Source organism: Protopterus annectens, chromosome 4.part0 (assembly GCF_019279795.1).
Source record: "Protopterus annectens isolate FY-2018-M chromosome 4.part0, PAN1.0, whole genome shotgun sequence".
Taxonomy (NCBI): domain Eukaryota; kingdom Metazoa; phylum Chordata; order Ceratodontiformes; family Protopteridae; genus Protopterus; species Protopterus annectens.
Genome location: NC_056733.1, coordinates 380691644 through 380835822, shown reverse-complemented (window position 1 = coordinate 380835822; position 144179 = coordinate 380691644).

The window sequence follows — 144179 nt, the reverse complement described above, 5'->3', positions numbered from 1 at the left end:
TTCCAGATGCAGCTCTCTGTATCAAGTGCAGTTTCCCTTAAGTGCACACAGAGAACACAGTCAGTCTGGGGCTGGTTTCTTCCTTTTTCTCCAGTTCCCCAGTAAGTCTCCCCAATGGCACAGCTACAGAGTTGAGATCTCAACTGAGTGGCCAAGCCAAGACCTCCAGCACCCTCTCTGTCCAACCAGTGCTTCGTGTCCCTGCCCAAGTAGCTGACACACACACTCTTTGAGGTTTGATTTATACATACACACACACCTGGGAAAGGCTGGCACAGGTTTACTAGCTATGCCCCCTTTTGCCCAGACTATAAGGCAGTTATCACTGCCAGCAGCCAGCTCCTTATGAGCTACATTAAGGCTCTTAACAAAGGGTGTTCAATCTTACTGTGTAATGTTACTATAAATACAAATGGTAGTTTGACCAAGAGCAAGGCTATTAGGAGTGGCCTACACAGTATCACCAAGTAAATATGTAAGCACTCTCAGAACTTAAATATCTCTAGACAGATCAGCCACAATGAAAGGTTTAAATATCTTTAATAATAAATAATAAAATAACAAGAAAATACTCAGTATATATTCACAGTTACATCAAAGTTCAAAATCACAGGACATATTTAAAACAACATTGCAGGACAGTCTCAAATAAATAAAGAAAAACATCTAAATTAAGCTTTGCTATATTCCTGACTATATCTAAGAGAATTACTATACTCTAGTTAACTTACTTACAGAGCAAGGCAAATGTGCGGTGAATGGATCTTGTCAGGTCAAAGACAAAATACAGAATACTGAGTCTCTTGCAGAGAGTCCTTAAAATAATATCTCAAATATTACTGCTGGGATAACTTGGAAATGACAATTTATTGTCATCTGACTCTATACCAGGTAAAACCCCCACTGCTGAAAGCTAGCAGTATTTAGCATCCACCTGTGAAAATACATATACAGGCTTTTCCTCATATCTTTGCAGATCCTGGAAGTCATAAAACAATAAAACACTTCCAAGACAATACAAAATCTCCCTAGTTTTAGATGTTGTGTCTATTGCTGCACTGGAACTGAAAGATAACATCTTTTTATGGCCTGACCATAAAGTAATTTAATTTCAGCTATTTTTCTGGAGTTAGTCTTCTGTATTCCAGTTTCCACTGTTAAAATATATACATCTAAACAATTACAACAGTGCAGGTACATTTCTGTTATATTCCAGTAGGGCATGCTGTGATTTCATTTTAATCACTTTGCAAAAAAAATTTCAGCACACACTTCTGTACCAGCAGTTTGATATACACTGGACATATAGTTCTAATACATTTGTAACACTAGTACCTTATATGAATCATGTTGATATTCACAAATGACACATAATTACTTACAAAATTCCAGATAGCTGGGTGGGCAATATCTCCTTTTGTGACAGTTTCTATTAGTCATCCAGGATGGATGAAAGTGGCCTGCACTCCTGCAATGCCAGTAAGAGTGCTGTATTCTAATGCTAAGTCTCTGTATGACAAATTAGGTATTATATCTGGCCTCTGTGAGATCTGGACCTGCCTTTCATAACAAAGACCTGATTGGAGAAAATCTTCAATCCAATACTCATGGCATTGTTACTGCCAAATTTCTCAGTGATACAAATTTAGATTAGATAAGACTGATGTAGGTGGCTGCCATTTTCCATTGTTTAGCCATTGATACAAAGCCTGAGAAAGCAGAAGTTACCGACTCTTTGGAGTTCACAGTGGTCGCAGGAACAATCTGCAGGAACCTCCTCATCTGATATCCACCAGAAAGTGTGAGAATTTTCACTTAAGTACTCACTTGTTTCTGCAATATTGATATCTCTTAGTTAGTTAATCCTGGAGACTTCAATACTAGGGTGAATGAAAAATCAGAAATTTGTAAAATAATTCCTTTATATAATGAAGGGATTCAATTTTGCTCAGTTTGATACATGTGCTAACCATATTTAAGGCAATACATTAGGCATGAGTTTGATTTTTTGAGTTTGAGATGATGACCAAACATGCAATGATAGAACTGGTCCCAAGTTCTGGAAATTTCTTGGTTTATTTTTTGGTTGATAAACCCTAAATGGATTAGATGTGGTTCAGTTCAGGATTTTTTGTCCACTCCTTCCAAACTCATGTGGTCCTGTGTTGTATTAGCAGCAGCAAAAGCTAAGCCCCACCCTCACATGACCTTACTAATACATCCTAACCCTAATACTCACCATATAATAAAAAACAAGCTCAAGTGAACCTTCACAGCTGGGAAACTGTTAAAACCAAAAATTAAATGAAAAATATAAAAAATGTATAGATAAAAACCAATAAATGGAGCAAGATCTAGCAAAACCTGATAAGCTCTTTCGGCATATAGCCTTCTTCAGATTGTGACTTCTTCTGATTGACCCTATAGAACAAAATCATTAGTTACCCTATCAGGGCAACACTTTCTGAAGTTCAACTAATAGGCAGCAAGCTTTCAAAGACCCATTTACATATCTAAGCCAGACCTATATTGGCATACCTTCTGATTGACCCAATGGGATGAAGTCATTGTTTACACTATCAGGGCAGCATTTTCTGAGGTTCAGCCAATAGGCAGCAAGACATCTAAAACTCATTTACATATCTAAGCCAGACCTATGGTGGCTACACCTTCTGATTGATCCAATGAAATAAAAACACTATTTGCTCTATAAGGTCAGCACTTTCTGGGACTCAACCAATAGGCAGGAAACAATCTGAGACTAATTTACATATCTAAGCCAGATCTATATTGGCTTTTTTTACTTGTAGTATAGTGTCCAGCTAAAAGATGAGAAATGGCCTGTGAAATATATATATATATATATATATATATATATATATATATATATATATAATTTGATTGCAACTGCAACTACTCATAAAACATAAAAAATGTATGCAAAAGGGCAACACTCTGAATGTCCAAGCAGCACTTGGTAAGTGCATGCAATAACTTCTTAGTATTCACAGAAAAGAATATATATATATATATATATATATATATATATATATATATATGTATATATATATATATATATATATATATATATATATATATATATATATATATATATATATATAGATGTATCTCTGTGAAGGATGAACATTAGATTAAGTAGAATTTCACTTGTAGTATCCAGCTAAAATATATGGCATGTCCCTGGAGAGAGTACATGATTAATTTTTAGCTTCACTTACTTATATAAATGGGAGTTAAGCAAAAAGGCAATGCTTAGATTGCCCAAACAGCACTTTTTAGTGCAAGCAGTAATTTATTGATGTGTGCAGGAAATATCTCTATGGGAAATGTAAGTTAGATTTAGCTACTCATAAGACTTAGATATAAATTCCACTAGAATAAAATATTCTGTTCGCCCAATTAGCACTTATTAAGTGCAAGCAGTGACTCTTGAAAAATAATAAAAGTACGATTTTTTTGTGTGATTCACTAGCACTGCATAGAACTTCCATGGCACCAAACAAATATAACTCTAAGGTTTGATTAACAAATCTGATATAGATAAATCATGAACACAGTCCATAACCAGTCCAATCTACTTCATCTCCTCATGATTAACCCCCTGTTTTTGAGAACAGGTTTGAGAGAAACCATAGAATTCAGACCAGGAGCACGATCAGCCCTCAGGTTGGTAATCCAATGTATTTCACATAATTCAGTCTTGTTAGGTACATCTCCACCTCTGTTTCCTAAAGTCACACATTGTATGACCTTGAATAGAAACCTGTGTGAAGAGTGTTCAGAGATATGGTTGGCAAGTGCATTCTTCGGGTCTTTGTTCTTAATAACCCTCAGATGTCGTAAGACCATGTCTTTTAGTCACTGGTCTGTTTTGCCAATATAAAAGGCACTACATAGACAACAGGAAGCAAGTTAGACCAAATGGTGGCTGTTACAGTTAGCATGTACTTTGAAATTATAGCTCTTCTTAGAGACCAGATGTATAAAGACGTTGCTGCTATCAATACTTGGACAGGCTTTACATCGACTGCACTTAAAAATGCCTTCCCTTTCAGGTCCAATCTGATGGCCAAGGCCATCCTTTCCACATAATAATCTCTTGATGTTCTTTTTATTCTTAAAGGTGAAGCTCGGTTGCTCCCCAACAATGCTTTTTAATTTGTTGTCTCCAGTCAACACTGGCCAAAACCTTTCAATAACCTCACATACTTTTCTACAGTCTATACTATAAGTGAGTGTACATTTGAGTTTATTATTAGTACTTTCCTTCTCATGCTCATTAATGCTTGGCTTGCCATATTCTGATTAATAGATCTTTTATCAGAGTAATAGGATTGACCTTTGTTCCTTATTTCCTCGTGGCTATAATGGAACCTAAGATCCTTTCGTCTATAGCTTCTACTTTCCAGGTTGCCATACAACCTATTACATTCTTTTTCAAAGTTGATATCCTTGGTGCAAAGCCTAGAAATACGTACAGTTTGATTTTCCATGATATTTTTGAATATGTGACCCAGATGCATACTGTTATGATGTAGATAATGGTTCTTCCATGCATTTTTTTCTGTGCAGACTAGTATGCAGCCTCTCCTTAGACTGCAAGTCCAAATGGACATCTAGAAAGTCAATCTCAGAACTAGAATAATTTAACTTGAACTCCAAGAAATCAATACTGTTGTTCAAATAGTCAGTGAACAACAATAGTTGCTGCTCATCTCCTTTCCAGAGAATAAATATATCATCAATGAAGCATCCAAAATAAAAAAGATGCTCTTTCCATGGGTTCATATCAGAGAGGACATTTGACTGCTCCCATTGTGCAAAGACTATATTGGAGTAGCTATTCACACAAGGAGTGCCCATAGCTACTCCCCAAATTTGCCAAAAATGGTCTTCACCATACACAAAGACATTGTTCTCCAATATTAGCTCTAAAAGGGAACATACCAAATCTGTCTGTAATCCTACTTGATTTAGAAAATCATGAATAGCTTCAATCCTATAGTCATTGGGAATCACAGTGAACAAGCTGTTGATATCCATGGTAACAAGAAGGAAGCCTGTGACATCTTTCAAGTTTTCCATTTTTATATAAAGGTTATTAAGAAAACTGCCTGTGTTTTTCAGGAATGTGGGTGCCCTAGGTATAACCTTCTTGAGCTGATCCTCTACATATATGGAGAGTGGTTCAGACAACCATCCTCTCTCTGCTACAATAGGGTGTAGTGGTGGATTACAGAGATCTTTGTGAATTTTAGGCAGCCCACTAATAGTGGGGATGGTTGGGTTAATTACCTCAAAAAAGTCAAAAAGTTCTTTAGATATATGTCTTTCCATCAACATATCAGGAAGACTGTTTTGAAATTTGGTGATCATCAATTGTAACAAGTCAGGGTCCGATGCACATCACACGCAGCAGTACACACAATGAGTCTGTCTCCTTACCTAACACTTACCCTAACCCTAACCTTAACCCTCATACTATTGCACATGCACTCCTGACCTCTAATGTTTGTTTGTGTCTTTCGGCTTTTCACGGTTGCCAGGTATAAATGATGCTGTCTTTATTAAACCTATACTATGTGCAGGCATACTCCTCCACTGATTAGATGTGTCATAGTAGTATCTTAAATAAAATGAGGTTTAGGAGTAGAATATTTATGTGTTCACATGTGTATACAATTTATTTGTGTATGTATGTCTTTAAATTTGATAAATGAGTTAATTGGTCTTTTCTGATTGGTTTAATGGACTTTTTAAATGTTTCAGGCATTGTTTTATTGTACTTGAGTCTGAAGAAGTGACCATGAGGTCATGAAAGCACTTACTCTTTGTTGTTTTATTAAAGTTTTATTGCACCTAGTGATGGGTGGTCCTCTTTAGTTTTGTTTGCAAGTTATCTCAGTTGTACTTACAGTGGACCTTTACCTAGTCTCCACAATTTTGGTGGAACCGTAGATTGCTGTTCAAGGCTAGGGATATACCTGTCTGGAACACATATTCAGTGAGCTCAATCATGTGTTTTAGTATTTTCATCTCTTGAGAATAAGTTTTGATTATATGGGATTTCGAGCTTCAGAAGGGGATCTATATATATATATATATATATATATATATATATACACACACACACACACACACTATATATATATATATATATATTTATATAGATATATATTGATGGTTAGACTCTGTATGATCAAACATTCTTAATGTTGAATAAAAATACTGGCATTAAGATATTCGAGCATACAAAATATTGAACACCCAAAAGATCGACCCACAAAATATCGAAAAAGGAAAACTATTTCCTCTACCAATCTTTACACTAAAACTCTCCATAACACTAGCCTCACATCAGTTTGAATAGGGCACTGTTACTGGAAGTGTTTTTTTTAAGATAAAATGTAGAGTTAGGGTTGAGGAAGGGGCAGCATTACATCTAGCACCTACTACTAAGGTGGGCAGGAGGACACCACCGCTAGCACTAGTCAACTTAACAGATGTTTGACAAAATGCAGGAAAGACATATACATATATATAAATAGATAAACAGATAATATATATATATATATATATATATATATATATATATATATATATATATATATATATATATATATATATATAAGGCTGTGAAGATTTTTTTTTCACATGCAAGAAGCTTTGAATGGATGTGTCTGGTCGTACTTTTATCTAGACATAACTCAATGATCCATAGTTGAACGCTTTCCTATAGTGGGTCATGCCCTGCTTCAGTCTGCATTTCACTACCTTAATGTGTTGAACCCAGGTCTTCCAGAATATCAATTTGACTGCTTACAGCTAATCCAAACCTACATGTTGTACCTTCTCACTGGGATAGCATGCTACCATCTTAGTGTGCTGTTTTGATGTGAGGTTCATTGGCTTCCTATTTATAAGTGAATTATTTTAAGGTTTTATGTTTAGCTTGCCTAGCTCAGTATGACTTCAGTTTCCTATTTTCCTGTGAGCTCTCCTCACATAGTGACTATTCCATCCCTTACATCCAGACACCGAGGGAGGGCTGGCAGTTCCAGCAGTGTAAAGTCTACCAAGTTCTGCAAATTTGTGTATCAAAAGCCACCCTTCTGCAACATTCTACTTAAGTGGCTGAGGGAGTCTACCACAGTGAACAGTTTGTAGCTTTGCTTGAAGACCTATTTGTATGGCTTATCCTATATCTGAAGCTGGGATTGAAACTTCTATAAATGATGCTATAGTATTACCATATATTTTGCCTAGTGCAGTATTTTTTTATTTATTATATAGGCATTTTGTTCTTATTATGAATACTTGATGTTATATTTTGTTTTACTGGTAATTGTGTTTATTTATGTAACACTCAATTCATTATCTGCATTTGTGTTCATATGTTTAAGCAGGTTAGTAACATTAAACCTGAAATTCAGGTTTATACTGAAAAAGGATTTTTTTCTGAATCATGAACTGAAACAAAAAAAAATGAAGGGGGTAGGGCAGCAGACATTCTGGAAGAATATGCCTCAAATTCAGGGGCGGCTCGTGCTATCGGACTGCAGCCCTCCCACCTAGAAATAAATAACGTAAAACATAAACTTTAAAAAACTCTTTCTTTTTAATGAGTACCAGAACTGCTGTGCATGCACAGACACATTCAGACTGCCCCACAATCTGTGTGGTAGACGACCACACAGAACAGAGGAGCTCCAGACTGCTTGATCTGCAGACAGGATCAATCAGGAGAGAGGTGAGCAGGGATTCAAGTGCAGGACCAATCAGGAGTGAGGTAAGTTGAATTCTAAGCTCTTGCAGGGAAGCATTAAGTCGAGCAATGGTGTGTGTGTGAAATACCCTTGTTAACACATAGTGGTGGGTAGAAATACTTAGGCTTGAACCCTGTACCTTGGATGCAGGTGGCAAGGACCTGAATTCCCTACCCACCACTATTTGTAAAAGATTGCAGATGTTTGCCTCATATTTGTTCTGTTCCTCATAAAATCTGTGGTTTCTGTATCTTCATATTTCCTTACAAATGTTTGTGGTGCACTGGTAGCATTGTTGCCTGATGGCTACAGGTTGTCTGGTTTTATTCTTGGCTGGGGTGCCTTCTGTGTGGAGTCTGCATGTTCTCCCATCCCTTAACAAAGATGTGTCTGGAGTGTTTCTCCCTGCTCTGCTGAAAATTGGCTTTGTTTTTTTCCAAGTCAGACTAGTTTCCTGGTTAACAAATGTTTAAAAATAACAGGCATTTGAATTTCAGACTTCATATTCTTCAGAAAGTACATGGTAAAACAAAACCTTTTATTCTAGCAATTGTCTAAGTTTATAACATGGATATTTGAAATTTGCCCATATTTTTGGGACTGTATTTCCCCATTATTGGCCTCGTCCAGGTGTTTTGTGCTAAGGTTGAGAGCTATGGTGAGAACTGAATTCACTGAATATGTTTGTCAGCTGTATTCCCACATTATTGACTTTTTTCAGGTGTTTTTTGCTAAGAGGTTGACAGCTATGGTGAGAAATTAATTCACTACATAGTGGCCATTTAAGTTTGTCTTCCTCTGTTTCAGCTGATTTGGCACAGTGGTATGTTTCTCTGACTGTTTTGCACAGGGTCCCCTGGGTTCAAGGCGTGGCAGTGAAATGTATGATGGTAACACAGCATTTTATTCTAGCAGCTTTCTAACATTGTAAAAGCAATGTTTAAAATATGCCCCTGGTTTTTAGCCTTTTGCCCCCCCCCCCAATGCATTTTGGCTTTTTCCAGATTTCTTGTGCTGCAAAGTTCAGGGATACAGCTGAGTGTCGAGTAAATTTTACAAGGAGCTGAGCTGCAGGGGAACAAAAGTTTAATGCTGCTTATGCTAATTCTGCTTACATTGTTAATAGCACAACAGGGAGTGTACTTGCTTTTGATGCAGAAGTCTGTGGGTTCTACTCCCACAGTAGGTAGATGTATTGCTGATACTATACTGTGTTGTAAAGGGGGTGGAAGCTGCAGTCTTTTTTGGCAAAGATACCTAGTAACTATGAACCTGTTATCAGTTTGCTATCCATTCCCTATTGCGGTATTACTAGCTTATCATTTTTTTTAATTAATGCAACATAGGCAATTTATTCTTCAAGGGCAACAAGCACTTTATTTGTAGATGAAACAATGACATATAAAGTTGTTTGCTAGCAGCAACCTCTTTATTAGTTATAGATTTATTTAATGTGGATTTTACTACTTCAGAGATTGTGCATATGTACTGATACTGGTGGACTATAGAAGGTTGAGTAGACGTTTTATGATGGAAATGTTCTGAATTGGGCAGTTTTGTCATTGGTGCATGCATTTTGTTTCATTGTTTACTGGAAAAATGTTCAAAACAATAAATTTAAAATGCCCTCTAACAACTGTACTGTATTGTACAAGGAATATAATGTAATACAGTCAGGAAGGTGTATCAAAGAGCATGTGTATGTTTCATGTTCAAGGGGCCTTTGATTTTGAAAACAGCCCAGAGTTAATCTTTATCTGCCACTGGCAAAATGTATTTTCTTTGAATGTGGGTTTCAATGCTATTTGAATGCATGTGAGTTTCAAGGGCAGAGAAGTTTTAATGCTAAGTCTATTTTCATTGTGAGACTGCATTGCTTTGTTTAACAGATATCTATTAGGGTTTATGCTGTAAAATATAAAATAAAACTTTCAAATTAAATCCATATCATCGCAGAAGTAAAGCAGTATGCACATTGCAGTGTTTGTGGCAAATGGGGTGAAATAACCAAGGAATGGGACATTGGAATGGCTGCAGGGGGGAGGCTCCATTCGACCATGATTTTGTGAGGGGGGGAAGGGCAGCAAACTCAGACAGCCCTGGTTGAACTATACCTCTCAGTTGTCCATATTTTTTGCAGAATGAATAGATATCTGCTTCTTATTTCTGGTTTGTTCCTCATAAAATTTGTGGTTTTCTAGCAAATCATTTAGGAATGAAGTCACTAAATGACAGACATTGAGTTTCAGACGTCATAACCTTAAAAAAATGCATGCTAATGCAAGACTTGGTATTCTATCAGCTGTCTTAAGTTTATACAAGAGCAATTTTTAGTAGTGTTTGTATGTTCCCCCAGTATATATTTGTCCTTGTCCAGATTTCCTGCATTAAGAGGTTGAGAGGTATGTGCAAATCACTTTGTAGAATTAGGAATATCCAAACCTCTCAATTGTCCCCAATTTTGGCTCAAAATGTTGCTCGCCCCTAATAATCCCTCCTCAAAATGGCAATTTTGGAAGAAAACGTGGAGGGTTTACAATTATATATAAGTGTAATGATCAGAGTTATAGATTACTTTTATTTCAGAAATGCATGTAGATGCTCTTATTTTGTTAGCTGCTCAAGTTAACAGTGTTAATATTAAAAAGGTGTCCCTTTTTTGACAGGTTCCCATCTGTATTGTGTGGCAACTTTATATTTTTGCATCACATTGTTGGTATGTTTTTCATAAAATTGTAGTTTTCTGGCAAATTAGTGGCAAGTCATTAAAGATTAAAGTTAGAAAATAATGACAGACATTTGAGTTTCAGATAGCATACCCTTCAGAAAATTTGTACTAATGCAAGACCTACTACTGTTCTATTATCTAAGTTAATAAGAGCAATATTTAAAAGTTGTCCTTATTTTTGGGCCTGTGTCCCACTTCTAGTTCTATGTATGGCTTTGTCCAGATTTCTTGCCCTGAAGTTGAGAGGTATGAGTGTCAGGGCCATCACTGCCAGCCAGAGACATTTCAAATTTTGACATACTTGTTGCACCCCACTCCCCATTGTAGTGGCTCTGGATGTGTCCAAGGAAGGCAAGGAGCAGTTATGCAGTGTAAGTGTGCAGAGTATTCCCCCATCCAAGGTAGACCACAAGTACAACTGTGGCTTTTCATCTGTCCTTGATTTTGCAGAATGTTCTGGTTGATTTATGCTTCTTATTATTCAGGAAATGCATGGTGTCACAGTGCCCTGTTGCTCTGTTTAAGTAGCAATGCTTTAATGACCATCAGGTAAGCTTGTCGGAGATTGTAAGATGCAAGTAAGCTTTAATAAGCATACTGTTAAAGAATTACCAGCATTGAAAGCCTTTTCGTTGTTGCCATGCAGAGAATATTTACATAACTAGATAATGTATAAGCCTTGGGTATTGAAATGCATATGACAGTATTTGTAATAAAAGGACAGGATTACAGTATTTTCAGAAGCTCATTACATTTATTGGAGACTTGCAGTCATCTTTTGTTGGAGACTTGTAGTCATCTTTGCAGGCTTACCCGTAAACTAAACAGAATGCCAATCTATCATGTGTGGTCCATAACTTGTGCAGGAATCCTTTAAGCAATTTATCTTGAGCTTGTTTCTTGTTTGCTGTTCATTTTTTACATTGATCATGTCTTCCCCATGAAACAAGTAGATAGTTGTGTCAGGCAGCAGGTCTTTTTTGGATAAGAAACATTTTTACAAGTGGGGGTATCACAGAGATTGCTACTTTCAGCATGTTACTTGGTAATTTTATAAAGCTGAATATCAATTATAATTAGAACTGCAGTGCAAGGAGTAGTGGTTCGAGTTGAGTGCTGCTTGTTTTTTTATACTTGATTTTGACTGGCATTCCAATAATGTATTTAAAAAGTAATTTATTTTTTCATGCCTCACAACCTGTTTCCATCTCGATATTAAGTAAGTTCCCATGTAGCCAATGCATTGAAATATTTTTTTCTTCTACACTTCATTTTGTCTTGATTGGAATCTCATAATGACTGTTTGGCACCCAGGGCAATGTATTTAATTAAAGTTCCAGTTCTTGTGGTTTTGAGCATAGCTCTACCCCTTTCTAGTTGGCCACAGCCCTTCCCATTGGCCCCACCCATTCAGCTGTCTCCTGCAGCCCTCATTTAATTTGAAGTCACCAGCCGCCACTTCTCAAATTTATATGCTTACTTTATAATTTACAGTCTTAATGCAAATACATAGCTTGAAGGAAGAGGGTCATGTCCAGAGTTTTCGGCAATTATTGGCGATTGGAGAGGTAACCAATTTACTTTCCATCAGTGTCATTCTGTTTTTTAAACTCCTTTGTCATATAAGTGTTTTCAGTAATTATATTTAAACATGTTGGTATTTCAATCAGCGACACCAATTTGTTTTGTACATGAACTGCAACCACGCCATCATTTGTATATAACATCCCATCACATTAAAACTGCACACAATAGGAGCAGACAACATACTCTGGCATTAACAAATCATGTGCCAGCTTTTAAAAATGGCACCCCTCTGCGCTGTTTTCTAATATGGGTTTAATCCACAACTGTTTCATTTAAATGCCTTAAATTGTTCTAAGATTTTAAATATTGATATCAGCAGGGCCTTAGCCAGGATATGTGAATTGCATGGCAACATCTAAAGTATAGTCCTTTCCCAAAATTATGCCTCCAAAGAAAAATTGCTTCTATAATTGACAGTATTAAGCTAAAATACAAATTTAACCAATTAGGCATGTTAAAATATATAAATATTAACCATGACAAGTGTGCCTTGTTCAATAAAATTAAACTTCAGGTATTTCTTTGAAAAAAGTAAATAAATTAACTTTAAGAGTGTATGCCAGTTTTCTGACTATTCCAGATATCAAGTGCCACATTGGTAACATAAAGCATTACATTATATTTTCCAGCCAATACCAGTCAAAGATGTATGATGTGACTCCCACTAACATCATCAGAAAAACAGAAGATGGTATCCATAGACAGTTGAATATCTGCACAAGATATACTCACACAAGCTGCAAACATGAAGAAACATAATGAGATTCAGAGTCCAGTGTTGCACGTGTGCAAGCATCCAAAAGTCGCAAGAAATGTCATATGTAAATGAGTACATAATGACATGTAAATGAGAGAAAGTATGTAAATATTGTACTGATAATATGTTAATAGAGTGCCTTTCCTTCCTTTTGTGATTCAGAGTTACAGAATGCTACACAAGAGTTGTGCACATAGGTTATAACAAGGAAAGCATCACCGTTTTCACACACTCTAATTACTGAAGGTACTCAGCATAGCAGTTAGCCTTGTGATTTCCACTTCTGAGACACTTTTTGACATGGACCACAATATTATGCAGCCTACTGTTCTTCAAACTAGTAGAGTTAGGCATTAACAGCAATGCATGACACACAACAATTTACAAGAGAACAAGGTTTTTGTCAAGTTTCATATACACAGAGACATCATACAAGCTACAGTGAGCATGAATGTCCCACAAACTGAAACTGGAGGAATGCATGGCCTGACTATATCTGTGGATTTCGAGCCATGTTTAGTTCACACTATACTTTCCAAGAGTTTTTACATAGACAGACTGGGGTCACATTGGATATCTCACAGGCTTTGATCTCAAGGACACTGCAACAGTTTTCCTAGAATTTATTTTAGTCCACTGAATGAGCATTATCTATTTTCTACAGACATCACCGGAGACAGCTACCATCATGCATGCTTTTTACAATCCGGCACATCATTCCATCAACTGCTAGGAGGTATGTGCAGATCTTTGGCTAGGTCATTTGATGGTCTGATGCCCTGGGTAATTCACCAGACAACTTTAAAGTTGAGGACCAAAAAAGGATTCTCTAACTTGTAGACCCAAAAATAAATAAATAAATAAATAAATAAATAAATAAATAAATAAAGGTAAAGTGTTCTGTCCACTCAAACTGCAGCAAAAAAACTACCTGCAGTTAAACACCTGATAACAATAAATTCAATACTGATATTTGTTTTCAAAGCCACAATGTTACCCAGCGTCTTAAAAAGTGCTGGTATTGCATTCATGATAGATCATCTGCAGCTACCACCTGCAGCCCCTAACGACTTGCACCAGGGCAGCTGACTCTCTCAGCCTGCCCTAGATAGAGTGTGATGTATGTAGCTGTATAACCAACATGATGACTCAGATTCCAGGTAGTAAGCATGAGTCCCTTGTTTAATGCAAAAGGTCACTCTACTGCTACTTCCCGGATGAATAGATACCACATGGGCACTTAGTAGTGAAATGCTCCATAAGACACCAAACACCCCATTAGGTAATTCCATAAAAGAGAGAGAGAAAGTTGTAATGCTTAACCACCCCATCTCCATTTGCTCCCCTCTCATCTTATGTTTTTCAGGTGATGCAGGCTATGACCTTCTGTCATGGCTTATGACATCACTGCATAGCCCACAGGGAGATGCAGAGGAATGTTATAAAACTGTCCTACTATCGATTTGTATTGTCATCTAGCGAGTGTTCAGCTTGCTTAAAGTCTATTTCCATTGCCTCGAAGAGTTGGGGAAGGGCTCTTCAGTATGACTCAGCTACTGCAATCACAGAATTTACTGCATGCTGTGCACTGCACAATATGATTCTGTCATGATCAAGCCTACCAATGTCATCAACACTAGCAGGACATGCAATCAGTTCTGCTGTTCTCTACCATGCACCACATGGAATCTACAGCAGTGAAGACAATGACAACAACCCGATGATGGCAGCCATAAGGAGTCCCCTTCCAGATCATCTACATGGTACATGGCAATACAGGTGAAACAGTGGAGTCTAGTCCACAACTATAGACCTTGATGAACTATATTTCACAGTGTAAAGTTGCAAAGATAAATTCTGGAGCATGCATTATAAAATGTAGGCTATATTGTTCAATGCATGATCAACTTTCTCTGCGCATTACACAGTCCTCCACATACCATACAGAAATGTATTTGCATAGTAGTCATCAGGCACAGACAAATATCGCTAGGCACACCAGTAGAGTTGGGAGGAGCCTGACCTGTAGTTGGCATAGTGTTACAGAGCATGTTTGATCACATGTAAAGTAACCTTACATGCCGAAGCACCCTCACCATGAATGTGAAGATGTGCTGTGTTGGTGTAATATATGTGGTCATACCCTTGCATGTTTTGGGACTGTATTTATGATCTTCTTATGGTCCTGTTCAGTTTTGGGCAGAATTTTTTTCCATCTCCATAGGTAAGTAAAGAAGGGTTTTTTTTGTTTGTTTGTTTTCTTTTTTCGTTCTCTTTTTATACTCTACTATCCATAGATAAATTGAGTTTTTTCCTCTTCAGGGTTCTGCAAAAGGTCTTTCTTTTTAGTTATTTAAACTCTACTGGTGTCCTGCTTCATTGCTGCTACTACTGCAAGGAGGTGGAGAGGTCAGAAGATGTAGGACGCAGGGTATGCAGCTCACATCTGGACCTTGTCATACAAACATTCCCTAATGGTTGGCTTGTGTAGCCACTATGGGAATGGAAACTAGTGATGTCATAAAAGCTTGATAATTAGCTGATGATAGTTGCCATGATGGTTAAGGTCTTTCCCGCCAATGCACAAGGTACAAAGTTCAATCCTGATCACTAGCCAATGTGTGTTTAGAGTTTGAATGTTCTCCCTGTGTTTCTGTGAGGTTCCTCCCACCTTTGAAAAATATGCTGAGTGCTTCCATCTCAAACTCTCCAAAGAATGGAGCTGTGGTTTGCAGCATAGACTCTACATGGTGCCCTGTATGGGGAAGAGCTGTATAGACCAACCCCTTTGGGCATCTACTGCAGTGCACAGTATCCTCAAAACAGGAGAACATAGAGCACAGACTGCTTGGCTTGGCAGGCCTGGCCACTTGACTATGTAAAAAATATGGCTCTAGATGATTTGGTCTTGTTGACTAATGTCATCAAATGCATGGTAAGTCAATTGTGAACCCCGCCTACTCCAACCTATGCCAGGGACACATGGGAGAGGTATATGTGTCCCTATTTGCCAGTGTGGTCCCACCATAAAGCCCAGCAACCCTGGAACAATAAGCTACTGGCTGGCCAGTGTCCAGTTGCCAGCTTGGGTTACCCAGGATGGCTCTGCTGAGTGAAAGCTGGACATAAAAAAAAAATCAACCTTCCAAGCATGAACTAAGAATTGCTACAGTCAACGTAGGTTCACTGACATTATGGAGCTTGGAAGTGGATGACATGATGGTATAAAGGATAGACATCCTATCTATCCAAGAGACAAGACAGAAGGGGAGTGCAGCTAAAAGTCACTTGGCTTGGAATCCAGAGTCTACTTCTCAGGAGGACAGACTAGAAATGGTGTGTGAATTCTAGTGAGGGAAAGGCTTCAGAAGGCAGTGAAGGGTGTCCTGAGAATTAGTGACAGACTCATGGCAAGCACACCGCAGGTGAATTTCTGATTACCCAATACCCAGCCATTGATCCAAGTTGCAATTAAATAGGGATAGGAAGGAACTTTGCTTCACATGGATGATGAGCTTCTTCCAGAGAATGGGAATTCTCTCAAAAATGATCTGTATCTCCAACATTCCCGATTTATGTCGCAAGCAAAATTTAGGTATTTTAATGTAGTAGTTCTGATGTTGTTTGTTTTGCAGATGTGCAAAAGGTTCATCAAAACAGGGTCCAGGTATGTCTTGTATGCCCAGAAAGATTGAATCTCAGAAGTCTTTACGATGCTGAGGAAAGAAACAGATCTTTGAGGTGATCAGCTTAGAACATTTTGTTTACTCCTTGTATTCATTTTGTCAGGAACCTTTATGGATATTCTATTTGCTGCATATGTCTGGTCAGGTACATACCAAAAGGACCATTATACTCTGTGATGGGTCAGATAAGGACCAAGTGCAGCAGTATGATGGCCTCTCTGGAACTAGATGCCAAGCCCTTGCTTATAAGTTACGCAACATAAGGATGTTCTTACTACTTTGGCACACTTTGGCCAAAGGCTAAGTTACTATCTACATGATCCCCCAGATCCGTGACTATTGAATCAACTTTTAGAGGTGTTTTATAGATGATGTGGTTACCCAGGGTGGTCGACTTCCCAAAAGGTAGGATAATGCTATTCTTGGTATTAAATTTTAAGATTATGACCAAGCTTATGGCTTTGGTACCAAGCGTTTGTCTTTGTTAGACCTACCTGTACGATGTTCTTGTCTTGGGGGGATTCAATGACTACTCCCACTTTGCAATCATCTGTGAACTTGGTTATCCAGAGGCCTTTCACATTGGCTTTGACATCCGAGAAGTAGATGCCAAAGAGAAGAGGGCTTAGCACAGAGCCATAGAGGACTTCACTGGTGACTGGCATCTTTCTGGAGGTAGCCTCACTGATTCTAATCTCCTGGTTCCTAACACTGAGCGAGCTATCCAGTGTGTTATAAAGGGGTTTATTCCTAGTTCCGTAAGTTTGTTGACAATGCCTGAGTGAGGTATCTTATCAAGTGCTTTAGCCAGATCTAGGCAGGAAGTATTTACCATTTTCCTCTCATCCATTGCCTTAATGACCTTTTCAAAGATGTCCACCAGATTCCGTAAGCATGAACTTCCTTTGACAAAACCAAACTGTGATGAATACAGTGTCCAGAATTCTCCGATATCCTTGTTGATAAATTCCATGATAATTCTTTCTATGGATTTGCAAAAGGACTAGTCAGTCTAATGGGTCTGTATTTTCCAGAATCCATTGATGGTCCATCTACAAACCCTGGAAACAACAGACCCATAATTTACTAGTCTCATATGCAAAGCCATGGAAAGAATTATCATAGAAATTATCAATAATGGCATAGGAAACCTCCAAACACTGGATGCAATCGAATTTGGTTTCATGAAGGGCAGGTCATGCTTACTGCATCTGGTGGACATCTTTGAGAAGGTCAGGAAAGTAATGCACAAGGACAAAACAGTTCACACTGCACACTTTGACCTGGTGAAGGCATTTGGCACAGTATCCCACTCAAGCATTGTTGATAAACTGAAAAGGTTAGGTATAAACACTTATGTCACCCAGTGAATAGCCAGCTGCCTCACAGACAGGACCCAGGAATTAGAATTATAGAGTCCATCACTACAAAGAGGTCAGTCACAAGTGCAGTCCCTCAGGCACCTGTTCTGTGACAGCTCATTTTTGGCATTTACTTCTCTGAAGTCAAGGCTAGTGTTAAAGGCCTCTGACTGACCAAATATGCAGATGATTTCAAATTAGGAGCAGTCATAGAATCCCACACAGATACTAATGTTCTCCAGGGCTGACACAGACAAATAATTTGTGTCAGAGTCATGGACTAAAACTAAATGCCAAGACATGCATAATGCTATCCTTCATGAAGTCATCCAACCCTAGTAACTATCATATTGGCAACACACCCCTTAAGAGTCAATACAATATCCAGAGACTCAGGGACTCACATAAACAATAATCTAGCCTTTGACAATCATGTGTCTACAGTAGTGAGGAATTAATTCTATACTGTACAACTTATAAACACAGGTATGGCATCTAGGTTCAAAGAGGTCATTGTTCTATTGTATTCAGCATTCATCAGACTTATCATTGAGTACAATGCCCCATTAGGTATGTACATAACCAGGCATATCCAACAACTGGAACATCCACAGACATTCCTCACTAAAAGAATACTGTGAGTAAGTAACATGTCCTATGCAGACTGCAGCAATGCCCTATCCCTGTATTCTGTCTCCTATAGGCTGTTGAGGGGAGATCTATGCCTGTCATAGAAAGCATTGTCAGACCCAACCCTGATATTCCTCTTGCACATTTGCAAAACAAACAACACTAGAATTACCCATTCTAAAGACTTAAACCTGGCCTGTGAGATAAGCAGGGCCTGCTGGACAGACAGGTATGTATCCCAGAGACTACTCCTTCTTTAGAATAGGCTCCCTATCTATGCAAAGCAGACTAGCCCAATCCAAGTGTAACTTGGACAATTGGATGGACAACAGTAAAGTCATCCCTGGTTTGGCACCTATGTCTCTAATGGACACAAGCAGCCTGTAACTGGCTCATCTCCCAGGCCTTGCCTGTAAATGTTTCATCTCCCAAGCCCTTGCTCGCACTTTTCATGGGTACCAGAACATGTCAGAGATTTTAGATGAATTGTAGTTGTTAGCACAGCACACACCTATGAACCTATAAACGTATATACTATACAATCCAAGATTGCTTCATCTGGGAGAAGTTGAGGCTTATCTCCAGCAGGTAACCCAGGATATGCACCACTGCCTGAGCAGCCTTAGCTGCAGGCAGCAAAAGAGGCTGCAGTAGAGAGGGTACTGGAAAAATAATGGTGCCGATGTCAGTCTCTTCTGCAGTGAGTTCAAGAATCACTGAACCAGTAGGGTCCACAGCAAACCACCAGGGACTAGCTCCCAACAATATCTGAGAGTGCCCACCCCTCACACCCCAGGCACTGGTCAGGTGCCTATCTCAGGGCCAATTTAGGCATGCACTTGTTCCTGTATGCCCTTCCTATCCCCAATGATCTGTTTACCTATCCCATTGTTTCTTAACTACCCCTTGTGTTTTGTCCCACATCCTCACCCATCACTAGTTTGTCCTTCCTCTTTATATTTCTCCTATCCACACACACTTTGTAAACCTCCCTATTGTGTGGTCATCAACCCCAGTCGATCTGTTTTGTTAAGTGTTTTATTTTTGTCTTAACCCTTATATCATGACTAAATGCCATCCCAACCCTTTCTTCCCCCATCTCCTTCCCCCTGTTCCTCTAATATATATTTTAGAACAATGTGAACTACCCCAACAAAAACTGTAATATGCCCTCCTGTCCCACCTTGTCATACTTATACTTTAAAATCTATCTTGTACTGCACATTCACACACACACACACACACACACACACACACACACACACACACACACACACACACACACACACACACACACACACACACACACTCATTTGCTTTCATCAATCTGCATAGGATTTTATTTACCTACTGTGGTTGCCACAACCATATTTAGTTTTGTGTGGCTCATTTTTTAGGTGGTATTCATAGGCATACTCTGCATAAGTATGCAAGTGAAATCAGTGAATAGTGGCACTACACTGAATGCAACTGTGGTATGTTGGAATAAAATGGCTCTGATCTATGCATGCATGCAGCTTACCATGATCCACCTAATCAAACGGTGAAGAGTGGCTGTCTGTAAGTCAACAAACGTATGCAAGAAAATACCAGCACCAGTACTTCAAATAAAAAGAGTATTTGCTTGCTAAATATGCAGATGACTGCAAGATAGCCTTCATTGCTAATACTAAAAAGAGGGATTTAAGTATTAACACATTTCTGGAAGAGTTCACAGTATGGACAATAATAACAAGCTTAAATTTTGGTACAAATAAATGCCAGATACTATATTTTAAGTATCCTGCCATAAAATATCTACTTAAACTGACTGCCTGTATATTACAAGATGTAAATTAACATTTGAATTTTCCTTTGACAATCATGCCAATAGCCTAAGAAAAAAAAAATCTTCATCATTTAGAACTCTTACATAACTCTATTTCCTTAAGGAACGGTCACAGTTTAACACTTTTTCATAAAAATGCATAGATATTCTGATCGATGCAAGAATTTGAAACTATTTTCCCTGCATTACCAATATTTTAACACACAATTCTTCTATCTTACAGAGTTCATAACAATGGTTTATTACAGGCAGATTTTGTTTGAATCCTATTACCAACCATAGAGATCACAAGAGCATAGAGACTGCATGTCCTCCCTGCATTCCTGTGAGTTTCATCTAGGTGCTCCATTTTCCTCCCACATTCCAAAGACATGCGTCTGGAGCATTTCTCCCCAGGCCTCTGCTGAAAATAGTCTCTGTCCTAGCTGGACCTTCCTGGTCAACAAATGATAAATAAATAAATAAATAACATAACATAACATAAACTTTTATATTACTAAAAAATAGAACAAATATTAGAAAAAATGTATCACTCAAACAATAATCAGACTCTGGAATTAAATTCCTTGTGAGATTAGAGTCTCTGACACTATGGATTTGTTTAAACTAAGGCTGGATGCCCAGATGAGTAATAAGGTATACAACACAACTTTCAACGAAACAGTGTTTCTCGACAGCCTTCAGGTCTAAGCACAGTATAATCAATGTATGAGAACTTACAAGAATTAATTAATAGTGACACGGATAACGTCCAAATCCTTGATCCAATTCAATGTGGATTTGTTAAAGGCTGAACATATTTGCTAACTCAACCAAGCTGACTCCTTTGCCCAGGTCACAAAAGCATTGGATGAGGGCTAGACTATTGAAACTGCTTAACCTGACCATGCAGTGGTCATTGACAATATTCCCTATGTAGGTATCATGGAAAAATTACCGGTCCCACTGCTAATCCTTATATTATTCACTGGATAGCAAAACTGGCTTACTAACACAGCCGAGACTCTTAAGTTAAGGTTTAGCTCCTTTAGTTGTAAATAAGTTACCTTTAGCTGTAAAGAAGGTATCCCAAGACTATGCAAAACACAATCTTGGGTCATCTTTTATTTGGATTTATTCTCAGAAGCAGGGTTAGGTAGTCAAAGTTTCTAGCTAGACATGCTTGTCAGTGACTTAAGTGTGCCATGAAGCATTAAGCTAAAACAAAGCTTACCATTCTGTTTTTCCTCATTAAAAGCTCTGTCCTGCCTTTTTTATATCCAGCATTACAGCTGTAAATATTAATTTTCCATGATCATTATACAATGATGTTTCAAGTAGTCCACAGCAGATGAGTGAAAACACAAAGTTTAATAACAGAATATAATACAGATAAGCGCTTTTGCGGTAAGCTTCATCAGATCTAAAATGCATTTCAAAATTAATTATTAAAAAACACAAGAGCAATTACTAATAGCCAATCAAGTCAAAGTGCATCTATTAGCATCAACTACCATGGTAACTTTACAAGTCAATCTTAAAGCTACAAACAGTGTATGTAACAGTATACAAATGTTAGAATGTAAACGCATTCTAAAAAGAAAATAAAAATAAAAACGCAGTATATATTTTGTTCATTTCTTTTTTGGGGGTCTTGCTCTTAGAGTGGGTTGTATAGATATACTATCATTTAACCCAGGATAACAGGGTGCTCTTAATAAAAGAATCTACCTGAGTTCTGCCTGGTATGTTCTATTTGTAAGATCTCCCTTATTAATATTCTCATGAATCAACTCCAATACCAAGAATATAAAGGTGTGTTCCATGTCAGTGTAAATCATATGTTTTGCTATTGCACTATAGCTTATACCCCTATGTGCACAATAAAGATGATGACGGATGCACTCTCATAGGCATCTGTTCATCTTGCCTACTTAAAATGAGCAGCATCCATTGCACAATGCTAAATATAATAGATCCTTTGAGTTACAATCAGCTGATGGTAAATGCGAAAACTTCCTATTATTGCTAGGGTGTATGAAGAATCCAGACTCATGCACTAACAATAAGAACAACTGTGAAATATCCTCATCCCATAATCAGATGTGGTCCTGTTTAATTGGTTGGTTGATTTAGGATAACATAACTTATGTTTCAGTGACTTTTTGGTCTTATATCCAAAGGATGGTTTGTCACCAACAAGTCTACGTATATCCTGATCTGTACGTAATAATGACCAATGCTTGTAAATAATGTCTCTAATCTTTTTATCATCACTGGAGTAAGTTAGCCCAAAAAAGATAGTATTCCTATTGACATCCCTGTTATTGCGTGATAACATTTCACTGCCCATTACAGGTGAAGGAAAATATGGTTTCCCAGTAGTTGTCCTACAAAGTTTAACACTGCCATGGATATTATCAATCTCTTTCACATTGTAACCTCTGGAAATAAAATCAGTCTTCATTTTTAGAAGCCCTCTCTCAAAGTCTTCATTCCTATTGTGTAAGCAGCTAGTGGGCAAACCTTGACCTTTTAACGTGTTTCTAAATATATGTCATGGGTGCATACTCTCTCGATGTACATAGGAAGGCCTGTAACAGTCTTTCCTATATAATTGAGTATAAAAAGTACCATCTTCATTCATATGCAATCTAATGTCCAAAAAGTTAATGAATGTGTTGGAGAATTCATAAGAAAACCTAAGGAATGTGGTGCTTGAATTCAACTCAGAGACATATTGTTGTAATTCAGTAATGGTGCCCCTCCAATACAGGAAGAGGTCATCGACAAAATGACAATAAAATAACACATATCTCATGTGTAAACCCAGTTTGTACATGGCCTCTACTTCCCAGGCCACTATGACCAAATTGGCGTAGCTATTGGCACACGAAGTGCCCATAGCTACGCCAGAGGTCTGTAGATAATAATGCTCATCAAATGTAAATGTAAACAGAAAAAGTAGATGCTGGAGTGATGCAAAGCTGCTACACACAAAACACATCCAATATATGATAAAAAATCAGTTTATTCCAATGACAGAGGTAAGCGCTTTCACCCAGAGGGGCTATGTCAGACCATATCCATCCTCAAAATTCAAAGAGTTTAAATAGTAATACTGGTGGGAAGCATAAATCAATGTACTTTTAAAGCACCAGAACCAGAGCACATAAACTACATATGTATATAAAATCCTTGTAAAGCAAGCAAACAACAAATCTCTGCTCAGCATTATTTGTTATAAAATACATACATACGTATACACCATATAACATATAATAGTATAAAAATAATATAATAGACCTATCAACAAACATATATGCATATTTATAAACATTAAAAAATCCTGTGATATGAAAAATAAATAAAAAAAAAAAAAATCAAAATGTAACACATTCCCTATCTAAGTCCTCTAGACTTCAGAAACGGTTTAATGGGTATTTTATCATTAAGTCCAGGATATTGATCTGCCCTAAGTTTTATGATCCACTTTGCTTCTTGACTCTCAGTATAAGTCTTAATATCCCCGCCTCTAGGATTAGGACATATCATGAGGGCAAGACTAACAGGAAATGTAGGAATAGGATTCGTGAGTATTTATACCAGATCAGGATTGATTCTGCTATTAATGCACTTTCGAAGCATGTCTTGGACACTTATGAAACTCATGTCTTTAGGTTCAGGGTTGTAGAAATTATATGTTATATCATTGATATATGTTTTTATTTTTATTTTCTTTTTAGAATGCGTTTACATTCTAACATTTTTATACTGTTACATACACTGTTTGTAGCTTTAAGATTGACTTGTAAAGTTACAATGGTAGTTGATGCTACTAGATGCACTTTGACTTAATTGGCTATTTGTAATTGCTCTTGTGTTTTTTAATAATGAATTTTGAAATGCATTTTAGATTTGATGAAGCTTACCATGAAAGCGCTTATCTGTATTATATTCTGTTATTTTACTCATCTGCTGTGGACTACTTGGAGGTGATTTTGCTTGTATATTTTTATTGGTTGCGCCCCAGTGGTTTACTTTCTTCAGGCATCGTTTTCATTCCTTCTGATACAATAATGTTTGTTGCTCCCCCTTAATCATAAGTGCAAAAATAAATCTCATAGCTGCATTTGGTAAAATTGGGTTTCTGTCCCCTTACTGTATTAATTTTAACATGCTCAGAATAACATCTATCATGAGCAATGTAGCCTTCTGTTCAACAGTATGATCTACTGAAACCAGAATAGGTTAATTATGAGTGTTTAATTAAAAGAGAGACCAGCTGGTATAATGGTTAAGGTCTTTGTCTTCCATGTACAGGGTTTGATCCTGACCACTGGCCAATACCTTTTTGGAGTTTGCATGTTCTCCCTGTGTCTCTGTGGGTTTCCTTCCACCTCTGAAAAACATGCTGAGTGTTTCAATCTCAAACTCACCAATGAAAGGATCTGTGGGCAGCAGCATAGACTATACATTGTGCCAGGGAAGAGGGCGGTGCGCATATTCTCAAGATAGGAGAACATGGATCACAGACTGCCACTTGATGGTGCAAAATGCTTCTCTAAGTGATTCGGTCATAAGTGATGCATCAAGGAGGTTCACTGACACAGCAAGGTGGAAAGGCTGTGTAGTGAATCCATTTGGCTTGGGATTCAAAATTTACTCCTCGGGAGGTGGTGTGAGAGGCTTCAGAAGGCAGTGAGGGGCATTGTCAGAGTTATTAACAAACGTGCTGTAATAGTGAGGAAAGATTATACAGAAGAAGGACAGGTCATTTTAGACTTCTGTCGGCCAAATGGCTCAGACAGTCTCACATGGAGACTCAGCTGGCCCACCACAATCAACTGCACAAACAACTGCAAGAAGGTTCTGAGGTCAACAGAGTTGTTTGGAGAAAGAACAACCATTCAGGGCTGTAGTATAGCACCTCAAGAAGGGGAGGAAATAAGCTGAAGAAGAATGGCAGTGTCACAAAACAGCATACTTGAGGATGACTGATATGTCAAAATAAGGTGCATAAGGAAAAAAACGGTGGATGCAGAAGTCCAGGAAGTCATCAAAAGAATGAGTGCAGAAAAACTGGGAGATAAAAAAGATTGACCAGCCTAGGAAGGCTAAGAAAGGAGTTGCAATATACCAGCTCCTGGAAAAAAAGAAACTATATCAGGTTGTAAGGCAAAGCGCACCAATCCACAGGACATCAGATGGAAGGAGCATTTCTAACAGTGAAGAATATGAGGAGGAGCCCACCCTAGAAAAAGTAAGAAGAGCACTAAGTAAATCAAAGTCAGGGAAAGCTGAGGTCACAGCATTTTTATTTATAAAAATGCTGGGTGAGATAGGGGAGAAATAGCAGTGTGGAGAGAGTATATCCCAGATGATGGGAGAATAAGCATGTTTGTGCCAGTGTACAAGAACAAATGGGACATCCACAACTGTGGGCAGTGCAGAGGCATCAAACTCTTGTCACATTGCATGAAAGTTCTGGAGAGAGTGATTGATAAATAGATACACAGAGTAGAATGGAAGATGGAAGATGAGCACTTCTGAGTCAGATCAAGATGCAGCAGAACTGACCTGACGTTTGCAGTGAGACAGATAGTTCAGAAGAAGCTAGAGATGAGGAAGGAGTCCAAATGGACATTTGAAAAAGAGAAAGAATATGGTAAGGTCCTAAGAAAGCTGATTTGGGTTGTACTGCAGTGGTTCAAAGTCCCAGAAACATATGTACAAGGATCCAATGACTCAGGTACGAGCATTGTTCAGTCACACAGAGGGGTTCCCAGTGGGAGTGGACATGTACCAGGGTTTAGCTCTGAGCCCACTACTGTTCATACTGGTGATGGACTACATTAGTAAACAGGTTGGAGGGGACAGATCAACAAAGTTGCTGTATACAGATGATGTGGCATTACAGGAGTACTTTGATCAAGAACTTCAGCAAAGGATAGAGGAATGGAATGCAAAACAGAAGGTGCATGATGAAACTAAGCATAGATATGTCAGTGGTAATGGGAGCAAATTGGGGAAATCAGAAGAAGCTGTGAATTGAGATAGAAAGGAAGGTTGTGGAACAGGTTAATAGCTTCAAGTATCTGGGAGGGGTGGTTGAGAAGAAGGGAATTCTGAAGGAAGAAGTCAAAGCTAGAATCAGAGGGGCCACAGCCAAATGGCATAGGGTCTCAGGTGTAGTCTATGACAGAAGAATGCCAAAGAAGCTGAAAAGTAAGATGTACAAGACAGTGGTGTGACCAGTATTACTGTATGGTAAAGAAACTTGGGCAGTAAAGGCAGAGCAGATGAGGAAGCTAGAGGTGATGGAAATGATGTGCCTGAGAAGGGTGGTAGGATCCACACTGTGGGAAAAATGAAGAAATAAGGACATAAGAGGAGAAGCCAAAGTAGCTCCAATTACAGAAAAGGTCAAAGAGAATTGGACATGTGCAGAAAAGCAGAAGACAATCTGGTGAAGAGGATTTCGGACAGATGGGAAGAAGGTAAGAAGAAACAAGGACATCCAGCAAAGAGGTATATGGATTGTGTGACAGAAGAGTGGCATTGAATCGAGAGAGATGGTGACAGTTAACATGATAACCTGACCCAATGTAGAAAAAGGGGGATGATGAGGATGATGACGATGATGATGATGATGAGTTAAGACAGTCTTCAGATGAAAAGACTGGGTGTAAATTAATTACTACAGCATCTGAAGGTTATATTACTTCAGTTGTGCAGAGACACAATGGTCTTTCTCAAAGAAATGAAGGCCATCATAAGTGTTCCCCCATTATCAGTTCACAAAATGCTGATTATAAATGGCAAAGAAAGATGTTTCTTCTCCACTCAGTAAACTCTTTCCCCATCTGTAATATTTGTATAAATCACAAAACAGCATCTGTTAGTGGTATTAATTCCATCAAGCATATTATACCTTTCCTTTCAACACTATAGTGTACTGAGGACAGAAAAGCTACAGTCTTTAGATGGAAAGTTGACCTTGGCATGCCTGGATTAGTTCAAGATCTGAATGCTGTATTAATTCAGCTTAGCCCAGTCAGAATTATCACTGCCAAAAAATGAAGACTACATTGCTGCATGTTGTTTCCTTATTACTGAGCATGCCAAATGATGTTCATAATCATGTAAAATAAAACATCGTCCACTTGTTTATATGAGTAAAATCATTTTCTAACCACCTATTACTTTTTATATTACCTACAGTACAGTTTTCAGTTAAACAATTCAGTGTCATATTTTGCTTTTTTAGATAATTTTAAAATGCTATGTGCCTCTCTGTGATGATAAAGAGCAAAGAAAATGTTTCAGCTCCACTTTATTTCCATTCCATTAAGTATTGATTCAACCAAACAGCTAAAACATCTGTAGTTCACATTAATTTTATTAACTACCTCCATATTTCTATTCTACTGTACAATCTTCCTAGTGCAGATTCATTTCCTTAAAGCGGTGGACTAATACAGCCTTCAGATGTCAGTGGAATAATACAACCATCAGATGTCAAACAGATTTGAGCATGATGGATTTAAATATGTTGAAATCCATGTTGCTGTATGTTGCTTGTTTGGTGTCTTAGAATTACTTTAGCCCTCAGATGTTAAATGGATTTGTGCATGACTGAAATAATACAACATCTTAATACTGGATTAATTAAATTTCATTCAAGTGGAAGAGTTTTATTTATTTTATAGCTCATGCCACATGTTCCTGTGCGTTGATTTTTCCATTAAGGAGTGCATCAAATATTTGCAGGCATTTAAAACAAAGTGAAATATTCCCCTTGAGTATATTTTACTGTAACTTGGGGAGGTATTACAGAGCTGCCTTATCAGTCAAGACCATATATCTCTATTGCTTCTCCACAATAATTTTTAACAAGTATAATAGTATGGATCAAATGTCAGAAACTCTGCTCTGCATGATGTATTTTCTTCCCCAATCAATAGCGCTTATCATTGAATCAAAACATGTTGACATATGTTGCTTTTAAATAGTAAAACAAATGGTATCTGCAAGTATTTAAAGTAAAATATATCCTTTTATATTTGGCTATAATTTGCTTCTCTTGGATATAATAAATATCATTCAAACACATGGTACCATATTGTTGTACGTTGTGTCTACACAGTGTAGCAAACCATATCTAGAAACATGAAAAATAAACTGAATCATTCAACTTGCTTAACTTTTACTGTAATATGTCAGTGTCCAGCTTCACAGACTGATACCTGTCAAAGAATCAGTGAATTTTTCTTTATATTGTTTTCCATGAAACAATGCACCAAATGTATATGTGTATGCATGTATATGTATATATATATATATATATATATATATATATATATATATATATATATATATATATATAATGTGTGCATATGCATATATATATATATATATATATATATATATATATATATATATATATAGATATATATATATATAAATACATATGGCTTTAGGCCAGGACACAGCACCAATACCACCCTGATTTCCTTCCAAGATACAGTAAACCAAGCTTGGGATGCTTGTTCTATAGTTTCTGCACTCTTTCTTGATCTATCAAAAGCATTTGACACCATCTCCCACTCTCTTCTGCTTACTAAACTCTCTAACCTTGGCCTATCTCCCCCCACCCAACACTGGTTTCATAGCTATCTCAGCAATAGGCAACAATCTACTATTTGGCAGCACTCCTCCTCCTTCTCCTATTCCCCTTTCACTAATACTATTACAGGTGTACCCCAGGGCTCTATATTGGGTCCCCTTCTATTCAGTATATTCATCAATGACTTCCATACTACTCTGACCCATTCTACCATTATCCAATACACAGATGATTCCACTATTATCTGCTCTTTTAAATCTGCCTCTGTAATACAGCAACTAACCCAAAACGTCTTTACCTTAACTGAAACCTGGATGTCACAGAACCATCTCGCCATTAATCCCAATAAAACCAAACTGTTAATATTCACCCCCAAAAAATCCAGCCCAGTCATTAAGTATGAACTCCCTATTCATTTCCAAAATAATACTATTATTGAAGTCGTTCCTAGTACTAAATTGCTTGGTGTCACCACCAACGATAACTTAACCTTCGACCTTCATATCTATAACAACATAAAAAAACACCAAAAAGTAGGAGCCCTCTATGGACACAACAGCTTTCTCAGCCTTTCTGCTAAAAGGGTTCTTGCCTCATCATTTCTGCTTCCACCTCTAATATATGGTGCCCCCACCCTCACCAATATTCAGTCCTCTCTGAAAACTAAACTCAACTCATGCTACAACAAAGTTGAAAAAATTGCTTCAAATGCTAAATTCTACACCCACCATTGTTCTGCTCTATATCAACTAAACTGGCTTGAATTCCCCCATCACCTCACATGCTTACAACTGACTACTTCCCACAAACTGTATCTACTACCCAGCAGCCTGCCCATCCCTCTCCCATATCCTGACTATGTGCCAGCCCAATCGTCACCTTAGATCAGAAAACAAAATGCTTCTATACATTGACAAACCTAAGGTAGCTGCTAGACAAATGCTGTATTCTTTAACTGTCTCCAAGCAATGGAACAGTCTTCCTCCTTCACTCAGGGTCATCTTTAACCCCTTAGCTTTTAAAAAATCCCTTAGACTTCATCTATCTTCACATGGGATATGCACCTGCTCTCCTACTGGCAACCTCAAAACCTGACCCCTGTCATAATACATAGTATAATTATTTCCATAATAGTATTTGACTGCAAGACATTACTACCGTTTGTGCAATTACTTCTTTGCATGTGTAAGTCCTGCTCTAAACACTTCATTCTATGTATTCAACAATTTCACACTTGCATGTATTTAGTGAGCATTTGCATGTATTTGGTGATCATCTAATGTATCTATTGAAATGTTATTACTGTTCAAAACTTAATTGAACTGTATGTAGTGACCATTTTGGATGTAACTACTGAAATATTTAGTACTGTTCAAAACTGACCTATGCATTTTATTATCTTTTATTTTTGTATACAATTAATGAGGAGCTTTTCTCCCTGGGCCTCCACTGAAAATGGGCACTTCTAGGCCCAGTGGACTTTCTCGGTTAGCAAATGCAATTAATAAATAAATAAGTGTGTGTGTGTGTGTGTGTGTGTGTGTGTGTGTGTGTGTGTGTGTGTGTGTGTGTGTGTGTTTGCATAAATTTGATATTTGACTACTGTATTTCATTACTGGGTATCACAGAATAGTTCATATCAAGTAATTAGGATGATAAATGCTGCTTCCCATCATTTTTCATGTGCATTAGTTCTGTGGAACTAATGACAAGTACATTTGTGTTTTAATTCCCCCCCAGTCTAGGTATCACAGAATAATATTTATAAAACATTCAAGATCACATTGTTTTCTCTGAAAAGTATCATTTGTGGAGTTGTGTGCTCACATCAGATGTCACAGAATAGCACTTATCAAAGAAACAAAACCATGGTGTATGTTACATCAAAATAATGCACCAAATAATGTCTTCAGGTGCATGAAGCAAATAGGAATATTCAGTATGCTTTTATTTGACTATATTTTGTCACTGGCATATCAAGCACTAGCATTTGTGATAGCATCAGTGCTGTTGCATGCTGCTTTTAGCAGTTCCTCAAATCCCATCTGCAAATGTGAAACAAGTTGAAATAATCTTCATACTTATGTTTAACAGTCTACTGTCCCTATCATATATTACAGAATAGAGTATTTCAGAGAACAAAGATCATGTTGCTGTCTCTACCAAATGACATTTGCAGAAATGCAAAATAAAGTGAAATATTCCTCTTATTTATATTTGCTATAAGTTGTCACTATCAGGTGTCTGAGAATAGCAAATGTGAAAGAATCAAGACCATTTTCTCTGTGGTAATGTTCTGGTAAGCAGTGAAGCAAATTATCTCTGTAGACACATAAAGTGAGAAATTCCTGTTCTTTGCATTTTAGTTATACACATTTACTATCTGGTACCAAAGAATAGCACTTGTCAAAAAAGCATGACTAAATTGTTCCATAGTGCTTCTCCATAAAAGAATATATCAAATGACACATGTAAAATAAAATAGAATATTGCTTTTGCTTATACTTTGTTATTACTTCTCACTACCACATGAAACAGAACATGTTGTTAAATGCATCTATATTACCTGATTGAACATTTAGGTTAGCGAATACCTAAACGTCGACCTGGTAATACTGAAAAATTAAAACAGCGAATGGCCAATTTAACGCAGGGAATGAATTCCCTCAGCCGCAAAAAAAAAAAAAAAATTAAACCAAAATGAAGTGGGGGGGGGGGACTTTGCTCACCACATCCCCCAATTTGTGGGGCTATGCCTTCCACACACCCCCTAACTAAATATACCAACTCCAAGATCACTCTACAGTGGGGAAAGGGGCAAAATCCACATAAAGGCCAAGGGAATTCTTTCCCTGCGTTAAATCAGCCATTCACGTTTTTTTTGCTTTCGCTATTACGAGACTGACGTTTAGGCATTTGCTAACCTAAACATTCGATCAGGTAATAAGAACCCTTGCTAAACATTAATAAATGCCTTTTCAGGGATTTTTTTTCTTTACAAGGACATTAGTGTAGTTCACTTACTATGATTGCTGTATGCTATTTTACAACCCCAGGCGGGTTACTGAAAACAGTGGCTGTGAAACATTCAAGACCATGTTGCTGTCTGTTGCTTCTCATGATCCTCCATCACATCTCACCACCACTGCTATCCCATAACCTCCTGCAGCCTGATGCAGCAGTAGCAGTACTCTGCATCTTTCAGGTAAGACATATTCCCCTGCTGCTCTGTTTTGTTTTGTTTTGCATATCATTCATAGCAACTTTTATATGCTGAATGATGGGGCATATCTTTCTCTTTTACTAAAATTTTAAGTCATTTAATAGTATGAAGGAAGCTAACAACCTATGCTACATATATGAAGTAGTTAGGACATGAACAATGACTCACCATGGCCTTCTAGAACATGATGGATTGTGCTGTATTTATTTATGAAGGTTTGAAAATATCCTAAATAACAAACATCTATCCATCCAGCTTTATGTTTTGATTACCTTCAACCACCTGTGTCATTCGTAATGTTTCTATCTTTCTTCTTTTTCATTATAAACATGCATGCACATGCACAAAATCAGCATTATGAGCATTTCAGTGACATGTAACTTCATCTCCAATGCATATAATTTAGAAAATCCCTGCCACAGATTTTTTTTATGCAACATTATTTTGTTATGAATAAAATAATCAAAAAAGTACTAATTTCAGCACTACATTCTTCTACCTGGATTGTAATCCTCTTCCTTAACTCTCAAATCACACTCATCACCAAAAATATGCAGAAGCATAAATGCAAAATATGAACGTTATTAACTTGTATGTATGAACTATGTCTTCAGGCATTGTTGCAATGGCTGTCAGGTCATGAGGTTTTATTAATTGTCTGGCAGGTACTGTTCATGTGCATCAGGATAATTTTAACTGCAGTGATGGTATCAGCTAGAATACCATTGTACAGTATTATACAAGCCATTCTATAAATCTCCTGCATTCCTGTTTTTGCATTTTTTTAGTTTTGATACCTCATCCTTTATTTAAAATTTAAAAAGCCTGTATTTCAACCTTCTTCAGGGCTGTTTTGAAGCTAATAGCCTAACTTCACACTTTTATTAATGACTGGCCTAAATGTTATATATTGTGGTTTACTAATGTAAAGAATTCATATAAATTTATTTGTGTTTTTTAATATTTTCAAAATATTATATAATTTTTAAGACCCAATAAAGTATTTTTTCATTATGGCTGTAACTGACTCATAATATAACCACAGTTTTAATATATTTCATGAATGTGACAGTTGCATTTTTCAAAACGAAGGTAAAGCATTTTATGAAGTCTCTAAAATTAATTTTGTATTTCTTGACCATAACATTTTTTGAGGAAAAAGTTAATCTTTTTCATGAGGCACAGAGTAGATAAGGATATGGAGCAAGGTTGTTTTAAAAAGGCATCCTAGTGGATTCGTGAAGAAAAAATATGTGCTATAACATATGAATCTGCCGACATCTGTAAAGTATTGCACACTGTAAATAAAGTATTTCCCTGGTCGAACAAAGGAGCACTTTGCTATACTTATGCCATTTTTGGAGGCCAGTAGGTGCCAAATAAGTTTCCCTTGTGGAACAGAGGAGAACTTTGCTATACTTATGCCATTTTTGGAGTCCAGTAGGTGCCAATTAAGGTTAAAAAAGTAAATATGTTACTTTATTACTGAACATTTTTTCCAAAGTACACACAAGGGTAAAAATGTACCTATCACTTATGTGTTACACACCTATCCCAGCAAAAGCACCAGTAACAGTTCCCATTCTTCCTATACCTTTCCTACCATCAGCACACAATTAAATAAATATGCAGATCCCACCTTGCAGTCCTGCCCAGTTCTCTTTCAGCAGTCCGTTTTCATTTTCTCTGGTTTAGTTTTGCCTAAGACAAAGTTCCTCATATGTTTTTCTATTATGATTTCTTCAATATTATGATTTCTTCAATATTCTTGTGAGTTCACTCTTCCTGGAATTGCTGATACTCAGAGACAGAATGGAATGGGAATATGTACATTTACAGTACCTTTTTCAGTTTATCCAAGTTTCTGCAATTTATGAAGTAGACTATATAACTAAGGAAAGGGCATGGAAGCTTCCTCCTGAAAAAACAGGTATTTTAGATAGTTGTGTTGTCTAGAAGTTCTGTAAATTTATTCCAAAGTTTGGTCCTGCAAGTGAGATGGTTCCTTTTTGTCTTTAACACATTAGTTGAAATGTGACTCAATGTTCTTTAGATATGAGGGCCTTCATATAAATAGTGCGTTTTTTGTGCAATGTGCAGTTTTGATTCTAGTTCTTAAGGGGAGTTGGTCTGCCCCATCACATAATGAAAGAATTAAATATCCCTGCCTTACTGTACTCCATCCTAGGAGCATACAGAAATGTATAGCCACCTCCTTCCATTTTATACACTTCAGAAGTACAGAGAGATACATTAATAAATCAGACTGTGCACACCTGACTCTAGCACATACATAATAAGATACACACTCCTGCCATTTTACATGTCTCCCAGCACATTCAGAAATGCATATATACCCTGACTCAATGCACACCCATGTTTAGCACATAGAGGAATGTCACACTTGAAAAGGAAATGTGTTAATTTCTAATTCATGCAGCTATTAAGTTCAATATAAAGACAGTCCGTCAAAGATTCTGGATGCAAAAGCATTTTTTATTAAAACAGTATCATGATACAGAATATCTCAGTATAGAGAGATTCAACCATATGCACAGTCATGGCTTCTTTCACACCTTTCTAACAAGAAAAAACTAAGTTCATACAGTGTTTAAGATTGTCAGAACTATGATAAAACATATTTACACACATCCTGAAGTCTGGAGCAAGAAAACATTGCAAAATATTTGGAAAGAAGGACAAGTTTGACAAATTGTATGTGTTTTATCTAGACATGCTTTATGTGTTTACTTTAAACAGACTTATCTCAAGAGACACTTTGTGAAAGGAACAGAATACATCAACCTTGTGATATTTACATAGCTAGAAGAAAACATCTATCATCTGCTTGTTAATGTTTTAATAGGGTCAAGTTGACCCTTATTAACAGAATTACAAGAAAGACACTGCTGCAGCTTAAACTAAAACGTTCAGAAATACAGGCAATCCACTACACTCACACACACACACACACTCTCTCTCTCTCTCTCTCTCTCTGTATATATTTTGACTACTCTATCCTATGCCAATGTCTTGTGTTGATCATGAGAGGGGTTGTCCGACATCAGTTGGCCAGAGTGTGTACCAGTAGCCCAGGGTCAGTAAGTAACAGGCAAGTTTCCTACTCTGGCTTACCTGGGATAGTGCTGTTAATCCATAGCTGGATGTAAAGCTAAGCAATCTGCTAACAATGAAGTAAGGACTGCTTCACTGAACAAAAATTCACTGACAGTACCTGGCTTGGAAGGGAAGGACATTATGGTAGGGTAGAGACTAAATAGTCTGTGTATGCAAGAACAATGCAATGAAATCATATGGCTTGTGATCAGGAGTCAACTACTCAGGAGAAGGGCCCAGTACAAATGGTGAGAGGCTTGTGAAGACAGTCAGAGATGTCATCAGGCTCAATAACAGACTTGATGTGTCGATGTGAAGTCTGGAATAAAGACGAAACAGTATTTGTGATCTCAGCCTATCATCCACAGCAGGGTTACAATGATGAGGAGTGGGCAGTTAGTAATCGCTGGACCTCCTCATTGCAGTACATTGTTCTTGGTAATGGCTAACATGAATGCTCATGCTGGGACAAACACAACAGGATTTAAGGATTGCTTTGTTTTACATAGTTGAGGCAGCAAGAGTAGGGAAAGAAAATGACTTAATGATGGCTAACAAACACATGATCCGTCAAGAGAGACAACCACAAGATTACAAAAAAGAATGGCCAGTATACACCTGAGTGTCCTTCTTCTAAGAAAGGGTTACTGGGACCAAAATCAGAAATTGCAAAGTCAGCCCTAATGAAATAGTTGCTTTTCCAGTATAAACCACTGGTGGCCACAGCTAGATACAAGCAGTGCTCAGAAAAGCCTCAAAGATCAACAAGGTTCATAGGTTTCATAGGTTCATAGGTTCATACTAGGCTATCTGCCCTAGGGCATTTATGAGCCTAGCCAGAGTGTGTTTGGCTTTCGCCACCCATTTTAAATGAATTTTGCTATGCCCTTTTTCGAGGTTAGTATACTGTGCCTTTGTCTAACAGTGACACAGAAGTGATACCCGGGGTAAACCTACGATCTCCCATCCACTCATCAAGATTCCTCTTGAAGAGAGTCAATGAGGGACTCTGCCTAACCTGGACTGAGATTTTATTCCACGGTGAAGGGAGCCTCTGGGTTATGAATCTGTCCCTCCAACATGTCCTATTTATTTCAATGCTGAGGTTCAAGTCTCTCGAGCGCGTAGCTCGATGGGATTTGGATTTTCTGAGGTGCAGCATGTCCATTAATTCCAGGTTGGACATGGCTTTATATGTCAGGCACAGATCGCCTCTGAGCAGGCGGTATGCCACTGAGTAGAGCTGGCGTTTCTTTAACCGGGCAGCATATGGCATCTGTTTGAGCCCTTTGATCCTCTTGGTGAGGTACTTTTGGGGTGTTTCCAGTTGCTGCAGGTGTCTGGTAAGGTACATCCCAAAAGGGGCATTGTACTCAATTATGGGCCTGATGAGGGATGAGTAAAGAGGAACGGTGACCTCCCCTGATCTAGATGTGAATCCCTTCATGATTAGGTGGGCTATATAAAATGTTTTTCTAACCACTTTGGCCACGTGGTTTTCAAATTAGAGATTGCTATCAACTTGGGTCCCCAGGTCCCTAATTACTTCTTCCGTACTTAATGGATTACCACCTATGTGGTAATTTGTGGGCACTTTGTTTTTGCCAAAGGGGATGACTATACACTTTTTGGGGTTTAGCTTGAGGCCATGGCTCTGGCATCAGTTGTCTGTTTCTATGAGGCCCTTTTGTAGGATGCTTGTGTCAGCTGGAGAGTCGATTATGGCGCCTAGTTTGCAGTCATCTGTGAACTTGGTCAGCCACACTCCTTCCGTGTTGGCCTGTACCTCTGAGAAATATATACCGAACAAGAGAGGTCCCAGGACTGAGCCTTGTGGGATGCCACTTGTAACTGGTTTGGAGTCTGACATGGCTCCAGCAATTCTAACCATGTGGGTTCTGTCCTTGAGCCAGTTTGCAACCCATCTGGTGACATAGGGGTTTATATTTAAGCTGGTGAGCTTATCTATAATGCCTGAGTGGGGTATTGTATCGAAGGCTTTTGCGAGGTCCAGGTAGGCTGTGTGGACCACCTTCCCCTCGTCAATGGCCTTGGTGACTGTTTTAAAGAAATCAACCAGGTTTAAGAGGCAGGATCTGCCCTTAACAAAGCCAAACTGGGTAGGATCCAGTGTCTGTAGGTCCCCAATATCTTTATTTATGAGGTCCATGATGATCCTTTTCATAGCTTTGCAGATCAAGCTAGTCAGGCTTATGGGGCGATAGTTTCCAGGATCCATTGAGGCACCACCTTTGTGGAGAGGGACCACTGTTGCTGTACGCCACTCTTTGGGTACATATCCTGTAGTAAGGCTGAGATTGAACAGTAGTTTTATGTTTGGGTTTAACTCTTCTTGGAGTTCATGTAGGAAGCAGCCTGGGACACCATCTGGTCCCACTGATGTTGTGTTTTTTGCTTTGGAGAGGGCGGCTCTTACCTGAGATTCTGAGATGTCAGGGGGCAGTACTCTGCTGGGATAGATATTTGCCCTTTTGGTGGGGGGGGGTTGCGCTGAACCTGTCAGCCAGGATGTTGGCAATGTCTGTGGGTTCGGTGTATTTTTTGTCATTTTGGACAAATTCTGAGCATATCTGGGAATTCCCACCCAGGTTCCTAACATAACTAAAGAAAGCCTTGTGATTATCCTTAGTGTCCTGTGCAATTTTTCCCTCAAAGCTGGCCTTAGACGATTTTATGAGTGCCCGTAGTTTTTTGCTAATACTGATCAGAGATGCCTTCCCTTTTTGGGATTTTGCTCTATCATGTAGTAGCTTCCTCCTTCTATTGTATAGTTTGTTTATGGCTGGGGTCCACCAGACAGGACACCTGCCTTTGGAGGATTGGGTCTTGGTTTTATTTGGGATTGCATGATCCATACATTCCTGAAGGTGTTCATAGAATGCGTTTATAAAGGATTCTGCGGTCTGGGCCATATTTTCCACAGGCCCGGGGGCTTTGAAGGATTCCACCTCGGTTTTGAGGAGTGTGAAATTTGCTTTAGAGAAGTTTTTCACTGTGGTTTTCTGGGCAGGGGGTGGGGTCGGGATGTGAATATCCAGTGAGATTAGTTTATGGTCTGATCTTACCAGTGAGGGATACACTTCTGGTCTGGAGCATAGATCCCCCATGTTGGTGATGATCAGGTCCAGTATGTTTTCCCCTCTTGTGGGAGTGGTAACAAGTTGTTCCATAGCATTTGAGTTTATAAATTCTAGGAACCTTTGGGCTAGGGTGTTGGAGCTAGAGACCAGAGACAAGGACTAGACTGAAGACCTGGAAGCTGACTGGAGCAAAAAAGAGAAGTTTAAGAAAATGCCCATGACCCTGGCATCTCTTAAAGGAGTGGAAATATGATGAGCAGAAAAGGAAAGGTAATGACTCAGAACTGCATGTGTTAAGATGGCAGAACAAATCTACAGGTGAGCCAATTGTGTAAGTAAGTGGTCATGGAATGCAGAACTCCAATAAGGTACCAAAAGAAAGAAGGATGGAAGGAAGACGTGAAACAGAGAACAGATGAGCCAGGTAAACATATACATGAATATGTAATGAATTATCATCAGTAAGTTTGTTTTCTATGCAAAACACATTGAAAATTTTCTTTGACAATAAAGAAAAACAAAAAAAAAACAAAATCAGCTAAACAAAGTAATAGCAGATATAGCCAAGAGCAGTTCATATGTGATCACCATCACTTAAAAAATAATTCATTTATGTGGGGGCTTAGCCCTCCCACCTCCCCAGTTTGGAAGCTCCACATTTACATCCACAGAACTTAAATAATGTATCTTCAAGGTTGCACAACCATAGAAAAGGGAAAAACTATTCAATCATGCTACAGTTGACCTCCTAAATTTCCCCACAAATAAAATTCCTTACCAAGACCAGCATGAGATGAATGTGTTTATTGATTAAACAAATGATAACCCTCCGCATCACAGAGACATATATAGGTACCTCCTAATTTACACCCTTCCCATCACACAGAGAAATGTATAAATATCTCATCTTAATCACATATAGAAACATATACTGTGTCATAGAGAGGATCCATCTGCTGCATATAGAGAAATGTATATAAACCTTTCGGTACATACACATCCCCCAACATATCAGAGAAACACAGTGAAGCCTCCTCCAGATTCACATCTATCCCTTGGAGTCTGGAAATATGTGTTTATCCCATTCTCATTGCAAGGTGCACCGATACCTAACAAATACAGGATATTATATTCAGCCTCTCTCTTATGCATCCAACCCTACCACACGGAAATGTGTTTATACACTGTCCTGGATCAAAGTCATCCTCAGCATACCTATGCAGTACAGACAAATCCCACTCAAGATTAAGAACCCATCTCCAAAACATAGTACAAGTAATAAATACCTATTTCTCTGTAACACACAGTGAATGAAATATGTAGGCCTCTCCCCACAACAGCCCTGCCCCCATATCACAATGAAGGAAATATGCACTACTTCTCCATATCTTTTATGTCCAGAATATAATGTTAACTTTATTTGCTGTCCTCCACAGAATGCCCCCAGTTACAATAACTCGTTTCACTAAAATGATTAGCTGTACAAGGTATAAACCTGTTCAACTGGGCACTTCATGAGAATGGATGTTGGTATTGTTTTGTATTTTATCTTTGGGGAGAGTAGGGATTCTGTGCATTAAATATTACATACATCTGGTCTATACTGGCAGTGTGAGGAAACTGGCATAGTGGAAAGGGTAGGTATGAGTGAGTACTCTGTTATGCAACACTGTTAGTAGCATGGCAGTGTCTAATGTCACACCATTCCACCCTATCCTATCCACATGGAATCTTGCCCCAACACCAGTTCAACATTTTATACAGCCACACAGCCAAATGCTCCTCCTGTGCAGCCAGATGTTAGAGTGTGCAGGTGCCACCTAGGTAGTGCTAGCTACTGGCATGCTGAGTCATGTGGTCACTCAGTCGATAGGATATTAACATACTGTCTTGAACACTATAATTGCAGACAACAGTAAACAATGTCATTGTTTTCTTCTGTCTAGAAGTGCTATGGGTCTGGTTCTCCTACCAAAAATGTCAGCATTACAAAAGCACAAATTTACCTGTAGTATGAGTAAAGGAATCATGAATCCAAAAAAACTCAAAAGCTAGATAATGTTTGTCTCAAAAACTAACTTTACAAGCTTTTGTTAAAACTGCATTTTGTCTGATTTGTTATTTTAAAAACTTATCAAGGTAGTACTAAAGCTGTGTTAGAAATTGGTATAAAAACTACTATACTAACTTTATGATGCCAAATTATAGCTTGTGAATGCAGCTATTGAATATCCATAAAGTTTATTACTTTTATTTGAGTTTCCTATCAAGAAAAATAAGGCAGTAAATACCCAGAAATTTTATGACTTCCATCTGAATTTACTATCAAGAAATATAAGGTAGTAAATAGAGTGTCATAATTGCACTCTAAAATGGGCAAAAATATAAAAATATGATTGTTACGCAACTTTACAACATCCTTGTAATGTACCTCACTAAATATAAAGAGCAAATAACATAGAGGATTATGACTAGGTCTTTGATCATAACCAGCGTATTATGTTTTCAAGGCATGGAGCTGATTGAAGACAAGCTCTAGATGTTAATCTTGACATTCAAGTTCATAATAGTAGTATCTTAACATTCATGGTCATAATACTTAGTAAGAGTTATGATCAAAGAGACCTGATCATAATTATTTGTAGTGCATGGAGGTTTATCTGTCCCATATACTATGAGTTACAACAAAAGTGTAGGAGTGTAGAGTCACAGCTTTGAAAGCTGTAAACCACTTAGTGCTGCCACACAGACATCTAACACAAAACTGGTGCTCCTCTAAGGAACTAATGGCTTTTACAATCTGTTAGGTACTCTGCTCTGCCACAATTTTTGTTTAAAAGTGTGGCAGAATTAAGTATTTAATAACTGCTGAAGTTGTTACCGTATCACCGCTGTTCTGCAGTGACTGGCACTTTTCATTGTTAAGTTTTAGCATGAGATTACAATTTTTATAGGTGCTCAACAAAAGCTTATTAAGCACCTTCCCAGTTTCTGAACATAAATGTGATGCTTCATGCACTACAAGTTTTGTTATGCATGGCTTTCAGAGCTGTTATAATTTAGTCTTGCATCAGAGCATGCACAACATCCACCATGGAGCAGCACTGGGAAATGGCATTAGTTTTTAAAGGCTGTAAAATACTTTGCACTATTGCAGAGAAAAGGCAGGGTAGAGTGTTAACAGCTTTTAAAACTGTAAGGCCATCAGAAGTATATTTAGCTTCTGTCTGCTTACTATATGGCAGAGCTGGGTGTTTTACAGATCTATACAATGAATTGCAATTCTGCACAACATAAATTAGAAAACAATCCATCAACCTGACGGGCTCTCATAAATTTACTGAATGGACAGAGTCACTAAAAACACTGTTTCGGTTGGGGAGGGGCAATCCCCTCACTGCACCAAGCTCATACCCACTGATTTAAATATACCATCTCTGAGATTACACAATAATGGGGAGAAGGGCAAATTTCCTTAGGGCATTGTCACTTTTGCATTGGTAAAACAACTATTTGTACCACCTTTTAGCAATGTAGGTAAACAGTACATTGCTATTTTCTTACACTGCTAAAGGGGGATGATATATACTGCACTGATTTAATTTATTTACCTCATACCTCTCAACCTCTTAGCTCATGAAATCTGGACAAAGCCTTACATAATGGGGGACAAAGGCTCAAAATAGGGACAGATTTTCAATATTGCTCTTATAAACTTAGAATGTAGCTAGAGTAATAGGGTTCCTGTTAAAATCCATTTTCTAAAGGATATGAAGTCTGAAACTCAAGTATATCTCATTATTTACTGATTTCATTCCTTAGTTCATCCCATTGATTTGCCAGAAAACCACAAATTTTATGAGGAACAGACTGAAATTTTGAGGCAAAAATCTGGACATTCTGCGAAAAGCTGTACAGTTGAGAGGTATGATTCACCTATATCATTACATCTAATGGAATCAATTAAAAATTCAGATCAGTAAAGTGCAGAGTGACATACAGAATGACTACTGTATTTTATGGCTTTCAAAACTGTAAAACACTTCCTGCAACTCCACTTTATTTTTCTATTAACTAGTAATATTTTGGATTAGCTCAATCTCCATGTACTACAGAGAATTATGATTAGTACTCTCTATTCATAACTAAATAGTTGTGTACTACAAAGAATGATGATTAGTACTCTCTATTCATAACTAAATAGTTATGTACTACAAAGAATTATGATTAGTACTCTCTATTCGTAACTAAATAGCTATGTTCTACAAAGAATTATGATTAGTACTTCCTGTTCGTAACTAAATAGCTATGTACTACAAAGAATTATGATTAGTACTCTCTGTTCATAACTAAATAGTTATGTTCTACAAAGAATTATGATTAGTACTCTCTGTTCATAACTAGTTATGTACTACAAAGAATTATGATTAGTACTCTCTGTTCGTAACTAAATAGTTATGTGTTTTAATCATGGATATCAAGAGTCACCTCTTGAGCTTCATTTCTCTGTACTATTAAGAATTTCTTGAAATCCATTTCTTCAAAGCATAATAAGACCTGATTATATTCCTTTGTTGTGTACACCTTACAGAGCTGTTGTCCTCTAACTTGACACTGCAGCACAAATAGCCACCCCAGAACAGCACGCTAAACCTCTCACAGCTCCAAAAACTTTAATACATTACCATACACAAAAGATATCTGTCTATCTATCTATCTATCTATCTATCTATCTATCTATCTATCTATCTATCTATCTATCTGTCAATCTATATACACACTTATGTTAGTGTGAAGTGTCTAATGGCTTAGAGCTGTTCACTAACCAAAAATACACTTAATTATTGGCCACTGCCTGTGTTGCAGGTCTCCACATCTTACACTGAAGACTGTAAAACACTCTGCACTCTTACATTTTTCTTTTTCTGTGTAACAAGTAGAGGTGGGTGAATCAGAGTCAGCTCAAGCCAAGCTCAAACCTGAGTATAAGCTCAGCTCAGGCTCGCGATCTGACAGCTTAAAGAGCCAACAACAAGCCAAGCTGTAATCACAAGGTTTTTTTTTTCTTTTTCTTTTCTTTTTAGACTAACTGCTAATTGTTGATTCAGACTAAATCTGCAGGCTGATGGTTATTTCTACAAAGTCTGGTCTGTGTCTCTGAGCACTGTGGTTGGCAGAAATTCCAACACTGGTGGTGAGCAGTACAAAAAGGAAAACATTTTAAACATTTTATGTGGGAGAAGACAATTGCAAGACATTGTGGATGGGTAGTTCTTTTATGAAAAAGGTCTGTTCCTTTGTGCTTTTTAAAGTAAGCTCCTGTGTTTCAACTGTCCTTGATTTTAGTTTGAAATATTGTGTTGTTATTCCCAAAATTGACAATTTTAAGAAAAAAAAAAAACAATCATGGGCTAGGACTTCTACATTAAGCCACATTTTGGCATTCTGCCAGCTTGTCACATCAATGGCATTAATATTTTTGACAAGTATCCTTGATTGTCCCCGATTATTTATGGATTTGCCCCCAGTTCTAGAGATAAGAGGATTGGGAGCTATGGGTAAGCCAGGTATGTAATGCTTTACTTTTGTAGGAACACAGGCCATGATTATTAGAAATGGTTATCCATTTAGGAGGCAGTTTGTGGATAAAAGCATAAGGCAGTCATAGGGTAAAGGGTAAAATTGTTATTGCTGTGGTATGATGGAGTGGTAATGTATAGTGTCTAAGAAGTACAAAGTAAAACAAATGCTGTTTTATTTTTATCTCATTTTCATTAAAACCTCAGTAGAGCATGAAAAATATTTTTATTTGGTGGGTTAAGGAGACAGATGAAGGTAGCTATGTGTTCTGGTAGTCTATGGACGGTGTATGTATCAATGAACAAGTTTAAATTTATTACTGATGCTATCCTCCATAATGCACACTGAAAGTGTCTGTCTCGCTTTGGGAGAATGCTGCTGTGTATGAGAAGAAAAGCAAAAAAAAAACCACCTTGATATGGTTGCTTAGTGTATGTTTGGGGGTGAGTATATATATCCAAGAGCAAAATACTGACATTGCTATATTATTGCAGTCATTTTTTTCACTTTAATCATTGTCAAACATCAACAACATGCACAGAAGGTGTCAACCTTTTTGGTAACAGGGTAGTCGGAGCATCTTATACATGAAAGCATAAGGTCATCACATGTTGGCAATTAAATGTGATGTATCTATTAACAGCAAGTTGAAATAGTCGGATATAACTGTGGTTCTCACATTTTTCATTCTTTTGTTAGAATGAAATTATTTTAGAAAATGGGGCTATCATTTTTGGGGGAATGCGATATATGAGAGCACAGGACAGTTATTTTTGATATGTTTTTTTTGGTGGGACAGCATCTGTCAAAGAGCAAAGTGGACATTTGTTATTAACAGTTTTATAGTCAAAGGTGGTATACCTTCTCAACAAGGAATAATCCACTGAGATATATTATGTTTATTTTGTACCCAAATAGGTCATTACGATTGCTTTCTTTTTACTGTTGGTTGCTTTAAAAGGAACTGAAATATGACTTTATTGTGATAAAGCTAAAACACTCTAGCATATCACAGGATTCTTGTTGCTGCAACTTGACATTTTATCCAGTTTTTACTTCGGGGCTGTTTGACTATTTCTTGCAAGGTTAGTGATACTACTATGCAATAAAACATCATTACAGCAAAAGGGGAAAATGTGTTTTGGCTAGCCAATACAACATTTCTTTTACTATGTTGTACTTATTATAATTTTTTGTCACAATTTTCATTATAAACAGATTTGTAGCTGAGCATAAGCTGTTAGGAAGTGTGACTGAACATATTTTCAGCAATCATTCATTTGCATGCATATTTGCAATGTCAATGTATGTTTGACTATAACTGCAGTTATTCATTTATTGATTTATTTATTAATGTATTTATTGTTTAAATTGTCTCTAGTTATTTTTAATCTAACTTCTGTCCCAGTAGTCTGCTCTGGCTTGGCTCTTATTGGGCTGAAAGGGCCAAGTCAGATCCTTGGCTCAGCTCTTACCTCGGCTGTTCTTCAAAAGTCTTGCCCACCTGTAGTACATCTGGGCAGCAAAGATCTATGTACTAGAAATAATTATGTTCAGGTATCTCCGATATTAACTATCTACTTATGCAGTCTTAAAACATCTGTCAAGACTCTCCTCTTGAACTTCAATTCAATCCAATCCTGAGGTGAATTTCTTTTCATCCATTCTTCAAACACATAACAAGTTGTTATGAACAGAGACTCAGCTGTAATACTGTATGTCTATGCTTTGAGCCTGTTATACACATAAATATTATTTATTATACATCTCTCTTTTCATATTCTGTAAATTAACAGCATATCTTTTCCTAATGATTTTGCATTATACTCACATGCTGGATATGTGGTACAGTTTTAAGAATATTTAAAAATATGAAGTGTAGTTTCAGCATCTTAAGATTAGACAAGAAACAACATTCTAGACAGCATATACATATAGTACTTCCATTTCACAGTACTGGAAAGTAAATGGCATAGCACGGGGAAGTGAATGACTTTGCTCTGTGGGATCTAATTTATCTTGAAAGAAAATTGTCTTAGGCAAACTTACGTGACTAAGATACAGTTGTCTATGTTCTGCATATGAATTTTATGATTATTGCACAACAATTTTTGTCTGTGTACATGTGCATAAATGTGAGTGTGTGTATGTGTGTGTGTGTGTGTGTGTGTGTGTGTTTGTGTGTGCATGTGCACATATTGTTTGTATGTCGGTATGTGTGTGTTATTTGGTGCAATATGGAATTCAGTTAATGCCATTAATTTTATGTTTTTTTTTCTTTCTGTAGGTCCCCCCCCCCCCCCCTTTTTGCATACCTCTCATTTTTGGTGTATACTTCTTTTGCAAAAAAAAATTATATCAAGTTCTGATACTTAAATTCTCCAGAAAGGGCTAGACAAAGCAAATACTTAGTTTGTTAATCAGCATCTTACCCTCAGAGGTAAGAAATGCAGTAGAATTTGTGTTTAGTAAATCTAGCATTACTTCTGCTTGCCATACAGATAATGTTCCACTTAAATCTGACCCAGTCATCAGGGGCTAAGGTACCACTGTTGATAAAAAAACTTTCCTTTGATGACCGCATTTTGTGATAGTTAGAAAATCCTTGTACCTTGCATGACACATCCTTTTAGTTATCTGTCAAAGGTATGAAGAAGTTATAGGTCTTTTTACTCCTCCCTTATTAGGCCCATCATTGAATGCAATGCACCTTTTGCACATATATCACTAAAAAACTAAACCAATTCAACAGACCTTAGTGCTTTCCTTACCAAAAATACCTTAGTTCTCAGTGCCCTTAGCTTCTGCGATAGATTAAAAGCCCACTTCCTCTTCAAAGTGTCATATAGAGCCCTGAGAGGTGGTCTCTACTTAGACTCCTGTGCTGTAGTGACCAGTACTGTTTGAACTCTTTCACCTTAAAAGAACCAGAAGACCTAAACCTATACTACAATAGCGATTTTTTTTCTAAGATGGCCACCAACTAGATAGCACACACTTCAGCTTGCTCCAACTTCTAACTACAAATCTAATCTTATCTAATGCTACTGCTGCAGCAAAAATCAACAAAAAAGCATCTCGTGTGAAATTAAAACTAATATCTTATCTGAGGGAAGCTTATTTTTAACCTCTGAGTGTAAAAATAAGAAATACATACCTTGGATCCCTGAGATGACTAAAGAGTGATTCCTGTACATGTGCTGGGGCCTGTAATTAGCAAGTAGCAGCTGTAAAGAAGGAAAGAAGCAAACTTTCACACAACAAAGAAAAATGGATCAAATGGAAACACACACATCTAAGACAAGATTATCTCAAATTGCTTCTCCTGAAAAAGAAACTATCACTAAGAGGCAGAAAACTACCAAATCACAATCTGAAGCTGCAAAGTATCAAATGAAACCTAAAAGAGATCAATCTTTTGACATGGAGGAACTAAAAGCAGCCTTGATGCCTCTGCAAACAGAAATACAATTTTTCTCTTCAAAACTTATGGCGTTTGGCAACAACTTAGATCAAACAATAATTAGACTGGATAAAAATGAGGCTAGGATACTGAGTAATGAGACAAAGATGGAAGAAATACAGAAAGCTGCTTCCATCACTAAAAACTCAGTTAAAGAAATGCTCACTATCACCATATCTGTTCAATATATGCATAGAACCTCTACTTCTTAAAATATCACAAAGAACTTATCACCATCTCATGCATATTTCAAAAATCCTAATAAAGTACATAGCTTTTGCTGATGATTTAAACATCTATTTTGAATTCTCAAATACAGATTTGAATAAGATATTAAACTCAATTGAAAAATTCTCAAAAATATCCAATTATGCCATTAACCAAAAAAAAATCTGTGATATTCCCTCTGAATACTCTAGGACATAAAGAATTCTATTTCCCTGAAACTGAAATAAAAGTCAATTATAATCTTAAATATCTGTGTATCATGTTCACTCACCCTCAATCTGTTTAGGGGTCACCACAGCAGAACTCCAGTCCACTAATGATTGGCAGTAGATTTTTTTTATGGTGTCAAGTTGCCAGCCCGATGCCCAACCTTCAGCGAAGGCACGCCATTCACACATGTCTTTCGGAGGCCACTCGACCATGGTGAGGACATGCAGACTCCACACAGAAGGCACTCCAGCCAAGAATCGAACATGAGAACCTCTTGCTGTGAGGCAACAATGCTACCGCTGTACCACTGTGGATATATCACCCCCAGTCTGATATGACTAAAAACAATTTGCTCAAAACCTGGACTACTATCACCGAGGACAGTAAGAGATGGTTAAATCTCAGTCTATCTCTACTATTTAAGATGGCTATAGTTAAAATGAATATTCTTCTAAGATTATTGTTTTATTTTAGTGCTATTAATCAAAATATACCCAAAAACTTATTCTCCAGACTTGAAACACTACTAGGTAAATTTATTTGGCATCCAAAAAAATACAAGAATAAAATATTATAGATTAATGTTACCCAAACAAAAAGGGGGGCTAGGTCTTTCTGAATTCCAAACATATTATAATATTATAAATGCTAGTTGAATTATAAAAATAGCATATTTTGAACCATTCAGCAATGTATGGTATCCACTATAGATTAAAATATATTACAATCATCTAATCATATGTAATTTAAATCCTAAAGCAGTACCCTTTTTGAGACATTAAAGTATTTTAAGGTCTACCCCATAATTATAAGAAATACCCTAATATTTCAAAAGCTGGTATCCTCCCTAAATCTTAAAGATACTTTGGTACTGGGACAACCAATACACCTTAACCCTAATATTAAACTAAATAATACTATGATAAACCTGACTCAGTACCCCAAAATCAAAAACATCACCATATGGGATCTCTGTCAGGTCAAAAGCCTTTCAATTGAAAACATTAGGCAAAGATTTGAAGTAAATAAAAGTTATAACACCATAATCAACCAATGAACATACCTGATTAACTCAATTACTATGAATGTTAAAATAGATAATCAACACATGTAGCTATATCAACAAATTTATTAACTTGTTACTTTTGAGATCTAAAGTGTTATTAAATACCTATAGATTAATACAAAAATTAAATATCAAGATGCACTTCTATATTCTAAATTTTAGGAAGAGAAAAATAATAAGATCACCGTTGAACAAAAATCTGCTGCAATTGAACTTATTTTGAAACTAACCCCCCTCAAAAAAACTAATTTACACACAAATTATGATTAATAACAATGCTTATCACACACCACTTTTTCTAGGTAAAATTAATCCCTCACACTCTCCTTGTTGCACCATATGCCAAAACAGCGTTGCAGACACTCTTCATATTTTTTGGAGCTGCAAGAATGTTTACAAATTACGGTGTTCATTAAGAGCCAAGTTATAAAAAAAGGGATACACTAAATCTACCCTGTCTTGGGAAATGGCAATTTCACATATATTCCCTACCAATTTTTCCTATGAAAATAAACACATCATAGTCACACTGTGTGCAATGATGAAATCATACATAGCCCAAAACCAGTTAGATGGAAGTAAAATCACATGGGAAGAATTTAGAGGGATGGCTATAAAGTACTTATTAGCCATTAAACTAATTACAAAAGCTAAAAAAAACTATCCTACTATCAGAAACATTGGAGAACGCTTATAGAATTCTTAGGTTAAAACTGATTTATGAACGAGGGACTACAACATCTGTATTATTCTATGTAAATAAGGGAAACTAAAGATATTTAGTATTGTAAAATGTTTACCCACAACAACAAAGGGCAGGTCATGGTAATACATATAAGATGAACTTTCAAGGTGACATCAATGTATATAGTGTATATAGTTAGTACAAGATATAACATAAGTTAGGTAGGTTAGAATGTCTTGATGCAAGTGTTTTTTAGTGTCAGATTTCAATATGTTGTATATTACCTGTGTGCAGTTTTCTGTATTATAGCTCAATATGAACAGCTTGATACACTACAACATTTTCCTTTACTGAGCTCTTCTGCTATCCCACAGATTCATCCTAACATTTCATCAATCTATAAGCGGTAAACATTCCAACACTTGTACTATTCTGTACCATATCCCTTACCTGAAAAACACTCTAATCTGTTTCTAGACTAACACAATACCTAACAGAGATTATCTTACTCTCATCCTACCTATACCTTTACCCTATTTTATGCCACTATGGGCATTTATTTACTTCTCAGTTATACTAAAGCATAAATGTATTACAACTTTATATTTACTAATATTCTGAAGGGGAAAAAAAAAAAAAAAAAAATTTATTTATATATATTTGTATTATTTGTACTACTTGTATATTCTACTAGAGTACTGACTGTATATTCTTCTAGTTATCACATGCCATGTAAATGGTCCTCTGTACTACTTATAAATGTTAAGAATTGCTTTGTACTGTTTTCATCTAATATTGTATTGTATCATGGAGCTTTTCTCCCCGGGCCTCCGCTGAAAATGGACCTGTGTCCAGTCGGACTTTCCCGGTTAACAAAAATAAAATAAAATAAAAATATTGATTGTTAGTTAATTTTACATATTGTTAGTTTAACAGTGATGGTTCATGTTATATATACTTTATTAGGATTACTGCAACTTGATATGCCTAGTACCTTTTCTTATATTTTTTGTGATATTCTTTTCTTGTATTAAAATAAGAAAAAAATGCAATAAAAATATATTTGAAAAAAAAAATCAACAAATGGCATCACAGGTAAATAACCCAAAATAGCCCCATTGGCTGCCTTTATATATCAGGCAGCAGCTTCCTACCAATCATAAAACTTCACCTAGATATGTGAAAAAAATCAGCTTAATAAGAGACAGTGTTAGCTTCCCATGTACCTGAGCATGTAAGTGGCTTCATTGGCCACAAACTTAGTAAGAACCTATCAAATCATTTTAATATCTGTGCCTCCACAGACCTTGGCACAGGTGTTTTTTGGCTATCTGTAACTAATGTTTGTAGCACATGAAATAACATATGAGCAATATTATGTGCCTTCATATCCATCATCTAATTACCTCTGCATACAAGAATTCTTACACACGTTTAAGTATGAAACTTTATTTAGCTTATTTCCAAGCCTAATGGTGAACAAGGCTTTTGGGCTGCACATGTTCACTTGTACATTGAATTAACCTTTAAGAACAGGCAAAAACAGTCTAATCCCTGAAAATGAGGCACTGTCATGTGCTGTATATGTACTTTTAGCTGGTTCCTTTACCTGAGGTTACTGTAAAGAATAGTACACTGAAAGTCTTCATGCAAGTGAAGTATCATTTATCATATCCTTAATCATGCTGCCATCCAGTGGTCATCTGATAGATTACATGCTATTGAAGCAATTTTATAAAGTGACATTATTAATAGTTTGAAAGAATTTGAATACATCTCCTACATTAATTATTTAAAAAGAGAAAGTCTGACACAGTTGTGGGCTAATGGAAGAATCACTGGTTAAAGTTATCATATAAAGATACAAGAAAGATGATAGCAGATATTAGAATGCTTTTACATTATTTTGTTAGAACAGGCATACTTCAGAGGTATGACAGTTTTCACACTTTGTCCACATATCTACCAAAGCTGCAGCAACAGAAAATGAATATGTAAGCAGTTATCATTGTCTATAATTACAACTTTGCTAACATTCAAGCCATGCATAATTGAAAACATTATTATAACTAAATCATCATTATCCTGCTTAATAAGATTGTCTTTGAATGTTTAGAAATACCACTTACATAACAAAAATTATTAATAGATTCTATGTGATAATTATTTAATTTTAACAGTACTACACACATTACCTGAATAGTAGTGTCTGTGACATAGCTTAATTACCTAATTGTGGCTCACACCAATTTCACACATCAGTTAATTCACTGTGTGACTCTAAATCTTGATTAAACTTTTTGATATATGCTTCTGAATTATATTTGATAGAATTTTTATTGTTGCTTACCCTTGATCTTGTATGACATTTTTTTTTCTATTAGAATGCTAATGTACCATGTTACATAAAAAAATCTGCAACATGCCAACAAAAACAGCTATGCTTTTTTCATTATGACATAACTATTTTCCTTGCTATATTCAACTGCTGATATTTCACACTTAGTGCTATGTGACCTCAGATAGCAATGTACACAGCAGCCAGTTTTATAATCATAGTAATATTAAAACATAGTGTTTGAAAATGACAGGAACTATTTATGAAACCATTACTCAGTCATATCAAACGCAGCGATCTTTTCTTATGTTCATAGCATAAGTAGTTACTAGGCATTTAGTCGAAGAAAACATTAAGGAGCCTATCCCAAATTACCAGTTGTCTCAAGGCAATATTTGGTAAAGTGGCTTGCTCAAAGTCACACACTAGGCAGCTGAAGGTGTTAAGACTTAAACCATCTACCCTTGGCACAGAAAAAAGATAATTACAAATTCAGAGATTCTGCAGCAACTAAAAGCCTCTACACCTACCCCACCAAGAGGCAACCAGATCTCAATTAAGAATGTAAACTGATATGTTAAAGATGAAATTAATACTTGATACCACACAGTAAACAAAGAAATAATAAATGGAAAGTGTGAAGCAGGTAGCCTTTCACTTGCCATGTAAAATGAGTTTTTTAATTATTTTGTTCTAATATGAGTAATGGAAAATTCATTAACTGGAGCACATATTTCTATATTTGAATTTCAGATATGCGCTCATAATGAGCCTTCATGACTAGGGACGACACTGTAATGTGGACCTGCTTGAAGCTAGTTTAAAATCTGTGTGCTAACACCAGCCTGACAAGCAGGGCAGGTTTAGTCTGTATGAAACACAAAATGAAGTGCTGCTGATGAAACACATAATAAAATATTACTTAATAGGGGTGATGGGAAATGTTAAACTCTGGTTATTTTAAAGCACTCAAAGGCCAATGTTTAGACTTTTTCTTTCTCTCTTTAGTTCATATATGCCTGTTGAACAACCCTTTATTTTCACTGAAAAGTAACAATTTAAATAACATCACAGCATCTGTAAAAAGTAAATTAAAGCACTAAAATCTTGCTGATTATAATGTGCAGAAATTAGCCTTATTCAAAATGCACATCAAAAGCAATATAAAAATGTCCTTGGGAAAACTGGTATCCAGCTAGAAATGTAATCCAGGTCTTGTACAGTATGTATTCTGTTCAGTTCTGATACTCAGGTATGAGACAAATAACCACTGCCAACACAAGCTAGACATTGTCCCTAGTTAGAAGTTTTAAGATAGTCCAACACTAAAATGTTCTATGAAAGCAAGCTGGTTAAAAGTGGTTGTAAAAAGAGGAGTGTGTGTGTGTGTGTGTGTGTGTGTGTGTGTGTGTGTGTGTGTGTGTGTGTGTGTGTGTGTGTGTGTGTGTGTGTGTGTCTTAGGTTAAAGGAAGGCAAACAGTGTAAGTCTGAAAAGTAAGAATCAGTACTCTTTGGTGGGTCATTAAAAGAACTGAGTAGATGTGTTATAAACAAGGCTTGTGATACTCGTCTTTCAGCCATCTTCTAACCTGACTTGCAAATATGAAAACCAATAAAAGACACTGTTTCACTAGTGCAGTCTACCTACCATTTGCACTACTTGTGCACATTCCTTTCATCTGAGGAATCATTGTGGTTGTCATGTACATGTTTATAAGATTTAAGCCCCTCTGTGTCAGGTCCATGGCATACAGGGATGGAATAGTCCCCATGACTCAGATGATTCAAGACCAGTGGTGCCTGGATTATATGAGAAGGAAGGGTGGGAGACAGAGGTCACAACCATGTGCATGGTAGTAGAGTTGGGTACTCTAGTGTGCTACTTGCTTCCACAGTGACCATGAGTGCAGCATACATCTTATGAGCCAGGGTGTCTTCCTGACTCTACCAGGCAGTGGTAAGCAGGAGCCCAGTAGGAGACCATATTCAGCCATAATGTTTAAGGTGTCATGAGGTCATGGAGGGGAAGGTATAGCAGACCATTGCAAAAGTGAATGCAGATAGCTACCATTCAGCGTGGGCACTGGTCAGTCCAAGGAAAATCCTGATGATGATGCACAGTCTCACACAATTCTGTGTCTCCCCCGAGGGAATGAATGGGCTGAGCAATCATAGGACAGACAATGATTGGTAGGCAGTAGGGATGAAAAGTATACAAAAAAATCCCAAAACCTGTGTTATGTTTCTTTCCACTAACACTGCCTTTTCTGCAAAGGCTTTTTTTTTTCTTTGTTGTTGTTTTTATTTTTTTATTTTTTTATTTTAATGTGATAGCTTAAACTCTTCCAGAGCTAAGAAAGTCAAATAAGGCAATGGATATCTGAGATTACTTTGGTCTTCTGAAAAGGTTCAGTCCAATCGGCATATCATTTTATGAGTAAATGGCCATGCATCTAATTTTATGGTTTCATGTGCTCTGATGGGACCATGAAAATACCTTATTTATTTCCCCCTTACACACAAACACACACACACACACACACACACACACACACACACACACACACACACACACACACACACACACACACACACACACACCACACACACACACACACACACACACATACACTTACTTTTCTTCATTTTTACCTTTTTGTGGTGTTCACATGCAATGCATTTATGACTGATAATCTCTGTATATAGTGATATCAATTTATATTCAGTTACCTCCTTACTTTTTAATCACATTTTTTTTCAGAATCTATAATTGCCATGTATATTTTTTGATAAAAAGGATGTATCCATAAAACAGTGTAACTAACCTGTCAAAAATGAAATTATCGAAGCATACACTTACATTCATACATACATACACAGCTACCAGAACCAAAACAGTATTGCCAATTGCTCTTAGTACAAACTAACCTGATTTTTATATGAATCAGGAAAACAAATATTCCTGGCAACACATGAACACAGTCTAATTACATACTAGCTGGCTTCGCGTAAGATCTGTAGATGAGTGGTAAAATCTGCAAAATAATCATCTGTATATAGTGGGCAATGGATTATTGCCTTGAATCTTTTACAAAGACTGGTGTTGCTATGCACTTCTGAGACATTGCTCTATAACATCTTTTATGGTTAGATTACATATTTCCCATGTTGGATTAAAAAGGTGGCATGTGGATATTTTTGCAAAGACATATTGTTTTATCATATGTCCTTTTAATTACCCCAACAACTGTTACTTATTGTGTGTGTCATTATAAAAGTCCTGGTGATGCAAACCTTTAACACAGGTAGTCCCTTGACTACCCTACTTGAACAAACCATCCAATTAAATTTAGTATCTCAAAAGACACCCTCCATTTTGTCTCCAGGACTCACTTCAAAGTTTGTACCAAATGATGCAATACTTCTCATATTTATAAAAAATCAAATTCCAAACCTATCAGTTATAGCTTTCAGTAGGCTTTTCCAGAGGAGATTCATCCTGAACTGCACATCCAAGTGTGAGGGTTGAACCCCTGTACCTCTGCATAATATGTGTACTAATCCTAAAATCACTGCACCTAGGATTAGAGGTAATAGAAATACTCCCACCAATCTGCAGTTTAATATTCCAAGCATCACAAGTGCAGCCCTTGTAGTTTTAACAGACTACCAATCCCCCTCGCCCCAAAGATATGCATTTGTGACTGACTATCGAGTGTGATCCATCTACTAAAGACATTATAAAAAGTGTAGGTCTAGCATGCCAAAGTGATGTATATCATAATTTATAAAATAATGTATGCAACAGCTATATATGTATGGTGATTACTAGTACTGCAAGTCATGGTTCGTGTTCTTGTTTTTAAGGAGTTTATACAAAATTTTGCTACAAATCACAGAGCCTGACTCTGCAAAATACTGTCGCCTATTTCAGTAACAAAATGAAGACGAAAACTGGAAGCAAGAACAGTTTGAGTGTTGCGTGCCGAGAATAGTAATGCTGCTTTGAACCTTTCTAGCCCAGGCCTGTTCTGAAATGGATATGGTTACTACAGACTCTAAAAGGTGAAGATGGATTGTATCTGTCTTGTAACCCATCTTTTAGGCAGCCTGTGGGTACTCTTCCAGCATTCAGGTTGCCTGTTTAGAAAACATCTTTGTACTTAAAACCTTAATCGTGTAAGCTGATTACCTTAAGTAGCTGCCTTTAGACAGAGAAAGAAGTCTGAAAGCTTCATTTGTCTTTATTAGACAATAACATTTGCAGTAAAAAGATGTGATCCCTTGAGTGTGAACTGATTTCCTGCTGGGCCCAGAAAGGGAAAACAATAGGATAATGAACAATTAGCCAGTGGTCTATCACAGTACCTCTACTGCATGTTGAAGTGAAGAAATATTAATCAGTTACTGATTAAAATGTAAGACACTAGCTCAGTAATTGTGTGGGAAAATCAAATCTGCATTTTTCAGCTCTCCTTCCTCTCAAAAGCTCCTTGCAATAGATTCAGTACTGTGTTAATTACTCTGTCCTGCAATCAGATTTATTTTCATCCACTGAAACAGCTACGCACTTGATAATATCGCATTCACAGTTATATAAATGCACTAATTCTGCATATTACTTTCTCATCAGGATAATTGCCATGTTACGTTACAATAACAAAATCATGCATGATTAATCTGGAATATTTCTAACGCTAGTGGTCTCTGCTATTCAAACATTTAAAATATGCAGTTTCTTACTGTAAGGCTTGTTATATGCCTTGGGACTACACAGATGAACAGCAGGTGAGAGAACATTATGCAGTATATCGTTAGCAAGAAATAATACAGGACTCAGGCATGCATAAGGTATTAGAATTAACATTTACATTTTTTAATGCATAATTAATCCCTAAGAATCTGATACACGTGCCCTTTAAAAGTCAAGAATGCGAGATGGTGACCATTTTGTTATGTTATTTTCTGTCCCTGTGGTTGCTAACCAGTCATCCCACCCCATTGACCAAGCCTATTTATTCCACATTATCAAGGCATGATGTGCTTATGGCATGGCCGTCATCATGGCAGCCATGAATGATTTTCCTTATTCCAATTCTAACCCCTCCTTGGTACCTGATGTGTGAAATCACAAATGCAAGGACATACTATGAACACAATTCTTATGTATGTACTCACAAGTACAACTCGCACTGCCCATATAAAACATTCTGATCTCCTGAGTAAATTAACAATTCATATACATACATATGCACCATAGTGCTGGGTCTAAGTAAAATCCAGTTTGCATATCTAGCTGTCATTATGTGTACAAATAAGAGGAATTTCCTACTAAACTATTCTGCTAGCCATACCAAAGTTGTAACTAGGAGTTGGGAGGTTCTAACTAGTACAATGACAGTTCACATATACACCTGTATCTACACACACTCACACACACACACACACACACACACACACACACACACACACACACACACACACACACACACACACACACACACATATGATTGACCTAAATATACAAAACCAGCAGTAGCACAATTTCACTGTTACTTTGACACCTAGGAGTTGACATTAGGGGGCTTAGGGGTTGGTATAAAGGGGGGGGGGGCTGGAGGTTGACATTATGGTTAAGGTGTTTATTCACAGACATAAAATATTAAGTTTGACTCTCACTATTGTGAGAAATTGACTATTCTTGAAATGACCCACAAGGACAGCAAGGCTAGTACTTATCTGTGAGCCTATTAAATCATGACATATGACTCCAACAGTTATAGCTATCAAATGGACTTCATATGTTCTGGTTTGAAAGTATTTTTCCTTATGTCAAAATAACTGTCAAACTGTGTCTTATAACAGTGAATTCAAAAGTTACTATAGAAGAGCTGTGTTATTCTACTTTGCACTTTACTAGATGACAAGTTGCTTAGTCATTCTTTAGTTATCTGAATGCCACTTTGATTTTGGAGAAGACGTTTTGATGGCTGCTGTGTCTTTGTGTCCAGGGGTATACTGGCAGCGGCTTTGGCCATGGAGGAAGAGTTTCTGACTGAAACTGTGAATCTGGATGGGTTTGCACTGGACCAATGGCACAGTGCTGTCTGTGGTGAGGGGATAAACTAAGCATATGATACGTATCTAACCAAGCACAGATCTGCACATACAGACATACAAGCAAAGACATAAGCATGTATATGCATGTAACCGCACACACAACAAATATACTATACATTCTCAAACACACATGGACTCTGTATGGGAATATCCTCCTAAATTACCAATGTTAGCAGTGCAAACATGTATAACTTCAAGCTGCTGTGGTTATCTCATTGAACTCAACATCTGTAGTGCAGCTACAAGTCAGTTGCCATTACACAGCTGCACATACCTCTCAACCTCTTAGCACAAGAAATCTGGATAAAGCCAAACAAAAAGGGTGGACAAAACTCAAAAATAGGGACAGATTTTGAATGTTGCCCTTATAAACTTAAAATGTTGCTAGAATAACAGGATTTGACTTTGCATGGATTTTTCTGAAAGATATGAAGGCAGAAACTCAAATTATGTCAATAGTTAGTGACTTCAATCCACAGATTACCTCAGTAATTTGCCAGAAAAAACACAGATTTCATGAGGAACAGACCAAAATTATGAGGCAAAAAGCTGGGCATTCTGCAACAATCTGGACAGTTTGGAGGTATGCAACCATAGTGCAGCTATGCCCTTACACAACTGTAGTTCAGCTACAAGTCAGGTGCCATTACACAGCTGTACTGATAGCTACAAGTCAGGTGCCCTTACACAGCTGTAGTGCAGCTACAAGTCAGGTGCTCTTACACAGTTGCAGTGCAGCTACAAGTCAGGTGTCCCTACATACCTGTAGTGCAGATATAAGTCAGGTGCCCTCACACAGCTGTAGTGCAACTACAAATCAGGTGCCCTTACATACCTGTATTGCAGCTACAAGTCAAGTGTCCTTACACAGCTGTAGTGCAACTACAATTCAGGTGCCCTTACACAGCTGTAGTGAAGCTTCAAATCAGCTGCCCTTACACAGCTGTATTGCAACTACAATTCAAGTGCCCTTACATAGATGTAGTACAGCTGCAAGGCAGGTACCTTTACACACCTGTAGTTCAGCTACAAGTCAAGTGCCCTTACACACCTGCAGTTCAGCTACAATTCAAGTGCCCTTACCCAGCTGTAGTCCAGCTACAAATCAGGTGCCCTTACACAGCTGTAGTGATAGCTACATATCAGGTGCCCTTACACAGCTGTAGTGCAGATACAAGTCAGGTGCCCTTACACAGCTGTAGTACAGCTACAAGTCAGGTGCACTTACACAGCTGTAATGCCGCTACAAGTTAGGTGTCCTTACACAGCTGTAGTGACAGCTGCAGTGCTGCTCATCTCATAGGTCTATACTCAATAAATCCCCATGCAGAGCAGTGCGCATGGAAGTAAAAAAGCTTAAATTAGATAGGTCAAATCCAAAAGGCACCATATTTGCATGTATCACCATAAACTTTCACTGCCTGATAGCACAGCTCTGTACTACCAGGAAGGCAGACATATATACATTGAAACCCCCTTCTTTGCAAAGCAAGTCAAGTTGCTTTAAATAGTAGTCAAACTGTCTACAAATTCCAGCATATGTTTTTACAAATGTGTGCAGTCCTCTTCACACTCTATGACATCCCCTGTCTGGGCCAGTAACCAAGCAGTCTGAATCCTTACCACTGACACAGGAGAGGGACGTTCACGTGGAACAAAATTGGATACATCCTGTATTTCCAGATTTGGTTCTCTTCATCAAGCACAATTTCCCTTAAGAGCACACAGGGAACACAGTCTGGGGGCTAGTTTTCCCTTCTCTCTCCAGGTCCCCAATAAGACTCCCACTAGCACAGCTATAAAGTTGAATCCTCAACCGAGTTTCCAATCCAAGTCCTCCACCACGCTCCCTATGAAACCATTGCTTTCTGTCTCTGCTCCAAGCAGGTGACACACACACTTTCTGAGATTTGATTTTCACACATACACACACACACACACACACACACACACACACACACACACACACACCCACACACACACACCTGGGAAAGGCTGGCACAGATTTACTAGCTATGCCCCCTTCTGCCCAGACTATAAGATAGTTACTGCCACTAGACACTCCAAAGCCAGCTACTATAAGGCTCTTAAATGGGTACCCAATTATGCTGAGTGAAATTATTGTTAATACAATTGTAGTGTTTTGACCACTGCAGTAAGCCTTTTAGGAGTGGCTACACAGTCACCAAATCAATATACGTACTCTCAAAGGTTAAAATATTCTCTAAAGGACCAGCCACAATGTAAAGTTTAAATATATTTAATACTAAATAATAAAAAATGTGAAAATATGGATTATCTATTGGCACTAAACATCAGAGTTTCAATCACAGGAAATATTAAAATAACACAGATGAGTAGATACACACAGATACAGAAAAAAACAGTACTTAACTAATTTCACTATTCTTTCCTGACTGATCTAAAGAATTGCTATTCCCTGGTTCACTTACTAGAGCAAGGCAAGATGAAGTGGGTGAGATATCCTTCTATGTCAGGTTCCAAGAAACAGACTTCCCTGAGACTTCTCTCGCGTCTGGTATTAAGACATAATTTTTATCATAGATTACAGAATGACACCATACATCTGGTCATCTGATGTCTGGTTCCCATGCTACCCCCATTGCTACAAAATGAATAAGAATTTAGCACATATGTGTTATCATACATACAGATAGAGCTTTGCTGAGATATGTTATGGCATCTGGAAGGCATACAAAAAACATAAAACACTTCTGTTCTTCCTACAGGACATAATAAACCATTCTGTGGCACAGGCATTTAGTCTCTGGATGCAATCAGAACTGCAAGATACAATCTTTATGGCCTAAATTAAGTAATTTAATTTCTTACCATTTTTCAAAGTTATTTGGATTGAGATTAACCTCTTCTCTCCCAGTATCCTATGTTAAAACATATACATTTAATCAGTTACAATACCATCAGGACCTACTGTTGGTGCATTTTTAACATACACAGCTTTACAAATACATTTTTCAACACAAGTATCTGAACAAAAGTTTAATATACAAATGACATAATTCCCTACAAAATTCCAGGTAGTTGGGCTGGCATATGTTGGACATCCACTGCCCTACTTCTCCTGACATAGCTGACAATATCTCACATTGTCAAATCTCTCCCCCCTTTGAAAACTCAAGCTACATTTTCAAGTGATCCTTGAGAAACATTGCTTTAAAGGATTGAGCCTGTCTGGGAATACATTAACCCATACCCTGTTTTGAGAACCCATGTGCATTGCCATTGCTGACCCCACTACAGTGCTGCACTCTTACATCATATGCCTGCAAACCTAGGCTCCACCTTAGTAACTTGGCATGTTGAAGATCTGGCAAGATGTAGCCATAAATCCCCCTCAGACTCCCCCTGCCTCCTACTGCAAAGACTTATCACAAGGGCCTCCTTATCATGGTAAGGTTTCATTATGTTAGCATGGTACAATTTGTGCCCTTGTCTAGCAGTTCTACTATGTAGTTAATATCACTGACCTTCCTTACACTTTGAAGGGTCCCTACCAAGCTTCCTGCAGCTTATTGTGTATGACAGGAATGAGAACCATAACCTGTTCTTCCACAGCGTACTCTCATGTTCAAGCATTTCTGTCATACCAGAACTTTTTCTGCTGATGGGCTCCTGCCAGGTTCTCCTGGGCTAAGCCCATGAGTTCCCTAAGCCTTGTCCTGAGGTTTAGGACATATGCCACAACAGACTCCTTGTGGAATACACATTCACCCTCTCACTTATCACAAATCAAATCTAAAGACAGCCTCAGCATATGCCAACACAGCAACTCAAAGGATGAATACCCTGTGGATTCTTGGGGTACCTCTCTGTATGCAAACAGCAAATGAGGTAAATATTTGTCTCACTGTCTCTTAAACTGATCTGTAAATGCCAGTAGCATTATCTTTAATGAAGGGTTTAACCTCTCCACAAGACCATTAGTCTGGGGATAGTAGGGGGTGGTCTTATGTGTTTCACCTCACAGTGTTTCAACCAACAAGCCAGCAGGTCTGGCATGAAATTAGCACCTCTGTCAGTAAGTATTTCTCGTGAGAAACCTACCCTGCTGAAAATCTCTAATAAAGCATTTGATACTCTCTCTGTCTCAATGGAGGACAGAGCCACCACCTCAGGGTATCTAGTAGCATAATTTACTACCAACCGGATAAGGTTCTTCCCTGTGGAACATGGAGTACTCAGTGTCCCCGCAATATCCATAGCTACCATCTGAAATGGCTTCTCAATCACAGGCAAAGGAATCAAAGGAGCTTTGGCCTTGTACCTGCAGTACCCTGTTACATCCTTGTAATCCCAGGCCAGTAGAAGTTCTGGATAATATGTCTCTTGCTATGCTTTATGCCCATATGACCTGCAAAAGGAATGTCATGGTTTGGCTAGAAGTGCCAAGCAGTAGGCTCTAGGCACTACCAACTGCTGTATTACCATATGGTCTAGCCCTCCCTCATGGGCCCACTTTCTATTCAGTAACTCTTTGTTCCAGTATACAGACTCCCCTTTTCCTAGAGGATCACATGCCTCTCTAGCTACCTCCATCAAGCCTCTTAGTGTAGGGTCAGAGAGCTGAGCCTGTCTCTACTCTATCTGTGTAACTCTTCCCAGCTCTCTTTCCACAGGAAGTCTGGTATCCTCTGACAGTGATGCCTCACTGTCAGCTTGGGTACTAACACTCACCTCTGCCCTTGCAGTCACTCTATCCAAGAGAACATCAGTACCTACCAGCAGCTGTGACTCACCTTCAGGTTCACTGCTACAGGGTAGCTCACTCCCTGAAATAGCCACCTCACCAGCTCTGGCTTTAGGTGAGGGGTCTGTCTGGGTCTTCCCCCAGACTACCAGACCTACAGTACATGCCTGTCTCTAAACCTGACTACATGCAACTGCATGCACACAAGTTACTGCATTATCAAAATCATTCCCTATCAAGACATCTGCAGGAATATCCTCAAAAACACCTACTTGCTTGCTTCCTTTTCCACCCTAACAGTCAAGGTGAACCATGGCCAAAGTTATTTGGAATGGGGTCCTGCCTACAGTTCTGACTGGAGTAGATTGCTCAACCAAGTCCTGTTCCTCATAAACCACTGCAGGCTTTACAATGGTTATTTCAGAGGCTGTGTCTCTTTGCAGTGGCCTGTTTTCCATCCACTAACATAGGATATAAACTCTGGTGATAGTTTGGTACCCCTGTTGTATCCAGACAACTTACCACTGACATACTGTTATTCCCACTTGCTGGCTACCCACCTTTGGTTCCCAACCTTGCTTCCATGGACATGTACATGTTACATGGTCCAACTGGTTACATTTAAAACATTTAACCCTTGATCCTGGCCATGTACCTGAACTAGTGGCTTCCCCTGTTACTGGTGGACTCTGTTGGGGTGGTTTAGACTGCCCACCTTGTGTTCCCTTAGATCCATGTGCAGCACTGGGTACTCCCTTCCTGTGCAGTGATACCCTACTTGCTAAGTAGGGAACCCCTTTTTCCCCCAGCTCATCTGCAGAGTTACACTTTCGGTCTGCCAACCAGATTCTCATGTCATCAAGGAAAGTGCTAAGGGCTTGTTCCCTCACCAAAAGGTCTGCTAGCCCTTCAGAATTGGTGACCTGGCACCCACTCACCCACCTAAGAAAATAAGTGCTTAACTAAGCAACATAATCACACAGACTTTCATCTGCCTTGCATCTGTGCTCACAAAACTTTTTTTTCTGCAAGCTTCAGTGAAAACATTGTTTTGCTCTATCATAGTTTAAACAATCAATATCAGACAATTTAGAAACAGCAGTTGTATCTTTACCATGGAGTAAGGGGGTCAGGACCCATACCCAGAGCCCTTGGTCAACATTTTACTGTTTACATACTCTTTCAAATATATGAATAAAACTATCAAAATTATTTTATTTATTTATTTTATTTTACATTTATTTACTGGGATAGTCTGACTGGATACATGTCCATTTTCAGCAGAGGCCCGGGGAGAAAAACTCCACAAAGACAAACTTACATAGATTACACAGAAGTTAGCAAACAATTATAAAAACAAAGTGATTATATACAATGGGTCAGTAGTGTTCCCTAGTAGGGACTCACAATTGTCATAGACAGACAATTAAAAGTAAGAGGCATCAGATTGGAAGCAGAGCTTGGTGATGTAGTTACAAGTTATGATAATTGCAGAATATGCTTTTAGTTTATAACTTAATCAGGGTTGGTACATGGGCATAGCCAATTCACTTTGAGATACTGTTTGAAGTTTTTTTTAAGATACTTTTGGAGAATTGTAGGGTTATATAGTTTGGTAACAAATTCCAGGTTTTGCCAATGAAGTTGGCAAACAGGGATTCACCAGCAGAGTTATTAGCTTTGTGGGTTTGGACCAGTAGTTTATCGGCTGACCTTAGGGATCTTAGATTGCTATATGGCTTAATAATATTTTTAAGTGAGGGGGTATCCTCAAGGTGGTACAAAATTTTGTGCGCTATTAAGAGTTGATTGAATTGAATTAAGCTGGGCAGTTCTAGCCACTCTAGTTGTTTAAGGTTCTGGCAGTGGTGGGTTCTATAGGTGGAGCCAGTGGTAAATCTGGCAATATGATTGTAGCTATGGAACAGCTTACCTAGTTCAGATTTGTTGAGGTTTGAGAGTACAGGCGAGGCATATAAGAGAGTAGAAAGTAGGTGTGATCGGGCGATTGCAGTCTTAGCCAATGGGGTTAAAATGTCTTGTTTCTATACAGTGATCCAAGCTTCTTATTGATGGTCTGTATGGTTTTGTTGACCTGTAGGTCAAATTTGAGATTATTGTCTATGATAACCCCTAGCAGTTTGGTGTGATTATCTGGGGAAATAGTGGTACCATTGTTAGATGTGACAGAGAATGAAAGTGTGGTGGATCTACTAGTGTGTGAGAAGAGGTGGCTGAGCAGATGAGAGTGGAATCATCTGTGTATTGGATGCAGGTGGCTTTAGGGATAGCAGTGTGGAGGTTGTTGATAAAAATAGAGACGAGTAGTGGACCTAGTATGGACCCTTGAGGGACACCAAGTGTGAGAGGTAAATGGCTGGAGAGTTTGCCCTGCCATAGTACCACCTGCTGTCTACCAGTCAGGTAGGACTGGAACTACTGGATAACAGGCTTTTTGAGGGAAATAAATTTTAGTGAAAGAATGAGAAGTTCATGGTTGACCATATCAAAGGCCTTTGATAGGTCAAGAAAGAGGGCAGAGGTTAGCCTATTGTCATTCCTGTTTTGGTTTATGGCAGTAGTAAAGGAAAGGAGGGCTGAGGTGGTGCTGTGGTACAGCCTGAAACCATGCTGGGAGTCGGATAGTAAGTTATTCTGTGAAAGGTATTGCATTAGTTGCTTGTGTACACATTTCTCCATTATTTTGGCTAGTGGGGAAAGAATGACAATGGGTCTATAGTTGGATATGTCTGAGGAGCTACCACCTTTATGGAGTGGGATGACGTGAGATATTTTCCAGAAGGAGGGGATAGCATTTTCGGATAAGGTTCTGCTGATGAGGATAGATATGGGATATGCAATGGCATCTGCAGCTATTTGCAAGTACGCTGCAGGGAGGAGGTCAGCAGCGAGGGTGGTAGGTTTTAGACTTTTTAGAATTGTTTTGATAAAGCTAGTGGATATTGGTTGGAAGCCAAATTCTGGGTGATTATTAGGTAGATTAAGCATGTGGTTTAAGTTAGAGGGGGTTAGTTGATTTGCTAGGGATTGGATTGTTTCAGTGAAAAAGTTATTAAAGGTGCTAGGTATTGTCTCTGGGGAACTATGGGTATAGTTAACCGGGATTGGGGTGGTGGAGTGACCTGGACAAAGCAGTTGATTTAAGCCTGCCCAGAACTTCTGAGGGTTGTTGTGGTGTTTTTGTAGGAGATTTTGGTTCACCATCATTATCACCATCTGTAAACTGCAGAAAAAAGTTTGACCATTATTGCTTCCAGAGTTTGGTTATTCCCTTCCCCATTACTGACATGACCCTGACAAAGACTCAGTGTCTCCCTCTCATGTTGACGCTGCTTCTCATTTTCTTTGGCCTCCAAATGCTGCAATCTCTCTGCTGGTTCTAACTCCATATGTTTTTACCTGCTACAGTCTGTCATTTTACTCAGCCTCCAAATACCACATTCCCTCTGCTGATTATAATTCCAGATGTTTATGGATTTTTAAGTGCTGTCATGTTTCTGAGGGCTGCAAATTCCCATCACCAAACTGGTTATCCTCCTAATTGTTGGTCTCAGCTGTGACTAAGGCTAAAATCATTTCCTCTTTAGTCAGTTTGGCTTGCACCAGTTCTTTGTCTTAGCACACCTTGGCCAACTGGTTATTTGTCAGCTTGCCATAATCCTCTGCTGACATTTTTGCTTGCTTTCCCTGACTAAACTAAACTAACAATAGATAAATAAATAAATAAATAAAACTCTTGTAAAATGAAACTCTGAATGTTTACCTTGTGGCTGCTTAAGAGTCCACCCACCTTCAGTGACAACTGCCTACAGGCTACAGAAGTTCAATTAATATCCACATCACTCCTCACCAATTTGTGACTTCCCCTCTCTGGGCCAGTATTCAAGGAGCCTGAATCCTCACCACTGACACTGGAGAGGGACATTTGCTTTTAACAAAAATAATATATATATACTCAGCTGAGTGTCCAGGCCAACTCCTCCAACACTTTCTCTGTGAAACCAGTGCTTTGTGTCCCTGCTGCAAGCAGCTGACACACAATTTTTGAGATTTGATTGGATTTTCACACACAAACACACACACACACACACACACACACACACACACACACACACACACACACACACACACACACACACACACACACCTGGGAAAGGCTGGCACAGATTTACTAGCTATGCCCCCATCTTCCCAGATTATAATGTACTTACTGCCACCAGACACTCCAAAGTCAACTACTATAAGGCTCTTATAAGGGTACCCAATTATGCTGAATGAAATTAATATTAATACAAAGGGTAGTGGTTTGGACCAGTGCACTAAGGCTTTCAGGAGTGGCCACCAAATAGGTATAAGTACTCTCAAAGTTTAAAATATCCTCTAAAGGACCAGCCACAATGTAAAGTTTAAATATATTTAACAATAAATAATAAAAGACCATGAAAATATGGAATATCTATTTACAAGGGTCTATATTATAACTTTGAAGTCTAAAAACATTGAATGTTATAATATTGACCCCATTTAACCGAAACACCAGAAAACTGAACAGTCAGAATAGTGAATTTTTTCCCAGGGAAAAAATTTGCTGTTCCGACAAACATACACACAACTTAAGCACACCAAAATAAATAATCCACACACATACACTTCATGAAACCCTACACTAAACCAGACATACACCACTAGCTACCCACTTACCTTAACCCAACCATAACCCTAAGGTCCCTAACTATCGCACACCCACCTTACCTGCTCCCTAACCCTAACTCACCTACCCTACCCTAACCCTCATGTCCACACAATCGCACATTTACCTGACCCGTGCCTTAACCTTAACTCACTTAACCCACCCCTAACCCTAAAGTCTGTCACTACCGCACACTCACCTCACCTGCGCCCTAACCCTAAAGTCCCTAACTACCGCACACTCACCTTAACCCAGTCCATTCGCTCACTTACCTTAACCCAGTCTGTAACCATCACACCACACTTACCTGAACCCAATCCGTAACCTCCGTTCGCTCACTTCCCTAAATCCGGTCTGTAACCATCGCACCACACTGCTGTAAATAACACAGTCACGGACCACCAAAATCTTACCCTAGGTAAAATTTTGATGTTCCGAGGCTTCGCTATTCTCAGATTTCGCACTAAAGGGTTCGATATTATAACATTCAAAGTTTCTGAACTTCGATGTTATAATATAGACCTATTTGCAATAGACACCAGACTTTCAGTCACAGGATATATTAAAATAACACAGATAAATAAATTCACACAGATATAGAAGACAGTACTTAACTAATCTCACTATACTTTCCTGACTAATCTAAAGAATTACTATTCCCTGGTTCACTTACTATATTAAGGCAATTTGAAGTGGGTGAGAGATCCTTCTATGCCAGGTTCCAAGAAACAGACTGCCCTGAGACTTGTCTCTCATCTGGTATTAAAACATTATTTGTCCTAGATTACAGAATTACATCACATACATCTGATCATCTGGTTTCCATGCTACCCCCACTGATGGAAATTGAACCAGAATTTTGTACATATGTGTTGCCATACACACAGATAGAGCTTTGCTGAGATGTGTTATAGCATCTGGAGTTTATAAAACCATAAAACTCTTCCACTCTTCCTACAGGAGCTAACAAACCATTCTCTGGCACAGACATTTAGTCTCTAGCTGCAGTCAGAATTGTAAGATACAATCTTTATGACATAAATTAGGTAACTTTATTTTTTACTATTTTTCAAACTTAGCCGGACTGAGATTAAGCTCTTCTCTCCCAGTATCTTCTGTTAAGACATATACATTTAATCAGTTACAATACAGTCAAGACCCACTGTTGGTACATTTTTAAGATAAGTAGCTTTACAAATACATTTTTCAATACAAGTATCTGTACAAATTAGTTTGAGATGCACATGACATATAATACTTTACAAAATTCCAACTAGCTGTGCTAGCACATGTTACACATCCACTGCCCTATTTCTCCTGGCATTGCTGTGAATTCCTCACACAATCACATGCTCCATGAAGGTCAAGATATGGCTGCACCTTGGAAAAAGCAAGCAATGTCTGAGACTCATACATTACATGTCAAGTATCTCTCCCCATTAAATGCCATTCTCACAATGAAACCCTCCTCCCGTCATGGGTGGCAGAGATGCAACCTCTCTGCCTCCCCTTTATTTGCTCATCTATTGGACAGGTCATTAGTATATCTCATGTTATATGAGACATACAGTCAGGGCTTTAACTCTCTGCATCTTAAAGCTGACTGTTGGTGGCCATTTTGAAAATTAACAACTGCAGGAAATTTAACCTTAGGAACTAGTAGGAACCAAATTAATGTGCAAGGAGCACTCAGTTTCTTATTTTGAATAAGTGCCTTGGGATCTTTTATATGAAACTGAATACCTTTCAGATCCTGGATGGGAGACCAGGGCTGGATTATGAAGGGGCTGATGGAGAGGAAGTTCCAGGATCTAGTGTCTGAAACAGGTCATGTTCCTGCCATCTCACATTTAGACTCCTCATAACCTTTTCCTCCAGGTCAGTTAGGCTTATAATCCAACATTTTGGATGGGACCTAATTTTAATGTTGCATGCAGAAGACAGTGAACTGACAACAGTGTGACACCACCTACAATGTATTCATGTGTCAATTGTTAATCAGTATCACAATACCAGGAGTGGATCAGAACCTACAATTTCTCAGTCCACTGGCTGAGGCATAATGATGCACCAATAATTTTCCCTCCACTTCTGAACTCTAATATTCAATGGTAAAACGTGCTGCTTTGGTGAATGTTCATTATGCCTGAGATAAGAACATTCTAATTAAGTAGAAAGAATAAAGTACTCAATGCTTCGGCTTCTTAAAAGCTCAAGCTTGCTATACATTATGCACTTCACCTATAAAGAGTAAGTGCTCACATGCTATCTCAGAATTTTGATTCATGATGGTCTACTAAGTTTCAGACTTGTTGTCAGCAAGAACTGAAACCATTTTCTGGGAGAATTATTTATATTTGTGATGACACATGTTGACGTATGCTGTAAATGAGTATTACTGCTCACTCTAGTTGTTATGAGACATTAACCTTGTGAGAAAGTGGTATTCCAAACTGGCTGTGCATTAATGACTGCTTAACACATAAGCTACGATGTGTTGCTGCACTTATAACTAGGTATTGTAGTGTAATAAAGTATTGCCAGAAGTACCTCATGGCTGGCCCATCTTTTTTTTTTTTTGTTTGTTTGTTTGTTTTTTTATGTAAAGAAATGCCTTGGAAAGCTACCCAGCAGTCTGTACTCTTGCCATTGACTTGCTTTATATTGAAACCAATGGTCATATGCAGAAGTTAAGCAAGGGAACTCTTGATATGACTGTATGTCAAGAAGCAACACATATAAAATAAAAGAAAATAATAATAATAATAATAATAATGTCAAACCCAGAGCTGTTGGACATGCTACACCTAAAGAAATCCCAATCCCTTCGAGCAACATGCTCTTGGGTCCTAAACCTTGTCACCACAATAAACAGGACATGCTGGAGGGATAGATTCCTGTCCCAGAGACTTCCTATACTCTGGAACAAGCTACCCATCTATGTCAAGCAAAGTTCTTCATTAGCACTCTTCAAGAAAAATCTTGATGAGTGGATGGGAAATAGGAAATACACCCCGGGGATCACTTTTGTGTCTCTGCTGGACAGTGGCACAGGAAAATAACTTTCTTGGGTGACTTAAGCTATGGTACCTTGCTGGCTAGGCTTACATAGGCCCTTGGGCTGATAGCCTAGTACCTACCTATGAACCTATGAACTTATAAAAGTTTGAAGTTTAACAACATAAAAATATTTACGTGTGGAGATTCCTAATCTTCTTATTCCTTGACCTGGTCATTACTAACATGGGCGACCATTTCTCTACACCAATAGTGAGCTCCTCTCTGGTTAGATCTGACCACAAACTAATCACCTTGGAAATCCACATCCCTCCCACCCCCCCCCATCCCCGTCCGCAAAGGTAAGCACCATGAAAAACTTCTCCAAAGCTAATTTTGTGCTCCTAAAAACAGAGGTGGCTAACTTCACGACACCCATGCAAATGGAGAATAGATACATGACCACCGAATCATGCACCAATGTACTGTACGAACATGGACATAAATGCATGGATCTCGCCATACCCAATAGAACCAAGACGCTCTCCTCCAAAAAAAAAGAAGCCAATCTGGTGGTCCCCCAGCCATAAACAAACTCTACAACAGAAGGAGGAAACTGATGTGGAATAAGGTGAAGTCCCATGAATGGAAAAACTCCCTCATCAGCCTCAACAAAAAGTTGAGATCCCTCATCAAATCCTCTAAGGCTAGCTATGAAAACAGAATTGCAGCAGATAGTAAAGACAACCACAAGGCTTTCTATAGTTATGTAAAGAATCTCCACGGCAATGCACAGATTTGCTCTGAGCTACTGCCCAATGATACCTCCTATACCAAGCCAACAGATATTGCCAATATACTGGCTAACAGATTCAGTGGCAACTTTACCCCTCTCTCCCACCAAAGGACCAATCACAATACCAGTAGATTGCCAGGCACTTAGTATTACTGCTGCACAGGTTAAAACAGCACTGTCCAAGGCTAAGAATACAGCTTTTATTGGGACCTGACAATATCCCTGGCTGTGTTCTCCATGAACTACAGACTGAACTGGCACCTCACCTGTGTGCCTTGTTCAATCACAGCCTCACCTCAGGCTTTGTCCCTACCAAATGGCGCAATGCTGCAGTCATCCCTCTCCACAAAAGAGAAACAACTACAGACCCTGAGACCTATTGCCCTTTTAGCCTGATGAGTCTTATATGTAAAGCTATGGAGTGCATCATCATGGACCTAATAAACAAGGATATAGGGAATCTCCAAACTCTGGATCCCACACAGTCTGGTTTTGTGAAGGGTAGATCATGCCTGCTCAACTTGGTCAACTTCTTTGAGTCAGTCACCAGAGCTGTGGATGAAGGCAAGGTGGTTCATGCAGCCTACCTTGATCTGGCCAAGGCCTTTGATACCATTCCCCACACAGGAATCATAGAAAAACTCACTAAGCTAGGCATCAGCCCCTGTATCACTAGGTGGGTTGCAAACTGGCTCACAGATAGAACCCACAGTGTGAAAGTAGCTGACTCCAAGTCAGACTGCTGACCAGTCATGAGTGGAGTCCCACAGGGTTCGGTCCTGTGTCCTCTCCTGTTTAGTATCTACTTCTCTGAAGTCCAGGCCAACACAAAGGGACTCTGGCTGACAAAGTTTGCAGAAAATTGCAAGTTGGGAGCTATTATTAACTCCCCAAGTGATGTTGACATAATACAGAAAGGCCTCACTGAGATCAATGACTGGTGTCAGAACCATGGCCTTAAGCTCAGTGCCAAAAACTGTGTCGTCATCTCCTTTGGGAAAAACCCAGTTCCCATGAATTACCACATTGATGGTAGTCCACAGAACACAAAAGGCGTTATAAGAGATCTAGGAACACAGGTTGACAGCAACCTCTCTTTTAATCACTACATTGCCACTGTGGTCAGAAAGTCCTTTTATGTGGCACATCTCATTACTAAGGGTTTTGCATCCAGGAAGATAGAGATCATTGTCTCCCTCTACTCTTCCAAAATTAGGCCAATCATTCAGTACAATGCCCCATTTGGCATGTAACTCACTAGACACCTGCAACAACTGGAGAGGCCGCAAAAGTACCTCACTAAGAGGATCCTAGGCTTTAAACACTTGTCCTATATGGACAGACTCAAAAAACTCCAACTATTCTCTCTCATATTGGCTACTTAGAGTGGATCTCTGTTTGACTTACAAAGCCATGTCTGAGTCAGCTCTGTTAGAAATGCTACATCTAAAGAAATCCCAATCCCTTCACACCATACGCTCTAGAGACCTCAACCTCATTACCACAATCAACAGAACATGCTGGAGGGAGGAGTTCATAACCCAGAGACTGCCCATTCTATGGAATATACTTGCCATAAATGTCAAACAGAGCACCTCACTGGCCCTCTTCAAGAGACATCTTTATCAGTGGATGGGAAATAGAAATGTCACCCTGTGGATCACTCCAGTGGCTCTACTCGACAGAGGCACTGGGAACTAAGGTCAGGTGGCATGATGCCAGGGTAATCCTATGGGCTAGGCTTGTAAAGGCTCCAGGCCATTAGCCTAGTGCACACCTATGAACCTATGATATCACATATGACTCATAAATTACAGACTCACAGTGGTGGAAGTGGGTGGGTACCCAGATTTTACTAGTATGTAAAAGCATTATTTTATTAAACTGAAAAGTAACTCAGTCAAATCACTTAAATCTGAATATATTAATATTAATTTCATGTATGAAAACCAGGTTTCTAATTTCATTACCTGCCATTCCTTAGACAGTCATTATTATCCTGTCCAGAGTTAGCCTGGTTTAAAATATCTCATTCTCTTGGAACTCTCTCATATCTAAGGTTGACCAGAAGTCAGAAAAGCAAACAAGTGCCTTGACAATTGTCTCAGGAAGTTCATTTTCCACAACATTTTTTGCAAATAAGGACTTAATATCAGCTTTATTCCTGTTAGCGGCTGTAGAACTTAACAAACCATTAATGTCCATATTAACTTCAGTTACAAGTTCCTTTACAATGAAGCCAATTCTCACCTCCATCAGAAAGCATGGTCTCCTAGACTCTCCTTATTAATAGAGTAACGAAAAAAACAAAGCAGTCCAAAAACACTCACGTAAAAGGCAAAGCCACTCTCAGTACAATAAATAAATAAATAAACTAGCAAATAACTGTACAGCAACATGAAACTGCAGGAAAGCTAAATAACATAAAAACATTATAAAACCTAAACATTTTAAACTGAAGTGAAACTCGGACAAGATGCCCAAATCTGAATATTTTAATGTATAATTAATTTATATTAACCCGTCAGAACCATTTAACTTTGAAAAGTCATTTGTCCTCTCCATCATAAATTTCAGTCGTATGCAAAAGTATTAAGTATAATAAGGGAGGATAATATAACTGAACAAGAAATTTCTTCTTCCTATAATGATATACTAACTCCCTTAATTCTTGGAATAAAGATATATAACAGAGACTAACACAAGTATTACAACTTCTGAATAGAAGAAAGGAACATTCTTTATACCTCCCCTAGATATTAAAATTCAGTGAAAGGCCTTCACATACTAAATTGCAAGTAGTTATTCCATTTTTTTTACAATGATATGCATCTAGCAGCAACATATTGATACTATAAAGAAATAATATTCCACTGCTCAAAGTCATATCAAATACAATAATATATTAATGCCACCGTTAAAAAACAATGACAGAGATACAGCAGGGATGCCCATTGCTCACAATTTTGTTTGTCCTGAGGATTTAACTAATTTATCTTATACTTCAACCAGCAACCATCATACGCTATAATCTGCTCACAAAGTAATCAATACTCTCTTGTGTAGATATTTCGTATTTTTCCTCTTATCTTTAAGAGCAACATGGACTCATTAAACAGATGTTTTTCTCTGCTTAAAAAATTAGCTGCTTAAAACATTAGATGGTAAAAATGAATTTAACAAAGTTGTGATATATAGTTTCTGTAGATAAACATACCTCAAGCTTGCAATATTTCGCTTTTTGGTCAACATAATAAAACAATTATGTAATTCCTTTAGTTTTATTTCCATTTCAAAACATAATAGTACCTTTGTTTCCACTAATAATCATTGGCTCCTATTTTCTAATCATGCCAACCAATCAACTACGTTAACCTGTACAGAAACGCAAAAACAAAAATTTCTCGCAGAATAGTAAACCCTGATTGGAAGATTTACATCTCTCTTGTTTTATTTTGACTCATACATATATAAAATGCACATTAATACCTTTAATGACAATTTCCATGAAAGTCATGTCCTTTGCATCCATCCATCCACAAGTCCCCCGATACCATGGGCAACTTTCCCCTAGTTGTATAAATACCACCTTGGGTTTCCTCTGAAAAGGAGAGTAATGACCCAGACTGATTAACCCAATCAACAAAGGATTAATAAATAAAGAAATTAAGAATAGTTCAAATGAGCTACAGGCTGATATGTACATTGAGTTTTATGGGCCAGTATAGAGCAAAGAGAACATCATACTTGTAATTGATGACTACACAGATAGAACCAGTACATTTAACATTACCACAGGTAATCTTATGCATTTATAAATTGTTTGCTACTTTTTAAATAGTGGACAAACTGAGCAGTGACAATGATGATCCATCCTTTGGCAGCCATCAGTTTAAACGCTTATGTGATTGCCAAGGAATTATTCAAAGGAGTATGACTCCAAGAAACATTGAAATTTTTCATGCAAATTATTGAAAAATCTAAAAAAAATTCCAACTTCAGAAGGATTCACTGAAAGTAAGTTAGACATCATGTACTTCTGAAGCAGAATCTAGTCCATGGGGAGATATGGTGAAACAAGGAGGGAGTAAAAGAAGAACAGCAACACGAGAAAGTGTGTTGATATAAGAACAGCCAACAAACTTCTTAAAGGAACATCTATGTTAATGAAAAATGGGAATAAACTGAATAAGAAACTATTCGGCCTAAAGCCTTTCAAATGAAATGAAAGGGCAAGTGTATGATATAATAAATGATAAATGGAAACATTTTATCACCAGACACCACTTTTTACTGAATCATATGATTATAGGAATAACAAGGCAAGTAAGTCATTAGACCATTCGCATCTTGCCAATACTCACTGTCATGATGTACTTCCCCATTTCTGTCATGAGAAAGCAGGTTAGAATATATATTAAGAAAACTTCAAACTTGCAGGTCTCAAACCCGCTTACCTAATTTCTCAAGTCCAGTGCACAACTGCTATACCAAGCTCTGACATGACACTTGTGGTGGGGACAGAAATAATCATGACTGTGATACGTGTCTTGATTTTAACAGGTTATCTGTCAAGCAAATTATTTAGCCCAATAGCTCAATGAGAATTTTATTCAGACACTCAAACTTGTGATTATATTTGTTCAACTTCATCTGTCATCCAATGTGCAGTGTTAAACTATATCTAACTATCTTTCTATGTATCTATAGCTTTAGATTGTGTGTGTGTGTGTGTGTGTGTGTGTGTGTGTGTGTGTGTGTGTGTGTGTGTGTGTGTGTGTGTGTGTATGTTGTGTATATATATATATATATATATATATATATATATATATATATATATTTATAGAGTCTGTATTGAACAGTCAATTTGCACTAAATTAACTATTCAATGTAGTGAATACATTTAACCAAATAACCCCACACCCATGCAACACATTAGAAAAAAATGCATAAGTGTTTTTACCAGGTTGATCACATCCGCTACTTTAAATATACCATCTCCAAGAATTGCAAATTTTCTTATGCCACTATGTGTGTGTTTGTAGTACATGACTAGCAGCATTAGTGAATCAAATCAATAAGTACCCTTACACTGCTAACACTGAATACATCAATGTAACGAACTTTCATGTAATGTTTGACCATGTGCATCCTGAACAAATAAATGACATAGGTATATACAGTATGTATATATATATATATATATATATATATATATATCCTCTTCAGAAGCTCAAAGTTTCAAAACTTTGAACTTCAAACAATTGAGACCATAAGATCAAAGTTTTGAAACTTTGAACGTTTTAAATGGAGATCGCTGTGCAGCACAGAATGTGATATTCACCATTTTCCTCACTGTAGCATGATCTCAGAGTTGATATAATTATTTAGCAGGGGTTGTGGGGGGTACTGGGGGGGCAAACATAAAAACATTTTTTTTTGTATTTCATTTTTCAAGTTTCAAAGCTTCGATCTTCTGGTCTTGGCCATTTAAAGTTCTAAATTTTGGCTTTAGAAGTAGATCCATGTGTGTGCCTGAGTGTGTGTATATATATATATATATATATATATATAAAACTCCACATTTGCACATGGGGTTAGGATGTCATATCAGAAGTGGCATTTACCTAGAGCCAATGTTCACACCCCTGGGTGACTAGACCTGCCTCGTTTGCTCTTCCACATACATGAATGCACACATCTATGGTTATTGACTACTGCATATTTTTAGAATGTGGAAGGAAACCAGAGCAAACACAGGGAAGACTCCATAAATCTATCCCTTTATTTATATATACATATAGATATAGACTTATAGATTAGTACTAGGCTAACTGCTCATGAGCCATTTTAAGCATAGACACTTATCCCATGTGAGACTCAAACTCTGTACCTTATGTCTGTAGGGTAAACACCATAAGCATTATGCCACCCTCCCCCATCAGGTTGGCATAATGGTTAATGTGTTTATCTTACAGACACAAAGTACACGGTTTGAGTCTCACATTGGGTACATGGTTAAGTTTAAAATAACTCACAAGAGCAGCTAGTTTAGTATTAATATATAAGTATGTATAGAGATAGATATATATTTGTGTAGATTGATACCTATCTAGTAATAATGCACAAGTAAAGATATGATTTGAAAAGAAAAATTTAAACAAATGATTGTCTTTGAAGGTTTGGGAAATTGGGGGATTTTGCTATGCAATTCAAAATCATTTTTGCAATACATAGATGTTTCTATACAAGAACAAATTTTGGAGTAGCTTTTATCTAAAACGCTGCTACCAATATTATTATATCAAACATATAGACATTATATATGGTCATTTAATTTATTTCAGCCTTTTGAAAATGTCATGGGTGGCAAATTATTATGCTAGATGGTTTGGTTGCTATAATGTACAGTGAATAAAGGCCCTACCTGACTACAGCTGGAAATTAACCTGAGTCTTCTGTAAAAGAAAAGGTGATATACAATAACAAATTAATGCTTCAGCTGTCTCAAGGCAGATTAGCATTTTCCTCCAAATATCGAACAGGTTAGTATTAGGCTAACTGCCCTTGTGATCCATTTTAAGCCTAGCCAATTAATCTATGTGAGAATCAAATCCTGTACCTTGTGTCTGTAAGGTAAACATCTTAACCATTTTGCCAACCTACCATCCCTGATTATTTTTAGTAAATGCAAATTATCCTATCCAGCAACTTGAACTTATGAGCAGGAAGTTTTCCACATGAGAGTCAATGATTTAAGGAGCAATTTGTGACTGTAGTACAAGCAAAGACATGTAACAACTTCATGAGTCAGTTCTTCACATTAAAAGACACTGATTGCTTGTGACTGATTCAAAGTGTGAGAATTAGGTAGCACTAAACAAGAACTTATCTAGAAAAAACTTCTAGACATGATGATGCATGAATTATGCATGCACCAGAATGTATACCTGTTTCCTTTTGGTGATTTCATAACTATTCTGTAAGTAGACATATTCCTATGAGGCACAATGTCACTCATTTATGTTGTTTTTAGTTGTTTGTTTTTATCCCACATGTATCTACCATGCAACATCCTTCTACTAACAATCAGCCCATTTGCTCCTACCATGCTGAGAACTGATTGGAGTACTCATCATTCAGTCAACTACCGGGGCATGTCCTGTTTTAAGCCTGAAACTCATCTCTTGATGGCTGACATGGATGTCTGCATCAATGTGATGACCTGCTCCCACCCACATACTGATGCTGGTTACCATCACCAGCATGATAAGTCAGAACCACATCTCCATTTATGGCTGTATCACATGTAAGCCATCATTTGCATTTGTTGAAACAGCCAGCAGACTACTAGTACTCACTTCCAGGGAGGAAACACATTATTTGCTACCCATTGCTATTCTCCCCTGCCCAGCTCATGCAGTTTCCAAGCTGCTTATCAAACCAAGGTCAACTGAGTCATAGTCAGGGTGTAATGCCCCTGAGGCATAGAGCAGAGAAAGTTGATCATCTATTAAAGTTGACTTTGTACTGATAAATTTGTTCTGTTCTTTTTATTTATATACCTGTAGAAAGCAGAAACTATTCCTGTAGTACCCCATTACATACTCCATAGACTCCTGTTGTATTATGGTCACTGATTGTGGACCTTGGTAGCTAAACTGACAGTACTGGACAGCAGAGACTTATGCCACCTCCATATTCCCAAATATTATAAGAATCTAATATTTCTGACAATAAAAGTGCAAGTGAAATAGATGAAAATAATATACAGTGTAATATATTATTGATAAAAACTCCATGTGCTAAAGGTAAATATGGCTTTGATATAGAGAAATTGAACAGTCAAGATATCCACTGAAATTATCTCTACTGGCATAAACATTCTGACAGTCTTAATCCTATGTTATTTACTGTACCTTCTGATATTCATTCATTTGTTGTCTAATGCTTGCTTTATCCAGTTTTGGGTTGAAGGGGAGCCAGAACCTATTCAGGTGCTCAGTGGGCAAAAGCACCTAATTTTTTTAAGGATTCCAGACTGTATTGGGCTGTACACATGCACTCACTTGCACATGCATGCCTACCTACTGGTGGTCTGAAATATCACTGATTCATCTGCTGTGGGAGGAAGCCAAAGCACGCTGTGTGCACACATACAGTCACAGAGAAAAAATGCCAGCTGTAAAAGAGGGTTGTACCACAGCCCGAAAATGAACTAGAGAGTCAAGTGCAGCAAATTAGCAACATTAACTACTGTGCAACCACTCTTTTTAATATAAAATCCATGAAAGAGTTATTGTGGGGAGTTTTCCCTTCACACACTTACTGCATATTGCTATTTTCAAATCTGACAAGAAATATATATAGCGTAAGTCAATGAAGATGTCCATACTGCTTCTTTTGAAACTTCTTGTGGCGTTAGATGATGTAGAGATTTCCGCTGTTCAATAGTCAGCCAGAAGCAACTGAGATACAGATTGTCAGAAAATCATTTCAAAGTAAAAATATCCAGGTTAAACATAGCTTTAGTTGCTAAAATGATCAATAATAATCCAAAAAATAACTACCAATGTCAGTGAAGAAAAGTTCAATACAAAATATTAAGCACTTTCATCCCACAGTTTTAAGAGATTTCATCAGATTCTGATAAAGTCCCATCTGAATTTCTCACAAACCAGACACAACTTTAATTTATTCTATTTATCCATTCTATTAGATGAGGATAATTGTAAAACCTGTTACTAAAAAGAGCTTTTTTTAATGGAGAGAATATCTCATTGATAGTTTAGTATTCCAATTCTTATTTATTTATGTTTTGTTAACTGGATAAGGTTCACTAGGCCAGCAGCGGTCAACTAGTGCTCAGAAAAATGCAGAATATTTCATATAATAATAGAGTCAATGAACAGTAAATAAGGAAAGAGCAACTATTAAATATTGGAGCCAACCAAAAGTCTATTTCTATTGTAGGGATGAAAAATATTTGGTTCAGGACTGTGAAAAAAGTAGATCCCTGGGATTCAGGAAGCCATTTTTTCCATGCAGGAACAGTGTAGGAGCTCCTGCATGGCAAATGGCTGCCAAGCAATTCAGGATAGTGTCGTTTTCACGTGCACGAGCGGTCCTACACTGTTCTAGCACGGAAAACCAACAAATATTCAAATCACCTCATTTGCTGGTGAAAAACATTCAAATGAGGTGACTTTGTGATTCACCAAGCTGCCAGGTCTCCATGCTAGAACAGTGTCAGTGCAGAAATGTATTCAGGAAATAACTGAGTACATTTCTGCAACTGACAAAATGGAGGCATGACAGCTCATGGAAAACCATGTATTATGTACATTAGACATGACAATGGCCAAATATAAGGCCATTGGTATTGAAAAGTGATTAATTATTATGAAAATTAAACTTTTTTAAATTTTGGCTGATCTCGGCCATTTAAGCATTGGGCAGCGGCGCACAAACGGGATTGTGCCAAAAATAAAAAAAAAATGAGAAAAGTCAATTTTAAGTTAATTCTGCATTTTCCCATTATAGTCAATGGCATGCAAAATGTAAACAATACTAGGGAGCACTGGTTGTCAAGGGGAAAGGGTCTGTGTTAGTGCAGTAACTAACAACCTACACACTGGGGTATGCAAATGAGGGGAATTATACTGACTGACATATTTCTTCAGTGTCAGCTTGTACTTAACCGTGTAGGTACAAGAATACAACAGTGTAAGTGTAAGAGCTGAATGACTTAAGGGTGTGTGTCATGCTTGCTGTAAGCTCATTGGAGCTCTGTGGCCTGTGTTTGCCCTTAGCTAAGCGCAGCTAAGGAAGGGAGTGTGTCAGATGTGCCTGAGCAGTGTGTACATAGCCTAAACTGGTGTGCGCGCTGCACACCAGGTTTAAAAAAAATAGGAAATGGCAGCACTGTTTACATTTCAGCACTGGGTATGTGTGGTGCACCTCGGGGCTCAAATAGGGAGGAACTGGAAAGTGGAAACAGCAGTAGGAAGGCAATCAAGGAAAACTAGCATAGCTGGCAGGTGGAATGTATCAGTATCAGCCAATTACACATGCAGCAGCCCAGCACACTACTATAAACTATGCAGACATCATACAGACTGTTTTTTCCACAAACTCTACACCACTGGTGTACACAGAAGGCGGATTTTTAACTGGCAAAACTAACTAAAAATGTTAGAGGCTGCTGCTGCTGCTGCTTTACTCCATCAATATGTGCTAGAGACTGATGGTGGTGAATTCTGACAACTGACCCACAGTGAGGAGGAGAAGAAGAGTGTACAGACCCAGAGTAACCTACCAGGGCCTACATGAACTGGAGACAGTAGAGCACTATAGGATGGACAGGGACATTCTACAGCAAATCATTCAGCTGTGCAAGCCATGCCTCACACACAGAACTAATAGAAGGGAACCCATCCCAGTGGATACCAAGGTATGTGTAGGCTTAAAAATACTAGCCACAGGTACCTTCCAAAGACCAACTGGGATATCATGGGGGTCTCACAGGCATCAGCATCCAGGGTACTCCACCAGCTCCTGGATGCCATGACACCACATGTCAATGAGCACATATAGTTACCCACCGCCAGTAAGGCGTTGACCAGAAGTATGCGTCTCTTCCACCATATAGCAGAATACCCAGAGGTAGTTGGTGCTATAAACTGCATGCACATCCACATCAAAGCATCACCCAGCAAGCGGGGTAGGGTCTACATAAACTGCAAGGGCTTCCCCCTCCATCAACTGCCAGTTCATGTGCGATGCCCAGGGCATTATCATAAATGTGTGTGCTGGCAGCCCTTGAAGCTATCACAACTCCCACATCTGGCATTGCTCACAGCTGTATCAGGCATTTGCCAGGGGGGACATCCCATATGGCCATCTATTGGGGGATGCTGGCTATGCATTGGAGCTGTGGTGATGACACCCATCAAAAATGCACACACACCTGAACAAGGACACCATAATGAGGCACACACACAAACCAGGATCATTATAGAGCATGTGTTTGGGATGCTCAAGTAACGGTTCTGCTACCTTGACATATCCAGTGGAGCCTTGCAGTACTCTTCAGCTACATATACATATACATAAATGTTCATAGTATATGCCATGCTACACAATATGGTCCTGTGGAAACAGCTGCAGCAGGAACAGCACAGGGCAGGTCTGCACAGCCTCCCACCATTGCCAAGGCCAACACAGGTGCAGAGGGACTCGGAGGAGGAACATCCTGAGCTTACCCTTGCAGGCAGAAGGAGACGTGCCCAGTATGCTCATGCCTTGGCAAAGAGGCAACACATAGCACACACACTGACACTCTAGGGACCTAGGGACTGATACCTCTCTCTGACTTGCACATACCAGTAAAAGGGATGCAAACATGACACTACCTGAGCTTTACCATGTATATGGAGTGTGCTATGTGCATTCAACATAGTCAGCCCTCCAGCACCGTCCTTAATACTGGCCCAGCAACCTGGCCCAGCAACAAGGTAAGCCACCCTTCCTATCAATTGCTGAATGGAGTAGTATGTTCTTATACTTGTATGTATGATATGGATGCAAGCATGCAAGGGAATTGGGTGGCTGAATGGGATAGCAGCTGACAGCTATATGGGACAGCAGGGGATTCATAACAAATACTGGTGTAAACATGCTAGGCAGCACTACACAAGGTGACAACCCCCACCACAGTACATGTGATGGCCCAAATAACTTTGGGTGTCAATAGGTCACACACATGGATGTCAATGAGGGTCACATACCCACCACCAGCCTCACCCAGCAGGACAGGTGTAGATGACCATAAATAAAGGCCTGGCTAAGAACCCCAAATGATAGCAATGGTGAACAGCCCCTCACCAGACCTACACAGACATAGTACAGCAGGTCTGGCAGTTGCATTTTATTTCTGAAGGGTAAGAAGTCTGAAACTGAAATATATGCCATTAAGATCTAACATGTATACTCTGCTGATATGCCTCCTTTCTGAATGATAGGTCACAACAGAATATGAAATGGAAGCCAACAGAGTAACCGAAATACCAGTACAGTCATTGCAAATGTTTAAAGTCTGCAGGTGTGCACACCCCCCCACAATCCCACGTAGCAATGCAGTAACATGTAAGTTTGAGGAGTAATATCACTGAAGCACAGATTGCCAGAGCTGTCCCAATCTACATTTTTGCATGTGTACAATATGCAGGGGTCAGGTGGTAAGTTTGTTGTGTGTTTAATATTGCCTGGAAGTGGTCAGCATGTGGGCCTTGGTGGTTGTGTGTCAGTGACCTAGGTACAGTACAGTGAATGACAGGGCCATGTTCCAACTGCAGTGCCAACCACACTGCTTCTCAGCTACACCCATGTCAGCAGTTGTACATACTCACTGTCCAGATGTCAATATCTTTCACCATCAGAAAGCTGGACATGCCATGAACGGGGGCCCATACACAGAAGCAGTACACAGGTGGAAGTAACCTACACATAGTGCATATAAAATAACTGTCAACAGCACACAAGTTTTGGATTATACATAGAGGTTAGCATCACATTAGTTGTCCCTCAAGTATGGAATACTGGTAGTCTGGCAAATCACTGGCAGACCACAAAAGGCACAGTTATAAAGTGATGACAGGCTGCCCATGTCCACACACAAGCCAGCATAAGGGGAATGTCCCAGGTATATTTGTGAGTCAGGTGCACGTAGCTTCCATATCACACATGTACCCAACTCACCCCACCATCAGCCACAGGTTTATCATAGGTCATACCCTTGCTGTAGGGAATGAGTACAGCATGAACCCATCTCTGTATGGGAATACATACATGATGCTGCATGCTGAATAGATGTCCAATGCAGGTGTGTCCCTAGCTGTAAGCAGCAACCCGACCACATCCAGACCCATGGATCAGTATGAATAGGAAGGATTGACAGGAACACCTCAACCACTCACCACTGTCACCCCAGGGTAATCCACTGGCTTGCAGCTTGGGAACATATGACTGACAGAATGCACTGGCCTGCTACAGATGGCCTCCAGAACTCTCAAATGGCCTCAGTCCTCTGGCAAAGGCCCATGCCTCACCCTTAGTGCCAATGTATGGAATGTCAGGGGGTTCTAACTAACAACCTAACACAGTAAACAGAAAAAAAATGCAAGGCCATGTTGACAAATGCCAGTAGCATGCCTCCTATGTCCTACTGCAGGGACTGTGGACCAGGCCATAAATACTACTGGGATAAAGGCCCATCTATAGGGATACCTCTGAGATATTGCTCAAATAATGTTAGGAAGAGGCGAGAATAACAGAGGGGGGTGTAGAAGCATAGATTTCTTGGATTGTGTGAAGTCTGGAATTCTAATGTCCACCCATACTACCCCCTAACTGCAAACCCATGAATGAATAGCCACAAAACTGCTTGTAAACCACAATGTGAAGGTAAACTGACCAGATATATGACTCCTGCCTCTGGATAACCTGGGTGTTTCTGTACAGCTGAGAGGTATAGCCCCAGCAGGATATGGCCATTCCATGAAGTTGAGAAAAGCACAAGGAGGGGATCCCCTGCCAGCATACTAACAAGGTGCTGCACCATTTACACAGAACCAGCAGTCTATTGTCTGTAGCTAGCCCTCCACAATGGCAGGAGTGTGCCAGAATGTGTAGTCTATATGCCTCAGAATATTGGTCTCAGCTTCATTCATCTTGTATTTTCCCGGTAAATAACTGTGAGCAAAGAATGATAACTGTCAGTAGTTGATGACATGATACATCAGAGTGTAAAACAGTACGTATATCAGAAATTCTATACTACAACCAACCATGTTACACAAGCAGCACAAACAGCAATAGTTACAGTATCCCCCCGTATGTTACGCCCATTGTGTCTCCATATTGGCAACCTATTTACAGATACCCTGCAGAAACAGTTTGCTAGGTGTAGCTGTAGCACACAAAACCCTGAACTGGAGTCCAACCCCCCCCCCCGGAATGGATGCACACTCTCAATATAGAAGGTCATACTGGGCATGCTCCAACACTTAGAGAAATGAAGCCCATGTCTGACAACACAGTGGACTGCAGATATCAGTTATTTGCAGTTGTCTGTGCACACACATCAAATTGTACACCATTGATGCTTCACACACACACATTGGATAGGAATACTCACACATATCTAAGGCCAACATAATATAATATGTCAAACATACACACACACAGACGTGGGGAAGAGAAAGGCAAACAGCGACAGAGAGAATCCCATTATGAGGCCTTTCCCACCCAGTACACATCCCATTGGTCTATATCCCATGATGTGCTGATGTCATTCACTGCAGAAATTCCTTTGGTTAGCCCTCAGCCCTATAGTCCCAGTGGTGCTTGTGATTACTGTGTAACACTACAGTACAAATAAGTATACATGTAGCAGCTGTAATCTCAGTCCTGTCAAATGTAAAGTTGTGTGTGAGTGTGTGTGTGTGTGTGTGTGTTTGTGTGTGTGTGTGTGTGTGTGTGTGTGTGTGTGTGTGTGTGTGTGCGTGTGTGTGTGTGTGTGTGTGTGTGTGTGTGTGTGTGTGTGTGTGTGTGTGTGTGTGTGTGTGTGTGTTTGTTTCTAGATGAATGTGGTTGAGGCCATTCACACACACTAAACTTCCCTTACTCCTCCTTTAGCACTGCTGCTGATGTCACTCACCTTAGAGGTATGTTTGGTTAATGTTCGACCTATAATCTCTGTGGCATGTGTGATAAATGCGGAACAATTTAGTGGCAATAACTACATAGGTAGAGGGTTTGAATCACATTCCTGGCAAGTGTTTGTGTGTGTGTGTACATATGTCTACATATATATGTCCGTACCTTAAAGATTTTGGCCCCATTTAGACCCAGTACACTTCTCAGTGCCTGACTTTAGCAGTCCTGCAGATATCATTCACCTATGAAGTACCTGTTGGCAACACTACACCATGCAATGTCAGTGGTGTGTGTGATAAATGTGTTCTATAATGATCTGACAACATAGTTAGATAGAGGTGTGAGCCTCATTACTGGCAAATGTAAATGTGTGTGTACGGTAAAATGTTTTGTGAAATCTCTCACCCACTACATCACCCAATGCCAGTATTTACAAGGGTTGGTGATGTTCCTCACCTTATAAGTACCTTGGGACAACATCCATCCTATAAGCTCCATGGCACATGTGATAAATGTATAACACTATAGTAGCAATACATAGTTATGTAGGGGTTTGAAACTCAGTACTGGCAAGTGGGTGTGTGTCATCAGTATCCTGTGTGGGTGTTGGTGTGATTGTGTAATAACAGGATCCACTGGGGGGTGGGTTTTGCTAAATTATTATAGAGGACCTAGTATATTTTTCAATGTCCACATTTCAAGGCCAGCAGTTGTTAAACACCGTAGAGGTTGATCTAGACAATCCACAGCCCTAAATGTGTAGTGCCATGTGCAATGACTATGTGACAGTATAGATTAGCTAACAATATAAGCAACCCTTCTAATACTCAGAGACCACTCTCCACCCACAAATCATACACAAACACACTTGGCTAGGCAGCAACCACTATATCGGTAGTTCTCCTGCAAATTGCCTCACAGATAGTACCCATGGTGTGATTGCAGTGGACTACATGCCTGTTGACCACAACAGTGTCATTGATATCAGAAAGTACTTTGATGTGTTACATCTCCTGACTGAATGTGTGTTATCCAGCAAGTAAAACGGCATAGCACCCTGTTCCATCCCCTCAGTAGCCCAATCAATGTGTACATTGACCATTTTGCCATGTTCCCCACTGGATGCCTGCAAAAACTGTAGAGTCTGCAAATGTACCTCACAAAGGGAATACCATACCTTATACACATGCCCTGTATGCACAGATGCCAATAACTCCAATGAATCCCGTATCATACTGTCTATGTAGGTGCAATCACTACCTCAGTTACATAGCCAGTTCTCACCAAACGAGGTCAGGAATGCTACTTCTGAAGATACCAATCTGTCCACACAACATGTCCCAGAGACCTCAAGTGCACTTCTACACTTCAAAGAACATGCATGCGGGACATGTGCACAACCCAGACACTGTCCATGTTATGGAATATAAATCACATACATGTGAAGGAGTGCATATCACTGACCACCCACAATAGAAATCTGGATGAGTGGATGGGGAATACAATACCCACTCCCTGGGGACCACATCAGTGACTATGCTCCTGAGCCACACTGGGGACTATTTTCATGTGGCCTGATGCCAGGGTTTTCCCTTAGGCTAGCCTTGTAGAGCCTTCAGGCCCATTCATCTACTACACACCTATGAATAAATTAACCTCTGGATCTCAGTACTGGCAAGTGTGTGTGTGTGTGTGTGTGTGTGTGTGTGTGTGTGTGTGTGTGTGTGTGTCTGTGCGTGAATAGTAATCTCAGTGTGTTTGGTTAATGAATATCCCCTGTGGCTGTGGTTATTAGCAATCAGAGCTGTCTCCAAACCACAAGACATACCATTCTGCATTCTACAACAGATCCTGTAAATCAACATATACCTATGTACAACCCTCAGCCCTATAATCTTTGAGGCATATGCAATCACTGTGTTACAAACTGAGGATTTCTGTGCACATACTGTACCCTGCCTATGACATGGTGGATGTGTTACGACACTGCCATACCCCATGGTCTTGCTGCAGGGCCACATCCTGCTGACAAACAGATGCCTAGAACAGAAATTGGATACAGCATGTGAGAAAACTTTCACTCAGCCCTTCACTTGTGGGGCGAGAGTGGGGTAAAGCTGGCACTGAATGTGTTGCCAAGGCTGTAGCCAATATCTGTTGTCTCTGGATAGGTATTAGCATTGTGCAGTAACTCGCAGCACTTGTGTTTAATGCTGTGGAGGTTGTTGATGTAACTATCAAAGGCTGTTGAAACTGTCATCAGTGTCTGCTGCATGTCTGCCATCATAGATGTCTGTAGGGGATTCCATGAGGGATCCAAAGTTGTGTTTGAGGCTAAAAAGGGAGTTCAACATTTATGGGACACCACCTTCCTCTGCAACAGTATCCTCCTTCTGATGTACACTTTAGTGATGGCAGGGGACCATCACATTGTCTCCCAGTGTTTGAAGGACAGTGTCTAGCTTCTGTTGGCCTGGCTAGTACCATGTATTCATGTACCTGTTTGTACAGTGCAGATGTGTATGATTCCACAGTCATGCAGCTATTTCCCATTGCCATGGGTGCAGTGAAGACATCCACCCCTGTTTTTATGGCTGCAAAGTCAGCTTTGGAGAGGTTTTGCAAGGTGGTTACCTTTGTGGGGGGGGGGGGTCTGACATATTGAGTTTCATGTTGATTACAGCCTGTGTGGATCACACCATGCAGGGATTGACATCTGTGGATGAACAACAGTCCCATATTTAAGTAGTCAACACAGATCAAGGTTGTTGCATCCTCTTCCAGAGGTCAGTATGAACTCCAGGGCATTGAAAATGATGAATCCCAAAAGTGTTGGGCCACTGTACTGGTGCTTGGCTACTTTCCCCAGGTGATGGAGGGGTAGTTGAAGACTCATACTATGTCAGTGTTGTGTTGGACCATCATAGACGGCAGGGTGTTGAGGAATGTGCATTGACAGTCTGGGGACATAGATGTGGACCCATAGCAGGATATGGTCTGGATTGGACTATTACCTCAAGGCAGTTGTACCAGAAGTATCTCCAATGAATTATGCTGGGATACTAGTCTGGAGGTGTTCCTAGCCATAATGACTATGGAGACAACACCACTTGTGGAGGTGTGGTGTGGTCCATGTATGGGGGCTGACAGCTGTGGAATGTGTCATAGCCTGGTACTGCAGGTCTGCTGTCTGCTGCTGTGAACCACCTCTCCATTACAGCAGACATGTGTCCTCCACTCCAACGAGTGCTTTGAGTGAGTGCATCCTGACAGTTGGATGTCTACTGTTGAGCAGCATGACCCTCAGATTGTATACATGTCTAGCTGTTATGGTGGTAATAACATTAGGAACACTGCCTAATAAGGCATCGTAGGGGTGGCAAGACACATAGCCAGTACCTGTAAACCCAGCAGTGATAGATGTAGGACATCTGTGGCAAGTCATTGGGTTCTGTCAATTATGTCATCTCAAGCAGAGAGGTACTGGATCCCCTAAGAATGATACATAACACGTAAGCCAATGTTGCTGTCAATCATCTGTTGATAGTACCGCAGCATCATTCTGTGTGATGGCAGTACACTGCTCAGGGCTACTGCCACACCTGCCTGGACCACATAATCAGAGAGTTCAACCATGTCTCTTGTCATGTAGTCCAGGGAGGTTTGTCCCAACTCATTCACACCCACATGGATACAGAGTGATACTCGTAGCTGTTGTGGAGTGCCATGACTGACAGTGTCATGTGTTGGATGTTGGTATGTGATAGATATTTGGCTGTTACCTGCTCCATATTCAACTTAGTGAGTGGGATATGTGTGTGCCTCAGTATTGAGTTACCCATGATCACTGTATTGTGCAAGGTGGTTAACCTTAGGAGCTTAGGTTGAGGGGCACACTGTGCAGGTTAAATATGTGTCCCTTGGCATGTGCTATGTCGTGGTGTCTGAGTGGGTTTCTGTCTTGCTGGTCTGTGCTGTTTGGGTAAATGTCCATTTAGTGCCTCTAGGAAAGTGGATGTGTGGCTTTTTACTGTATGTCATGGCTGTCAAAGTGGGTGTCATGGTAAGCTACGTGTTTTACATGGTGTGGGGCAGGTGTTGATCTTATCCTCTTGACCTGCTAGTCCAGTCTTTGCTGGAGAGTGCATATGTCCACAATGGGTGATATATGGGTAACCCTCACAGGTCTGAGTGTTTGCTGTTTAGAGGTGTGGGTTGTCTGTGTACATGAGGCAGATGCAACAGTGCCCCAGAATGGACAAGTGCACCAGGTTAATGGGTGAAAGTACAGATAACTGCCCTTCAAACATGCCAGGAAGGGTGGACATAACTGGTAAGTACTGGGGCTACATCTGTGATGAACAACTACTGATGATGGCTCCCAGGTGTGCCACACGTCTTGATACAATGACCTGATGAAGTGCCAAGCCATAATGCTAGTTTAAGTGCAAGACAGAAAGAACTAGCATGATGTATGAGTGGAACAGAAGGCAGACTGTCTGCCACCTGTAATACTCTGCCACAGCTGTGCAGTTATCAGCAGCTTTGGCCATATGAAAGTTCAGTAAGCTCTATAGCACATGCGGTAACTGTGTAACACTATAATGGACATACCCAGATAGGCAGGAATTCTAATTCCAATACTGGCAAGTATGTATGTGTGTAAATCATGTACTGTCTGGCTTATACCATTTTTGACCTGTGTACTACCCTTTACACTCCCCTTCACTCCAATTTAGTAGCCCTGTTGATGTCATCCACCTTAGAAATACCTTTGGTATAGATGGAAATGTATAATCTCTGTGATGCATCTGACAACTGAGTAGCACTATAGCAGAAGTACCTAGATAGGCAGGAGTTCTAATCCCAATACTGGCAAGTGTGTATGTGTGGGTGTATCATGTACTACCTGACTTATACCATTTTTGACCTGTGTACTACCTTTTGCACTTCCCTTCACTTTAGTAGTCCTGTTGATGTCATCTACCTTAAAAGTACGTTTGGAATAAGTGGAAATGTGAAAGTTCTGTGGGGCATCTGGTTGCGTAGCACTGTAGTAGGAATACCTAGATAGGCAGGAGTTCTAATCCTAATGCTGGCAACTGTCTGTGTGTGTGGGGATCATATCTTGTGTGGCTTATACTACGCACAGCTGGTGACTACCTCCCACTGCCATTACTTTATATAGTGTGTTAACAGCATCTGCTTCACATGCAGCAGGTTAAACCATTGTACAGTCCTCTGTGCAGATGTATCTGGAATATCCATATGTTTGCAACCTATATGTGGTCAGAAGTGGTCTGTGTGCCTTAACAATCCCCATGTGTGTGATATTATAGCCAAATAGGCCACAGTGAGTGCACTGATTCTTATGGCAGCATGTGGTATCATACCTGACTGAAACATCATGCTGATACATCATCTGCTGCCATCACAGGTGGCCAGCCTTGTAAGTGCAATACATGAGTCCAGATGCTTGGTTTTACAAGTGAACTATTCCTGTTATGGGTCACATTAAAGGCTGCAAGAGGTGTGGACTGACATGTCGTGGTCATAATTAGTATGTAACAGGAACACCTATCATCTTAAGAGGGGTGTGTTCACAATTTATATCCACACACATGTCCATACCTTAGGCCGTTTGTCCAGCTCTTGGCACTAACAAGTTGTGAGGTATGCTACATGACTGTTGAATTCACATCAGATAGGCCTCAGTGGTGACCACTGTGATGCAATACAGTTAACCCCAGCACAAGTGAACATGCACAAAAAGCAATATGGCTATTACATAAAGAAAGACAGCTATTACTGATGGATGTGTGCATGGTAAATTGCATATGTTTACATGCCTGGTGTATTGCCAGGCAACAGCAAAACAATGCCATACTTACCAGCTTCAGGCTGCTGTCCCATATGCTGACCACAGGGTCCTAGATAGTTGTGAGAGGGAGTTATTGTCAGCAGACTCACATATGGCCTTGGTACAGGATGGATGCAGCATGTTTGCACATCTACAGTACTAACTGCAATAATACACAACATCTTGTCCTCACCATAGATGCGCACCTCTATGCATTAGAAAACCCCATCCACAATTGCAATCAGAACTGACACACGGATGTAGATACAATGCAGATACATGTATGTCTGATACATTAGTGTACTAATCCTCACTGGGCCCTTACCTGCACCCTCCTCGTCCAGTGTGTGTGTGCAACCCATCTCCATAATGCTTCCCTCAGCTTCATGGCTTGTACATTGGGCATGTGCCCCAAGTCTGGTGAGGAGCTCCTCGGTGGGTGTCAGTGGGGGCTGGATGGCTGGGCCCCCACATGTGGCTAGCCGGTCCCTCGCTACAGCAGCAGCACATTGATGGGCATGGTGGATGAGGTCGGTGGGCTGATGCTGCACATGCTCATAAGTTCTGTTGTGCAGGCCAGCATCATTTACCCTGTGGACCACACTCTTCCACAGGGTGGTCCTCTCCCGCACATCTTCTACTCTCTGTCCAAATAACAGGGCATAATGTCCAATCACATATTGGGTGATGATGTCTGTTTCCCCAACAGAGAATGCTGGTAGACGAGCACTCTACATGTTACCTGGAAGACATAAACAGGAAAAAGGTCACAGGACCTCATACGGTTGTCAAAATGCACATCAACAGTGAATATTACTTGCAAATAATCCACACTACACTATAACCCTCCAAGTTATTATGGATATAGCATCTTGCATTACACTCCTGTCCCTGAGCTATCTTATCCCCCCCCAATGTTGAACACTTGATTGCATAATCCTCTATTCTCCATTCATTTCTGTGTAGAGGGTTGACAGTGGGCATCTTCCATGTGGATGGTGTATGGATGGTGGCAGGTCTGTGTTTGACCGTGGAGTGTGATGGAGCTGTGAGCACATGCCTGAGTTCATGTAGGAGGCAGACAGTGATGTTATTATGCCCCATGGAGATATGCTGTTGTTGCCATCAGTAGGCAATATGTACATGCTCACCATTGCTGAAAGGAGGAGTGTGGTTGATGTGCATATCCTCCTGTACAACTGGAGTGGACAGGGTGGCGATGTTCCCAATTAACCTGTGTGATGCAGGTTGCCTATATCCACAGCATGTGTTTATGAGGTGTTCTTTACCCCCAGTAAGGGCGAATTGTGTTGTTTCCTCTGAGACTTACAACATATGTGGAGACAGTTGCAATTGTCCTTGGTGGTGTGGATATGTCTGATTTATAGTTATAGTCAGCCTTACAGGAAGTCACCTGTGAAATTACATGCTTGCTCAGATATAGATGGACTTGCTTCCATGTTGTTGCCTGCACCTATGTGTCCCAGTGCAGCCAATGTAGCAACAGATTATGTGGTTTGTGTATTGCTGCTGTCCACCAAAGGGGATTACTCTACCTTGGTGGAGGCTGGATATACAGGTCAGGTACTGCTGTATCCATATAGCTACAGTGGATATAAAGGGTACACACCCCTAATACACTGCCTGGTATTTGTGCAATTGGAAAATGACACCACAAGAACCCATTTCAAAACAATTCCCACCTGTAATGTGACCTATACCCTGTACAATTCAATTGAAAACATAACAATCTGGTCTGTGAAAACATATGGAAATAATGCTCAGTACAATAATCCAGTTGAATGAGTGTGCACACCCTTAAACTGATATGTTGTGTATGCACTTCTTGAGATGGTTACAGCATTCATCTGTCTTGGTCTGGACTCTAACATCATGGCACATCTTTACTTGGCAATAGCTGCTCACCTTCCTAGAAACACCTTTGATTGGATTTCAATAGAATTATACACATTATGGGTCACATTCAAGATAAGAAACATTATGAAATGATCTTCTGTAGTCTGATTGTTATACAGCACACAAACCTGGCATTCCAACAGGGGTGTGTACACTTGTGATATCCACTTTATACAGGTGTTGATATAGCTGGTAGTGGTAGGCATGGACAGAGGGTCATAACACAGGTGGACGCTTCTCTGATTAATACCTGATAATCATGGCTACTCTTGTACCCATATCAGTGCCAGGGCAATGCAACAACCAGTAGCTGTACACATTTATGTCTGTTGTATGCACTGACACTGATATTACACACATGTGCAACATGCACATCCTATGTACCTGACTGCTTGAAACCCATGTGATTAGTTTTGTGCCTTTCAGCTGAACATATGCATACAGACATGTGCTCAGGGGATACCTGGTATACATTTCTGTTCTATGTTACTATGGCACACTGTATTTACAGTCTTGCTGCTCAATCATACTTCTCAACCTGTTACAGCGGTACATCTGGACAATGGCACACATGAATGGGTGTCAAAAGGAACATCAGTATTGATACTGCATTAATATAGCTGCACCATGTATTAGTACATTGATTGCACAGTAGGGTTTGACATCACTGTGATAACTTGGAAGATGTCCAACAGTTATAAGTAGGCTATTATGTTACAATGTCATTGCTCACAGACCTGCCAATGGTTTGGCTGACATAACACAGTTATATGTGTATGTGACTACAGATATCAGTCACAAATGTGTTTATTTCCAGCAGCACTGTACAGGTGAATATTAATTCAATATATCACATGCAGTTCAACACACATGTCTGCAACAGTACTTTACTATGCACATGCCCTGTATAGCTCTCTTAGCTTTACACGGCAACCGTGTCATACTTATAATCACAGGTAATATGGATATAGAAAACATCTCATTAAATGGCCTAGCAGTGGCACAGTCAAAACTGTTTGACAGACACCCCTGCAGTTGTCATATATGAGCTGTCCTTTCCCAGGGTGTGTCAGGCTCCTGAGCTGTGATCCTACCTCGCAACCCCTCAGAGCATCACATTTGGACAAAGCCTAAAATGATAGGGGGATAAATAGGGACAGACTTTAAATATTCTTGTTACAAACTTAGGAAGTCTGTAGAATGATACATTTTGCATTACAGTGAATATTCTTAAGGATGTGGAGTCTTAAACTCAAGTGTTTGTCATTACTTGATTACTTCAATCCTCAGCTATTTGTCATAAAAGTACAGATTTCAGGAGGAACAGACAAAAAATATGATGGTAAAATTTGGACATTCTGTGAATATTTGTACAGTTGAGAGGTATGTCTGTGATCTCTCCCACTGCAAAGAGGGCCAGATGCTATGGCCATAGCAACTGTTTAGCAGGACATTAGTACAGCAAGTCTTGTTGGGACATATATTCCTCCAGATCATATTTCCCATTATTACAGACCAAGTACTACATTCAATTACATGCTTACATGTTCCACTTACCCTTTTTTCTTTCTTCTCTTTTCCAGTTTATGTTTTATTTGTTTTCTCTCTTGTTTTTTTTTTTTCTCTCTCTCTCTGTGCACTACAGGGATAGAGCTGGTTTGAATAGGTGACAGCATGGCTTTTGTAGGTGATGCTCATAACCAGATGATGGCCTGTGCACCTATTGGGGTTACCCACTTGCTAATTGCATGCAGAGCAGCTGTGTAGTTCTTCCAATAGCCAATGTCATGGCTACACACTCCTATAAATGAGTACTCCATGTGGGCGTTGGTCCTTTCCCTTACTTGCGAGGAAGACATCCTGGAGTTGTGTGAGCTACTACCTCTTTCAACAAGACTTGTGGAGACAAGCCAACTAAATGGTGGAGAAATTTCAAGACTTAGGGGCAGAATGTGAGTATTGCTGTTATATGTTTGGAATACTGCTAGTTTAACAGGGTTTGTCTACACATTCTACTTCTGCATGGGTTTTAGTCTGAAAAAGTTCTGTCTCTGCATAGCTCTCAACTTCAGGGCCATCCACATAATTGCCACAGGTTAGCCTGCTATGTATGGACTGTTCCCCAGACAGGTGTTGTCCCTGGCAAATCAGTAGCATACTCTGGTGATTGCATTATGTTAATGGTAGCATCCATTTGTTTTTCTGACTTTATATCCCTCAGAAAAAATATGTTACAACAAACCATTTAAAACCAGCAACTTTCTCAGTGTATGACAGCAATATTTCAAATATGGCCATGTGTTTGGGCCTCTGTCCATCAGTTTTATGTCAGGCTTTGTCCAGATGCCATACAGTAATAGGTCGATAGGTATACTGGTCTATCATTATTTAGTGCTGTAATTCCTGCTGAGGGGAAATGCTGGGAAATATGTTGAAGTCTGTACATTCAAGAGGTTGGTGTATAGAGAATGCCCTTAGATGCCCTTGTAACATATTTTATGAGGGGGACAGTAACACATGTTTTAAAACTATGCTGTTAGAGCATGTGCAATATATTACTAATAAGAAATATGACTGTTCTATAGCATTACATTTGAATAAATCTCACCATGGGGACAATAGTGGGTTCCAAGGTACTGTTTTTGAAAAAGTTTGTTCCTCAGTTTGATGAAACATTCATAAAAGGACAATTGTTATGTACAGACTCAATGTATTAATATTAACTATTATAATTTATCCTGTAAGGGGATAAATGATGAGTGTAATTGGATGCTGTGTATTTAATTATGTAATGAGGTGTTGATTGCTTCTTGTGATTAAGGCATGTATTTCTGGTAATGCTTTACTCCTTGAAGACTGTGGCCAAGACATCAGAGTATAATAAACATGTGTGAATTACTGGCTGATTGTATTTTTCTTTGTTATGTTCAGACATTTTATTTGTTTTGCTAAGATGTTGTATGTTTGGCCATTGTGTATGGCCTATCATGATTTTGTAGCAGTGTACTGTTCACTTATTTATTTGGACTGTGGGGAGGGGGGCAGATGTGAGTGTCATGGCTGCTTTTGTATCCAACTGTGCATGCTGAGCAGTTGTGGGTGGTCTATCAGCAGCATATGTTTTATGGACATTTTGGGACATGTATGCATATATATATATATATATATATGTATGTATCTATATATATATATATATATATATATATATATATATATATGTATATACATATACATATATATATAGATATATATATATATATATATATATATATATATATACATATACATATACATATATGTATGTATATATACATGCATATATATATGTATATACCTCAGTATTTATTAGTAATATATCTATATATTGTTGTACACATATATGGATCTCCCTACATCTCTCTCTCTCTCTATGTATGTTTCTATTCAGATATATAGATTTATAGATACCACGCCTTCCTAATTGCACAGTGTCTCTTCCCTATTGTAAACTGGCTGTAAAGAAGGGTATGGCTGAGAAAACATCCTAAAGCCATACAGCTGAGGTAGCTTATGATAAATTGTTTTGACTATGGTGGGCAGGGTCCTGGGTTCAAGACTGGCCAGGGCTGTTTATTTTGTTGCTAGGCAGAACAAGAACTATTAGATGCAGAGTGATTAAGGCAGTTTTGAGCATCCTTAAGCGTGTTTGCGTGGGTTTCCATAATGGTAAGTGGTGCTAACGTACGGTTAAATGAATAGCCGCTTATATTGTGTAGGCTTCACTTACCAGTGCGCAAATTTGCTTAGCATTTACATTTAAGCAATGCTTAACACCTGCTAAGCATATCTCAGCCCTGGTAACCAGTGATCACATTCCAGTCTGATAAAATAGCAGGGTTATTACAACTTTAATAAGTGTATTTAATTCCCTGTACATAACATGCTTCTATGTGCTGTCATTACAGTAGCAAGGGGTATGAGTATACTGTATGGGACACCTAATTTTACATGGGTAGTACCACAATCTTTTCTCTTTGTATTTATTTCATACATGGGTAGTATCCCGGGTTATATGCAGTCATACTTGCATGTTACACCAGCTACAGTGCACTGTTTGACAAATATAGTTTAACACATATTGTATCATTACATTAGTACTTTTAACAATGCTTTTCCAATTAAGAGTAGATTGCAGATTGTAGTACTGGAACCATACTTCTCTGCATGCAAAGCCGGAATCTGAGTACTGACTATCTTGTTCTTGGTGTTTGAGTTGTATGTTTTTATGTATCTCCTATTGGATATTGATCTGACATGTTGATATTAACTGTAGACTACTATGTTTTTTGGACATGTCATTGAGGACTGCTGTCATGTAGTAATGGCATACCTTTCAATTTCAGATGTCTGTCTTTCAAAAGATTTTTCCAAATGCATAACCTGTTGGCTATCTACTTTCTGTCTGTCCTCTGTACAGATGTGCAGATGTCAGGTATTGCTGCAGCCATACCACTATGTATGTGCCCACATTGTATTGTGCTGTGAGCCTGGACACAGCTTCTAGTTCTGACATATGAGGCATTCCTTAATGTGGGCCTTGCCCCTTTTCCTTGCCTGCATGAGGGACATTACAGAGGTGGTGACCTACAGATTCACATACAGTAAGTGGCAATACATCACAGGACAGGACATGTGAAGACAGCTAACCAACATGGGGGACATATCCCCAGATTTGTGAACAGATTCTATGTCATCAGTGCTGTTATACACATGGTGGATTGAAAGACTGACAGGGTTTGTGTGGACATGCATTTAGTGAGTGACTTCATGGCTGACAGTGATATGTGTCTGACATACCTTTCCACTAGCACACTGTCCACAGACTGGCCACATGTTTGCCTGTTATGTTTTGTTTGTTCCCCAGACAGTTGGTGTCATTGGTAAATCAGTCATGGACTCTGGGGAATGCAGTCAGTAAATACTCACATCTGTTGGTATTACCAACTTCATATTCCTCATAAAGGATATTACAACAAACCCAGTGACATCTGCAGCTGTCTCAATATATGACAACAGTATGTTAAATCTACCCCTGTGTTTGTGCATCTGTCCCCAAATGATGTCAGGCTTTGTCCAGATGTCAGTCAGGCACAAACATATTTATTATCATTATTTCCTGACTTCATTCCTGCTACCATCCCGGTGATGTAGTACACCCACAGACATGTCAGGGAAGAGGCCTTAGATATGAGTCCTGAGCCTGTGCATTCTGAGGTGAACTGTACATGTGAGAGGCCTGTAGTATGTCTGGCAATTGTTAACAGACTGTCATGATTGTGTACACATATCATGTGTACATGTTATTTGGGCTGTGTATGGAGGGGGGTGGATGTAAGTGTTGCCGCTCCTTCCTTATCTGACTGTGCATGCTGCTCCAGTTTCCACTGATCTATTGGCTGTATGTGTTTGTAGGGGCGGACTGAGACATGTCCTGTACCAAGGTCAGGATTCAGACTACAGTGACAATTGAGAGTCTATATGTAGGGCTAGTGTGTGTGCGGTAAACAATGATGTATTTGTTCGCACAGTCAATATACTTTACTGTTCACTTGACTTAACAGTATGTGACTGTGACTGTGGTGATGTTGGTTGTGGGCATGCACTTTCACACTGGTGTATGTTTGTCACTGCTGTTACATCCCTGTAGTGCTTGATATATTTGCAAATACACGTGTAATTACCCATAGGAGATGTCCTAATTCAACTACTCGTGCTTTTTCAGTAAATATATGTTAGAGCACACAGGAAGGTGTTACTACAGCAATTGTGTTAGCTTACCTATGCCACTACTTCAGATACATCCACATTTTCATGGCTTCCACCCACCACTTTGTCAGCCTTGGTCCAGATTCATTGCAGAATGGGGTTCTGAGCATACCTGTCAACTGTCTGGATTGTTTCAGGTTGTCCAAGTTTATTGCTCATATTTCTGGTCTGTTTTTCAGATTATCATTTCTCTGGTAAATCACTGTAATGATATGATTCTTGTCAGAAAATGTGGACATACATTTCATTTATCTGCCTCACATCCATCAGAATATGTATGCTGACACAAACTTGTCAGGGGGACAATGATCTCTTCCTTCCTGGATGTTAATGCATTAATGTGGTGGTCAAGAGACATTGCGGTCAACCTGCGAACCCAGATCTCTTATAACACCTTCTTTGTTCAGGAGACTACCATCATTATGATAAATTATGGGAACTGGGTTTTCCACTCAGGGAATGACAACACATTTTCTGACATTGAGCTCAAGGTTATGGCTCTGACACCAGTCATTGGTCTCAGTGAGGCCTTTCAGTAGGATGCCAACATCACTTGGGTAGTTGATAATAGCTCCTAACTTGCAATTGTCTGCAAAATTTGTCAGCTAGAGCCCTTCATGTTGGCATGGACTTCAGAGAAGTTGATACCAAACATGAGAGGACCCAGGACAGAACCCTGTGGGACTCCACTTATGACTGCTCAGCAGTCTGATGTGGAGTCAGCTATTTACACACTGTGAGCCCTATCTGTGACCCAATTTGCAACCCACCTAGTGATATAGGGGTTGATGCCTAGCTTAGTGAGTTTTTTCATGATTCCTGAGTGGGGAATGTTATCAAAGGCTTTGGCCAGATCAAGGTAGGCTGTATGTTCACCTTGCCTTCATACACAGCTCAGGTAACTGACGGCAAGAAGTTGACCTGGTTGATTGAGCAGGTATGACCTACCCTTCACAAAAGTAAACTGTGTGGGATCCTGAGTCTGAAGATTCCCATATCTCTGCTTATTAGGTGCATGCCAATGCATTCCATAGCTTTGCATAACAGACTTATCAGGCAGTTGGGGCGGTATTTCCCAGCGTCTGTAGTTGCACCTCATTTGTGGAGAGGGATGACTGTAGCAGTGCACAATGCAGTAGGGACAAAGCCTGAGCTGAGGCTGTATTTGCACAGGGCAAATAGGTGAGGTGCCAGGTTGCTCTGTAGTTCATGTAGAACACAGCCAGGCTTATTGTCAGGCCCCATAGAATCTGTATTCTTGGCCTTGGACAGTAGTGTTTTAACCTGTGCAGCAGTAATACTGGGTGCCTAGCAGTGTACTGGTATTATGATTGGCCCTTTGAGAGGGGAGAGAGGGATAAAGTTTGCAGTCAATATGTCAGCCAGTATATTGGCAATATTTGTTGGCTCAATCTAGGAGGTACCATTGTCTAGTAGCTCAGAACAAATCTTGGTATTGCCATGGAGATTCTTTACATAACTGTATGAGGCCTTGTGGCTGTCTTTACTATGTACTCCAATTCTGTTTTCACAGCTAACTTTGTAGTATTCGATGAGGGATCTCAACTTTTAATTGAGGCTGATAAGGGTTTTTATCCAGTCTTGGGACTTCACCTTATTCCATATCAGTCTCCTCCTTCTGTTGTACAGTTTCTTTATGGCTGGGGACCACCAAATTGTCTTCCTTTTTTTGGAGGTGATGGTCCTGGTTCTATGGGGTATGGTGGTATCCATGCATTTGTGTACGTGTTCATAGTGCATTTTTTGATTCAGCAGTTATGCAACTAGTCTCCATTTGCATGGCTGCCGTGAGGCTAGCCACCTCTGTTGTTATGAGGCCATAGTTAGCTTTGGACAGGCTTTTCATGGTGCCTACCTGTGGAGGGGGTAGGGGAGGGCTGATGATTTCCAAAGGTGATTAATTTGTGTTAAGATATAACAAGGGAGGAGTTGACTATTGGTGCAGAGCAACAGTCGCCCATGTTAGCAAGGACCAGGTCGATGTGATGGGCATGTGCACCGATGCATGAGTAGCTTTCCCAGGTAATAGTGGGGTCGTTGGAGTCAACCAGTATGGGAGTGTTAGGTTGGACACTAATATTCTCCAGGGTGTTTAGGGACATGGAGTGTGAGTCTTGGGACATGTTTGGGGACCTACATCAGGCTACAACCTGAACCACTGTCTTACACAATGTTAGCTACAACTGCAGAATCTCTAATACAGAATGTTGTTCTACCACTCTGGAGGTGTGTGCATCCATTAATGAATATGGAAATACCACCACCTTTGGCACTACAGTTCAAGTTCTGCAGCCAGTTGTTGGGGAATGAGTTATAGGCTATTAGTGCAGGGGTGCTTCCTGCTGCCTTTGACCAGGTTTCTCTTACAGCACAGATGTCATTGTTCCCCATTTTAAGGAATACTTCCAGTGAGTGCATTTTCAGATTTACACTTCTAATGTGCAGCAGCATGACCCTCAGATTTCATGTGTTTGTAGATATCATATATTTCTATATATTTCTGTATATATATATATATATATATATATATATATATATATGTGTGTGTGTGTGTGTGTGTGTGTGTTTATTCACCTTTCTATATATATGTGTGTGTATGCATATATGTAGATATAAATGTGGCTGTATAGCTCTCTCTCTCTCTCTCTCTATATATATATATATATATATATATATATATATATATATATGAATTCCTATTACAAGAACGAAAGTTCACTACTTCGAACTTGTAATAAGAAGCCTCATTTCTGCAAATGTTCACTTTAACGAAAGTGAACTTTTGCGTAAGTGCACTTCACCGAAAACACTGCAGCACAGTGGAGGACATAAAAAACAAGCTATATCCTCCACTATGGTGCGATAGTCACGGACCTTAGGGTTACGGCATGGGTTAGAGTAAGGGCTATCCCCTTACTATGACCCATGCCCTAACCCTAAGGTTCGTGAGTACTGCACGGAAGTTCAGTACAACACCTGTTCATTGTACTGAATTTCGCATAAGTGCACTTTCGATTAAGTGCCCTTTCACTTATATATTATATATATATATATATATATATATATATATATATATATATATATATGTACGTATGTATTATGTATAGATTTGTCCACATATATGCATCTCCATAAAACATATTTGTGTATACATAGAGAACCTGACTGATTCTACAGACTCCTTTCCCTACTGTTGAATGACTGTACTAACTGATATGTTGGGAATATCACCCCTATTTTTTAGGGTTCAGATGGTGTAATGGTACATTGCTTTGATAGTAGTTTTCAGGGCCCTGGGTTCAAGGCTTGGCAGGCTTTGTTATTTGGTTGCAAGGCAGAACAGTTCAGCTTGGAGAGGAAGGGATGAGGGCAATAATTAACAGAGGTCCCTAGTTTGGGCCCCTTCACCCCCATTTAGACAGCCTATGGAGAGATTTTTTGCAGTAAGACATTCAGAGTGTGGATCTGATGCCTGACTGTACTACATACACATGCACACACACACACATGCACACACGCACACACGCACACAGACACACACACACACACACACATATATATTATACATACATATATAAATATCTCAGTATGTATGTAAAACAAATGTTATCAATGTATATAAATATATACATGTATCTGAATATATGTGTATATATATATATATATATATATATATATATATATATATATATATATATATATACACATATATAAATACATATGTATATATTCAGATATATGTATATATTGATATTGGTAACATTTGATTTACGTACATACTAAGATATTTATATATATTTATGACTAGATTTATAGGTTCATAGGTTCATAGGTAGGTACTAGGCTATTGGCTTTAGGGCCTATATAAACCTAGCCAAATGGTACCCTGGCTTTTGCCACCCAAGAAAATTATTTTCCTGTGTCCCTGTCAAGCAGAGCAACGTAAGTGATCCCCAGGGTGTATTTCCTATCTCCCATCCAATCATCAAGATTTTTCTTGAAGGGTGTTAATGAGGAGCTTTGCTTGATATAGATAGGTAGTTTGTTCCAGAGTATGGGAAGTCTCTGGTACAGGAATCTATCCTTCCAGTATGTTTTGTTTATTGTGGTGACAATGTTTAGGTCCCCTGAGCATGTAGCTCAGAGGGATTGGGATTTCTTTAAGTGGAGCATGTCCAACAGCTCTGGGTTTGACATAGCGTTGTATGTTAGGCAGAGATCGCCTTTGAGTAGGCGATATGTGACAGAGTAAAGCTGGAGTTTTTTAGACGGTCTGCATAGGGCATTTGTTTGAGGCCGGTAATCCTCTTTGTGAGGTATTTCTGTGGCCTTTCCAGTTGTTGTAGATGTCTTGTGAGGTACATACCAAAAGGGGCATCGTACTCTATAATGGGTCTGATGAGTGATGAGTAGAGGGCAACAATGACCGCTTTTTCCTGAATGAGAAAACTTATGTGATGAGATGTTCCACGTAGAAGGATTTTTTTGACTACTGTGGTGATGTGATTATCAAAGGAGAGACTACTGTCCACCTGTGTCCCAAGGTCTCTTATCACACTTTCGGTGTTAAGTAAACTACTGCCTATATGGTAGTTCATAGGTACAGAGTTTTTACCAAAGGGATGACAATGCACTTTTTGGCATTGAGCTTGAGGCCATGGCTTTGACACCACGCATCTGTCTCAGTGAGGCCCTTTTGTAGGATGTCCACATCATTAGGAGTTTTGATTATGGCTCCTACTTTGCAGTCATGTGCGAACTTTGTTAGCCAAAGCCCTTCTGTGTTAGCCTGTACTTCAGAGAAGTGGATACCAAACAGGAGAGGACCCAGGACTGAACCCTGTGGTGCTCCACTTGTCACTGGTCTGAAGTTGGATTTAGAGTCTGCTACTTTCACAGTGTGGGTTCTGTCAGTGAGCCAGTTGGCAACCCATCTTGTGACATAGGGATTTATATCTAGTTTAGTGAGTTTATCTATAATTCCAGAGTGGGGGATGGTGTCAAAAGCCTTGGCGAGATCTAGATAGACTGTGTGAACCACCTTACCCTCATCTACGGCTTTGGTAACCACTTCAAAGAAGTCTATCAGGTTTAGGAGACATGATCTGCCTTTTACAAACCCAAACTGGGTAGGGTCCAGAGTTTGGAGATTACTAATGTCATTGTTTATAAGTTCCATGATGATACATTCCACAGCCTTGCAGACCAGGCTCATCAGGCTAATGGGGCAGTAGTTCCCGGGGTCCATGGTGGCTTCCCCTTTGTGGAGTCGAATAACCATTGCTGTGCACCATTCAGTGGGCACAAAGCCTGAGGTGAGGCTATGATTGAATATGGCACTTAGGTGGGGTGCCAGTTCATTCTGTAGTTCATGTAGAACGCAGCCTGTGATGTTGTCAGGTCCCATGAATGCTGTGTTCTTGGCTTTGGAGAGTATGTTTTTTACCTGTGCAGCCACGATTACAGGAACTTTGCATTCTTCCAGTATAGAGATGTGCCCTTTAGGGGATGAGAGAGGGGTAAAGTTAGCACTGAACCTATCTGCCAGGATGTTGGCAATATCAGTTGGTTCTGTATATTTAGTGCCATTGTGCTGCAACTCAGGGCAAATCTGAGTGTTGCCATTGAGATTCTTAACATAGCTATAGAATGCTTTGTAGTTGTATTTAGAATCAGTGGTGATTTTGTTTTCGTAACTAGCTTTGGAAGATTTTATGAGGGATCTCAGCTTCTTACTGAGGCTGACCACGGAGTTCCTCCAATCATGGAATTTTACTCTTTTTTGCAACAGTTTCTTTCTTCAGTTGTAAAGTTTGTTTATGGCAGGAGACTGCCAGATTGGCTTCCTTTTTTTGGAGGATAGCATCTTGGTTCTGTTAGTGATTGCACAATCCATGCGCACATGTAAGTGCTTATAAAGTGCAATTGCATAGGATTCAGCAGTCATACCTGTATTGTCCATCAGCATGGGTGCCGTGAAGTTTGCCACTTCTGTCTTAAGAAGCATGAAGTTGGCTTTGGAGAAATTTTTTACGGTGGTTTCCCTAATGGGGGTTGGGGGTGGGATGTGGATGTCTAGGGTGATTTGCTTGTGGTCAGATATGACCAACGAGGTATTGACCTCTGGTGTGCAACACTGGTTGCCCATGTTGGTAATGACCAGGTCTAGGATATTGCTGCCCCTGGTGGGGGTGTGGATAAGTTGACCCAAGGCGTTGGAATTTATGAATTCCAGAAAACATTGAGCACAAGAGTTGGTACATGAGTAGTTTTCCCAGTTAATGGTGGGGTAGTTGAAATCGCCCATTATTAGGGTGTTCGATTGTACCCTAATATTTTTCAGTGTGTCAAGAAATGAGGAGTGGGAATCCTGGGGCATGGTGGGGGATCTGTAGCAAGCTACAATTTGGATTGCGGTCTAGCCCAGAGTTAGTTGCACTTGGATAATCTCAGATGCATTATGCTGAGCATCTAGCCTGGAGGTGTGGATATCCTTAATGAATATGGACACACCTCTGCCTTTAGTACTTCGGTCCAGGTTAGGTGGCCGAAAGGTGTGATATGAGTTATAGCCTGGTAATGCAGGGGTGCTCTCCGAGCTTTGAACCAGGTTTCTGTCACTGCACAGATGTCGATGTTCTCCATTTTAAGGAGTGCCATGAGTGAGTCCATTTTGAAGTTTAGACTTCTAGCATTAAGTAGCATTACCCTCAGATTTTGCTTTCTTGTACCTGTTACAGTGGTGAATTTGTCATTTGAATCTTGCCTAAAAAAGGCACTATAGGGGTGGCAAGAGCCTTAGCCAGTATCCGGAATCCCAAGGGCAACAGTTGCAGGCCATCTCTGGCATATATACTTTTCTATATATATTTATGTCATATGTGTATATATTTTATATGTATATCTCTACATATATTACGTATTAATGTTTCCATATATATTCCATGTATATACAGCTGTGCATATATACTGAAATTGGAGATAAATTTGGACACTCAAACCCCTGAGAGAGAGGGATGAGGACAACAATAATGTGTTGTGAAGCCAATTAGACAAGATTACATGAGTCCTGTGGACATGTGTTTGAAATGGATGGGAGAGGCAGATCTGCTGGGATCAGTTTTCCCAGACGTGCTATGGTGTTGCAGTTTTAGATCATATATTGGTTAGTAATGGTAAACACATTCCAGGATTAGTTATAACAGTATGCATGAGTATTCCCATTAACCCAAAACAACAGATTTGAAACATTTGCATAGCAGACAGAACACATGCATATATGGAACCACAGTGGGTATTACACCGGCATGCAGGTTACATTGATAGCAACAGGCCACCGATGATAGTATTTGAACAGGGAACATTAATTGGAATACATTTCAACATTTGTAGAACAACAGGACACATGTCCCAACAGTCAGTTTGGTGGAAAACATACCCATTCAATTATGTGTTTAGATTATTGATGAAGATAAGGTGGGGGAGAGAGAGAGAGAGATGTCAGTTAACAAATGTAGTTTCTTGCAGTGGTCACAGCTTTAATGATCATTGCTTTACTCATTACTATGCAGGTATTATTGCAGCAACTATGGCCTTGGGTTGGGCAGTGTTATGTTTGTACACAGTATAATTACAGCCTTCTTATAGCCACTTTATACTTTCTCTTACCCGGAAGACCTGTGGAGGGAATTTTTGTTAATACTACATAACTTTTTCTACCCATATTCATATAGTCAGGGTTACATATGTGCACTTATACTGTGTGTGTGTGTGTGTGTGTGTGTGTGTGTGTGTGTGTGTGTGTGTGTGTGTGTGTGTGTGTGTGTGTGTGTGTGCGTGCTACTGACATACTCTGCCTTGATTTCTATCGGTCACCCTGGTCGTTGACAGTATGGCACTTTTGAACATTCCTTGGGGAGACCACTTGGTGTATGTACTTATCTTGCTGTCATTTGCAGCCTTGGGATTGGACTTTGGGTGTTGGACACAGTATTACTACAGGCTAATTATAGCTACTTTATACCTTCTTTCACCTGGAGGATCTATGGATGGAATTTATGTTGACACTACCTGAATGCTTCTACACATATTCACAAAATCCTAGTTAAAACTATGCATACAGCTTACTACCACTCCCGGGATTTGTACCGTGGCTGTTTCTGCTAAAAATACAAGTTTGTGTTTCATCAGAATGACCTATTGAGAGACTGCTGTCTCTTCCTTGAATGTTTTCAGTCTAATTCTCTCTTGGTTGTACAATCTGACCTTGTGATTACAACATTCTTTTATATACATTCCTATACATACCTTTTAACATAGCACAGTGTGGAAATAGTGGTTAACACAACATTACTATTCTGATATCACATCTTGGTGCATGAAACTTTCAAGTCATACAATACCAGTCTGGGGTTTTCACTTTTATTGAGAAGTACTTACACTTTTATTGATATATAACCTGTATGCCACTATTACTCTCCTATTGCCTTCTTCAGTCACTAAAAAACATACCCATTTGTAAATACTGCAAGGTGACATTCTACTACATTTTATTTGCCCTACATAATACCAGCTAGATTGTTACTCACCAGCCTCTCAACACAGCCTTAGCAGCCTGCTGGTGTGGGTTTCCAAGTTCACAGCCTTCTCATCTGCAGCTGTACAGGAGATAAGACAAAACATTTATGCATACTTAACCATCACATACACAGGCTGGAGTTTGGAGAATAGTTATTTTGACTAATACTTACACACGGCTGGAGCATTCCCCGCTCAGCCATCTTGGACTCACTGGTCTAAAAGGTCCCTCTTCCTCCGCTTCAAGTCGGCAAAGTGGTGCCAGACCTGCTTACCAGTCCGAGGGATGCCAGTGGCAGTGGTGAGATCTTGGGCAAGTTGGTTCCAGGCCTCTGCTTTGTATTGGGAGCCCTGTACCTGGTCTTGCAGCAGTCTCCCTTCATGGTCTTTAATGAGGAGTCTGAACATGACCCTGGACTTCTGAATGCTCCAAAGCTGCTCCCGAAAGCACACACCTTCACCTACACCAGCAATGGTGCCTACAGTGGGGAGCTACAACTGGTTATAAGCTGTACTCCTGCCTGCATGGTTTAACTAGGGCTAATTTCCCACCCTTTACTGTGATTTGACAGTTTTGAAACTGCTGAGCTAAGCTAAGCATCGGGCAACCTCGCTTAGCAAAGATGACCATTGCTTAAAGGGGTAGATGCTAAGCCCTTTTTACCAGTGCACAAATTCACTTAGCTATGCTAAATCTTGCTTAAACCTGTAAATTTCAGTGACACCTCAAATTTGGGGCTGCTACACTACCCTGGTTAGCATATACATAATAATATTCACTACCTATTTATGAAAAATTCATTTTAGTTGTGTTTCACATATGAAAATGTATGGACTGCTGTAGGACTCAAACCATGACTAACTGCATGTTAGGCAAACGCTCTAACTGCTATGCTATTCCAGTTTCATTACTAGTATTGTGTATATTTCTATTTAGCTTCTTTTGATGTTTAAACTCTGCTATGTATAGCTGCATGATGGGCATACCCACTCAGCTACACTTAAACTTTATTGCACACAGGAAAAAAAATAAGGAATATAGTTTAAATATTGCTGTTAGAAACTTAGAACATTGATAGAATGACAGGCTTTGCATTAACATGTATTTTTCAAGGGGTATGCAGTGTGTCACACTGCCATTTTACGGGACTGCACTTCCTTTCTGGTGCATGATGCACACATATATGGCAGAATGTGTACATTCTGCCATATATGTGTGATTTTCTGAGGTAGGCTGTCTGTTATTTTCTCCACAGACACTAAAGTGTCCGTGGAGACTTTCATTCATTTTTCATTGCTGTTCAGCAATTCTCAAGTGCAGGGGGCATGTGTATTGTGAGAGCACTGCTCTCAGACACAATCCCTACGTTCGTGCACAGAATGGTGTCCATTTTAGAGCATGGCAGTGTGCCTTCATGAATATATTTGGCGCGCTACTGTGCTGCATGGGAGCGGTCCCTTCTTTGCAAGAATAAGCTATTCTTGCACAGAAGTTTGCTGAATCCTGGGGGATGTGTGCAATGTGGGGAGCATGACCATACTGTTAGTGACTGTAAACCTTTTTGTAGAATATGTAATGAGTCTTGCCATTTTTAGTTTTTAATGTCCAGTAAAAGAAAAAAAGGTACATGCAAAAAGAAATTGAGAGAGTGGGGGGGGTGCACAATATGTAGAAAACAATATTCAGGAAGAAAGTGAAATGGCTGATGTAAGTGAGGAAAAAAAATGACAGAAATATTGCTCAAGGTGAAGAGGAAGGAATAATGATAGAAAAAATTCAGATGGAAACTGAAAATCAGTATGGTGGGTTTGTAAGTGAAGAACAGGAAGACAGTGATCAGAGAGAGGGGAAGAGCAAGAGCAGAAAGTGGTGTGAGGGTGAAAAGGAAAAAATTAAGAACAGGAGGAAAAAAGATTCAGAAATGGAAAGTGATGATTTTAGGTATTTTTGGACTAAATGCAAATATTACAAGCAACAAAGTGAGGGGTTATTGGTGGGTGAATGGTATAAGGAGAAAAAGATGGATGCATTATGTTTACTGGATATAAGAAGTGCTACAGAAGAAAAACAAAAAAAATAAAGGATACGAAGTATGTTTTGGGTTGAAGGGCTAATAAGAAAAGATAAAGTAAAAATATTGGATGTAACAACTGTGATACTTGGAAGGGTGATGACATGTGACTTGAGAAAAAAATGGAAATTACTTGAGGTTAGTGCTGATATATGCAAAAAAGTGTTTAAGAACTAAAAATGCATGACAAAAACATTTCAAAAGTAATGACTGTGAAATATAAATGTAAGGAAAGAAAATAAGAAAAACATGAAAACTAATTGGGTTGTAAAATGTAAACAAGAAGTGGTTATATAAATAGAAGGAAAACTTGTACAAAACATGTATAACAATGAAGAAGTTGAATGGGAAAGTAGAATGTTAAGAAGCATCTGTATAGAGCAAAATGTAAAATAAAATAAAGAACTGAATTGGAAGAAATTCTAAAATAAGGGAAGAAAGAATCAGGACCAGTCTTAGTTTAAGTTATGAATAATATAAGGGAATGAATGTAAAAGAAAAAGCAGTGTTTGTGAAAATACGGAATGAATGTTAAGAAGAAGGGATGGAAGATAAAAAGATACATGTTGGGGTGATTAATCCTTTATGGAAGAAAGATGATAAACAAGTATTAAGAACTGGAGGCCAGTAACACTGAGGAATACTGATTATATTTTTTTTATGAAAGTATTGCAAAAAGAATGGGGATTGTTTTGAAAGAAGTAATAGGGGAAGAGGTTTATGTAGTAAAGGGAAATTAGTAAATGAATGTTAGTAATAGTAAAAGAAGTGACAGATGCTATTATAAAGGAAACTAAGAGCCGGATTCAATAAAGCCTATACTAAGAGTACACTAAGTGTACATGATATGTATTCAGTAAAACGCATTACATTTTTTGTGCTTTTTAGTCACTCAGAATGATTCTTGCAGCTTTAAATATTGACAGGGATTTATAAAAGTTACCACAAAGTTTAGACTACATGTAGACTTAATGTAAAGCTGCAAGAATATCAGTAGGAAAACTAAAATTAGGAGGAAGAAGGTGTGCGTTATGTTTGTGTTGTCTGTTCACTTAGAACAGTGTACACTTAGTGTAGGATTTATTGAGTCTGGCCCTAAAGATGTAAGGTTGGTTGCATGTGATGCAGCAAACGTGTTTGATTCAGTAAGTCATAAAGCAGTGTTAAATGTTTCAAGGGATAATGAGGTGGAAAGAAAAATAATAAAAGTATTTAAGAAATATCTTGGAAAAAGGTTATAGTAAATGGTGAGGCAGATAAAAAATCAAGATTGTAAAAAGATGTAAAACATTGGGGAGGGGGCTGATGAGTATGTCCTTCTAGTAATTAATGCAAAAATATAAACATGTATTGGTGAATTGAGAGAAGCAGGATTAGATATTAAAACGATGGATAGCTCTCAACCTCTTAGAGCAAAAAAAAATAAACAAAGTCAAAAATAATGATGGGACAATGCCCCAAAAATAGTGATAAATTTTAAATATTCGTCTTTTAAACTTAGAAAGTTGTTAGAATAAAATATCTTGTGCTACATTATATTTTCTGAAGGATATGAAGTCTGAAACTCAAATCATTGTCATTATTTAGTGAATTCAATCCTCACTGATTTGCCACAAAAATTCTGAAAAACAAGCATTTTATGAGGAACAGACCAAAAGTATGAGACAAAAATGTGGGCATTCTGTGCAAATCTGGACAGTTGAGAAGTATGAAAAGATGTAATAATACATGCGTGTCTTTCATATGCAGATTATTTAGTTATTGTAACAAAAATACAATATGGATGATGGAATCTGTGACAAGAATGGAAAAGGAATAAAAAAGTAGATTAAGGTTATATAGGCAAAAAAAGGATTTGGTGAAATAAAGAAGGCAAATCAAAAATAAATTACTAGAAATTAGATAAAAATATTAGGAATCAGGTTTGGTGAAAAAGGAAATAGAACAATGTAGAGAAATTCTGGATAAATAAAAAAGTTGGTGGAAAAACTATTTGTCAATTAAAAAGGAGGTATATATATATATATATATATATATATATATATATAGAAAAACTTGGAATATTTGGGGAATATTTATATGTTTTCTGGAAAAATGGAAAGAGAATTGTTAGAAATTTTTCAGTTTTATTTGGATATCAAAACTTAATCCAGTTAAATGGGGAACTGTATATAATAAAAAAGAATGAGGTTTAAATTTAAAAACGTAGTTGTATATTTGGTATATATTTTGGTTTATATATGTATATATACGTACATATATCTATGAGTCTATTTCATATTATCAAATTTTCACTTACCCAAAAATCAAAAGGATGAGATGACTTCGCTGAAAACTTAGTTTCATGACCATCCGGATCACTGCAATTTTACTTCCTAACTAAATATACCAACTTTGAGATTGCACTATAGTGGAGAAAAGGGCAGAGTTCACCGTGGTGGCCAAGTGGTTTGCTTCCTGGAGTAAAATTGTGGTTTTCCGGGTGTCTGTGAAACTAAGCTTTTGGCAAAGTTGTCTCATCTTTTCTCAAGTTCGATGAAGTAGGATTTCGGCAATATCAGGTAGACCCTTGATATATATATATATATATATATATATATATATATATATATATATATATATATATATATATATATATATATATATATATATATATATATATATATATATATATGAATCCCTATTGAATGATCGAAATTTTAGAACTTTGAATCTCCTATGGCCGGGACCATATCATCAAAGTTTTAAAATGACCATTCAAAAAACAAAGCAAAAAAAAACAAAGCAAAACAAAACAAAAACAAATTAATACACATTTATGCAAGGGGCAAGCCCCCCTGCATCCCCCACACCCACCGCTATTTAAATATACCAACTCCGAAATTGCACTACGGCAAGGAAAGGGAAAATTCCCATTCTGCACTGTATGGAGATCTCTGTTTAGGTGTTCGAAGTTTTAAAACTTTGATCATATGGTTTTGGCCTTATGAGATTCAAAGCTCTGAAACTTTGGTCGCCTAAATGGGACATATATATATATATATATATATATATATATATATATATATATATATATATATATATATATTTATATGGGTCCCCTACCATTTACCAAAATTACACTTACCCAAAATCCAAATAACTGAGATGACTCCACCAAAACCTCATTACAGAGAAGGAATGAGCTGCTGATAATTTTAACTGGGAATCTAATCACTTGGCCACCAGGGTGAACCTTGCCCTTTTCCCCAGTATAGTACGATCTCTCAGTTGGTATATTTTGTTGTGGGATGTGAGGGGCAAAGCCCCCCCCCCCCATTAACATGGCTTTAATTTTATTTTGGTGTTTTCTTTTGTGTTCTAGCTGGTGATTCATTGCTTTGTTGCAATGAGATTTCAGTGGAGTTGTCTCAGTTATTTAGATTTTGGGTAAGTGTAATTTTGGTTAATGGTAGTAGACCCATAAATATATGTGCACATATACCTCTGCAGGTATTAAAGTATGAAGGAAAAGAAAAGTACTTTGATAGAGAAAATACTGTATATGAAATATGAGATGGAAAAATGAAAAGGGAAATAAAAGAAGGAAAACAGAGGAGGTGAACAAATATATGATGAGAAGAAGAAGTTATGGAAAATTAAAAGTAAAAAAAAAAGATAGAAGGTTATGGTATAACATGATAATAAACTATTATTTAATATGCCCATGCAAAGATCATAAGGATGAGGTTCAAAAAGGCAATAAAAATAGAACGGAAATATTTGAAGATTTTTGAGTCTTTTTGTGAGATTATTAAATTAGTTGCCTGTAAAAGTAATATGAACTATAAAGCAATTAAAGAGAGAAAATTTAACTATTGTAATGAGGAAAAATGACAAAGCATTTCTTGATTGTAAAAAAGGATACTTTTTGGAAAAAGTTTCAAATGAGTGTAAGAGGGAAGGTTTAAAATATAAACATGGACATAACATTGCATGGGAAATATGAAAAAAGAAAAAAATATGCAGTTGACAAATGGGATAAGGTATTGTTGGTAACTGTATGAGTGCTGTAGAAAAGAAGGTGTGATGAATTCTGTAACAGAAACAGAAATGATGAAAGTGTTGACTGAAATAAAAAGATGGTTGTGGAGAAAAGAAAAGGGTTATAGAATGAATGATGTTAAAGTAAGTTTGTGAAACCAAAGGTGTAAAATACTGAAATAGTGTAAATGTTATAAATTTTGAAAAGACTGTAGAAATATAAATGGAATGGAAGCAGTGTAATGTAATGATATATATATATATATATATATATATATATATATATATATATATATATATATATATATATAAAGCAACCACTACTATTTTCACTAGGGTAAGCCATTGCTGTCATATGAGAAGTTTGATGGGTATGACGTGACAGTGTGGAGGATATCACAAGTATGAAAGAGCATTGTACTGTTAAGCTTGCAAAAATACTAATTGTATTGCAGAAATGACTGAGACTGCAAGTTACAGAGAATGTCTTGTTGCAGTTATTGGTGCTAGAAGTTTAGAGAACAAAGCACTTCAGAAATTGATTTTTGAGAAGGAGGCTCAGAACAGGATGTCATTATTCTGTTTTCAGGCAGTTGAGCAATGTGATCCATTTTTGGACTGCCAAGGAGAGGTAAAACAGAGGCATTAGAAGATAATAGGACTGAAGTTCATAAGAAAGCCCAAGACAATATATCAATGCAGACCGAGTAGGTTCAGGGAACAAGGTGCATGATAGCTGCAGCTGAAATGGAGATGAAGCCACAGCAGGGACTTCTTTCAGAAAAGAGATCAACACTGAAAATCTCTTCAAAATCAACAAAAGGTAGATAGATATTTCCTATGAGACTGTATCAAGAAACCATTGAGATTTACCAAAATGCTGCAACTTTAATGTAAACCGATTTTCTGTTGTATAATATTTAAATCGCTTGAAATAATGAATTCATTTGGGTGGCCACGGTGGTGCAGCAGTTAGCATTGTCGCCTCACAGCAAGAGGTTCTCTGGTTTGATCCTCGGCTGGGGTGCCTTCTGTGCAGAGTCTGCATGTCCTCCCTGTGGTCGTGTGGGTTTCCTCCGGGTACTCCGGTTTCCTCCCACATCCTAAAAACATGCTGTAGGTGGATTGGGCACTCCAAATTGGCCCTAGATGTGAGTGCATGCATGTGTGTGCCTTCTGTGGAAGGTTGGGTGCCAGGCTGGCAACTCGACACTGTAAAACTCCACTGCCAATCATAAGCGGACAAGTGATCCACTGTGGTGACCCCTAACCAGGAAAAGTCGAAAGAAGATGTAATGAATTCATTTGTGCAAAGAATTTTTTAAAAAAAAACTTATCCAGTTTAGAAGTTCAGCTGTATAACTACTGTATCTGAAATGAGAAGAACAATAATAGTAAATGCAGTCATGACATCTTAGAGGAAAACATTAATTTCTGTTTCTGTTCAATTTGTATGAAAATGTTTTCCATTAGAAAATATTTGAGGAAATGTATATTGGGATTGGTGCATTGTGAAGTTTTGGCCATTTATCAAAGGAGGGTGTTAAACATTTTGCTTGCACTATGAGTATAAAGGGGTATGATGAATTGCATGATACATGAGACAACCAAAAATGTGTTTTTGTGCCAGTGATCAACATTTAAATAATCAAAGCCCTAAAAAAGATATGACTTGTGCGGTACAAGTGAAGGGACATTTAGAAAAAATGTCTGCATACATGTAGAAAGTGCAATAATCTGTGTCACTGATGGTTTGATCATGAGGAAGTAGAACAGCCAAATATAACAAAACACATAAATGAAAAAGTTCAAAATGTTAATGAAGAAGATGAAATCTGAGTAAGTAAAGTACTAAGCATGGATGTGAATATAAATACAGTAGAGAGATGAGGTGAGGAAGCTAGAGAGTGAAGAGACAGGGGAAGAACATACATCCCATGCAGAAGAGAAAAGGTTGTAGAACATTTTCTAGAAGACAACAATAAAAATAGATATGTAGTGTTTCAAGAAGATGAGCAGGAGAATGTAGAAAAGCCAAGGGCTTGATCCATTAGTACAAGAGTAGAGAGAAGAAAAGGAAAAATAAACTAATCATGGGACAGAGTAATTAAAAATGGAAAACAATACCTTCTTTTTATCAGTAGGTTTTAATAGTTTTCAGAATATGGAAAGGTGCTCAGTGATTTCTAAAACAGTTCAAAGGGAGAAGGCCACATTTAATATACTTACTATATACAATTCTATTATCAGAAGTACAAAAAGTGAGTTGAGTTCGTTAAAATGGGGCAATCAAGGTGAGTGGTTCTTAGTTTTAGATAGATTGTCAGGAATTGCAGTTTTAAGCAACAAACGCTAGACTGATTTATGATGTTACTATTATTGACCCTGAAAGAGCAGTGATTATAGAGTGTAAAATAATGCAAAGAGTAATATGAATAACGATGATATGATAAAATGAGAAAATTATTCTCAAAGTTACTAAGACATTTAGCAGCAATTATGGAAACATTAACAATTGGATATTTCAAGTGTGATGTTAGGGGAAGAAAATAATTATATAACAAATGTTGAAATAAGTATTGACATTTATAAAATGTTTCATCTAAAAGTAAATGGAGATAGGAAATTTACATATAAAAAGTAATCTGCATACTGAAATAAATTATATGTTATTTTCAAAAATATAAATGAGTTAAGAAATGGAGACATATGGGTTGGCTTTTCAGTCCATTGAGTCACAATTATCAAAAATATTTCAATTGACAAGCAAGTACATTGAAGAATTGCAGAGTGATTCAGATATGAGTCGTGCTTTTTCCTCACTATTGTGAGATATCAGACCTAATATATGTATATATAAATATTTGCGTGGGTGAGAAGAAGCACAGGCATCCATGTGGGGAGTGCAAAAGCAAGATTTCTCTCTAATTGTGCATTTGTAAACTGCATTTCTAGAGTTCTGTTAGTGTGTTTGACAATGTGATGATCAAGGAAAATGTTTGTTTTTTATTTAATTTCAGTAATTTTCTTGGGTGCATATGTGTTATGTTTATATGTGTTTTGCTCAGCAATGGCCTACTACTTGAATATTATTCAGATGAAACTGTAAAACAATAGAATAAGATTGTATATTGACGGATAGGTAGATAGACAGATGGAGATAGATAGATTAGATAGATAGATAGATAGATAGATAGATAGATAGATAGATAGATAGATACATGTTGGCAAACACTGTTAGTATAATGATTAAGTTCTACACTTCCCATGTACAAGGTTTGATTCTAACTTCCAGCCTATGCCTGCTTCTATCTTGACTATGTAAAAGATAGCAGCATAGATATTTATATCAATAATGATGTTGAACACTATTTGGATTAAATTATGAAACTGGAAAAACAGTAGTCAAGAGACTTTACTTGTTCTGGGTAACTGAGTTAGATGCAATAACTATTTGTTAGAGGAATGCAGTGCCATATTAAACTCTTGAGGAGGATGTGAAAGTTTTGTCCAATGCAAACAAAGAAAGCAAAATGAATAAATTATGTTGTTGCAGCACCATTTGTTTAGTGAGTCTCAACAAAATGGGAACATAGTACACACTTATGGCTGTGATGTTGAATACCCTGTGCTGTAAGAATACAGATATTTTTTTTGGCAAGTTGTGGGTATAGTGATGATAAATTAGTATTGACACAGTCAAAGTGATAATAACTGCTTGATGGTGTAGGAACAATGGTCACATAAAATATATCTTGTACTATAAGCTAAATATTCAGATTGATCACATTCACATTATCAGTTTCCATTTTCAGGATAAATATGTACTATGTGGTATGTTTTAAACAAATTAATGTCTTCCTTCAGTTGTAAGAATTCTGAAAGTTTTATTCATAATGTATCATTCTCAGTGCTTTCATTGTGTGTGCAATAATCATTTACACAAAATAACTAGAAATATATCGGTAAAGAAAGCAACATTTGTACCCAATTAACACTCAGAATATGCTTGAAAATTACAGTTATGGCCATTATATGAACACATTAGTTCTGTTGTATGTCAATAAATCTGTTACAGTCTTTGAAAGTACTCTTTGGATAAAAATGAATTTATTACTTTTTTTTTTATTATCTGTATTTGTTAAGTAGGAAAGCACTTTTTCAGTGGAGGCCCAGGGAGAAATATTAATTTCCAGTGTGCTTCCTGTACATGCTCAGACTTCAATTTACTGATCAGCCAGTCATATAATTTCTGCATATTCATTTGCAAACTATATACAGTATTCTGTTTTAGTTCGATATTTTGGTTTTGTGGTGGTACTGTTATCCATTATTTGGTAAGATTCTTTTCAGCTCGTTATGTCTCTGTGCATATAATGTTATTATTGCCCATCTCATTTCAACAAAACAATACCTCTGAGGCTGTAAGTGTCCTTCCCACTTATCTGAGTAATAGACCAATGATTTGTAATAAAAAGGAAACACAATAAAATATGATACACTTGGGACCACTGCTGCTTTTCTCCCAGTACATTCAGTGTTTCTTGGAGATGTAATAATCTAGGTTACTATCATGGCTGATTGACCCAATTTTGTTTAACAAGTCTATACATAGGCATATGTGGTCTATGAATTCCTTCTGATGTAATGCTGAATTATCCATTCTACAAGCACTATCTCATCTGAAAGATTACTTGTTTTAAATTCACTGTAAATGAGGTTTGGTAACAAACCAATTTGTCCAGGGACATCTTCAGGTGGGAGTTAGGTAGAAATAGTAGTGGGAATTAAGAGGGTAGGGAAAGTAGGCTAGTGCAGGGATGAAAGGGCTAAATGTGAATGTAGGATGTTTGGGAAGAAATGAGGTAAGGGTAGGGAGGGGCTTAATGGGTTTTATGCAAGTGTAACTGGGTAAGGACTCACATTTTGGTGTGAACTTGCTAAGGTAAGTGCTCTGTCCAAGACGACCTTTAGGTATTTTGGAGGGCAAGTAGGCCTTGGGTTAATAGTAGTTGGATGGTAATAATAGGTGGTTACTTTATTTAAATATGTATTTTTTTTCTACTTCTCCTTGCTGGCTAGTTTAAGGTAGGTAAGCAATAGGTCATGGTAAGGTTAGTGGTGTGGATAGGGACTGTAGCCTTATTCAGATTCTTTAGGTTACCCTAAATTGCTACGTGAAATGGTGGTTCTATGGGTTTGCGGAATGATGGGTCTATGGGTTTGTTGGCCCCATTGTGCAGCAGGTAGTGGTTATTGTTAGTGACGTAGATTGTGTTTAGGGACAGGTGGTCACCGAATTTTTGGTGGAGTAGTTTGTTGTTGAGGTTGATGTTTCATTCTTTTCGTTGGTGGTTTATGGTTGTGCTTCATCTTTGGTGTTGGCTTGTGGTCTATTTTGGTGTGTGTTGCAGTGCTGAATGCTCATTAAGTTATGGTTTGTGGTATTGTTCTGTCACCACCCGCTGCCTGTGTTCATTTGGTGCCTAATTTAGTTGTTTTCTTCTTTCATTGGTTGTTTAGGGTTGTGTTTCATCTCTGGTATTGGCTTTGGTTTCTTTTGGTGTATGTTGCAGTGCCGAATGCTCATTGGGTTATGTTGGCAGCTTTGAGGTATTTTTCTGTCACCACTTGCTGCTTGGGTTTGTTTGGTGCCTATTCTAGTGTTGTGCTGGTGGGTGGCTTACTAGCACTGTGTCTTTTTGCGGGCTGTGGAACACCCACATTAAGTGGGTCATGCACTTGCATCTCTTGGTGGTGCAGAGGACCATCTTGCATGGGAGGTTAAAAGATAACAAGGTTGGAATCCACTTTAGTCCTGACGGGCAGGTGTTGTGCATGTGTGTGATGCCTTAATAGCCGTGAAGGGGAGAGGGGAGGTTTTTGGACTCTTGTGCATATTTCACAAGTGTGCAGAGTTTTATCTCAAAATGTTGGTCAAGTTTTCATGAAATTGTGACTTTCTGGCAAATTAATGGCACCTCATTAATGACTGAGGTTAGGAAATGATGACAGACATTTGTGTTTTAGACGCCATACCCTTCAGAAAGTTTGTGCTGATGCAGAACATGTTGTTCTATTCACTTTCTCATTTGTGGCATTTGGTTTATTGATGTATTCAAGTCATTCATTAAGAGGGTGGTTTGTTGGTCAGCAAATGCTATGTTATGTCAGTCATCACTTATCTTACTGTATAATGGATAGTTGGTAGCATGATGGTATTGCAATTATACTGATGTTTTTTAAAGAAAATTCCATGTTGCCATGTCAGTCGTTATGCATTAGGTGGTAAATTGGGGTTGACCTGGTTTTGTTTTGGTTGACAGTGGGCTTTTAGAGTTCTGGTGGTACAGCTGGTAGCTAATGACCTAGGGATCATCACAAAACTGCTGATGGTAGTTTGGATAACTGAGGATTTGTTTAAATTACACAGTTATACAAGGCTATGGGTATTACTTTGGCATTGGAGAGGGATCATCTGTTTAATTTTCAGCTGCTTAGGTAAATGGATGCTTCAGGTGTCATATTACTGGGTTTTGGGAGGTTGATAACAGGTATCTTGTTTTGTTTATAGGGGATGGATTACACTGAATGAAGTTTGGCTTCATTTCCTTTTAATGTGTGGTTAGGTTTGTTTTGGAGAGTTTTGTTGGAAGTTTTAGTAGGAAGGAGAGAAAACAGCCTGATCAGGAAGGAGGGTGGAGAAGAGGGGCAGACTTGCTGTCTTCTGTTCCCTTCTGGTGTTGGATGTTCATTTCAATGAGATGGAAAAGGAAAGTGAGCAGTTGGATGCTGCTGGATACATAAAATAAGCGAGGAGAGGTTAGAACATTGCTTATTTTGTTGGATGTTTAATTCAATAAGTGGTAAAGGAAGTGAGTGATGAGATGCTGCTTCATTAGTAAATTAAGCGAGCAGGGGTAAGGACGCTGTTTATTGGGTCAGGGTGAGCGAGGTCACACTGCCCTAATTAACAGTTATATGGAATAATATTGGTTAATAAAGTTATGTTTATGGAAATTTAATAAAGGTCATCAAATGTCATTCGGTATGATGTGTGTTTATTGAAGGGGACTGGAACAACAGCAGATACTGTCCTGGATGAAGCCAAATTATTGGGTCTATATCAGTTGAGCGAAAACCCCTTTATGCGAATATGAATACGTCAAACTGCATTCGTAAACCTCGAATGGTCAAAACCACGAATTCCGAAATGTCGATTTGTTTTGGTTGGCCCATCTGCGGTATAGCTCCATAAGGTAAGTGTGCGATAGATAGGACTTTAGGGTTAGGATTTGGGTTAAGGTAAGTGCATAGATAGGTAATGTATGTAAGATTTAGTGTAGTGTTAGATGTAGGTTTTTTTTTAAGTGTATGTATGTGTGTTATTTATTTTGTTTGGGTGTATGTCTGTAGGGGAAGTTTGCGGTAGTTACGGACCTTAGGGTTAGGGAGGGGTTAAGGATAGTGCATAGATAGTTGTCTATGTGGGGTTTAGTGTAGTGTTGGAAGTAGGGTTTTGTTAAATGTATGCATGTGGATTATTTATTTTGTTTGTGTGTATGTCTGTAGGGTTTGGTTAGTGTATGTATGTGGTTTATTTATTTTGTTTGGGTAGGTACTAAGTAGCGGGTGGTGGGGTTGGCCGACTATGATAGTTTGATATTTTATTTTTCGCGGTTTAGTGTGTTCGGGATTTTCACGGTTTGGGGTATAGGGGTCGATGTTTAGGTATTCACATAAAGGGGTTTTCACTCATCTGATATAGACCCAAATTATTACCTTCTCTGTACTTATTTCCTCTTCTTTTTTATCACAAAGATCTATTGTTTTCTTGACTTGTGCATATACAGAGCAGCGTAGTGTTTCTATCATTCTTCATCGTTTCACTTATTATTTGAATACCTTCCCATTCTTGATGTCAGATGCTTTTAATTTCTTAGCATATATTTAAAATCAGCTATGTTAACTATTTCCCAGAAGTCTGATGTTCTTTGCCTTTGCAGTGCTAAAAATTTGAAATGGTATTCTCTCAGGATAATAAGGAGTCACAACTAACATACTTACAGAATGGAGCTAAAACAATTGCTATAAAACACATAAAAATGTGTTTTTTAGGAGAATCCTTCATGATATGGCATTATACACATAGCTACATATATGAGAAGGTTATTCACACAAAAACCTTTTAAAAGTCCTTAAAATGCATCTTATAGATAATTGGACTTACTATTGCTTCACCCCTGGCTAAAATACAGTTTCTTATCACTTAATCCTATATTAACTCCTCTGGCCTTTCTTTTTCTTTTAACCCATGCTGATATTATATGCTTCCTCTCTCATTACTACATTATCTCATCTGGCTATTTTACATCCATGCTCCTACCTGTCTTTTTTCTGCTTGCGATCTAAAATATAACTCAATTCATTATGTAAGGTGAACTCATATTTTATTATTAAATTTTGCTAAATGCATGCTGTTCATCTGTGTTAACATTAATTGTTGAATTTTCTGCTTATTTTTTGCTGTTTGAAAATTACACTGTAAAATCTATTTTTTTTTTTTTTTGCTTTGTGTAAATTCATGGGTAGCTTTTCCCTAGTCCTTTGCTGAAAGGGGCTCTGCCCAGTCAGATCTTCCCAGTAAACAAATGTAAATAAATATAGTACCCTAACAAATTAACTGTATTTCTTCATATAAGAATGTCTTCTCTCACAATGTAATACTTTGGGATTACTTTAAGTCATCACATCCCATTTGAGAACAGGTCACTGTCAGCAATATTTTACCATGTAACACTGTTGCATTACTTTATCATTACAACTAAAAAAGGGTTTGTTTGCATTTTCTGTGAAAATTCTGAAAGGGAGCAATGGGATATTGAATATTTCAATGTCCCATTCTGCCCAGTTTGGTACAATGTTAGAGTTAGTATATTTAAGTAATAGGGTATAGGGATCCCTACAAAAATACTTTGAGTCATTTTTTTATGTTTCTCTTTACTATTTGAAATTTCCTGCATTTTCTTCACTTTAATAGACTGAGCCACAGTATAGTAAGGCATGGCTTATAATATAATCTAGTGTCTTCTTCTTCTGGCTTTTTCCCGGTTAGGGGTCGCCACAGCGGATCGCCTTGTCCGCACATTGAATGGCAGTGGAGTTTTACAGTGTTGAGTTGCCAGCCCGGCGCCCAACCTTCCACAGAAGGCACACTCACACGCACACCTAGGGCCAATTTAGAGTGTCCAATCCACCTGCAGCATGTCTTTGGGATGTGGGAGGAAACCGGAGCACCCGGAGGAAACCCACGCGATCACAGGGAGGACATGCAGACTCCGCACAGAAGGCACCCCAGCCGAGGATTGAACCGGAGAACCTCTTGCTGTGAGGCGGCAATGTTAACCACTGCACCACCGTGGCCGCCCTATAATATAATCTAGTGTAATTTAATGTATTCTTTTGTACTTTTCTCCATACTAAGCTGTTTAAATTTTAGCCTCATGAATATCTTTGGATATGCTTGGAAAAGGTTTACCAGTATACTCAACTGTTAATCAGATATAAATAAGTTAAAAGCATGTTCTCAGTAATGCCGTACTTTTGCCAGCAAATTATAAATACATTTTGAATATTATTGATGAGTACTGCCAACACAGTGATATCTACTTTGTGAAGTGCACACTTTAGATATACTTTCCATTGTGTAAAATATGCATCTCTGGACCTAACAGCTAAGTAGTCAAAAAAGCAAATACATGAATTAAATAATAATTTTGGATTCTTACATTCTCCATGGTTCTCTTTAATAAGGACTAGAAAGGAAAAGGTAATTTGGTCAATGAGACTTTTGTTGAAGGTACTTAGTTGAGTCTTTTTGACTGAATTTGGATCATGTACATGTTATTTTGAACACAATTCCATTTAGCCAAATATCACTAGCTTCTTACTTGCACAAGTCAGTGACATTAAGGTTAAAGTTAGAATTTGGGTTTGGATTAGGATTAAGGTGTGTGCTGAGATTAGGGATAGGTATAATGTTTGAGCTGGGTTGGCATTAAGGTAAGGTTTAGGCTTCTAGTATGAGTGAGATGTTATGTCCTAGGTGGGGGTTGTTGGGACTTCATCTTAATGTACATATTTATATATAAGGATGCTTTCATGTGTTTTCAGTAAATTTGTATGTTTTTAATATAATTATTTTTGACTATGTGGAGTGGTCTTTTACAGGTAAACCCCAAATCTGAATAGAATCTATGCAACCATAGAAACTGATAGAATAAAAAAATTGAAGCTTTTCAGAAGAAACTTAACATTCCAAAGTAAACACAATGTAGGATATGGCAGTAGAAATATAATATAGCATATATAGCATATTATTTCTTGTGTCAATAAAATTCACTAGCTAGATTAATGTAAAGTCATACTGTGTTATTATAAATCAAACCAACTCTCTAATTCAAATAAATAGCTAGCAATTAGAGTTGTACAAATATGAAAGACATTTTAAGTTATTTAATGTGTTTACCAGGAATGTGGAAAGATCCATTGTGGTCTATTTTCTGTCACTGATTTAAGCCACAATGACAACGGTAAATGCAACTTTTATGGGAAATTGAGTGTAACCAATAAACCAGCATTAGGCTCTATGGTAGGTTGAAACTGCAGTAGTAAGAAAGTCATGAAGACACATACACTACATGCAAACTTCACTCAGACAGTAACTGGAGATCAAGACTGAATCCCTCATCCTAGGACTGTAGGGTTGAAGCTTTAACAACTAAACCACCATTTTGACAAATTATTGAGAACCAAATTCATTAATAATGATAGATATTTGAGTTTCAGACTCCATACCCATAAGAAAAATACACACTGATGCAAAAACAGTTATTTTAGCAACATAAGTTTATAAGAGCAATAGTTAAAAATTGCCTTTACTGTTTTGGAACTTTGACCCCACATTACTCTTTGGCTATGTCTGAAATTCTTGCACTAAGAAGTTGATAGATATGCATGGATGCATTATACTTATTAAAAATGGATTCCATACACAAAATTGGCACACAGCTCTGCTGTAGTGGTTTTGCATGAAGTCATGCAACATTGTAGTGGGCTGTCTCTGTGGCCATGCTAGATGCTAATGAGGCATAGAACTGCTTGCATTATGGCATTTATGCAGCCAAGTGATTGAGAGGATTGCAAAAATTAGCACATCACGTCTAGTCACACATAGTAAGAATATGGCATTTGCAGTAGAGGTACATGCTGAGTATTATAGCAGACAGTAGTGTTCAGGCTGTAAAGGTGTATGCATGATGGCTTGCATTTGTGAGTATGTGAGTGTACGAGTGTGTGTCTGCCAGGGAGGTGGCAGTAAGGGGGTAGCTAGGGGATAGGTCATGTGTGTTTGTGTGTGTGTGTGTGTGTGTGTGTGTGTGTGTGTGTGTGTGTGTGTGTGTGTGTGTGTGTGTGTTTATGTGTGTGTGTGTGTGTGTTTGTATGGGTACATGAGTGAGTAGGTCCATGATTGTTATTAACTGGGGAAGGGGCTGTGTGTGTGTGTGTGTGTGTGTGTGTGTGTGTGTGTGTGTGTGTGTGTGTGTGTGTGTGTGTGTGTGTGTGTTTGTATGGGTACATGAGTGAGTAGGTCCATGATTGTTATTACCTGGGGAAGGGGCTGTGTGTGTGTGTGTGTGTGTGTGTGTGTGTGTGTGTGTGTGTGTTTGTATGGGTACATGAGTGAGTAGGTCCATGATTGTTATTACCTGGGGAAGGGGCTGTGTGTGTGTGTGTGTGTGTGTGTGTGTGTGTGTGTGTGTGTGTGTGTGTGTGTGTGTGTGTGTGTGTGTGTATGGGTACATGAGTGAGTAGGTCCATGATTGTTATTACCTGGGGAAGGGGCTGTGTGTGTGTGTATGTGTGTGTGTGTGTGTGTGTGTGTGTGTGTGTGTGTGTGTGTGTGTGTGTGTGTGTGTTTGTATGGGTACATGAGTGAGTAGGTCCATGATTGTTATTACCTGGGGAAGGGGCTGTGTGTGTGTGTGTGTGTGTGTGTGTGTGTGTGTGTGTTTGTATGGGTACATGAGTGAGTAGGTCCATGATTGTTATTACCTGGGCAAGGGGCTGTGTGTGTGTGTGTGTGTGTGTGTGTGTGTGTGTGTGTGTGTGTGTGTGTTTGTATGGGTACATGAGTGAGTAGGTCCATGATTGTTATTAACTGGGGAAGGGGCTGTGTGTGTGTGTGTGTGTGTGTGTGTGTGTGTGTGTGTGTGTGTGTGTGTGTGTGTGTGTGTGCGTGTGTGCGTGTGTGTGTGTGTGTGTGCGTGTGTGCGTGTGTATGTGTGTGTGTGTGTGTGTGTGTGTGCATAAGATATTTATGAGGCAAAACAGCATTTGCGCTTAATAACTAGACATTTTTTTTATGAATACATTGTTGCATTCCTCTCAAATGGTTGATCATATAAAGCAATATTAATATTTTTATCATGATCGACAGCCAAAAGCCTTTAGAAGAAAATCTGTGTTAAATAGTTATTTTAGTGTGCTTTTAATACAATACTTGAAGAAGGTGTAGAATAATGCTGCTTGTCAATGTCTATCATACTAAAAGAAAGAGAAAATGTACAAATGAAAGTGTCTTTACTATCTGGTACCATAATTGGCATGGTGTTGATAGGAAATATATGTTTTATACAAGCAAGTCTCAGTAAGTGGTATAACTAGTTAGTTTAAATGTCATTTTTCATATTTCAATGAACCAAGCTAACAGAAAAGAAAATACATTCCATTGATCTTATATGGTACATGGGAAGGCACCTGTGCATATTTTGAAGAAAGCATTTTTCTTTACTTTGGTACATTAATCTTAAAGTCCACAGAGCCATCTAGTGGGCATATATAAAGTATATGTTTTATTTCTAATACTATTAGTTATACTGTAAAAGATGTAAAAATACTGTAAAAATGCAGTTTTGTGACTCTGTTAAAATTTTGGTATAGCAAGAAATTAAAGATTGAATAAATATGCCAAATGCTAAATAGAAATTAAATCTTCTGTCATGTTATTCAAAGAAAGTACCATGACAAAAAACACAATAATCTGTAATGTTAATAATCAAAGACAAAAATGTGTAGGTCACACTTTTAGCCCAGAGTTTATAAACTAAATTTAATGTCAAGCTTAAAGTAATGCATATTAGTTAGCATGTATTAGTCTCAAAGAATGCAAAATGCATCCAATTTCATTCTTGTCTCACTTTCCAGCACTCTTTTGTCTAATAATGGAGTTTGTAACAACTGGATATCAATGCCTCAATAACTTTTTCAGTGAAACTTTCAGTATTAGGGTTAGAACTTGATAAAGAGATTGCTGCAAAATTTTAAACATACAATTAAATTAAGAAAAGATAACCAGTTTCTGACTGAGGACCAGATAAAACCAACAAGAAATATGTGCTGTGTGCCAGCTATGTGCATTAAAACTCATATAAAGTAAAATAAACAAGTTTATTTTTTCATAAGATGTATCCTAAAAATAATTCTCTGTATTGCTTTTCATGTAATGCCAATCACACACAATTGTTAAATTCATATTTATCTTTTCCATTAATAATAAAAGCTACTTAAGCTGGTAGAGTATTACAATTATTTATTACATTCCAAATATTCTGATGAACTTTGTAAATTTTAGTATAACTTGTAATTACAATAATGTCATATAATGCTGTTAACAATAAAAATCGATAGTGTAATTATGTCAATATATATGATTGAGATTAAGATTATCAGTGTAGCAATAAATAGAAAGTTAAAATAATGAGTTACATTTATTATTTATTAATAATTATCTTCAGTATAATCTGGAATACATTAATGATTTAAATATCTGGCTGCAAACTGAATAATGTGCAGAGTCTAGAAAGTTTAGAATCAGACTAGCTTTTAAACAGTTGAACATAAGCAATGTGATCTGTAAAAAAGGTGGAGATTTCCCTTGCTTATGTAATCATCACTAATTAGATAAAACGAGAATGAATACTGGTTAATTTTTGATGTACATAGGTTGTACTCTGTATTTAAAGTAAATTGGACTTTGTTATCAAATAGGAAAATAAGATGTATAAAAAAAGAAAGCTGTTAATTTTGGGACAATTACAAGTGCTCAAGTCTCAAATGCTAGAAAAGGAGTTCCTCAATGCCAAGGATTCAAGTGTCAATGTGGGAAGCTACTCTCACTCAAACTTGAAATGAGTTCAGCCAAGCAACTGCCACACACTAACTACAGCTGCTCAGGTCCTGATAAGGAAGTGTTTACCAGTTAGATACTTTGGGAAGGGGAGCAGGAGGGGGATTTTTAGGTTTAGGGAGAGACTGGGATGTTAGATTTAGGAAGGGTATTTTAGTTTTAAAGAGTTAGAGAGGGGGAAGTGACTCAAGTTTAGGAAGCAATTGGGACATTAGGTTTAGCAATGGGAAAGGGATTTTAGGTTTAGGGAGTCATTAGGGGGCTTTAAGGTTAGGGAGGGGGAGTGGAACTTTAGGCTTCGGGAGGGGGGGATTTTAGGTTTTAGGAGGCGATCATGTACTTTAGGATTAGAGAAGTGAAGGGAGCCATAGGTTTAGGGAGCGATGGGGATTTTAGGTTTTAGAATGAGGATTTTAAATTTATGGACTTGGTGGGAGTTTTTAGGGTCATAATCAGGGTTCTGGTAGAGCTAAATAGACTAGTGAGGTCAGTGTTGAGAGGGATGCTTAGTTAAGACAGGTCACGTTTGTAGGATTTTAAGCACTTGCTAAAATGAGCAAGTGTCATTGAGGAAGTATATCATGAGTAAATGGCATGCAAGCACTTCTAGCAGACCTGTCAAGTATAATTAAAAATGAAGTGTACTGAACAGGGTGTCAATTGATTTCTTTCTGCAATAAAGGAGTTAGTTGCAATTACAGCGCACATATTTATTTCTCCCATGACTTCATGTTCTTATTTTGAGCACCTTTCAAGTTTGAATGCATTAGTTTATATTCACATTTATTGTGTTTATTTGGGAGCACTACAGAATCCTGAAAGCCCAAAATCCTGAGACCAAATTCCTGAAAGTTCAAAATCCTGAAAACTCAAAATCCTGAAAACACACAGGATACCAACACTTAATATATTCCAGCATAGGTACATACAGAAACAAATAAAACACAAACCATATTACTCTTCTCCAAGTATAAGCAGGGTATATATAGTGTACTGAAGTGCAATCTCAGAGTTGTTATATTTAAGTAGCAGGGGGTGTGGGGGTGCAGGGGGGCTTGCCCCCCTGCATATAGTTGAAGGGTAATATGTTTCTGTATGTACTTGTGCTGGAATATAGTAAGTGTTGCTATCCTGTGTGTTTTCAGGATTTTGAGTTTTCAGGATTTTGAGTTTTCAGGATTTTCAGTTTTCAGGATTTTGAACTTTCAGGATTTTGGTCTCAGGATTTTGCTCTTCAGGATTTTGGGCTTTCAGGATTCTGTAGTGCTCCTGTTATTTTACCATGGTCCTCATGTCAAGATTATCATGGTTTTCAGGTTTAATACAGGTGCTTGAAACCAACAGAATGGTGGAAATTGCACCAAAAGACACCAAAAAATAAATCCAAAGTGCAAAAGAGAGGTCGGATGTAGCTCCAATACCGAATTTAATGTCCAAAAGATAAAATCACAAGGCACAACAGAGAAATAACATTAACGCCTTAAAAGTTCCACTCAGCGTTTTCGTCATATTACGTAGACTTCATCAGATAAATCATTCCAACTAACAAGCTATATTTATAATAACATCAATTATGTGCTCATTATACCAATCAAATTTAAAAGAGAAATGTACATGAAACACTATTTCTCAAGACATTCACATAAAACGAAAAAACCTGTTCAACAGTATGTAAAATTGTTCCTTATTCCAATAAATAATTATTAATAACTTTCTCTAGATTAAAACATTAAAAATTAAAAAAAAAACTTCATGAATCCATCAATTTAATATTGGATTGTGTATATGTGTCATTGTAACTCTAGTTTTGTGACTATACCTTATAAACTGATACCCTCTAGTGGTCATTTTGTAAAAGTGCTTATAGAGCTCTTAGAGCTTAGCTGCTCTTAATTTTAACAAAGGTTTAATGGAAATAAATTCATTTAAACCTGGTGGTTGGTCAGCTTGGAGAGTTACTTGCCACCATAACTCTCTGAACTCGATCAAATCTTCCCAAGGACCCCCTCTAATATTACTTTTAACTTGCTCTAATACCATAAAAACATAAGTAGCATCTTTACATTGCTCACTATGTTTGAATAAGGCATTGGTTCCTTTCCTTGTTTGTATTTCATAAATATGTTCATATATTCTCTTTTTGAGTTTCCTCTCTGATTTACCCAGATAAAAAGAACCACATATTTTACAGATTGCTAGGTATATTATTCCTTTGGTTTCACAATTGTAAAACTCTGCCCCACATATCCATCTATTCCTACATCCCAAGTAGTACTTCTCTAAATTAATTATATAAGGGCATTGGTTGCATTGGCCATATTTGTAAGTACCCTGTCTCCCCTTGGTAATCGTTGCTCCATATTTATTTTCTAGGATACCTTTGATGCTACTAGAATTCTTATAAATTATTTTATGTGAAATATTGGTCAAATTCTCCAGGTCAGAAAAAGCCACAAATCTTTGCCATTCTCTCATGAATATTGTTTTGACATAATTATTTACCCCATTATATTCTAGAATTAATGCTTGCTCGAATTTATCCCCGGTGTCATCCCTATTAGCATTGTCAAAATTAATCTTGTTATTAATAATAGGTTTGAACTTGTCTAACATTCCTTTGACAACTTCTTCTCTAAATTTGTTTATATAATCCAGTGGATATCCTCTCTCTAAGAACATTTTTTGAAGTAGCTCACATTCCTTAAAGAATTCACTCTCCACACTTGTCATTCTGCTACCTCTTACAAATTGTCCCTTAACAATGTTTTTTTTACAATGCATAGGATGTGCACTTTCATAATGAAGAAACGAATTACAAAACGTTGGCTTTCTATAAATCTTACTTTCAAAATGTGAACCTTCAGTATATATTTCTATATCTAAATAGTTCATTTTATATTCAGAAGTATTATAAGTGAATTTTAAAAATTTAGTTGTATTATTTATATAGGTCACAAATTCTTTCAATCTGTCTCCACCTGCAGTCCAAAATATCACTATATCATCAAGAAACCTGCGATATAATGTCCAGCAATTTTTAAATTCTGTATTAAATATATATTTCTCCTCCCATTTGATTAAAACCAGGTTAGCAAAAGTGGGGGCGCATGCTGCTCCCATTGCCACTCCCTGGATTTGTTTATAAAATTCACCATTAAAATAAATAAAATTATTTTTTAAAATCAAATCCATTAACCATGTACAAACTAATTTATCATTATGCGATAATGTCTTGTCCTCATAAACAATTTCTTCTAACATTTCCATCCCTTCCTTGTAAGGTATTGATGAGAAGAGATCAATAACATCCACTGTGACAAATAACAAGTTATCATGATACATTTCATCTGAAACTTCTCTTAATAAATCCCAGGAGTCTCTTAGGACTGTTTTGTTATTAAGCCCTAAATTTTTAAATTTTTGGTCCACATATTTGGCCATACCATAGGTCTTGGACCCTTCCGCTGATACTATAGGTCTAAGTGGAAGGTCACTTTCACATTTATGTACTTTAGGTATGCCAAATATAGTAGGTGTTTTAGGTTTGTCCACCTTGAGATAAAGGTAAATGTTGTGGTCTATTAGTTCTTCATATAACATTTGTTTTATATTACAATCAATTTTACTATATGCAATATTTATCTCATTTAAGGAGACGTTTACATATCTAGTGTTGTCCATTAAAATAACATGCATCTTACTCTCATATGTTATATTATCCATAAATATCACTCCACCACCCTTGTCTGGTTTCGTGACCCTTAAATTCTTGTCTTCTTTCAACTTGTATAATAAACTCTTCTCTTCTTTACTTAAGTTCCCTCTACCCCCCATTGTGTTCTGCTGTTTCCTAATTTGTGATTCCATAACGCATTCTAAGTTTTTCAGTTGGGGGTGTAGGGGGGGATTATAAGTGCTTTTACGTTTAAATATTCCCTGTGTCCACTTTCTGATTATTTTGTAATAAAAGGTTCAAGTTTACCTTTCTTAAAAACATCTTAATATCCAATAGGCTCCTGGAAATGTCACCTTTTTTGTAGGGAATAAATTTAAATCCCTTTGAAAGTAATGAGAAGTGCTCCTTTCTAATCACAGTGTTACTAAAATTATATATGGTAAAATTGTTATATGTATTCTTGTTATTATCAACTAAAATCATGTTCATATTTTCACATGCTTTTTCATGACAGGAGGGTTGGGGTCGGTGGTAACATTCTAGTATCTCCCCCTCCCCCTTCTCCCTCCTCTCATCTTAAAATTTGTGTCATGCATACCCTTCTTATTGATCAATCTTTCCGATTTACGTAAGGGTGGAAATTCCCTATCATATTCCTGTTGTTCGTCGTAAATCATACTAACATTTCCCTCATTTCCTTCAGTGGCAATATTGTTAGTAAATTCATCAGTTGTATTATGTTTATACTGAGGTTTAGGATAACTAACTTTGTTATTATATTCCCTTATATCCCTTTCCAATTTACTCATTTTCCTATTAACTAACTCTTCACTTTTTTTGTCAATTTCCTCTCTTAAACCGAAATATTTAGCTTTCTCTTCCTCTATGCTAAATATAAGGTCCATCTTAATTTGCTGATCTAACTCTTCAATTTCTTTTTGTAAAATCTCCTGACACCTTGTGTTCTCTCTTAACATTAGTCTTAACATATCCAAACCACATTTGTTAAATAGTTCAATAAGCTCGTTATAAAAAACACTATCACATTGCACATTATTGGGAAATTTCCATAATCTGAGTCCCTTGGGAACAATTTCCCTTAAAATACATTCATTCAAATATTCATTCTCAATAGTATAGGTTCTGTATTTATACATTTTTTTATAAAGATAGTCCAGCTTAACTCGATAGGAAACACCAGTCGCATGGTGTTTATTAGAGTTGTTTTTGGTTTTAAATGAATATTTAGCTAACAACCACTCTTTAGTTTCTTTAAAACCTTGGTCTGAAACAGTACCTGCTATAACAGTTCTGGAGTCCGCTCTCACATTTTGGTTTCTAGTATTTCTCTCTCTAGTATCATTACCATCTGTTTGCAAGGCTTTAGGCGTATTAGCCGGATCAAAGGTAGGGCTATGAAACTCCCTGGGTTCGCCGACGTCTGCAAAAATGCCAATAAGCTCCCTCGGATGTTCGTCCTGCCTTTTTAGCCCATCAGTTCCTGGTAACTGACGCTGAGCCATATTGCCGTGAAAGGTGACTAACGATTGGCTGAGAGGTGTCAGCAGGTCAACTAACTCAGTTAACTGTCCTATGAGTTTACGAAGTTGACCTGTTTCTTCCGACCCCCTTACTTCGGTAGTTGGCAACAAATCCATCTCCCCCCTCCACCTCACAAAGTACAAGAAACCAACAGAATGGTGGAAATTGCACCAAAAGACACCAAAAAATAAATCCAAAGTGCAAAAGAGAGGTCGGATGTAGTTCCAATACCGAATTTAATGTCCAAAAGATAAAATCACAAGGCACAACAGAGAAATAACATTAACACCTTAAAAGTTCCACTCAGCGTTTTCGTCATATTACGTAGACTTCATCAGATAAATCATTCCAACTAACAAGCTATATTTATAATAACATCAAATACGTGCTCATTATACCAATCAAATTTAAAAGAGAAATGCACATGAAACACTATTTCTCAAGACATTCACATAAAACGAAAAAACCTGTTCAACAGTATGTAAAATTGTTCCTTATTCCAATAAATAATTATTAATAACTTTCTCTAGATTAAAACATTAAAAATTTAAAAAAAACTCCACGAATCCATCAATTTAATATTGGATTGTGTATATGTGTCATTGTAACTCTAGTTTTGTGTCTATACCTTATAAACTGATACCCTCTAGTGGTCATTTTGTAAAAGTGCTTATAGAGCTCTTAGAGCTTAGCTGCTCTTAATTTTAACAAAGGTTTAATGGAAATAAATTCATTTAAACCTGGTGGTTGGTCAGCTTGGAGAGTTACTTGCCACCATAACTCTCTGAACTCGATCAAATCTTCCCAAGGACCCCCTCTAATATTACTTTTGACTTGCTCTAATACCATAAAAACATAAGTGGCATCTTTACATTGCTCACTATGTTTGAATAAGGCATTGGTTCCTTTCCTTGTTATGCCTTGTGATTTTATCTTTTGGACATTAAATTCGGTATTGGAACTACATCTGACCTCTCTTTTGCACTTTGGATTTATTTTTTAATACAGGTGCTTGCATGCTAGTAACTTGTGACATACCTGCGTATTACCACTTGTATGAAAAAGCAAGTGCTTGAACTCCTACTAGCCTGATCTCTTATTCCTGCATAGCCCCAACCCAACACCCAGTCCTATACAGTACATAGCCCTAAACCTAAAACTCCCACCCAGTTTGCAACCTGGGCCCCCGATCCCTTATCCTAAACCTGTTCTACCCATCCCTAACCATAAAGTCCCAATTACTGCTTTAACATAAAACTCCAAAGTCCCTCCCTAGATCTAAATTCTGCAATCACTCCCTAATCTTAAAACTCCATAAACCTCCAACCTCCTCCCTAAATCTAAATTACCTGACTGCTCCCTAACACAAAAATGCTTTCCTGCTCCATAATCCTAAAACATCAACCCCTACATAAACCTAAATTCCTTGATTAATCCCTAACCCTAAAACTCCCCTTTCACTGCCACCCTGCTGCTTGCCTGAGCTCATACTCTAATTTGAGGTTTGAGGTTGAGCAACACTTCCTTTCCACAGCTGCAAACAGCAGCCTACTTGCGTTACAAAACCATCAAGTCCCTGGCTTCAAAACTGTGGGTAGAACTATAGTTTCACATTGGCAGTCCTGTCTGCCTATTTCCTAAGGTATCTTTTGTTGAATTGTCTTTTTTTTTTGTTTGTTTCTTCATTGGGAGATAACTCAGAACAGGCTAGACAAAGCAACTCAGTGTTTAACAATGAAAATGAAGCTACAGTCCTAATCAATTACCCAAGTAACCAAGTGAACTCAGATCACTTCTATGCCAAAGTAGCTGGCAGAATAAAAACATTAATAATAATTACTAAATGTTTGCGTAAGAATTTTGACATGCCAGATTGTACATTTACGGCACTGCCAGATACATTTTCATTTTCATTCATTTTGTTTTATTTTATTCTTGTTCTCTTAATGTTGATTCTAGATGCATGCATCTCATGAAGATACAGACTAATTATGAGTATAGTGGAAATCGGAACTCTGGTATTTTACATACCTGTTATTCTACTGTAGGTAGACATTAATCAGATTAACACTTATTTTACTGATAGGCAGAAATCAGTCAAATTTAGAAAGAAAACAATAAAACCTTAATCATTCTACATTTAAACAAAATAATATCAATTGAATAGGATTGACTTATCTTGTTTAGAGTTTCTGGCTTTAAAGGTATATAGGGCCAGTCCTCATTTCTTGGTCTGTTGCACTGGAGCAGTTCTGCAGTAGTGACAGAAGATGAAAGGAAGATAAAAGGAAATATGTGAAAAGTGAAATTTTGTAATTTTTTGGGTACACACTTACTGCTGTTGTACTTGGCTGGTCAGTGCAGCACTGGGAGTGGTCTAATCCATGATGATGACGACCTTGGTTTGATTAAGGGATGGATTGTCAGAGAAACAGCAGGGGGCATGAGAATTAAGCAATGCTTTATAGTCTTGTCAGATTTCTTTCTATTGGAGTTGAAGATTATTTTATCCTGCCTGGCTATTCCTCTACTGTTGAGCTCTGTGGCATCAAGTTCAAGCAGAATATGAATAAAAAATAGAGCTGGTAAAAAGGCATGGCTTTATCAAGTAAATAAATAAAGGAAACTTAATTTGAGTGCCAGCCGATGGCATAGTAATAATCTATTATTATAAGCTTATTTTTGAACCCAACAGAGTGTATTACCATTATAGATAGTTAGAAAGTCAAATTCCAATCATGAGTCACCACTATCTCATTTTAAAATTATACCACAGAATGATACACTACTTCCCCCGGATTCACTAATCTGCCATACAGGACTAACTTAGTCCTGCACAGAAGTGCCCATGTAGCAGCAGGATGGCAGTGCGCCATGAATATTAATGATGGCACGTTGCCCGACCTCCTAGGCTTACACGGAGCATGTACAAGTACAAGGGACGTGTCTGAGAGCAGCTCTCAGAATAAACATGCCCCTGCAATGTAGAAAACAGAAAGTGGAAATAAATGAGTGAGACTGCTCATAGGTGTCTGCATATCCCCACCAACAGTCCCCCATGTGTACAACAGTAACAGAACATAAAAATCAAAAGAAGAAACCCCTTTGTTTTTTTTTAAATCCGAGTACAGCTAACCGTAGGTGCACGGGTGTGCCCATTGCTTAGCTATGGTTAAAGCAGCTTAAAAGGCTGAAGAGGATAACAAGGAAGATACATGCAAATGAAGCAGCACAGCAATGGTGTAGTGGGAAGAGCGTTTGCCTAATGAGCAGGCATGCCCGGTTCAAGTTCCACTGCAGCACATCCTATTTTACAGGGCAACGCACATTATAACCAATATTATGTTTTGCAAAACCCACAAAATAACATATTTTTATGAACTGGAGTACTGCATTAAATGCACATGTGAAGTGTCAGTGTCATAATGAATAAGGCACTAGTAAGCATGTTTAACCACAAATAAGCAGTAGTAAGCATATATAAGCACTAATAAGAGTGTTTAAGTGCATTTGCATGGGGGTAAGCATTGCCTACACAGATTAAGCAAAGGAGAAGCTAAATGGGTGTAATAAACTATGGCTGGAAGTTAGCAGTGCTTACCTCCATGCAAATCTGCGCAAACCCGCTTACAACTGCTTTAAAGTGCCTTAATCACTCTGTATCCAATGGCCCATGTTCTGCCCAGCAACAAAATAAACAGCCTCTACAAGGCTTGGACCCAAGACCCTATATACCACAGTCTCAGTAGTTAACCACTAAGCCATCATAACAGTATATAACATTGAGGTTCCAACAATGAAATCCTCACTGTAGAAAAATCAAACTGAACATTTGAAAGGAATCTATGTACAGTGTGCTGTTGTATAACCTGCTACATAACATAAATATGTGAATTGGAGTACTGCAGGAAGGCCAGATGTGAGGTGATATACTAATAAAGTGTGGAAGTCCCCTGGACCCCATACAGTGTATGTACACATGAATCACATATATCAGACACATATATAACATGTAACAAATAATAAAGCAATGCCCAAAGGAAAATATAATGCAAATGAAATATTAAACAATGTTAAGCATTGCACAGCTCAGTGTAGTTAGGGTAAGCAATGTGTAGGCTGGCTAACTCAATCTGTCCAGTGATATACCCCTTTAACCTATGCCAACATTAGATAAGTAGGTGTGCCCATAGCTTAGTCTTTTCAAAACCATCCAATCACAGGAATGTGTGGGAAAACGGGTGTATTTAAACCCCACAGGTGCCAATAATTCTCATAACCGGTTGCAGCTCCCTACTGTAGGCAGAATGGCTGGAGTAGGGGAAGGCACTCAATTCAGAGTGCAGCACTGGGGCACCCAGGAGTCCAGATTCATTGTATGGCTCCTGGTAAAACACCATGAGGAGATACTTCTGCAGGGCCAGTACCAGGGCTCTCAGTATAAAGTGGAGGCCTGGGACAGTCTCGCCCATGACCTCACCAGTGCCACTGGTATCCCCCGGACTGGTGAGCAGATCAGGCATCACCATGCTGACCTGAAGCAGTGGAGGGGTGATCTCTTGAACCAGTGGTTCCAAGAAGCAAGGCAGCTGGCCGATGCCCCAACACTAAGTTCCCATTCTACTAAGTAGATAATGATTGCCTAGCTTGTGTATACTATGGATAGGTAATGGCGAAATATCACTGTATTTCCCTGACAGCTGCAGATGAGTGGGCTCTGAACCAACAATCCCATGCTGCTAGGCTGCAAAGGCTGCATCGTGAGGCAGGCCAGTAATATTCCTGCATGTACTGTCATAACAAATAAAGATAACAGTTCTGGAAAGTGTTGTACCAGTATAAAAATTTATTGTGTATGGGATGTACTGAATAAACCAGACAATATAGCAGGAAGACTGTCATATAGGTTGCGTGGAAATAAAGGTGTAATATCTTGTGAATAAAGTATAACCCCTGGAGTACTTGTGTACATCCTGCTTACATATTTTGTTGTAGTGTTGCATTCTATAAATAGTACTGTTGTATTAACCAGTGTTACCCACACTGTTGAATGCAGGTAAAATGTGTAGGAAGGTCAGTATAACAATGTTGGAAGTCCCAAGAGGTCAGTCATATAGAAAAACTGAGGGAGACTTAGAAACTATTGGAATGCTTTACACCAATTCCCTGATTGCACAGTGTACTGATGTCAACTGTAATATTTTTACCACACACAGCAGGGGTTTGAATCCCGGGAGAGGTAGTAAGCTGTAAGCATAATCATAACCATCAACTGTACAGACTATGGCAGAATGTTCAGGTGGTCAGCTGTATGCATAGTCATACACCTCAACTGTTCTGATCTGTCCAGCATGTCCAGATAAATGGCCCAAATCTGCTGGACGGCAATCTGTTCCCTTGACAAATCAGTGTGATGATCCAAGCAGCGTATACTGACATATAATGGATAGTCAGACCTGAACATAAAAAGAGAATGTATATGGAAACAAACCTGTCATTGTAGCATCTCCCCCAAAGTGTATGACAGCTATTCCAAAATATGTCACATTAACACCTGCATCCTGTCAAGCCTTGACCAGAGTGTGTGTGCAATAAAGGATTGTTAGGTATGTGTATAACATCAACATAGAATCTTGGAGTATGTGTAGTATTTGTCAGGTAGCGTTAACAAAGTTTTTCTTCACAGATATAACAGGTAAGAGGTGTAGACTGTAGGAAAAACACAGGTCACATATATACCAGTCTACAAGAATGGAATCTGGGGGTATGTGTACAGATCGTCAGGTAGTGTTACTGATTTTCTCAACAGGTATAACAGGTAAGAGGTGTAGACTGTAGGTACAACACAGGTCACGTATATACTTGTCTACAACCAAGGAATCTGGGAGTATGTGTAGAAATTGTCAGGTAGTGTTGACAAAGAATTTCTCAACAGGTATAACAGGTAAGAGGTGTAGATTATACGTAAGACACAGTCCATACATATACTAATCTACAAACATATCATTGTACAAAGTAAGGACATTGGGTAGTGTAACAATACATTTAAGGGACAGACCACTGCAGTGACTAAGAAAGTTGTGAAAACTACAGGGATATATTGGTTGGTAATTGACCTCTCTCTCTCACCACCTCCATATTTGCAACAATAACCTTATAACACACCTCAATGGGTATATGTACACTCCAAACTTTTTTTGGGACATATGTCCTATTGGATTATAAATATTCACATTTGGTTCTATGCATATGCCATGTTAAAATACTCCCATACTGGTGGCCTGTTGCCATCAATGAAACCTGCATGCGTTTGTAATGGCCACTGTTGTCCCATATATACATGTGTTCTGCTTGATCTGCAATGGTTGTAAACTGATGCAGTGGGTCAATAAGAATACCTATGCATGCAGTTATAACTAATCCTGAATTCTGTTGACTAAGATTAACTGATATCTTACTTAAAAGTGAAACAGCATAGCTCATATGGGCATGCCTATCCCAGCGGACCCACCTGTCCCACCTCAGCTGGTCATGGCACAGAGCACCAGAATGTTTGGGGTCCAGCCTGGGACCTCCTCCTCTGTAGGGCCTGCACCACCTTCAGGTGGAACCGTCACAGGGGATGGGGCTCACCCCCCCCCCAGGAGCGGGGGAGGAAAGGTACCTGTCACTTGCCGTCAGGTCCGGACCATGGTGCATAGGGAGCTTGACAGCGAGTTTCGAGACCAGCTACTCCAGCTTGAGGGCTGCATGACATAATTAGAGGGTGAGCCTGCCCATCCTATCCATCCCTCAGCAAAGCCACTTTTGGGTCTGTGAAGGTGCAGTGGTGACTGCCCATGGGTGGGGACCTCAGTCCCACTGTTTCTATTTGGGGGCTCATGGGCTTGCGACTTCCAAACACCCCTCCCCGTCCAAGGTGTGTACCCCCACATGTGTTATATACTGCCTCTGTATGCATCCTGTTTGTCTTGTCTGTTAACCTACTCAACCTACCTCCCCAAATATACCTACTACCCCTCCCCAACATCCCACTCTCACCTGAAAAAGAAAAAAAAGGGCAATCTGTTCCCACAATAAAATCTCACCCCATACATAGCTGTCCATTTTGCAAATGTGTACACTGGACACTTGTATCCAGTCTAATTGGCATCACAACTTATTATTGTTGTCCTCACCCCCACCCAGGGGTTTGAGTGTCCAAATCTACCTCCAAATGCAGTGTATATGCACAGCTGTTTCTGTAGAAGAAATGGGCAGCTATGGACCTTCCCTACACCCTTCCTGCACATCCCTGGCTATTTTCCCTACTGTCTTTCCCTCTTTGTGCCCTTTTTTTCAACACTGCCGTATCAATCCCTTTTTCTTTTCTTTTAAAGAAATTAGTGCGGATGTAAGTGGGAGTAAACACTTTCAAGCAGCAGTAAGCGGTTTTAAGCCTGTTTGCGTGGGTGTAAGCACTGCCTACACAGGTTAAGCAAAATAGAAACTGAGGATCTATATTAGAACACCGAACTTTCAAAATTTTGAGTGTACAAATATTGACCCATTTTCAGTGAACGCTGAAAATATCGAAGAAACAGAAAACCAAATTTTTTCCTAGGGAAAGAATTTGGTTGTCCATTTCTGTTGCTTCGGTATTTTCAGCACTGTGGTGGAAAGTTATGGGTCTGGTTCAGGTAAGCGTGCGATTGTGTGGATGTGAGGGTTAGGGTGGGGTAGGTGAGTTAGGGTGAGGGCATGGGTGAGGTGACTGTGCGATAGTGACGGACCTTAGGGTTAGGGTTTGGGTTAAGGTAAGTGGATAGTTAGTGGTGTATGTATAGTTTAGTGTAGGGTTAGGTGTAAGAGTTTAGGTGTATGTGTGTGGATTGCTGTTTGTTTGGTGTGCTTGTGTTGTGTGTATGTGTTTTGGAACAGCGGATTTTTTCCCTAGGAAAAAATCCGCTGTTCTGTATGTTCGCTGTTTTAAATTTTCGATTAATAGGGTTCGATATTAGAACACTCACAATTTTGAAAGTTCGGTGTTCTAATACAGACCCGAAGCTGAATATAAGAAACTGTAACCAGAAGTTAGCAGTGCTTACCTCTGTGCAAACCCGCTTACAACTGCTTTAAAGTGCCTTAATCACTCTGTATCCAATGGCCGGTATTCTGCCCAACAACAAAATAAACAGCCTCTGCAAGGTTCGAACCCAGGACCCTGCACAAAATGATTTACCACTAAGCCATGGCAGAAATACAGAACCCTGATGTTTTCACAAACATATCATCCAGCACAATCAGTCAACAGTACAGGAAATGTAGTAATATCATGCCACACAACCTCTTAATGCAAGAATTCTGGACAAAGTGTGCCAAAATGTGGGTACAAATAGAGATATATGTCAAATACTGGTCTTATACACTTAAAACGTTGCTAGTTACACAGTTATATGTATTAAAACACAGATTTTGAAGGAGATGAAGTCTGAAACACAAATGTGTCGGCACTAGTTACTGACTTCAGTCCTGAGATCATCCATGTCAATTGCCAAGAGAATGAGGTACATGCCAAAATTATGAGCCAAACATGCATGGACATATGGACAGATATATATCTGTAAATGTAGACAGATAGACAGCTATATGTGTATATATATATATATATATATATATATATATATATATATATATATATATATATATATATATATATATATATGTGTGTGTGTGTGTGTGTGTGTGTGTGTGTGTATGACTCACAAATAATCATATAACATCAATTGTATATAGATAGAAGAATATGTTCATATGTAGATATATATATATATATATATATATATATATATATATATATATGGGATCTGTACTGATCCCCGAATGACAATATCACCAAATCATTATCGGCCAGGCATACTTACGCAAAAGTGCTTTTTACCGAAGAAGCACTTTCGCGTAAGTATTCCTGTTGCTGAGGTCATACTATGGTGTGGATAAGGGAATATTCCCTTTTCCTCACTGTAGTGTGATCTCGGAGTGAGAATATTAAAGTAGGGGAGTGTAGGGGGCACAGCCCCCCACATTGGGGGTACGGGGGGGGCTTGCCCCCTGCATAAAAGTAGATTTAGTGTTTTTTTTTTGTTTAACACACTTTAACGAAAGCGCTTTACCAATGAAAGTGCTTTCGTTAAAGTGTGTTCGGTGATTGTGGATTTGGACTATTGAACTTTCGTTCAATAGTCCTAGATCCATATATATATATATATATATATATATATATATATATATATATATATATATACATATATGTATATATATATATATATATATATATATATATATATATATATATATATATATATATATATATATATATATATATATATATATATATATATATATATATATATATATATATATATATATATATATATATATATATATATATATATATATATATATATATATATGTGTGTGTGTGTGTGTGTGTGCGTGTGTGTGTGTGTATATATATATATATATATATATATATATATATAAATATATATATATATATATATATATATATATATATATATATATATATATATATATATATATACATACAGATAGAAATGTGTATAGCATTTCCACATGGGAACAAAATCCTGAACCACTCACTACAACATAACAGACCATAAGCACTGTTAATGTGGGTGGGGTCTGAAATGAGGGATACCTGGTAATTAGTGATATGTTACCCCCCTCCACAGCCCTAATGGATATGCTGTGCAATCCAATATTCACCACATGCAGTTCTTGACTTCAGGACCCTCCACAACTCAGGTACAATGCTTTAACAGTAATCCAATTCACCTGAAAATGTCAGGGCAATATCTGTAACATATCATGCAGAAATGTTATTCTACCATAGAGAATATACAAGGTGGAAGGAGTACACATTACAATGGTTCAGATATGCACATACATCTATATATTGACAAATATGTTCAGATATATATATATATATATATATATATATATATATATATATATATATATATATATATATATATATATAAAACTATATATGATATATATATATATAGGTACAGCCACATATACACAGACAAAAGGTATTAGTAGCCATATATATGGTGAAGTAGTGTGGAAGCACTGGGTGCAAAGTATATCCCTCAGCCACAAGTCCTGTAACTGGCACCTGTGAAATGTGTAGTGTGGCAACCATTCCCACAAATGAGAATACTGACATTAAACATATACCCACTCACAATTCAAAGGACATGACACAACACACATGTATGCATACACAGAAAACCTTTATTTGTGTACTATACAATAATGTATGCCATTACTTACAGCACATACATTTTGAAATATGTAATCAGTGATGAATTCAAGG